This window comes from Poecilia mexicana, unplaced genomic scaffold (genome assembly GCF_051168715.1).
Source record: "Poecilia mexicana isolate PSO_F unplaced genomic scaffold, ASM5116871v1 scaffold_23, whole genome shotgun sequence".
Taxonomy (NCBI): Eukaryota; Metazoa; Chordata; class Actinopteri; order Cyprinodontiformes; family Poeciliidae; genus Poecilia; species Poecilia mexicana.
In genome coordinates this window covers 5,447,475-5,591,653 of record NW_028263392.1, presented here as the reverse complement: position 1 = coordinate 5,591,653, position 144,179 = coordinate 5,447,475, and the positions used below count along the sequence as shown (strand labels likewise).

General features: G+C 38.1%; 1 non-coding gene across 1 annotated transcript; it reads right to left on the bottom strand.

Moving 5' to 3' along the window:
* Positions 1-71,460: 71,460 nt before the first annotated feature.
* On the bottom strand, positions 71,461-141,458 carry tafa5a (TAFA chemokine like family member 5a). The gene is made up of 5 exons (XR_015762102.1): positions 141,373-141,458; positions 140,381-140,530; positions 93,242-93,369; positions 81,159-81,332; positions 71,461-72,992 (listed from the first exon to the last, which is right to left on the bottom strand). It is a non-coding gene; the product is annotated as a TAFA chemokine like family member 5a (transcript).
* Between the last annotated feature and the right edge of the window lie 2,721 nt (positions 141,459-144,179).

The following is a 144,179-nucleotide window of genomic DNA, read 5'->3' as shown; positions in this document are numbered from 1 at the left end:
TGATGTGGAAGCTCTCTTCCCTGTGTAAGTCATGTCACCTCCCACTGAAGGTGTCCTCACTTACACGGGAGTGTGTGTCTGTCTGAGCTGAGTGTCTCTCAGAGGTCATGGGAAGATCAGGGGACATCCGTCCATGTAGTAACCAGAAAAAGTAACTCTAATGCTGAATAATAAGGCCAGTATGTGAGTTTTACATGCCAGATGTTCCTGTTTTGTGTTGTGACAGATTGCCTTAACTTTTTGGTGGAGTGTGTTGGAGCTTAGATCGATTCTGTACAAAAATGCACAAATAGTCACCCCTATTGAAGATGTAAGCCATGACTACAAATACATCATACGAATACCCATCGTAAATGCAGTGGCGAGTACTTGAATTATTCATGAAGCACAATGTTAATGCAACAGCTATCACATCTGCACTTAAAAAACATCCAAGATCTGAAAACAAAAAAACTCAAAGCAACTTTCAGCCTTCCAGCAACTAGCTTATGTGCAATTTGGAGGTGTGTGCTTGACTTTTCTTGTTTGAAGCAATGGATCTACATGATGGCACAATCAGCTCTTGAAAGCTGTTGTAGATGTAGCAGATATATTTGTTTCTGTGCCTAAGCGTGTATTTTACAGTAGCATCAGGTACAGCAGTGATTCTTGATCTTTGAGAGATCCATGACACGTAAACACAATATCACTATGAAGTGATAGCAAGCTCAAATGTATGTCATCCAAATTCAAGCACACATACAAACTGGAGCAGAACGCATTGTGTTGAGGAGAATTGAGTCCATGTATTAACTGCTGTAAATATAGCCTGAGATTGTCATTACAATTACTGAAAGACAATTCAAAAGGAAAATCTGTTGCATTTTTTGGCTTAAAAGAATATATAAAGCTTAACGCCAAAGCCTCTTTCCAAATAAATTGCCATTTGTGCGTTCCCGCGTGTGTGTGTGTGTGTGTGTGTGTGTGTGTGTGTGTGTGTGTGTGTGTGTGTGTGTGTGTGTGTGTGTGTGTGTGTGTGTGTGTCACTGTTTGCTCTTCAGGGAGACACATAGGACAGACCTCCACCACAGTACTCTATTTTCTCTCTGCATGAGCTCCCAGCACATTCAGTAGGTTGATTTAAAGCCAGAGAGCCTCTCTCTCATGCACACACATACGCGCGCGGACACTCATTGAACAACCACTGTTTCATTAATCTTCTGCATGTGTAAATTAGGCATGAAAATATAGTATTTGGAGCATAAAACCTTGGACGTGCTGTCCTTTGCTGCGTGCTCTGATGATAAATTGGATGATGAGGTAAAGGTAACAAGCTGCTGTCCTGGTGTGTGCCTGACCACACAAAACACACTGAACTTTAATTGACACCAATGCACAAACCTTAATTTTTAATTTATATATCTGAGTGTTGTTTTTTTTGCTTTGTAATTATGCTGCATATACTTTTTAGACTCAGAAACCTACAAGAATGGTTATCCCCTATTTCTTTTTTTTTTTTTTTGCTTTCCATCTCCATATGTTACCGTCACGTTTAATGATCATAATTATTTATCTGTGTTGGCAGCATTAAAAGACTTTTCGAATGCCGTGTCTTGGCCCAAAGATTAACAATTCACCAAGCTCCTTATTAGAGCAATTCATCAAATCAGCAGGCAGTGCTGATTAAATCAACTTGGTAATAAATGGAATGATCTAAAACGTTCTGACGCCCAGAGTCCTCACAGCGCACCTGCCTGATTAGGAGGCAATTTATCCTGTAGCTTTCCGCAGAGTCACACACTTTAATTGGGGCAAAATGTGGATGTCGTCCTGTTTCGCCTGATGGCAAAAACCTGGTGGTCTTGATGAAAAATCGCTGGCAACTATGCAGGAAGGCAAATTTTTACAGGCTTTTACAGGCTTTTTTTTTTTTTTTTTTTAAATATCTGATTCTCCCTCTTTTGGCAAATTAATATCCAAATTGCTAACATGCAGCGCATCTCAAAAGGACGTAGACTGGTAAAACACCAGTTATGTAAAAATAAGAGACCATTATAAATGAGTTTAAATATTTTTTTAGAAATATAATTAAGCTGATAAACAAACAAATCTGTTACAGAAAATTACATAATTATATTTTAAAAAGTCCACTAATCTGGTTACATTAGTGTCCACATCCCTAAACTAACACTTAGCAGCCACACTTTTCACAAATTTTCAATTTCACTCATTAAACTGATGGCTAACATCAATTGTATTCAATGCCATTTATCTGAAGTGTTCAGCTTTGTAAGTAGCATGTTCCAAACTTTTCCACATTTGCATATTTAGTCTAAAGCATAACTACACAGAGGTGTTGCAAAGGATTAAAATGTCATCATGTCCTGATGGATTGAAGGGGATCAAACTTACAAGTAGGGTAAAGGGTGCTGTCGCTGGGGAGACAGAAGAAGAGATGCTGATTCTTCGCATCGAAATGAGTCTATTAAGGCGGTTTCAGCATCCGACCGGGGGGCGTCCTGTATGCATCCCTTTGGAGGATTCAGCTGAACTCAGTTTATTTATATAGCTGCACTTCACAACACGTGTCGTCTCAAGACACTTCACTAAAAGAAAAAGTCAAGGATGTGACCCCCTTTACTTCCACTGTCCACTGTCCACAAACTTACATGGTTTGGCAATTTGCATGTCTAAAATTCAGAAATGTGAAAATGGTTGCTAGTCTCCTGTGTCTTGGTCTCGGCCCTGTGGTGTATTAGCCTCCTGTTCAAGATCCACTTCAGCCTTCCACCGCTGACTCCTGAAATTGGTAGATAAAAACTATAAAATTGAGAACTTTGTGAGGTTTCAAGCAATTAAAACAATTTAAGAATCTGTTGGCAATTGACAACACCATATCTCCAGGTAAGAGTAGTCAGATTTGCCTCAAGTTAATTTAAACTTTAACAGTCCATATATGACCGGGATATGACCAGAAATATAGTATTTTTCTCATCCAAAATTACATACATACAATACAATCCAGAATAAAATAGCTGAACAAGTCCAGTAATTTATGATGTTGGATAGGTCATCACTACCCTTTGAAGAACTGATACAAGCCCAGCTACTCACAGGACTTCATGGCACAACTTCTGAATCCTGACTTGCATCATATTCTTACTGGAGACTAATGCAAATTGTGGATATCAGACCTTGGATGATTCGAAGGCATTCCCATGGCTGCAAAATCTTTTGGACGACGTCAAAAGAGAATTATTCTCCGGTAGAATAATGTTCCACAACATGGTCTACTGCAAACATGGACTGTTTATTTACATCAGGATGCTGTCAGAAAGTTTCATATCAAAATGCTTTCCTATATCGCTTGGTGGATAATGAATGTTGGCAGCAAACACATTCTCTAAAGAAAGAAATCTGCTTTTTATTGTAGATTTATTCACAATAAAGACATTGGAACTTCATCTAGACAACATGACATCTCCTGCTGAGTTTTGTGGGCAAATGAAGCTTTCACGTGTTTCTAATTTGAAATGACTGTTATCCTTATATACCGTGGGAAGACACTGATTTAGTATTTCACACAGCCAGAAATAGAGAATTGTCATTGTAGTCTCCAAAAACTAAAACTTTAAGAATAATAGAATAACCACCTAAACCATTTCTCCAGAAAGCAATTTCCCCAAGTCAGATTAAGTTTTATAAGACCAATATTTAGACACAGTATACCCCCAAAACAATACATTTCCACACACTGAGCTGTAAGATGAACAGGAGTTCAACGAAAACCAACATAGCACTATATGTTAATATAAAATCAGAGTGAAGGTAATAATAAAGCACCAAAATATCTCATAACCACAAAAGCACAGTTATATTACCTCAAAATCAACATACACATCAGTTTCCTTATGTAGGTAAGAACAAACTTCAAGAGAAGAATAAGGGTTACTGAACCTCAAGGGACGTCATTACAGTCACAAAACTAAACCCAGGGAGGAACTGCTGTTATTTCTCAACCCAGGTGAATCAAGAGAAGATCGGAAAATTATGAAAAACCTGTTAACAAAAATTGATCATCAGACACGATTTGTCTAGAAGCTGGTTTAGACCATGCAAGCGTATTGCAAAAGTTATGAAGGCGTTGCCATGGACTTATTGCATCAGTGTGATTTGTGGAGAAAAATAAAGTCTGGGAAATATATATATATTACAATCTGATTGTCGGAAAACATAAAACGGAGAAAGGACTCAAAAGCTTTTCCTCAAGTTCATAACTTTTGACCATTGCGCATTTCTTGTTTTCGCTTAATTTCATTTGATTGAGATATAAACCGATTAAAATCACTGGCAGCTTTCAACGAGAAACGGGGAACTTTTCCCTCCTAATCCCGCCTGGTAAATCACCTTCCGTGTTCATTCTTGTATGTGTGAGCGTGCATTTGAGCATTAACATTTATTTTGAGCCTGCTGACTTTATTTGGTCTTTGTTTGTCTGTGTGTGTGTATTCAGGAAGGTGAAAGCGTGGCGCTTTGGCAGAAGTGCCTCATGGCGAGCATCAGATGGCTTGTGATGAATAGTCAATTAGGTGTAAACTTGTTCCAGGAATGACCAGTAAACAAGGGAGGAGATGATCGCTGTTGGGGGAAAAAAAAAGTCATCCATTATCTAGCAGCTAATTATCTAGCCACAGCCATTTCCATTCTCTAGATAGCTGTGTGATTAAAGGGTTTGGTCAATCAAATGGATAACAGGAATCTGAAATGGGAGGACAAGGTAGGAGGAGGAGGGGAGGAAAGACATGACTGAGCCAGAGAAAAGACTGCTGCTGAACCTCATTTTCATTCTTATCTCAGAAAAAAAAAACATATATATATATATATATATATATATATATATATAAAACCCTGGCTGTGGAATACGTCTTTTTATTTCGCAATTTGTTGTTGAATAAAGGTGGATTTCAGAAGCTAAAACTAGATATACAACTTGCTTAGATTCGTGGGGTTAAGGTTTATCTGGAAAATAATCATGCAAGTTATGCATATTTGACTCTGAAACCGGAATTTGTTATGTGGATCATGAAGCTCAACACCAGAGGCTGCAGCTCTCTGGTAGTGGCACCAATGCTTAAAAAGAATGAGATCATTTGTGCTCCAAAAAGGTCTCTATATCTTATTTGAATTATATTTTAGTTAGCTTTTGTAGTGACTTAGCGTGACTTGAGTCTTACCTCTGGCTTCCATACTTTCACACATTCCTGAAGACGGTGTATTTATGAATTTATCTCTCAAATCTGCCGTTTTTGATAAGATGCCATTTCTGCCTCCTGCTAGCCTTTCTACCCGCCTCACGTTTGCTTGCAAACTAACAAGAAATGTTAAAGCCAAAAGTGGACATCTGTCACATACATGTTTCCCAATGATTTTATTGAGACTATAAGTTAATATCCAAATGTTTTTCCCAAGATGAAGAGAACAGTTTCATTATAAAAATGTTTTTTGTTCTCAAAATTGACTTATGTTGAAAAGATTGAGAAAATCAACAGGCAAAAGCATATGCGTATTAAACAACAAAATATACATTTTCCCTCTGATGCTGCCTGTTTTTTATTAGGAAGCAATATTTGTAACTTATGTGTCCCAGATATCAAGGTGAGTGCTTAAAGAATGACTTTGGCTTTTGTCACTCAGAGATCCACTTACAGAGTACACAGAACAAAATTTGTTTGGCTCAAGGACAGATGTACAAACTAGAAATTAAATTGTGCAGTCTTAAAATTTGAAATGTACAGTGTAAATATAAAATGTGAATTCAAAAACGTGAAGCTTGTCTATACTGTAACAGGAATTTAAGCAATTTCTAAAACTTAAACAGTTTACATTAAGAGCAAAATAAGCTTAAATCCTCCTGGTACACTTTAGGGAATTAGAACTGTGAAAACAGAATAATTAAATTTCTTTAAATGAGTTTATTAGTGAGTTTCTGTACAAACTCACCGATGTTTACTAAATCTGAAGAATCAGTGTGTGTTTTTATATGAAAGATGATCTCTTTTCAGCCACTTGGCAGTCTGTAAAGCTGATTCATTCAGTGCACAGTGGGGTCTCCCCAGTTCAATAATCTCTGGAGGGCTTTTTTCCAATGGAGACACCAGAAAGCAAGGTTGAAACTCAAACGGTGTGACAACCCAAGCAGAGCGCCGGTTTCATGCATGCTAACGCAAAGCTGCCTTTGTAAATGGAGGGAACTACCCAAACATGGAGCATGAAATATTAATGGTTAATATCATACTTAGCACAAGCGCTGACAGTAAAATGGTGTTTGCTAGAGAAACTATGAGCCTGTGGATGTTGAGGGGACAAATGTAGTACCAGGAAACAGACTCTGTTAATGGATTTTTGCCCCGTTTTGTCCCATCGCAGTTCTGAGAATTGGTGAGGAATTCTCATGGAGGAGTTGCACCTGGATTTTTTTTTTTTTTTAATTGTTTGCCAAGTTTTTGGTCTGTATTTTTACCCAAGTCTATGTGGAGGAATCATAATACCAAAAACCTGACTGTTTAAAAATGTCATATTGGTCATCTTCTGCCGACAAAAGCACTTTGATAATCTTACAACTATGAAATGACAGAATCCTTTTAAAAACAGACATAAACTAGTTACTAAAACAAAGCACAATATGAGCTAACATGAACTGAACATGTGAAAACTCAAAAAGAATCAAACTGCAGTACCTGGATGAATATAACTAGACTTGGGCAAGACAATCCAATGTATTTTACATGATTAGAATGAAAATAAAATCACAAACAAGCAAACAATATTAATAAAACATTACCTAGCAGTGGCGACTCCCCTTAAAATGGTGTTTTAGCCTTGATTTAAAGGAGATCCGTGTTGCAGCATTTTTGCAGTTTTCTAGAAGCTTCTTCCAGATTAGTGGAACATAAAACCTGAGACATTATGGCTTCAGAACTGCTAGCATCAGTTCCAAAGGTATAAAGGTGTTGAATATTGCCAGAGAAAGTGTAGGAGTGAACTTGGTTGTATCTGGCTATATGGTGCAGAGAGTAACGCAAAGGTGCCCCTCCCCCACCTGTAGCTGAGCATTGCTGGTCAGCTATATGAAGGAGGACTACAAGAAGGAATAGTGATGAATTTGTGGAAAAAACAGTCATGTTTTGGAAAATGAAAAGAGCAACACCGATCAGTCCTATTAAGGTGAAGATTTTTTAAGAGGCCTCTTGGCAGGGTGACCCAGCTGAGTAGATAGTCTGACTACCTTAGACATCAAGTGTTTCTGCCAAAGAGAAAGATGGAGAATAAGCGCTTCAAAAGTGTGACTAAATGTTTATTCTATGTTGTTGCTGAAGTCTTGGCTATCAAAAGAAATGCAAGATGTTAATCATTTTATCACGGCTAATAATCACTGTGTTATTATTTTAGCAGCCAGAATCAATTTTTTTTTAATTTCTTTGGATGGTTTTGTTTTTAACGTTTGTTGAAGTACAGTGGATTTTTTTATTTATTTATTTATTTATTTTACTAAAAGTGGGAATACTATAGGAAGGTCAGACTGGCTCATAACTCATAAGAGTTTCATTACATTTTCTTAGTGTTGCAAAGTCCAATATTCATCATTAATTGTGCGAGTCTTAGTAGATGTCTCAGTAAATTTTAATCCAGCATAAGACATTTATGCCACTTTGCTTGTAAATATTACTAAACGAACAAAGGAGGGTCAGTGCAGGGGGAAAAATAGAAAAGGTAAAGGGAACGGATGGCTGGGTGGGATAAATTTACAGACTGTACAAGCTGAATGGACACTTGCTAATTGAGACAAATGAACAGGAAAGGTGTGTGTGAGAAGCGACAGTGAACGTATCTGGTCCATCTCTCGGTCTTTTGCGTCGCAGGTTGTTTTTTTTTTCCCTTGTTTTATTTAAATCCACATCCTTTTTTGCTCATACATGTATTTTATTTATTTTTTTCCCCATTCCGGATAATAGAATGGAATGCAGCCCACTCCATCTGCCCATTCTCACACATTGGGAATCTATAAATCATGCATGGCAAACCTCATTTTTAAATGAGGTTACACAAAAGGAGTCATTGTGAGTTTCTCGCTTCTTCCATTTATTCTTCATGTCATGCACTAATGCAAGTGGGAATTCTTTCATACAGTAAGTTTTACTTTGTTCAAACATGATGAAATTTGGTCTGTGCACAGAACTCGCCGTGTCCAATCCAAACAGTAATCCAAAGCATGTAGGTTTCTCTTAACTGATTATTGATTAAGCTAAAAGAAGATAAAATGCAAGGTTATCAAAAATCTAAGATGCTTAATCAATAACTGATTTTATTTTAAATTCTTTACCATCACTGTTATTTGCTGGGAAATTCCACTAAAGTGGACAATTTTCAAATAAACACATATAAGCTCTTTCTTTCACAAAAATATACAATATATGATATATACATATAATACTGAATATGTACTTTCTAGAGAATATTACTGGCATGCACAAGAAACCAAACTATAATGAATCAAATATCCAGAAGTAATCAGTTCCAAAATGAACTGATTACTAAGCATATTGGTACTAATACTAATATACTTACATTTTCATTATACATTAAACCTCAAGTTAGTTACTGCTCACATTAGGGCTGTTGTAAACGAATATTTTAGTAATCGAGTAATCTATCGATTATTCTTACGATTAATCGAGTAATCGGATAAAAAATATATAAAATGAAATATTGGTAAATCTGGCATAATACCGGTGTTACTATCAGATATCAATATCAGTCCAATTTTTCATATTTGAGCATCCCTAACAGTTGCTTTTTTGTAGTTTAGAAAACTAACCTGTAACAATAATAGCTCACTTTCTAAGTTAACCAGAAGAAAAGTTATAGAAAAATCTGAAATTATATTGAATTTAATAACAAAGAGGCAGGCTCACAAATATGCTTATAAAAAATGTCTACAATCCAGCTTTTAGTTTATGTATTCATCTTCAGTGAGTTTAATAGATTAATTAAACTCACCTTGCCACCTAACCTGTCACGCTTTGGGTTTGAAAATACGGGAAATGCCGCCTGGAGTGGGAGGAGAGGGCGAATGAACGAACATGGGGTGGAGGGGAGGAAATAGACCAGCGGACTGACGAACCGTTAGACCGGGGGACGAACACGGGGGGAAGCAATACGGGATATTTACGACACCTTCACTGGTCACACTCAGAAACTCATCTACCAGCCATGTACGATGCGCTCCGCCACCCGTTTCTTCAGACTGGGATATGAAATTTATTGTGCGGTTCGTCGGTAAAGCTACATTTACACGGTAAGCATCAGCTACTCAGCCGCCCGCCCTGTTCAGTCTATCCGCTCACCTCAGCGCTCTTCCCGCCGTTCGCTTTCAACCAGCAGCCCCGGAGGAGAAATGCTGCCGTACTCCAGGCATTCCCCAGTCATTTTAAGGATGCTTATTGGTTCCCCAAAAACGATAAAAAGTCGGGCATTATCATCAATCAATAAAATCCCCACGGGCCAATCTTGAAGATTGGACTTTATGCCGCTGAGACTTAGCTTTTGTCAACAACTCAGAGGCGGAAGTGAGAGCTCCGCGCAACGCAAATGAAGTCCCGGCCGGAACACGGTGCGCTAACTAATAAAACATAAATTAACGAAGCTTCGAGGCAGGTAAATTTTCCTCGAGGAATTTTAGTAATCGAGGTACTCGAATCATTCGAGGAATCGTTTCAGCCCTAGCTCACATCTTTTTTTACCTTACGGTTTTCAAATGTGCACTCTTACCATATTATAATTATTACTATTTTTATCATTACTGTCTTTCAATTTTTGCTACTTTTTATTATAAATATTATCTTTTAATCCTCTATGGTGTAACTGTGTACCCCAGTCTCTGGGCTAATTCAATAAACTCAAAGATTATTGCAAAGCTCATAACCCTATTCACTAAGTGAAACACATTACATAGAATAATTACACACCGACTGTTTTCAAGTCTTTGTCTGTGAAGACAATTTTCCACTTTAAGCTAATGTAAAAACCATACTTAATAATAGAAACATTAAATGTTAAAAACAAAAATGTGGGCTCAATGAAAAGTAAGGTTATCACCTGCTTAGAATTACTTTCACCAGGTATTTTTAATCTGACAACCCTACATGGACATAATACTTACCATATGTACTTACAACATAAAAAAACTATCCAATTTCTCAACAACAGACACTTTGTACTTTCTACCTTTTTTAAACTATTATGTTCACTGATGCACTTATCAGAGAAAGATTGAAAATAAATCCAGTCTTAGTGTGAATAGTTAGTGGGGAGGTGGCCATTTGAAACTAAAATGTATGCAGGTAACACACACACATGCGGGCGTACGCATGCTTGCACGCAGAAACCATAAACATATACCACCTAGAATTGGTCCACAAAGACCTGAGTTTGACTAAGAGCCCCAGGAGTGCTATAGTCCTGAATATTGCCTGCAATAAAATAAAGCATGCAAGGTGATTCTACCCAGATACAAAATACCTCAGTCCTGAAATATGAATTTTCAGGTCAGTACATACAATAGCTCTCAAAGTATAAAAGCAGGATGTAGTCAGATGTAGTTGGGATTCATTAGGAGGCAGCTAGAGTTGTGATTTTGTTTTTTTGTTCAGAACAGACGCCAAACTGACCTTGTCAGAAACGCACTGCATGATAAACAGCCTGTGGCTGTCAGACTTTGACTGTACTGTTGATGTGGTCCCAAAACCTGCTGCCCTGAAATACCTGCGTCACAAAACCGCAAAATCCCACACACGGCCTCCAAAAGCGTTTTATTGGAAAATTGTTAAATAAGTGGCCCGCCATCCAGGATTTGAAGTCGTTTGTCTGAATGTTTAATTAGTTAATCAAGCTTCTAGTTCTGCCCCGCCGTCATGTTCAACATTTATTTGTTCCCATGCTGATAATGAGAGTTTAGCTTTGATTTTTAAGCTGTGGAAAATTCAGCAGCTTAAGTGGAGAGACTGTTAAGAAAAGTTGTAGCTGAAAGAATTAAGCAAACAAACAATTTATAATAGAATTTGCTTTAGAAAATTTACCCAAAGAGCAAATGTTTGACTCAGAAATGGATTGAGGATTTTTGAAAAACAAGCACAAAAAATAAAAACTAAATAAAAAATAAGTGCCTCGGAGATGAATTCGGACTATTTACACAAAATCGTGTTGCGGTTGCAGTTAGACGTCTCCAGTAGAAGTTTTTGACTTTTTTTCTCTTCTCTTTTTTAAAAAAAAGAAAATCTTCATCTCAAATCATACAGGTCATTTTCCTGTATTAACCTCGGACCAGCTCTCCTGTCTCTGCAACACAAAACAAAGCATCTCCAAAACATGATGCTCCTACCGTTTCACACTGGCAGTTAATTTTCAGGGAGCACTATTCGCACAGCACTAAACCTGAGGTTTAACTGGAGAAACATCTAGAAACACCACAGATGATGCAGCATCTAACCTCTCTGAAGGTTTTTTTCTTCTAGTTGCCAAAGCAGATGATACTTCCCCTGGTTCAAAATCAGCAATTACACATAAGTGAATAGAGGCTCATCTAATTATATTTTTGCTGGACCTTTTTTTTATTATTGTTAAAACAAACATAATTGGATTCCTCTTCTGGAGACACAAAGGCCATTGTGGAAATATTTTTTATCTTTTTCCCCTCATTTGCGCTCGTCGTTTGGACCTCCGCAATTGCGCCCATGGCTTTTTGCCAAAGCAAGTCTTAGCTTTCTGCACGATCTGATATTTGATCTTCATTGGCAGACAATTATTGTGCACTCCGAGATGAGTGCTGAGCTGTTTTGAAGGAGCGTTGTAATTGGTTAATGAGTCGGAAAGGGAAAGCTTCTTGATCTCATTTCCAGTGCTTAATTAACCTTGGAGTTGGAGATTTCCCTGGGTGCTGGGGGACAAGGCAGGACCCGGGTTATTCTTTCTCTCCCGTCTTTGTCTCCGTCTTGCCTCCGTTGCTCCGTTGGGTGCTGTGACTCTTCCTCGGCAATGACAAAAGGATGCTTAGTGCTCAGTGTGCCTCTGTCTGCAGGCTACAGCCCTTTACTGGCTGATTTATGAGAACAAATATTCCTGCACAGATCTTTCTGGTGCTCTGAAGTTCAAACATGCACTATTATCAACTTTATGTCTTCAGCCTTTACGGCGTATCTCCCCGTTCCTTCCTGTAACACTTAGCTTAGAACTGAAAGGATATAAATAGCGCCACTGCTCTTCCCTTTAGTATCTCCGCGGGCCAGCCCAGTTCTGTGGCCCCGGGGGTATGAACCCAGTTCTGACAGAATTGATCTCTGCCTCCTCCTCCCCTCCGTAAGTCCGTCTGCACCCCTAGGCCCACTGAGACTACTCCGACACCCAGGCTCCACCAGTCCACACCAGGCCAGTATGTCTTGTCTTCCCTTCTCTTTAGTGTCCTCTCCTATATTCTCCTGCCCTCCTCCTTTCATCTGCCCCTCGGTGCTAAATGTATCTTTGCCATTCTAGAGTTCTTCTTTCTTTTTTTCTTTTTTTTAAAGCCTTTGCTGCTTTTGTTCTTCCCTCTTGTCTGTCTTCATCAAATGTCCAACCGCAGACTGATAACGGACGATTTTAATGTCTCTACTGAACAGTATATCCTCATGTAAATCTGAGATATTTCTAATATTTAAGATGTTCATTTCAATGTGTCTTTATGGAGATCTCAAGCAGCGCCATGGCAACAGACTCGTACCCAAGGCTAATTTTACTTCTTGCCAATCTGTTACTGGTGGGATTGAGATACATGCAGTAACATTAGCATCAATGCACTTTTATTGGTGCCAACAACATGGTTACATCGTGAGTTATCGTCATTGCTCAGGTCGTCTCTTTCTTCCATCATTATTAACCAGCTGATGTCAGCATGCTAGTCTTCTGTTGATGTATGAATCAGGAAAAATGCTAGTAAATTTATTATGTGTTGATTCTGTATGTTTGAGTAAGTCCATGAATCAATATAAAAAGTAAATCAACTAAAAGGAAAAGGCTTGGAAAGAAGGTGTTGTGTTTACAGCGTCTCTCTTGGGGAAAATACATTAGGGGTTATATAAATTTTGAGATGCAATTTTCTCAGTTTACCCTGAAATTGCAGCAAAAAGGGTTTCAACACATTTTTAATGTCTGATTCCCATACTGTAGAGATCTAAGAGGGAGTGGTAGTGCAAAGACTCTGGGTTTATAATACTGGGTTGATAATACTATGTCCAGGTTGTTTGGCCAGTGCTTCGACGCCATGAGAGAGAACGCTGTTGCAATTTGTGTCATCTTTTGGAACATGAGGCTAGCGTTTAAATTTGCTTTGTGATTTCTTGAACTGGCGCAGTACTCTTCCAGGTTTAAGGTTGCATGGTTACTTGACACATTTTACCTTCCTAAAACTTTACTGTACATTTGTGGCAGATGTTTCAACAGTGAAAAGGTTGAAACCTGCAAAAACGAAAGGCAGAAACACCAGGAAGCTGTGATGAATGGATGAGCAGATGGATGGTAATGTGTACATATTATTGCGTTAACCAGGCACCAGTACAGCTGCTATCCAGTGAACTCTTTTGCAAAACTAAAAGTAAATCGCAAAACTTGCAAAAAATATCCACAAAAAGTACCTAAAATCTCAAAATCTCCATATTTTCTCCTTTTGTGTACAAATTACATTGTATTTTGACAGAAAATGCCTCATTTGCATAAAATCACAAATATTTATATCTTTTCAAAAGTTTATACAGAAAAACACCTATGGACATTGGCTGTTAGTAAAAATGTTAACTAATAAAGACTGCGTGATTATTTAAATGAAAACTTCTGTTTATGTTGGCTTTACTGAAAAAACACAGAGAGGGATTTCAGGACTTATAAGTTAATAATATTCAATTAAAAAACAAGGCAGAATTACTTACATTTGTTTAGAATCAGACAATTGTATCGTTTTATAATTCCTTGCAAAAGATTCAACTCAGTTTAAAGCAATAATTTTATGTTTAAACGTATATATTCTCTTTTCTTTTGTCCTTTCCATGTTCTGAATGTCCATTGATTCCTATCTGTACACCGTTTTGTCGCAGCTCTTGCTGTTTTAAAGTGCCTTATAAATAATGTAGTAGTATTAATATATGTTCGTTACATTTTTTTTGCAAAATAGTGTACTTTTTTTCTCAACATTTTGTTCATTTGGTGTGAATTATGACCTCTGTTGTCTAGAGTAAAGGCAAAAGCCGCTCCATATCTCTTTTTGCTTTGTTTTATTTTTATCGTCCATGTGAGATGGCATCAATCTCTCTCCCCCTCTGTGCTTCCTCTCCTCTCCTTTGCTCTTTTTAAAGCCACATTCTTCTGCCAGGTGAGTCCTTGTGTTGAGCACCTGCGACCGCCCTTTCCTCCCGCCTCCGTCCAGCATCCTGCGCCAGATTAATGCTTGGCGTTTTGCTCCTCTGCGACTCTCTTCCCACCAGACCCCCTGGATGAATAAGAGACTTTAATTTAGCTACCCGAGTCCCTTCTTCTGTTCGCTGTATTTCTGCAGCATAAGCTTTCCTCAGCCGCTTCTCGTTCCCTCGCTCTTCCTCCATCCTTCCATCAGAGGCGCCGCCATATGGGCCGGGGCGTGGCTCGGGCCCGACAGGCTCTCAGGCTCGTTTAAATTCAAAGCTTGTGGGTCATTGTAGCCTCTGCAATGAGATGACAGACACGGTTCTGGAGACGGAGGCTGTCTGAAAGGCCTGATGAGACGAGATGAAGAGGTGGAAGAGGAAGCGAATGCAAATGAAGGAAATTGGGCGAGGGAAAAGTCATAATTAAAAGTCAAGAAATTAGTTTGGTGAAGTCTGACGTGGCATTTAAATGGAGCTCAAACTAAACAGGTGGCAGCTTGAGAGTTAATTAGATTAGCTTTTATTTAGATGGCCCAATCTTCTTATCTTCTAAATAATAAGTAGAAAAAAAATTACAGAGAGAAAATTAAATCAATACGAGAATGAGGCAAAAAAAAAAAAAATCCAAAAGACAATGAGAAGACTTTTTGTCTTCGTTGTGAAAACTCTGGCAGTTCGGGAACGGGCGTGTGCGCAGAAGGTGAGGAGCAAAGCGAAACAGCGGGCATTAAAAGAGGAGAGGTGTGAAATTGAAACCAATAAATCCAGAACAGATTCCTACAGTTGCGGGAGCCGCAGTGACCGGCCTCAGTTGTGTTCTCTTTTTAATTTGAGCCGAGTGTCCTGTTGTCTGAGGAAAGCTCGCTGCGCCAAACATTTGTGTTGCGTGACAGGAAGTGCAGCTTCCGATCCAGACGGTGCACAGGAGTAGAACTTTGTAGCTTGTTACAAGACTGTAAAAAAATAAATAGAAGAAAAGAATGAGAAGATGGTGAAGCAAGACATTTATAAGAAGTGGTTTAATGTTTACTAATTGCTGCCATTTTCATTTAAAACCATAAATGGTTTCAGTTGAAATAGTTTCTCTTGTTTCTCCTTTTCCCTCACCATTAAGAACACACTGGTTTCTTGTAAAACAACATAATTTACTATTCAACAAAATAAATCCCACTGGTAAGACTATGTATTCATTTTATTTTTTTTAAACTGATGAAATCAGTTTCAGGGAATTCAATCTATTCAGTTCAGATTTTTCTGCTCCAAGCTATTTTCCTTGGTACTGCAATGGTGCCAAGGCAGTTTTCACTTTAACAAACATTAAGGTGTATTTGGTGTTTGAACTATAAAAATAGGTGGTTTCGTTCAGCTATGGACAAACGTTAACGATTGGGTAAAATTCAAAACCTCTTTGTTTCTCAATAGCCGAAACCAGGTTGTAGCGTAACATATTGCGATAAAATTAAGTTAATTTCACTGAAGCAGGTACAAATAAATCATATGGCAGAAAAGTTTCTGTACCCAAAACTGTGAAAGGGAAACAAATAGGCAATTATATGATGAAAACATTGCAAAAATGTTCAACTACTCCTGGCACTCGGTAATAAAATCTACATATTAAGATGTCTGATCATGAGCAAGTGTTTTATTTTAGGTACCATGGATCATTTAGAGCAAACGTACTTTAGAAAGGGGTTCAGGGTTGTTTATCACACCAGGTAAAACTAGTCCTAACAGTACTTGGTATAAATAGTTCTCATGAATAAAAAGAGCAAAAACAAACCCCAGTAAGAATCATACATTAGCAGACGTCTCTATCCTGACGCTACAGATGATGTATTCTGTGAAGCGCCGTCAAAAGGAAACAAACGAATGTGTTTTTATCTGCCTCCAAATGCCATCGCTTTGCTAACGTCACTTTCGATTTAAATCCTCTCAGATGATGTATGGCCGAGACGCGCCGACATGGCACGCGCTAATTGACCGCGGCATATTGTGTGGATTTTTTTTCCTCCCATCGTCCCACTCGGGATCCTGAGGACCAGTCCACTCCCGTCAATCCCCCCTCTCCCGCGCCGCCCCGCCACCATCCTCGTCAGCACCCGTCTCAGCGTGGCGTCGGCAAAGTGTGCCGCATAGATTGTTTTAGGCCTCATCTGTGCCAAATATGCTTGTTGATATTCTTCATCTCGAAATGCTCTTTAAAAAAAGAAAGAAAAAAAAAAGATAAATGATGGCCTGGTCCGCCACTGACAGTAGGGTCTGGCCGGCATACATCAGAGTCCAAAGCCCCCCTCCTGCTTTATAGACAGCTATTAGGAGGAGCTCCCAGGCAACAAACCATACATACCAAATGGACCTCTTTAGTAATATGATAATTTATAAAAAGGGGGGAGACTTGAGTGAATATTCTGCAGAATTCCCCCACACCCTTTGTGCCTAATGGATGGCGTGTGCTATGCCCACTCCGCTCAGGCCTGCACCAAATGTGGGAGCTCCTGGGGATGATGGAGTGAAGGCCAACCGCGGCTTGACGGCTTTTAATAAGTAATGAAAACACTGGAGGATAAATTTGCAAAGAGGAGGATTATGGAACTTCAGGAGTGCCAGGAGAAAAAATAGCAAAGGACGGATCTGATTGGGGGGCTGGGGGAGAAAAGGGAAAGAATTTCTTCAACACCTTTTGAATGTTTCCAAAATAAGAATGTGCCACAAGGAAGCGCCAAATTCCCAGCATGCCTCTTCCTAGGAGCTCATTGATCAGTTCTACTTGAGTTGAGCCACATCTTGTCCCTTTCATATCAACACCAATCTTTGTTTCAATTGCTCTTCTTTCCTTTGCCACTTGTTTTTGGTGGCGGCGTTAACGCAGGCTCCCTGCTGGGTCATATATCTGAAAGAAGGCGCCCTCACGCCTACAGGATGCAGATTGAAACACTTGGAAAACACTGATTAGGTTAAACTACAAAAAGGAGGCTTTGGTGGGAATATACCTTCTGTCATCTTTGATGCTATGCTTCATTTATCAGAGGCTGCTGATGAACACTTTGCATAGGTGTGTGTGTGAGAGAGAGAGAATCTGCGAGCTTTGTCTACAGCCTCAAAGGGTGAAGCATCAGCATGGGGTTGGCTTCCATGAAAGCCGTTTGCATGTGTGCAAAGGCAAGGAAAGAGATAACAGTGTGCACTCTGTGGAAATACCTTCAGCCCCGTAGAAGGATAACTTCTGCATTTTATTTTTATTTCTTAGCTAGGACAGGATTGCTTTCACCGTCATATGGACATTCAACTTCTGTAAGCCTTTTGGACTTTGCATAAAAGTGATGAAGTACACATCATCAAAAATGCTGTATCAGCTTTATTAGAGGGAACGTGGTTGTTTTGCCATTTCCCTCTAGATAATTAAGAAACTGATAAATGTTCAAAACAACCTATCACCATGTAGCAGGATTTTTTTATTTTTTTATTTTTATGGGCTGTTGGTTATGAGACCATGAAGGAATTAAGCTGATTTGTGTGAATTATGACTTTATCTTTAGGCTGTAGATGTCTTTTGAAAGTTGTGTTGTGATTTCCCTCTTGTACATGAAAACCGACTGATTGTACATATTTTTGAAATCATACAAAAGATTTTCCAGAATGGATTTTTCAGCTGAGGTAACAAAAGTGTTTGGCTGAATTGCTGGAACTTTAGTCATTTTTAAAATGACTAAAGTTTATGCCTCCATGAGGCATGACGTCTGCCTCATGGAGCTCTACTCTGCTCCTTCAGACTAGCCAGCAGCAATTGGCAAACACCTGGTGGAACTGTGCATCTGCCGAGCTCATCATATGAGCTACTTCTCAGTGCAACGCTGTTAAGTGTTGCTAAAGGGTTGATAGAGGAGCCATGTTGTGATGACTTCTATAAGGTAGAGTTTCAGAAAGATCAGGAGTTTTTAAAGAGACAGAGGCTCAATTTCATCACATTAACTTGCGAGGTCAAATTTCTTTCAAGTCATTTTTGCTATATGTAGCATTTTTATGATAACTAAAGGTGGCATAGCTTCTTGATTGTGCTATAAAATACATGGAAAATACGTACTGCCCCTTTAACAAGGGTGTCATTGGTTAGAAAACAACTACTACTCAATTGGTCCCAGACATCCCAGTCATCCTGTTTGTTCATTTACTGCTGGTATTAAGCACAACATTCATGTTTTCACCTAGTTGTTATTTTTTATTGCTTTGGCGATGCAATGTCCTTAACCTTTTCATGTATACAGAAATGAAATAAGTTTTTTTTTTTTGCTTAATTTTCATACAACTAGTCTCCTGTTGAGTAAAGAGTCATGTATGTGTTTCCTTACCTTGTCAGGGTGTGATAAAAAAAAATACATAGGAATCACAGAACTTGCTTTGTGGCAAAAAATGCTTTTAATTAGGACTGCATGAGAAACAGAATCCATGGAGAAACTTTTAAAAATGTATTCACCGCCTTCGAAATCTCCAGCCGCCGTGTCTCAACTTCAACTGTTCACAGGGGACTACTTTAGTTGGCTGCAGGTGATTCCACATAGAGGTGGTCTGGATAATGAAGAGCAGTCTATAAATTAAAGCACCACTCTGACGAATACACAGACCAGAAATGTGTTCACACTTTTCCCTGTAACTCATTTTAATGCTATTTTCTGTTCTGGAATGTTTCTTTTTTTTTTTTTTTTTAAAAAAGAAAAATAAATTAAACCTCTGTCAGTAAGCAGTACAATTACAAAGATTTGTCTTAAAGTTAGAATGTGATCAAATAAAAAAATCAACAGATTTCAATTAATTTATGAATTAAAGGTTATAAGTGTTGCAGACGCTAGCGTGTCAGTGGTCACTTAAAAACAGAAACATTTGGGGGCAGTATCCAGAAAATCTCTGAGAAAAACATTATTCCAGCAATTCCTCTACCTTTTGTATTTTCTTAGTTTTTTTTTTTTTTTTTGGTACACCTGATCAAATAATTCCCTAGCTTTATAAAGTCTTTCTTTATAACAAAAGATGGATGCAGATGGAACCCCAGTCTATCCATCTCCAGTTCCTCTGTGCGATCACTCTGTAACAAGACACCTAGATACTTGAACTTCTCGTGAAGCACAGACTAACCCTGAACCCACAGGCAGCCGTTCACCTTTCTCCAGCTGAGAACAATGGTCTCTGACATAAAGGTCTCATCCCAGCGGCTTCACATTCTGCTGCGAACTGATCAACTGCACATCGAAGGTCACGGCCCAGACCTTGAGATTCCCAATCCACACACAACTGCGTCTTGAGATTCTGTTTGTGAGCATTAAAAATAGGATTATTGGAGAAAGTAGCCCTGATGGAGTCCAATCCTTACTGGGAACAAGCTCTACTTGGTGACGTAAAGATCTGGCTTCTGCTTGGTCGAATCGAACTGTCGGAATCGGTTCTCATTGTCACATTTACGTGACGAAAATTGCGTCCTTTTTTTCTCGGCCTCATGTCGTCCGCCTCCAGTTGTCACAACCACACTGGCAAACTTTTTATTGCTCTTTTCATGCAAAACTATTATGTGATTGATGTGAATTGTGTGGATGTGTTTATGTGGAACATCCAGTATCTGGTTTCTCAGTCGTAGAGCAGAACGGATAGTTTTGATGAGCAGTTGTCCAAAGCCCCCTGCTCGTTTTTCACCCGATAAAGCGGGAGAATGTGTCACAGATGCCCTCCATTCTTTTTTTTTTTTTTTTTTTGAAAACATAAAATAAAATGAGATATTCCACCACATTAATCATTAGTTCCTCCTCAGGACTCATGTTAAGAGTTGATCCTCTTTGCCACGATTAGGCTGCTGTTGTAGACCACACACAGAGCATAACACCTTAACGTATAGTGCAGCGGGACATGGTGCTTGACTTGGTGGGTCTTGGAGACCAGCAAAACGAACTTCTGAAAACCATGTGACCGTGCGTTGACAGTTTGACTTTGGTCCGACCATTTGGGGCCCTTCAGTCTCCATAGTCCAGGTGAAGTTACCCCCTCCTGTTGGACAGTGATTGTAATAAGATTATTAAATAGTTCTTTTTCTGACCCCTCTCCTGTGATCAATTTGTCTTAGGTGACGCTAACAAGAACTGAACTCGACAGATTGTATCGCCCAGGGTCAAGCACCTCCACCATGCAAAAGTGGCGATTTCAACACAAAGGCCGGTATGTTGCAAATACTTTCTGGCGCTTAGCCTATTCTTTGTGTAGCTTATTAGAAGTATGTACATAACTTTTTGTTTTTTTAAGGATTTTTCAATTTTAATGACCTGACATTGATCTGACAGGAAAGTGAGTTGTGAGAGACGAGGAAGACATGTGCCAAAGGTCAAATCATGACGGCCGCGTCAAGGACCGAGACCTCCGTATGCGAGTCATGTGCTTTATCTCTGCACCATCGCCACTCCCAGGTACGTAGCGTTTTATTGTATTCCTCTATCATGACATTTTTGTCAATTATCTCATTAGTCATTCAGTAGTTTTCTAAGGAACACCACATTTCATTAAAGCATCTTGCAATCCTCACAGAACATTTGCAGGAAGCAGGTATTCTCAGAATGGGCCACACATACATTTGTGTGTGTGTTTACTTTGGCACTGTATGTGCTTATCAAAAGGTTATGCAAACCTTCCCTCACACGTTGCTCGACACTGCGCTGCGCCGTGCTGCATTGCTCCTCGGGGACGCGACAGCCCCAGAAAGGCATTATCACCTTTCTTCCCAAGCAGAGGAATTCAATGCTTTATTTGCGTTATGGCAGGTGGGCCCCTATAGACGCCTGAACAGCACAAGATTCAGTTAGGGGGAACCTGAAGGCCAAGGGGGCCCAGCCGGGAAACGAGGGAGGAATCAGCAGGGAGCGACTGAGGGGGGAAATTAAATGACAGAAAAGCAGAAAGGAAGGCTCAGGATCTGGGGAGCGGGGCGCATGGTTGTACACGGATTTCGTAAAATGTGGATTTCCTCATGCAAGTATTTACCACTGAGGGGAAAAACTGAAACCTCATCAACATGGCCCGCGCGTTCTGCTTGTCAAACTAATGAAAACAAACACATATAGAATCCATTTAATAGGTTCCTATATTGCACATACTCATGCACACCCCAACTATCATCAATCTCAGGCTTCAGAGCCATTTCTCCCATGAGTCCAAAGCTCTGTTTTTGGCTCCGTCTCCATACAGGTAGGAGGTCTCCTGATACTCACCACTGGGTTAGCCCACCACACATTAATGCAACATGCTCCACCATTAAGACTCCATATGTGCCGTCCTTCGACACTCCACACGTCTTCTATATACCTGAATCAGGTCTCGTGTGTAAAGAGCTCCATATGAAAGACTGTTGCTGCTTATGTTGTTTCCTCCGTCTTTGAAAAAGGGGTCCGAGGTGTGTTTCTCACGATGTGATTTCATACGGACCGCAGGATGACTCAGAAATCAGTATTGAAAGATTTCGACATTCCATGTAGGATCTTTCAAAGAGTTTCTTGTTTTCGTCTGCGTTGGGTTTCCACACGGCTTGGACTTTGTTCAAAGCTCACGCAGGCAAAACAAACATGAGAAATTCAAATAAAAACGGCAAAAACAAACAAACAAAAAAGAACAGAATTTTTTTGGAACCAACACATGGCACGGATTTCACACCAACTACAAAAACAACAACAAAAAAACCCCAAGGTGACCTGTGTTGTTTGCTCAGAGTTGTGACTCAACGCACAGAACAGCGACTGAATGATTCTGAAAGGCACGCACTGAACTCGATACCTTGCCAAAATAATTACCAATAATTAAATGTTGCACAGAAATACTATTAAAAATTGGACTAAGTGCCAGGTTCATCAGGCGATTATAATTAGCAACAATTCACAGTACAGAAAAGCCTGCAACTTAAGTTGTCAGAGACTCTTATAAAAGGAGTTAAAGCAGTGATTGGAAACAATAAATTTTTTGAAGACTCTGAAACTGGATCATTTTGGTTTCTTTTGATCCTAAAATTTAGGGACAAAACATAAAATAGATTACTTGAGCTTTAAATGTTGTAGCATAAAATCAATGCTTTGTTCTCTCTGGCTAATGTTACATTAATGTCCAGCTGAACTCAATGTAAAAGATAATTTCCTACAATACGCAGTATCTTGCAAATATATCACCACCTCTTTAACCTCTAACTTAGTTTTATCATGATATTCTACGATAACTATAACTGTTATTTATTTTTATTTTTTTGGGTAACCGTATAGCTGTGACCGCCTTTCACAGTAATCATAGCCACATACATACAAACAATGCTCTTTTAAAAACATTACCATTTGCTTCTTTGGGACACCAGTCACATAAAGTGTGATTTGTATCACTAACTTCATTTAATCATTATCTTAAAATGTATTAATATTCTCATTAAACAAAGTGCAGAAAATGGCATATATAGATGGTTTGGAGGGATTTTAAATGTTAACTGGAAACTATCGTAACATGGATAAATCAAAATTCTTATTACGATAACAAAATAAATAATACAATAAATTCCTATCCCTACCTAGAACCAAAATTTTGATTCAACGGGTGTAAGAAAGGAATGAATACTTTTCGAAAGGAGAGTTTAGTGTCGCAGGTGTGTGTGGGAACTTAGCTGTTATCCAGCATGTTTGACAAATGCAGCAATCTGGGTCAAACCTGGCAGGAAAAGCACTCGGCTCTTCCTGGTTTATCTGCACACACAGAAGTTCCAGCGATTATGAGACGCATATTGTTCAGAACAGTGTCTGGACGATCTTAATCGATGATGTAATGCGTGACTAGGAACCAGTTGCGTCATCTGATGGACCAAGCAGCCATTGTGATCTTTGTGACGCCTCATTATGTTGTATAAACCATGTTCTCACTGAGAGCTAAGCCATTGTGTGACCATGTTTGTCCAGACTCCATCATTTGAATAAAACTACCCAGAGAAGAATCCGCTGGCTCGTTTTTTGTAGCTTAACATAATTGGGAATTTATGAGGAATAAAGATGGCTAATCAAATGTGGTTTTCCCATCTTGTTTTGCAAAAATGTTTAAATTCAGATTGGATGGGGAAAACAAATGACTTTTACATCTTGCCACAGACTCTCGAAATGATTTACGAGTGAATGTTGAATTGCTATTGTTCGTTAACTTTTTGTTAACCAACAAAAAGTTGTTGGTTAACATGAGATAATAAAGATTTGACATCAGTTAAGTGATTTGAATCCCCCATATCTGAATATCAAGACATTGAAAAATAAATGTGATACCCCTCCCCTAATGCACAGTGAAGGAATCGATGCAGAAATGCAAACTGATTCAGTAAAGAACGGTCAAGACATTTTTGGCCTCCATGTTGTTTTAGATTAGCTGTTAAACTGGACCTGTGGTTCTAGTTCAGAAGCCAGATATGATAAAGGTGTTACAGATTTCAAAAACATGATATGGTATTTAGCAAATCCTCTGCTGAAGTCCAACCGTTAGCCTTAAAAAGCTGAGTTTTTCTAAAACATAGTCTGTAGCTGTAACCTACACTTTGAATTGAAAACCTAGCTTCTGTGCTGCTACGTAATGATTTGTGAACCATACAGAAACACAAACATGTCTCACTCTGATGTCCAGAAAAGTTCTGGAAAACTTTACAATTTTGGAAAAAATAAAATATGCCGCAACTCTAAATTTCATCTGATTACCTCTTTTGATTTCCACATACATTTTCATGTTCCCCTTCCATAATCTCACACAAAAAAAAAATCAATTTCATGCTTGTAAAACTGGGGCTGGTGCGTTGGGAGCGAGTGCAAGTAGTACAAGCTTGGCACTTTGCTCACGCAGCTGAGTCTCCGTCCCGCTTTCAGGCTATTCCCAGGCCAGGCCTGCCGAGCGCGCGGCGCTCCCTCGCCTGCCTATGATTTGTGGAGGCCGCTGGGGAAGAAGCGAGCTCTCCCATAGGTTAAAATCTGCAAACAATGAGTCCTGTATTTGTGACGGATGGCCCACATGCTTCCCCATTTGTCTGAGCTTTATCCCCATCTCACAATCAATTGTTAAAACCCCAAAGTTTGCTTAACATGCACTACCTGCTATGCTTTGGGAAACACGGGGGAGGGAAGACAAAAGAAGGGGAGGGTGCGGAAAATACAGGCAAGAGTAAGGAAGAGAAAGAGATCAAAGTTGTCCTGGAGTGGAAGAGAGGGACTTTCAGTGTGACTTTCAGGGTCCTAATTAGGGACAGGACAGCGAGCTACCGCTCTCTGTGACATTTAGCTGGACATACTTGATAAATGTCACACTGCTGGATACAGCCACGACAAATGGATGCATCAACAATGGCTTAATAACCTTTACTGATAGTCCAGCCAGGAATTCAAATTCTTTATCCGCTCCTCGTTGCATCCCTAAAAACACCCGGGCCTCGATAATCGACGGCGGCTGATGAATATGGGGGTGGATGCTTCTGCAAGCCTGCGCTTTCTCGCCGAATTAAATTTCACCGAGGAGGCTGGCGGCTCCCGCGGCTAGATGTGCTTTTGGTCTGGCTGCCGGGAGGGCACCAAATTATCTTGGCTGTGTATCTCAACTATGATACCGGCAGCAAAAAGGGAGACCTTTGTAACTAATCAGAGAGAATGGAGAGCTGCCGACCTCCCTTGAATGTTTTTCGAGATTTGTATCTCCGTTGGACTTGGAGAAGCTGAATTAACTGGCTCCAAAAAACGGTGTGAATTGGAGACAAGTTAGAAATACGTGCCTTTTTTTTCCTGTAATGTATATAAATGTCATGTGCGAAGTTCAAAATTAACTAATTCTAACAAACACAACAACTTATTTATGACCTTTAAAGGCAATGTGAAAAATACATGCAGAATTACACAATAAAACGCCACTTTTTGCTGTCTTTTTAAAAAAAAGAATAAGTGTCAAACTTTGGCTCAGATCTCAGATTGTACTCCATGTTCCTTCCATTTGTTCACATATCTTGAGCCTAAAAGCACAACCACAAACCTCAATGTATTTTATTGGAAGTTTTATTGGAAGCAAAAAGTAGGAAAATGATGCAAAGTAGAGCAGAGAAGATGTTAAGGAAGAATATCTAAATTATGGCCGCGTGTAGCCACAAGGAAAACAACAATGTGTGTTGACGTCACAGAATTACAGAGTTTAATCCAATAGAAGACGATGCATAAAATTACAACAGAAACTGCAGAACAACAGAGACATACATTCATTTACCTGACAGACTTGGAAAAAGAAGGAAAGAAAGAAAAGCAAAGACGTCTGGAGAATCGTAAGAGCAAATCTAATTTGTTACTTCTGTGTAGAAAGTTTTATAGTAAAGACGTATTCTTATCTTTAATTTATTCAAATAAGGCGTATCTTTGCTCATCCAATCCAGGAGCTATCTCTGACCCTTTGTCTGAAGCCAGAAACTCCTGCCGTGTTTACGGCCTTTCACAGATGAGTGTGAAAAGCTACAACTTCTCCTGTATTGTTTTCCACACAGACAAAAGGCAGTTCAAACGATCCTAGTAAACCATCTGCTGTAACTACAAGTAAAATAAAGGTCAATGGGCCAGAATACATTACTAATTTCAAAACCACAATTAGGCCATTTGAATCAAGACATGTTAAGTTTTAAAACTAGCTTATTTCAAATTTATTTGAACAAACCCTTACTGCAAAGAAAGAAATGTCTTCTCTGTCAATCAGTTGCAGTCGGAGTGGATTGAAAACATCTGTAAAAAACAGATTTTTGAGCTTTTCCACCAATTCTTACTTAGATTAAGTTTTATATGCTTCAATCTAAACTATTCAATTGTAACTCTGTTGCTGTTGTTGTTCAGGGTGATGTCCACACACCTGTGCAAAGACTTTTGAAAAAGTAAAGTTCAGTCTAATCCCATGTTTGGAATTTACCTCCGTAGATTAGTAGATTTGGCCTTATCTGCATTTTTGTCTGATGGATTGACCAGCAGACTGAGATTTTCAGAATTTGTGTTGTTTTATGACCTAAACCTGACCTAAACCTCCAGATCTTTGCCAACTTTTCCACTGTTTTTCTTGGTTTATTCACTAACATTCTCCATAAAAGCATTTTGGCCTTAGGTAATTTGGCACTGGAGGATGTAATTATGTAGTAACGATGTAATATGTGATAATTTAGTACAATCTGGCTTCAATACATAATAAAATGTCAATGATGTGACAAAATCCTTATACATTTTGCAATACTTTCTTCTGCATTGTTACATTTGGCGCTGATTACTTCTCAGAAAAGATAAAGTAATAATATTTTGTATAAACGATCACAAACTGTGTTCTAATCATTATGCGTCTAAGATGATTTATTATATGCATATTTAAATTTAAACTTTTGGCCATTTACTGGCCTTTTCAGACTCAACCTAAACACTCGGTATTAATCTGCATGTCCAAGACAAAAACGATTCAAATTTAATTTTCTGACATTTTAAAGCTTGATTTTATGACATCGCTTAGAGGCATAAGAGGCATCAGAGTGGCTGTCTTTCTACTTTACCATTATGCACATCTTTGTGTTGCTTAAACACATAAAACAAAATACATTGAAGTTTATGGGAGCAATGAGAGAAAATGTGAAGAAATTTGAAGAGTCAGAGTTTTTTAATTGGCCTCAGATTATATCTGATATCCCATAAGGAAGCTAAGACTACTGTAACGACCCACAAGAAAATTCTTACATTTTTACACTTTGAAGCATTCTCTTGTGTTGTTTTCCCACTTTAACTGTATCTTATATTTCTCTATTTTTCTGCTTAAGCCAGTGATTATTTTTAAAGAAACAACCCCCAAATGGATCGAGTTTCCCTTTGAAGTGGTTCTTTGATATGGAGAATATGTCCTTAGATTTGAATTTGTGGTTTGCTCTGCATATAAACTAGAAGTATTTATGTTATTCAATTAGACACCTAAACATGTCCTCCTCCGTTTGTTTTCAGAGATTTTTATTTTATTTTATTTATTTATTTTTTTTCCGTGGCGTCAAACAGGCTCTCGCTGGAACCCGGGCTCCGGAGTGATAATGCCTGATGTGTGTATAGGACTAACACCTGCAGTCTTGGACCATATGTGGAGTCATGCGTACCGCTGTGTTTGTCTGCGACTATGAACGCAAGCATGTTTCAAACCGCGCAGCCGTGGCTGATGGAAGGTGGCTAATTGCCTCTCCCGAGAAATAATTAAGTGACAAAAGCAAACGTAATGGCGCCTCGGCTGCGGAGGAAGATCTATGCGGCGTCTCGAGTGTACTTCAGCACGCGGAGCTATTTGTTTGCTTGCCGGTACGGGCTGAAAGCAGAGGACGCGGCAGAGGCCGTATATTCGGAGGCCAAAACCCGCAGAACCAAAGATGGCACCACAATTAATTATGCGCTAATTAGACGTATCCGTTATGTTTACGGGGCTAACAATAAATCAAGCGGTCAAGCTATTTTTGTTTCTAAAAGGTTTCTGACTTACGCCTAGCCAGTGTGCGCACGTGTAAGCGGGGAACGCGCCGAAGGCGGTACGTTCATGTACGTGTGTGTGTGTTTGTCGGTGTAAACTGCTATTTACTGTTGCTTTCCAGGTGTTCACAGCTAGGTCGCCTCAAACTGCCCTCCTCTTAGATTAATAATCCATTAGTAATCCATTTCACTAATGAGCGCACAGTGGAGACTCGGGAGCAAAAGAGGGGGGAGGCGGGCAGGGAGGGGGACACGGAGACGGTCAAGGGAAGCCAAGTGCATAATTAATATCCCAGCCAATCAGATGTGCTATTACAGCCGCTCTCCTTCGGAGTAAGATGTCACCTGTCCAATAAAATCTGCTGGCAATTTTTCTGATGAAACATTTTAAACCACAGTGTACATTGATTGTCATAAAGATACCAGAGATGAAGTTTTATTTTACACTTAAGACTTCATGTGTTGCCGTGTACAACAAGGACGAAAGCTTTTGTTTTAGTGAGGAAGTGAAATCTGTCCTTGCAGACCAGGAGGGGAACAGCTGCTGACCTGTAGGTAGACGGGTCAGCAGATGCTCCCAGTTTTGCTGTGAGATAGCTTTTTCTGCTGCATGTGCGCTCCAAAGAAAACCAGACACTAAAATTTCTGTATGGATGCAAAAGAATACTAAAAAACCAAAACTACTAACACCCAGGCACCGGCAGTATGGTGCAGGGTTCTGCATATTTTGGTATCAATTTGATACAAAGTAAATACAGAACCAATACCAGTACTTTTTATTGTTTATGTCCTATATTTCATCAAACTTCTACTAGTCGAGTGTTTTTGTGGTTTTGCCTTTGAACTATTTTGATAAAACCCAGGGTGCAATTCGGACAAAGTTTATAAGTGTCAATTTAATCAAGATCTTTCCATTTGGAAATACTTTGAGTTTGACTTGTGATGTAAAAGATACTTAACATTTAGAAAAAAAATAAGAATGTGCAAAGTGAAGACCAAAATGTTGAAAAGTTATGGTTTACATAAGAGATGTTTCCTGGACATGGGAGTTTACTTAACCTACTTTATTATAGTTGAAGAACAAATCCCCGATTTTGGATCTAAGAAAAATGTGTATAAATCTTTGAAATAATTGTTATTATAGCAGCTTGATCTCACACTAAAATTACTTTTAAAGTCTTTGAAGCAGGCCCACAGGATCACAGATCCTCCACCGTACTTTGTAGGCATTAGGTGCTTTTCATATTTATCCTGAACCCACCTGGAGCGTTTGTTGCCAATAACCTCAATATGTTTTTATGGGTTTTTTTTCCTGGCCTCACTCCTAAACAAAGATGAGGAGGAGGAAAGCTTTTGTTTTAGTGAGGAAGTGAAATCTTACATCATCTTTGCTGTGGTTATCTAGCAGTGAACTTTGGTTATTATTTTTCATAGATGTTCCCAGGAATCAGTTTCAAGAAACATGCAGTTAAAAAAAAACAAAAAAACTGCCTCAGTAACATTTATTTCAAAGTGGATTTTTTGGGTTCCCAATAGTTGTCAGCAGTAATTTTCTCAAATCTTTAAAGGTCAGTAGGGAGATTTGAAGATGGCTTTATTGCAATTCAGCCCCAACACTAAAATCACACAGATATGATAAGGCCCCTTCTGCTGGACTGATATGGCCAAAACCGTTTCTACCTTTTAATGCCGCTCCTACTGGCCCCTAAAAAGCCGTTATGAGGTCTGGCACATGAATATAAGCAGGTAAACACGCAGAAATTCTCATCGCTGCCAATCCGGCACGACTAAACCAATCTAGATCCTGCGTTTCATGCCTAAACAGAAGATTTCCCCTGTGCTCCACCTGGGATCCCCCTGCGGATCTTCTGTCTCCCGTTTAGCGCGTGCAGCATGATGGGGCGTGACAAAGGAGGCTGTTTAGAATTGTGCATCGTAAGTGGGCAAACGTGGTAGGCGGGGCTGTTTGTTGCCGTCACCCGAGCGGCCTGGGTGAAATCTGCCACCCTTCGCCTCCATTGACTCCCTCTCTCCCCGGCTCTTCCTCGTCCTTCCCTGGGGAAAGCCCCCCGTATCCCATCCGTTCAATTGCCCCGCGTGATGGATGTGCAGCGTGAGGAATGGACCGTCCCAGGGGCCACGCCGTCGTTTCTGGGTTAAACAGGATCCTATATCAAACCCATCTTGCACCTTCACAAGCAGGAAGCCTGTTTACTGGGGTGGGAAAGCACCGCAATCCATTTCTTGTCATGGAGACTCGCTGGAGCGACGAAAACTTGGACAGCTGCGGCTTTTTGGGCAGAGCGAGCTGATGGCGTCGCTGATGAATATGTACGGCCATTTTATGGAGTTTTCCTCAACTCATGAATAGATCTTTGGCATCCCCTGCTGAGAACATTTTAATTACAGTCAAAGCCAAGAAATAAAGTCACTGCTCAGTATCCATTAGAAGGCGTTTAAGATCAAGTGTTGCAATAAAAAGGCCAGCCAGCATCATGGCAAGTTTTAGTTTCTTTGCTCCAAATCCAGAGTCCATTTTCTGGATGATTGCTCAGTTTCAATATTAAAGGCTAAATGTTAAGGTCCATTGTTTACAACAAGTATTTCACTGATGTTTACACTGGGACGTTGCTAACGGCGGTTGGGACTGCCATACGTTTACTGCATGCCATCTGGAGCTGAAAATGTTTTGCAACTATAATAATTACAAAAGGGAAACTCTCTTTCTATGTTTATTTTGAGAAACAAGCTTTGAAATGGGAATTTTATGGCCCAATTGTCTATTTCCTGTTAGTTGCTTGATAAGTTACCAATTTAGAACATGAAGAACAAATAGGTTTGGAATAAAATTAATTTTGGGAAAAAAAACACACAAAAAAACAGCTGTTGATCCGATTCCAAGTAAATTCAGGGTCAGAATTGCTGATATCGATATGATACTGATATTTTATATTATTTAAGTATGCTATATCAAACTTCTGCTTTGTGTGTTTATGGTTTTTCCTTTGAGTTATTTTTGCTTAAACTTAGGAGATAATTTGGACAGTATTTATAGGCGTCCACAACATGTCTTATAAATATATCAACAAAAATATAAGTGCACATGTGTACGTTTTAGTTCAAAAAGTACGAACAAATATCATTTGAGAATAAATCAAAATTAAAACCTTTCACAATATAAAAATAAAATGAATTTTAAGAGGGAATCTGAAACTAAAGCATCGATCTCACAACGCTAGTATCAATCCAAAACTGGTACAGAAGCATGAATTTTTTTTAAAACGTGTCCAAAAATTGAAGTGCTGTAATGCAGTGGTGAATTACTGAACATTATTCAATAAAAAAATACGAAAAGAAAAGATAAAGTAGGTGGTTCCTGCAATAATAATATAAAAAAATCCACACATAATCTCATAATCAGTCAGTGAGACAAGTAATTAACACTTCCTGATGTGAAGGAGAACTGATCTAATTGGCTATACTGGCCACTAATTACCACAGAAGAGTCTCATTATTTCCAGACGTCCTTTGTTCCCAGTAGGTGGTCTGGTACTTCATCTAAACTCTGTGAGATAATATCAAGCTGTCTAAAAAACAAGAAAAGTGTTCACTGTTTTGTCCAAATCATTCTTCTACGATCTTGTTTTTTAATGTTTAGTTAACACTAACTAACAACCATTTGGTACTGATGCTTTATGGGACTAATATTAACACAGTCATGACATATAGTATCATTTGCAAGACTTTGTCAGCTTGTTTACAAAACACTTATAAAACCACACAGGATGAGCTACATTGCTTTGCACTCGTGAAACAAATCAGACTAAGCAAAAGATGGCAGTAAATAGTTTTTGGGTGTGAAAATATCTTTGAAAAGAGGTGATTTCTGCAGGTTTCTGAAAGTTTCCTGTAGCCCTGATCAATTGTAAAATGAGAGCAGCCACTGAAATTGAGTGATTGACTTTATTTTTTTTACATATAGGAAAGTTTTTGCCCCATGGTTCACATGGAAACGGCTTTTTAGTGGGCCCTAAATCTAACTCTATTTAAATCGGTGTGAAAATTTTGCCTTTGCATATTTGTGTCGACATCAAAAACACGTAATTTGAGAAAACGCTGTATTTGAATTTGGCAAGTACATATGGTTTGCTATTATTCATACACATCTCGCATAACAACGATGGTGGATGGTGTGAAGGGTTTAATGTCACTTGGAGAGAGAAATTACTTTGTTTTTGCTTAGTCAGAACGGAACTTCCTTTTAACAACTTTACCTACAGATTTCTTGAATTTTTATATTAAAAGTTCACCAATTGTAGGACAGAAACTTCTAAGCACTGTTCAGTTGCCCATGAGATAATTTTATCAACATTATTATCCACAAAAAGATGTTCAAGACTTTCAAAAGATCTACTTCAGTCCACATCAGTTCCAGTCAAAATACTTCAATATTTTTAGGTATTCCTTTAGATTATGAATATTTTATATTAATGTTTGGTTGCAATCTAAACAATTCAATTTAAACTCTTAAGTTTAATTATCCATAATGTTAGGATTATCTCCAAAAAGTGATGACATGCTGACGTCATTTAAATAGTTAAAAAATACATAATATAACCTTTACATTTCTTTATAGACAGAACATTTATAGAAAATCATTTTAAAATAAAACCCCTTAAGTTTTAGTATTGATTATAAGAGTTGATTCCATTTTTTGATTTGAAAATTTTACATAAAAGTTAAGGTAAAATATACTTTATTGTTGTCTCCTGGTCTCCTGGTACTTGAAGTACATAAAGTAAATGTATGATTGTGAAAACGTTTGTAGGCCGTTTGTAATTAATTTAGGTGACTTGTCATGGAAAATGTTAGCGATGGTTTCGCCTGCTGACTGCTGGTGGCTCTCTCAACTGAGACGCCGCTAATTAAATGAGAGAAGAATACATTCCCCTGCCTTTTACACCCAGCGGCCTTTCGCCGCTGCTGCTAACACATTTTTCAATAACTTGTGCTAACCACAAGGAAGCCTCGCCTTCTTATGCAAGTGTTATTTTTAAAGATATTTCTGAATCCTTTTTATTTCCTGCAGCAGCCTGGGAAATAAACTCTCTTTCAAGACCCTGTCAACAAGGACCACCCAGGGACTGACTTTTATTTTTTTATTTTATTTGTATTTTTTTTTTTATGTGCGTGTGTGTGTATAAAAAGGTTGCATATAATATTTGAATACTTGAGATGCTTCTGTGCACAAAGAGAGCTTTGCATCCACCCCATTTTTAATATCTCGCCCGCTGAGGGAGTGCACGTCGCGTTTCCTGTTGTATTTGTGGATACTTTTGCATTTGCATCTGGCCGCCTGCGTCCTGTGTGTGCTGATGTAAATCAATGTGGCGTGCTTCTTTAGAGATAAGCCTGCAGTGCCTGGCCTCACTGTGGTCCTCTTCTCAGGCGATCCGTGATTAGAGGGAATTCTCATTCTCTGCAGCGGACCCCGGTCGGCAGCGTGGCACCCTTAATGTTCACCCCGACGTCTAAACCACCAGAAGTGGGTGATTTTTATCTTGCTTTAAATTTTGATGCTAAGCCACTAGAACTGCAGCTTGAAAGGAATGGGTGTTCAAAGTGTGGCACGAGGGCCATTTGTGGCTCTGTTAAGAATTTTGGGGGCCCCGGGAGCTCAGTTTATTATTATTTTTTTAAATATTAGGTGCAAAAACTTTATTTCCATTGTGCATTCATCTTAATTTTGTTGTAACTGAAACCACAATTACTGTACTATTTTCACTCAAAATAAAATCAAAAAATAATATTTAATGAAATGCAAAAATTTTATTTGGACTTGTCTTATACTGATGCAATTTTGCTATATATTTTTATATTTTTGATATCTACAATGATTTACTGATCCGTTTTCTACAAAAATATGTTTATTTAAATAAAATTGTCAATATAGGAACAGATAAAATGAGGCAAAAAAAAGTTAGTTTTAAAAATGTTTGTGGCCCTCATGCTAAAACATTTGGAGACCACAATCCAATCCAAGTTATTTAAACTTGTAGTTTAAATAACCTTCAAACTTCCTCTTTTGTCCTCTTTAATCAGATAGCAGATTTCAGCTATTTCTCTACCTAATGGAAAAACAGTGAAGCACCTGAAAAAGTTAGGATGATATTACATGTCGCGCTACGCGTCGCAGCTAATGCGGTGTGAGCCCTTTTTGTTCGCCACGGGAAGATCAAGAGTCAATTAGTGGGAGTGGTGGGCAAGCCTCGGCCAAGCGGCCAGAACTGGTGACAGTCTGCTGCGGACCACCGCGCCGCGGGAGCCGGGCAGGGGAGCAGAGGCGTCTAAATGAAATGCTAATACAGGCCACAGAAGTCAGGGCTCTCTAATTGGAACACAGCTGCTGCGGGGACCAGGTATCCCGCAAAGTGCTGCAGGAGTGGAGGAGACCGGCGGGTCACCGTGATCAGGTCAGCCTGTCTCTTTGTGTGTGCGCATCTCAAAATACATGGCCTAAAATGGCTGCAAGGGGAAAGAAAGCCGAACAAAGAACTAACAGCAAATGCTGCTTGGCAATACATCAGTCATATGAAGCAATGCTGGGAAATTTAATCTTTTGTAAACACAAGGTCAGCCTGCTTCACTACTTGGGTTTATTTGCTGCAAGATTTGAATTAAATGCAGCAATCGTGATAATTTTAAGTGCTTTTTTAAAAAGTTAGAAGACATTTTGAACTGGAAATGCACCGATTTCGAGGTTTTGTGGCCAATTTCTGATGTCTGATTTTTACAACGATTTGACTTTCGGATACCAATTTTAGCCATTAGAATTTTTATAGGTTCTAAAAATCACATTAAAAACCTAAACATTTTTATTCGTCTCATTTTCATAGAAGTTTTACAGAGTGTACTTTTTTGTGAAATTTGGCTGCAGCTCCTGGTAGCTGTATGCTTATTGCTCATTATGTCTTCTAAATTAACCATAATTTTGTCCCATCACATTTTTGTCTTCAGTTTGTGTTGTAGCCATGAAAAGATGTGAACAATTTGAATCATAATTATTGTGCACACATTTATAATGGTCCTATTGTTGTGCATGAAAGATGTGATGATTATTCATCACATCAACTTTCTTTTTGTATAACAAAGAAAATCAACTAGTAAAAAATTTGAGATACAAAGTGTTGGAAATTTCACCAAGGTAACCATTGAAACCTGTATTTAAGACAATTAAAACCATTTAATTCCAGAGATGCTGATGTTGCTCAGAAATGCCGACTCAGATTTGAAATAACTTATGATATATTCCCACCTAACCAACAAATCCACCAACACTAAAGTTGTTTTGTTGGCCGATGCCAAAGGACCAAGCCAAAGGATAAAAAACCCCACCATGTCCTCTTTTTCAGCTCTGACTTTGGTCTATATTTACTGCTCTTTTGAGTTATTTGTGGAAAAGAGGATGCTACTGAATCCCAAGAAGGGCTTAAGCGTCGAGAAAGACTCCTGAACCATTCTCAGCCTCTCTTTCATTGCACTGATGTTGGTGTGGTGTAGCTTGATGTGAGCGCCGATGAACACATGATTAGCTAGAAGGGCCGCTTTTTCAACAGGAGGGACACAAGTCAAACTGAGAGGGAGAAATAAAAAGCACACAGTGGGCGGAAATAGGAAATAAAGCCGGAGAGAGACGTGGAAAATGTAATAGTCACTCATCTCTTACGCCATTTAAGGTCCACCAGGCTGTCCGTAAGCTGTCTTCTTTATGTATTAAGGCCTCCTCCTCTCTCTTGAAATAGAAAAAGGAATTTGCGCAGAATAATGCATGAGCTCATAGTGGGCGATAGGCAGGAGGCTGCCGCCTCAGAAGTCTGCCTGCCTCTGGAAGGAGACTCGACTGACACAACTGGGCGAAGATTGAACCTCAGGTGGCGAGCTGGTAGGCTCGACTTTAGAGCCTTCACCTGTGATAATGAGGCAGTCAAACTAGCTTAGCTCAAGATCCACACACTTCATTTTTAAATTTTTTTTCCCAAAACTGCTGAGAAGAAAATAATAGACTCCCTGTTTTTGACATTCCTACTTTGCTCCATCAGATGATACTGTAGGAATCAATCTAAATCAACCTGAAGAGGTAATACTTTTACTTCCCAGGAACAAATCTGACCACACCAAAAAAATAAATAAATAAAATAAAAGATCCTTATGATTCTGAATTAATTTTAAATCAGTCCAAAAGCTGACGACTGGTCAATACATTTTCAAACAACCAATGTCTACTGATTAACCATTTCCAAAAACAAAACGACCTGTGATAATTAAAATAGTAGGGCCTAATAGGGAGAATATTTCAGTCTAATTATGAATTCAAAACTCTTTACTGATGTCTATGAGGAAAAAGGCGACTCTGAACCAACTTTAACATGTCAATCTCATCAGAACCTGAGCGCCTTACTTGAAGTCTGACTTGTTGCTAGTCTCATTTAGCTTACGTTGTTAGCATTCACACAAAATAAGAGAGTTCCCCATAGTACATTTTAAAAAAGGGACGAACAAAATGCAAAAAAATTTGAATATATCATATATAATCCACCTCTTCCACAGTCAGGCAAGAAAAATATTCTAGCTAGCTAGCAGTGCCTTGAATTCATAAACATTGTCTCATTCCGAGTGAACTAGTTAGGCAGGAGTTTGTCGAATTGTCAAAATTATATTTAATTTACACTTTCTTTAGAAATATTTTAATTCAGAGGTCAGAGAGACTCTTCTAAGCTCCATAAACATATCAAACAATTACTTTAGCCATACCAACTATTGTATTATTGATAATATAGTTTGTTTCCACATTCAGTCGTCATCCACACCAAAACAAACACAATCAACGATCCTAATATAAATCTAGTTAATTATAGATTATTTGCAAGTTGTCTATTCTGTATTTTTTTTAACACAGTTAGAATACAAATATACATTACAATATTTTTCTCAGCCTAATAAATGAAGCTTTAACTTGTACTGTGAGGCTTTGGGTAACTAGAAAAATCAACTTTCTAACTCACAGAAAACGTGTTTTTTCAGCAACCTGCAGATGTTTCAGCGTTTGCTTGGACAGAGTGAATCCACAAATCTTTGCAAAACTAAAGTTCTGTAAGTTAAAGTTCACATCCAAACTGCTTGATTCATTACAATGCCATCTTGTTGAGCCACCCCCCACCCTCCTCCCAGTAACTTGACAAAAATGCTGGATAATGAAATATGGATTTCTACCCCAAGATTTCTCAAAATACAAAATTCCAAAGGGCAAAGTGAAGAGAAAAAGCGCTTGGGTTGTTTGGGTCGAGGGGATCACATCAAACAAACTGATCTGCTAGCATTAGGAATGACAGACAAGGAAAATTCTGTTATAGAAACTTTAATTGTTTTTCACTTTTTTGAGTTTTTATTCAAAGATGCACCAGATGCAGAATTGTGTGGCCCATTCATAACAATTAGAAACCTGTGACGTTCCTATAGATGTTAGAAGCTCAAAGCAATGAAACTACCCTGTTAACTCTTATCTGGTGAAAACTGTGATCTTTTACAACCTGAGTGAAGCCAATATGAGTCATAGAAAAAATGGTTTTCTGTCAGATTCCTGTCTCTTGTATTTCTTCCATTTGTAAACACCTAGAAAATTAAGCTAATTTTTTAGTTTTTATTTCACCATTAATTAGGGTGGAACGCTTGTTTCCTTGGTTTAGAGGCCACATCCACCCACACATAGTAAAATTATTTGAAAGCCCCACCAAAGATGCTTAAACTTCCAACTTTAATAATTCAAACACCAATTAAATGTCATTGTGCACTAAAATGCGCAGTGGAAATCGTTTCTGCACAAAATCCAAAGCTAACACATTCAGTCTTCCTTGTCTGTACTACTGAGGGTACAAGACAATAATATTACAGCAAAACTGCAAAAGGTGACTTTTCAACAAATGATTAAAAAACAAAAATCGGTGAATACATAAATTCACAAACAGAGGAGGGGTTCCACTGTACTTCAAAAGAGACATGTAGTACTACTCATGTACAGTATGGTGTGTTTCACTGATTAGCGAAAGTGGCAGGCCAGTCCTGATCAAGCTAAAGTTTGTCCAGTTCTGTATGTTTTGATTTCTCAGTGCTTTCCCAATTGGTGCCAAGTTGTCTTAAATCCATGCAATTTTCAAATATGGCTCAAATATTTCCTGCAGCCGTACACAAGTTGGATTTCTATTAAAATCAGACAAAACTAATAGAAGAGCTTGCTGTTTTATAGGCGTCAAGCTATATCTACAATGACTGAATGATTTTACAGTCAAGTCTGCCCTGTTGCGTTATGGGGAAAAGTCACATTATTGAGATCGAATATATAAGGAGGAAAATACTCGGGGTCCAGCTGGCCTTGCTTCATGTTCTCTATCAAATATTTACAGCATGAACTGCTCTACAGAAACTGTCCTTTGCTATCGTTTTGCTCTTGACTCAATCATTTCTGTGTCGTTTCTGCTGTCGGCATTTATCAGCCACTTACAGGCCCGTGGTGCACCCTGCATGGACACCTCTGGACGCGGGACACGAAAACATGCAGCAGGGACTGACAGATAGAAAACTGATTCTTTACAAGTGAGGGCAGAAGACTGTATCCAAACCTTCTGGCAGAACACTCTAATATCCCCATGCTGAGCAGCTTGGTTCTATTGAGCGCGACCATGCGCGTCCGTCTCACTTCACTGCACCCAATGAGCTAAACCCATGGAACTGATGGGCAATGGGAGGCAAAGAGGAGAAAGGCAGAGAGAGGAGGGAGGGAGTGTGAATGATGTGCTGCTCTGCACTAAAGCGTGTTATTCCATCACATGAACATGAAGATTCTCTAAAATAGAAGAGAGATCGATTGGCAGGTTTCCAGTCCTTAGTTGGAAAGTTGAGAAAGGTTGATGTTGACCTGAAAATAATTAATATAAGGTTCTCTGATTGGTTCTAGTTTAGTACAGTGTCTTAAAAAAGTATTCATGCCCTTTAAAAAAACAATGTAGATGTATTTTATAGCATAATTACCACACAATTTTATCTGGGTTTCTGCAGGTTTCTCCAACTCAAATTTAAGACTTTAAGACCTTCTAAGACCACAATGAATGAAATTTAAGACCAATATCCCCACAAAAATGTATGATCTTCATCCAGCCAACTGACAATAAATGTACATTTATAGACACAAAAAATCTGGTTAGCAGTGAGGTAGCCTCAAAAAAATGTAAAACCTGCGATTTACATGTTATGTAAAATCGGCTTTTTTGAGTGTTGCATCATCTTACGATGTCATTCCCTCATCAAACACATACCTGGACTGTTACTTTGATTCTTTCATCCATGTTTGAGAAATCCTTGAATCTCCCATAGCAACCATTTGGGTTTGTAAAACACCTGGAGGAACCAAGCACCAATGTCCACATGGAACCCTTACCAGCTACAGTTTCCAAGTCAAGTTCCTGCATTACAGAGTCTCCTCAAGACTAGCCAGCAGAAATTAGCAAACACTTGGTGGAACTGCGCATGTGTTCTTTGCTCCAACGAACATCTGTAAATGACTGACAAAGAAATATTGCTGTACTGACTTCCTGAATGTGGAGTTTCAGAAAGGACAGGAACTTCTTAAAGAGACAGAGGCCCAATTTCAATACGTTAAATTGCAAAATCAAATTTCTTTTCAGTCATGTTTGATATATACATTTTATAAGAGCTGAAGGTAACATAGTTATAATATAAAATTATATTATGTAACTGGAAAACACATAACACTGCCCCTTTAAGGCCAAATTACTTTTAAAAATAAATTTAAGAATGAATTTAATGCCTTAATTTTAGATGCATGAATTTAAACTAAACATCTTCCTCCCTTAAAAGGTTTTCTGTGTGAAGATATGAGTGCTTTTGCAAGTCACTGGATCATTGTTTTGCACTGTTCCCTCATCTTTTGCCACACACAGTAATATTTAGAACAAATATCTTTTCCTGCTTTGCAAGCCACAAATGTCTAGCATGTTGTATCATCAGTCTCCAGTGACATTTGATGCAACAGTGGTATGAAATCCCAAGTGAGAGAAAACAGCAACAGGCCAAACAGCTCAGTCATGATGGACCGTCTCCTTCCCCATTATCTAGTCAGCTTGACTTACATGCAGATAAAATGCAGCGCTGCAGCTTTCATTAGAGCGCAGTGCAAAGATTATGGCTCAATGCAGAGCTATGAATTATGCAAGCGCTATGCACCGTGGTGCGGTGTGCAGCCCCCTTTCTCTCCCCAGTTCTTCTGCTCGCCCTAATGCGAGGAACACACCCACAGGGCATTCCTCAAGCAAACGCACATCGAATGCACAAGCATTCAAATTAGCCAAACAGGCCTGGCGCAGAATATCGCAGGAAGTCATATATTAGCCCTGCAAGGAGCAATCAAGAGAGTCAGTTTGTTCTCAGAGGCCCTTCCTGTCAAAGCAGGAACTACTCAGTCAGACTGTGATCTCTTATTTTACCTGCTGCTAGTTTATGGCACAAAACTTTGCTCTCCTTTGATTGAGCTATAATTTTAGCCGGATGGGTGAAAGACAATAAAAAAACAACATGCAAATCACATGATTTGCATTTCTTTCTTCTGGTTTCTTGTATTTTACTTCAAGGCTCTTAAAAAATATATTGCCGTGACAGTCGTAGCATAAAAAAGTCGGAACAGATAAGGATTAAAAGTTTGGTCAGTAGAAACAAAGGATTAGTTTTAATAGCACTACATATTTCTTAATATTAACACAAGATTTATTTCCAGCACGTTAAATTTGACCTCGATCTACTGTCCAGGACTTTAAAACTGCATGCTCTTAATCTGATGGGCCTAAAGAAAAAGACCGATGTTTACAATTTGAAATGTCACTTTAATTTTGCTAATTGCTAATAGCACCAAACAGTTTAGCATGTCATTTCTGTTCTCTTTTTTTCCCTTGCTAATAAAACAAGATGCGCACTTTCTCACACAGTGTGGCATCTCCACTGGCATCCCCAGAAAATGTACTTCGGGTGACCAGACCAGTAAAAAACTTAAAGATGGCAACAAGAAAAGTTATAATTTTTTAAATTTATCTATTTATTTATTTTGTATTTATTTATTTATGGGGGGGCATGACCCTCTCTGCCCACTATGTTTGTATCCATAAATGTTATGCTGGTATCATCTGGTAAAATACAGAAAAACTTAAAAAATGTTAATATTTGTCAGTTAAAATAAATAAAATTTTGATGCTACGTATTAAAATTTTTGAATAACATTAAAACTAATTTTTTATCAATAAAGTATTTTTGAATTTGACACAGCCTCTGCTCCGTATATTTTCTCCTTACGACAAAAGTGTCAGTAACTAAACTCTTGAGTCAGATCTCCAACGTTGCCTCTCTGCATAATTAGCATCGCTGGTTATGTGGAGCTAAAATCAAATGGTGAGAAGATTTGACTCTGGAAGGAGAATGGCCTGTTAATGGTGTTTGGAACAAGGAAACAGATGGCGAGAATCCTGGAGGAAGCCATAAATACTCTGAGAAAATACCAAACAAAGATGAGAGGAGCCATATAGCTGTTTATTGTCCCTAATTGTTAAATGTAAATTCAAACTGCTAGAGTTGCAAACTTCAAACAGGGGACATTGCAGGAAAGAGCGACGGGAAAACACTTCAAGAATACAATTTTTAATTAAATTTTTTTTTTATTATTATTGTCATTTTATATTCCTAGCTTCTAAATTTACCTCAGGGATTATGAAACCATAAGTATATTCATGGGGAACTAGTTTCAAAAGCGGAAAACTATTTAAATTGTTTTGTAAATTTAAATGTCGTTAAGTTTTATTGTTATTGAAGAATTTCAATACGTAGCATCTAAATTTTATTTTGACTTTAGTTTTAGCAAACAAGTATTAAAATATTTAAGTTTTCCTGTAGTTTACTACATGACAGCATAGCATTTATGAATACAAAAGATGGAGAAACAGTGTAAACTTTAAATTTACATCTAAAGTAAAACTTGAGTTTAAATTTGATCGCAAACTTTTACCATTTAAACCTAAATTGATAAATATAAAGATTTGATCAGTGAAATCAGTTAACTGAATTTAGTTAAATTTTACTTAGAGTTTAAATTTAAATATTTTAACATAGTTTTGTTACTGTTTCAAATTTCTAAAGTCGGCTAGTCTAAACCTAAAGTCTAAACCTTAACTTAGTTTTAAAGTCTTTTAAGTCATTACTCCAAGCAAAATATTAAATGAAACACAGCAGTAGAGTGCTAAAAAGAATTTAAGGTCTCTAGCAGTGATGAATCACGTAAATTACGTGGTGCTTTTTCACATTTGAAGAAGCTCACTAACACCAGCTGAGGTTTTGCTCTTCTTGCTCTGCGTCTGATGTGGGACAACTTGTGATAACACCGTGACTTATCTGTCTGATACCCTGCACTTCTTCACCTGTCGATTTTTTTACTACCGTCCATCTGTCTGCCGAACTCCTGCTCTCTTTTCCTCTATTTTGGTCAATCTCAATACTGCATCATCATCAAGCAGCCCTGAGTCAGATAAAAACATTTATTTAAGGAATTCAGATTTTTACATCGTTCCATTTGACCAAATGAAAACTACAACTTGAGTACCTTGGGAAATGCATTGTTTATTTCTAACATGGTAGCTCATGTTTCTTAGAATTTATCAGAATTTTCTTTTTTTTTTTTACTTTTCAATCTGGCCTCTTCGCCAACTTGACCAGGATCTAAATGCAGCAATACCAGAGATGTTTGTGCAATGGATTGTTCAAGACAGCGATGGATGATTCTAGGGCTGAAACGATTCCTCGAATGATTCGAGTACCTCGATTACTAAAATTCCTCGAGGAAAATTTACCTGCCTCGAAGCTTCGTTAATTTATGTTTTATTAGTTAGCGCACCGTGTTCCGGCCGGGACTTCATTTGCGTTGCGCGGAGCTCTCACTTCCGCCTCTGAGTTGTTGACAAAAGCTAAGTCTCAGCGGCATAAAGTCCAATCTTCAAGATTGGCCCGTGGGGATTTTATTGATTGATGATAATGCCCGACTTTTTTATCGTTTTTGGGGAACCAATAAGCATCCTTAAAATGACTGGGGAATGCCTGGAGTACGGCAGCATTTCTCCTCCGGGGCTGCTGGTTGAAAGCGAACGGCGGGAAGAGCGCTGAGGTGAGCGGATAGCCTGAACAGGGCGGGCGGCTGAGTAGCTGATGCTTACCGTGTAAATGTAGCTTTACCGACGAACCGCACAATAAATTTCATATCCCGGTCTGAAGAAACGGGTGGCGGAGCGCATCGTACATGGCTGGTAGATGAGTTTCTGAGTGTGACCAGTGAAGGTGTCGTAAATATCCCGTATTGCTTCCCCCCGTGTTCGTCCCCCGGTCTAACGGTTCGTCAGTCCGCTGGTCTATTTCCTCCCCTCCATCTTACGTTCGTTCATTCGCCCTCTCCTCCCACTCCAGGCGGCATTTCCCGTATTTTCAAACCCAAAGCGTGACAGGTTAGGTGGCAAGGTGAGTTTAATTAATCTATTAAACTCACTGAAGATGAATACATAAACTAAAAGCTGGATTGTAGACATTTTTTATAAGCATATTTGTGAGCCTGCCTCTTTGTTATTAAATTCAATATAATTTCAGATTTTTCTATAACTTTTCTTCTGGTTAACTTAGAAAGTGAGCTATTATTGTTACAGGTTAGTTTTCTAAACTACAAAAAAGCAACTGTTAGGGATGCTCAAATATGAAAAATTGGACTGATATTGATATCTGATAGTAACACCGGTATTATGCCAGATTTACCAATATTTCATTTTAGAATTTTTTTTATCCGATTACTCGATTAATCGTAAGAATAATCGATAGATTACTCGATTACTAAAATATTCGTTTACAACAGCCCTAGATGATTCTAAGAATCTCCTTCATGAAACATGTAACTTTAGTCTAAGGCTTTTTCAGCTCTGACTGAAGACATTGTGGATTCTTATAAATTAAAGCCATATTTAATTTCCTTCTGAGATTAATAAACTCTGACTTTTTTTTCCAAATCCTTCAGACTCTCTACTCGCAAAAACTTTGAAATCACTAATTACCAGTGATCTGCATGTTCTTTTTTTATTACATTTCTGTCACTCTGAGTACCAATGAAAATAATCAGGGTAGATTTGTTTTTTACATTGGAGCCAATAACATACCAGTTTGCACTGGAAACTGTCAAATGTCTCCATACAAACAGTTTACAGTGGAAATTTTCCATTTCTTCTTCTTCAGCTTTATTAAAGAAACTCGGCTGTTAACAGCTTGTGGTTTTTTCATGAAATGTCAAGAAAATACCACTAGGACTGCAGAAATGTGTTTCCATTTCACCAGATTCAGTATAATTAGTGGAAGAAACCTGAATACTGAAACTGAATCAAAAGATTGGTCAAAATAGTTATGCAGCTTTTAAGTTCTTTTTTTTTTACAGAGTTTGTATTCAGTTAAATTCCACTGAATGTCAACGTAGTAAAAGATATGCAATGGTTTATATTTGTACAAGTTTTACATTTCTCATTTATTTATATATGTATTAAATCCCTGGTGTTCACTCTTTGACTGTATAAGATATTAATCACTGATGCCCTCTAAACCTTAAAGAACTCTGTGTAAAAACTATTTAAACAACTTTCTACAAAGGCTTTTGGAAAGCTTTTAACTGAAGATGTAAGGAAGATTATATTTTTTTAAATGTAAGGTTCCCTTGTGTCGATCCAACTAAATTAAAATCTTCCATCATATAGATAGTTTTGGAAAATTCAAAGGCTCCTTTATTCACTTACTGATGAGAAAAACTCACAGAAACAGAAGGCTGGATTTGTATGCATTGTGGTAAACAAAACAGGGAATTCACCATAGATTTTTACATAATTAGTTGCTAAAGCAACTACTAAAGGGCCAGGGTTTGTGTGAGGCCCAGTTGACTTATCTTGGTATGTGGAATGATGCCATCATGTTTCCACTGGTTCCAGTTCTCCAACAGGTTGACATCTCTACATCCTCGATGCCAGGGTCATCCCAAATGGTCAATATTTATGCAAATCCACACCACCACACACATTAAATGGCATTGTGGGTGGTAATGATGTGTCCATTTCAGATCCCAGTTACATAATAAACAGACAAGCACAGTTATTAGAGATTGTTCAATAACACATTTTTTGGATACATGATAGGAATTAAAAAAGAAACATTGACAGAGAAATACTAGATACAAGTATTTGCGCGAATTCGTTAGCCAGTGCTGTGACTGGCTAACAAACGATTATCCACTAATGATGCTGAAAATTGGCAACTGCTTTAAGGCTTCCTGTTGGCACAAAACAAAAATAGGCTGTTTTTCAGTTTTCCTTAATTAATCTGGACTGTATTTGAGCCTTATTAGCTTGAAATGCAGACAAATCAAAACTGAATGCTGAGCAGCATGGACGAGGGAAAGTGCCTCTGAAAATAATTTTTAAAAAAGAAATTTGACTTTTTTCCTAGGATGCCAATTTGACCAGCTTCAATAAGAGATGTGAGTTGTGGAGGAGGAAAAGTATGTAATTTCATTCATGGACCACAAAATAATTCTAACTTTAATCTTTCTTGGGGAAAAAAGTGAGAAAAAAAAGTAATAAAAATAAAAACTCATGATGTGTTTGCTAATCACTGCTGTCACTAGTCTAGAGGAGCTGAGTGGGGAAGGAGTGCTTGAAAATTGCTTGAAATTTATAAAATTCTTCAAATCTGTTTGTGAAACCTCAAAAATGATAACAAACCCCTTTGCTGCCACCCCGAAAACACTTGCATATTATCCAATGGGGTTAATGGCAGTTAAGAGATTAATAACATTTGTTTGGGTTTTAGGCCAACTAAGACAACTGAGAAAACAAACCTTGTAATTACCAACTCCATATCATACATACATTGTGTCATAATTATAGTTGTAGAGCGCAGAATGTTTTGTTAATCTACTGCGAGACGACGATAAGAGAAAATAGAATGAACTCAAAACAACAGTATCATACCTGTTTTGTCTTTCCCGTCCCTCTGACCCCTGAGCTCTTTGGCGGCTGGCTGCTGTTGATTTTAGCCCACCATCAATTCATTTTAATCACGGCGGGCAGCACCGGGGAGCGGCGCACTAATTGATTGGCAGGTATTTGCATATACAGTATGCAACAAAATGTCACGAACGGCCTTGGTGGTGACCTGAGTGGGCTGCTGGCAAAACAAACTGATGAGGGTAATTTATCATGCAGCCTGTGCTCTATTGAGCAGGGGCAGCCGCACCCACTATTGTTAGCATTGTCACTCACTTGTCACGCTGCGGTAGGCACAACGAGAGCCGAGATGAGTCAACACAAGGGGAGATGGAAAGGGAGTTATAAAGATGGAGATGGGAGAGATGATTCACTGAAGTGATTCAGGTAGTGTGGTATATAATCAGTCAGGCTCCAGCCATTGACTACTCTCTAGTCAGTTTTAGCTTCGGGATTCAGAGTTAAAGGTAAAAATACAATATGTAATTATTTTTTAAAGGGGAACTTTTTTTTCCATGATTGTGGGGGGAAAAAGAAAAAAAAAACGTTTCAGATAAACCATTTTAGACGAAAGCAACCTGGTCCCTATGTGAACGAAGTAACCCTCACCACCAAAGTACATACAAAGCCATTTTCAACTATTTCATCAAATGGGAAAAAAAAAAGCTAAACCAGCCACCAATTTGGCTTTATGTGAAAATGCACTTATAGATTTCACTTCGCTGTCGAGGTCTTTGTTCGTGATTCAGCTCTAAGAAAGAGACTGGGCAAAAATTACATGAGTTTCAAGGTGAAAATCAATGCTGAGCAGAAACTACACTAAAGTCTGTTTCATTCGTCTAAGAAGAAAATATCCACAAAAGTGGAAGTTTTTGGATATTGTGTGCTACGTCTGCTATAAATCTAAGCTATTACTGAAAAAAAGAATATCATACCAGCAGGTTAATGTGCCTAGCTTGTTTAAAAAAACAAAGAGTAAGTGGAGGAACATAAAAAGTGCATTTTGTTATTCTACTGTATAGAAAATGAGAGCATGTTGTCCATTTTCAGCCATCCTACAGCACAATCAAGTGACTAATCAAGTAACAAGTTAAAAGTTAAAAGAAATTCCACTTTGCAGTTTGACACTTGAAATTGGGCTCCTACGTTTTCCCTAGCACTCCATCTTCAGCACATCACCACATCAATCCGTTATGCCGTTTTCAACCATTCTTAAGAGCTTCTTGGACTGAGAAGTAGTTTGTATGATGACCAAATCAGGTGTTTGTTTATTGCTGCCACTGCTAGTCTGGGGGAGCTGAGTGGAGGAGGGGTTTTCTGTGAGAGAGTCTCGGCTTGGAGGAGGAGCTTGAGGAAAGAGGCAGAGAGCAAGCATTTAGGCACCCCCTAGTGGTTGCCACGGGAGATTAAAGAATTTCTTGAACATGCTTGAAAGAATCAAAAGTATTCTTTGATAAGGGAGTAGCATTATAAAACGTTATTGAAGCTGAAAAAAGGTTTTACATAGCTCCTGGTCTTCATCAGCGAATTAATCTATTCTGATGAAATGATAAATCTATATTTAGAACAAATATACTGCATATCATTGTGTTTATTGCAGCACGTGAACTAAAAACTTTCAGATCAGTTTTTTAGAAACCATCTGATTGGTATTTATTACACGGATGTCACACAACGCATAAGGCTTTTGTAAAAGCAGTCTTCTCTCTCCTAACATAAAAAAAAAAATCCCATTTAGACCAAATCGTTGTAGTTTGCTCTCAAACAGCATTTAAAAAGTCCTGTTCTCACAATGAAGCCACATTGTTCACACACCATCAGTTTTATTTGTTTCTTCCTCACCACAGAGCAGGCCTCCCACTGCTCCTTTCCAAATGTCCTTTTTTTTTTTTTCATTCAGCCTCTGGTCCTCTTACAAATATGTGTGGGAGATTTTTTATTTTTTTCCACCTAAATCTTTTTAATGGTTTTCTTTCACTTTTTTTTGATGGAACTTCAGTGTGTTTCATTAAGAGTTTATCTGATGGCGTCCACATAATTGTGAAGTGAAGGAAAACACTTTTAAAAATAATAAGCTTCTTTCTTTTAAACAGAGCACTGTTCAGGCCGTTGTCTGAAAATAAAAGTATTTCACGACTGCAAACCTACCAAGTCATGGCTTGAATTATTTAAATGTTCTTTAAGTACACATTTAAAATTTATAGGAAATGATATAAGAAACTCACAAAAAAAAATGTTCCTTACATTATTGGTGTCATGCTGTTATGGAAATGCTTTGCAAATGATGTATGAAAAAAACCCTGCAAAGACTGGCTTTTTTTTTTTTACTGCTTAGCTGCTGCTTAGTTCATTCTTCTTTTTTGGATGAAACTTAAAACCTGTGACCTAAACCGATGGGTCAAAAATGAAAAGCATTAGTTAGTAAAGCAGTCAGGTAGTTCATGCTAACTCTGTAGGAGCTGCAGAGATCCTCATCTCAGGTGGAAAATACCATTGACAGGATTACTGCATTCTATGTACTTTACAAATATTGCCTTTATAGAAGTCTCTCAAGAAGGAACACATAAAAAAAAACCCTCAGTTTTCTACAAATTGTGTTTGGAACAAAAATGAACATGTGAGAGAAAGTAATCTGAAAACAAAGAATTTTTTGGTCTACATGCACTAAACAGAAAACCAGCGATACACAACATTCTGCAGGATGGTGTTGGCAGATTGCAATGTTTGATTTTCTTCAGCACAGACTAGGGAAGCTGGTCAAACTTAATGTAAGACGGATAGAACAAAACGCAACAAAATCTTGGAAGGAAACATGGTAGTAGGTGTGATAAAAAATATATTGGAGACCAAGGCAGATGTTCAACAGTCAGAATTAACGTATTCATGTTCTACAAAGTCCAAACTTGGCTCCAAATCCCCAAAATTATTGTACTCCAACCTTCAGGCAGTTTGAGTTGCAGTACTAGCATTTGTAGATGTAATTGCACATTTACTTTTCTCAAGATGGTAAAGTTCATTTGAAAGTAAATGGAAGCACTGGAAGAAAAACCAAAAGGACAAGAAAATTCTCTCCCCTTGTTTTTTTTTATTATTGTTATCTTTACAGGGTCAAGTGTTTGCAGATCAATGAAAGTGTTGTACGGTGTGTGAAATAACTGAGCAGCTGAAGTTGTGTGACATTATTACTTTCTCTGTCTGCTTTAAGCCTCTCACGATTGGGAGTCACATATTTGGTTATCTTCAATGTAATTATGTCTAAATACAGCCTGAATAGAAATATATTCGAGGCACTAAAGAAGCCAGTGCCACTCATTTAGAGCAAGCCAGATTCGCTGTAATAACAACAGCTCCAAATCCCGAGAGAGGTTTTATTTTTTTGACCAATTAGCTACCCCAAACAACCTATTGGCCGTGAAGTTATCTCTGCAGGGACTTTTATCAGACCCGTGCTCTATTAAATCAGCACACTGGCTGAGCAGTTATGCGCCATCACAGGGCTTGGAATGGCTGGACCTGATTGATGTCGCAGCCAAATGCCAAGTAATAACGGCTGTTATTTTACATCTCTGCGCTGCGGATTCCTTACGGGTGCGTCCACCCGTTGTGCGCGTACGTGACTCACCTGCTATAGATTTACTGCAACTGCTGGGTTTTTTCTTTTTTTTCATGGCCATTTCTGTGAAATACAATTTCCATACATACACTAGTTGGGATGATTATGATAATGCTCAAGAGTGGAAGCTGTTCTGAATCTGAAATGCGGCGTTAGAGAATTCATGGCGTGTCGTCCGGAGGTCACAAGGCCTGGCAATGGATTCTGTATAATTTAGGCTTATGGGGAATAATTGTAGCGACGATAAACTGAGCATGAATGCATTTAAAGACACAAATGTCTTATGACTCAGGAGGTATTATTTTTGCTAAGAAATATGAATGCTTTACATTTGTGTTTCTATGAATTCCAGTTTCAAAGTTGTTGTAGCCTTAGTTCAGCTGAATCTTTGCTATATTTTGCACATTTTCAATCCTAAATTGAAAAGTGATGCTAGTTTCAGTTGTCTGAGTTGACGAGGCATCAACTGTGAATGGATGGTTTGTTCACAGAAAACACTTTGCATTTATTCCAAAAGGTTAAGTTTTGTGAAAAAACTTAACTTTTCTTCACACATACCTTGAAGACAAGGTATGTCTTCAAGCAATTAGCGATTAGCAATACTGACTAATAGTTTTATTGTAAAACTAAAAAATTTATTTGGAATGAACACTTTAAGTCATCTTCAGTATTGTAAGACGCGCTTCAAACGTGTCGCAATGTTTTTCTTTTGTGTGGTTTTGGGAACCGACAGTCTGATGCGATGACCTTCCTGCTTCCCTGCTGTCCGACCATAAAATCTGCTGCGCTCCTCCTGTGTGTCGCACCAGGACTGCAAGAGGGTTAAAAGCAAAACAGTCGCTCCAAACTTTAGGAAAATGTGTAACTACAGACTTTAAATTAATTGTCCCAATCTGTGTGCCAGGGAGAAAGTAAAGGTGTTCCAGTTGCAAAAATAAAATCAGTAATTTTTAACAATGATGTATAACATTTTGTACAGTGCAACATAAGTTAAATAGAGTTGCCAAAAACTTTATGGAAACGTAATGATTCACAGTACATCAGCTTATCTGTAAAACTCGTTGGTTTGAAACTAAATAGCAGGGAAGTGAACAAATGCAAATGGATAGTTCTATGTTTTTAAAAATGAAAAGAACATATTTAATTCAATTTAAACTTTTCTTTCCCTGAAACTCTGTACTAAGTGACCAATGAACTGGTTCCAGTCAGCACTTAGGTTGTTGAGGACAACTAAGCCCTAGAAAATGTACATCCTTCCCTTAACTGTAAGATTCCTAAAAGACTGACAACATTTTCATATTCCATGTTTCATATGTCTTTGGAAGCTCAAAAAGATCAAATCCATTAGCATTGTGGTAATATGTAAACCATCTTGTTACCTGGGTCGATTTAAGACAGATTTTCACACTTCAAAATGGCAAACAAAATGACCAGCACAGTCTTAAAGCCAGCTGGAGAAACAGCAGACTTATCTCTGTCAAACACACAGAGATAAGTCTGTGTTTTCAACATACCTTAGGCGGGGTGTGTTTAAAAGATTAGATTTCCGAGTTTACGCCAAAAATTGTCCAATTCTGGTCTCTAACCAAATTTGCTGTTCCTCTCTACCAAGGAGGACGTACAGTATTTGCCTCAAAGCTATTTGTCTGAATACGCTTCAAGTCACAGTTTTCCCTCTAGTGGTAATTTAGTTCATGTCTCATTGCTTTTCAGCACAGCTCTAATCCAAAGCCAACATAAAACTCTCAGTGGAAAGAAAAAGCCAAGTTTGAGCCTTTTATATCAGACATGCGATGTTTGTTGCCAGGAGTGGTTGGACGGTGCAAAGGAAAGAAAGTGAAATGTACGGTTACTGCAGCCTACCTTAAATCTCCCATTAGCATTTTCATAACAGTTTCTGTAAAGCTGGACTTTGACTCTATAAGGGCAGCAAGCGGTTGTCCACTGCCGTCATCGTATTGGCAGAGGAAAGGCACCATGATCCTTTTTAGTGGAACGATAAAAATCTGCCACAGTTTCCTGCACGGAGGAGCCCATTGTTTTGAGGATTAAGGGGGATTAGGGTCGGATGCTGGCGACTGAGGGGCTTGAGCTGCATGACCCTTTCACTAATCATTATGAGACGTACAGAGAACTCGGTCTCCTAAACCCCAAGATTGCATTGTTTTTATCAATTATTCATGGCTGACACCAGCAATCCAAGTATTAAAGCGATAGAAATAGCCTGGGTGCTTTGTGACAGCTGGAAAAGTCCCAGACCAAAGTGCAAAGGCAGTCCAGTTGTACTGTGTGTATAATATATGAGTGACTCAAAAGCGGGGTTTTCTATCAGCAAGCCAGTGTGTCATTATTTTAAGCTTTTAATCTGATCAAAATCTTGGGAACAAAAATGATCTCAAACACTATTTCTGACGGTTCAACATGCTTTCATGCCGGGCAAGTACTTGTGTTATGGTACAGTAAAAATCCTGTCAGTGTCACCCCTGGCATTTCTAGGAAGGGAGCTTAAATCATAGAGAAATTCTTGCATAGAAGAAATTGAGTCTCTCTGCGTCTGATGAAAGTAGAAGTAAAAGAAAGTAATATTCACTTTTCTTTTGGTTTCAGCCAAACTGAACTGAGTCCAAACTGCTCAGAGCAACCCAACTTGCTTCAATGTTGTCTATAGTCAGCATACCATTGGTACTTCACAGTGCCTGTGCACCCTTTGCAATGTTTTAAACTAACTATAAGGGTTTAGAATGTGATTCTCTCACACCACATCAAGATGACTTCCACATTAATTTATATGTTGCTGAATTACAATAAAATTAGAAAACCTTTGCAAAACTTTCAGAAAGTTTTGAATCCACAGCTATGCACAATTTGGATGTGTGTGACGTTCATGCAAGTGAACTGGGCATAAATTTAATATTCTTAATGTAGCTAGCTTGTGATAGCATGAGGGTTTTGTGCTCAGTGTGCTTTGTGGAATATGGGATCACACAACACTTTTTAATGCACCACAGAAGACATTTCCTGTGTTTAAAAAGAGAATTATATTCTGGATTACTTTCAACACAAGTTCAACTAAGAAGTTAAAAAGAACCAAATAGTTTTCTTTTGTTATTGCTTACAAGAGGTGACAGATATGCCACTTATGATGAATGCCAATGTCTTCATGAGCATGATAAATGAAACGTACAAAATGTATACTGATGCTGGAGCCGAAACCTCCACCAGTAATGGGGAAAAAACAGACTCTTTGCAAAACAATGTAGTTTATCAAAGCTAGAATGAATTTAGTTTTTATGGTAATGAATCGATGAGTCACTATAACTGTTCCTACATTAAAGTGGTTATGGTTTGGATTTTATCAAGGAGGAACATATATCAAACAATCCTTTCAAAGCATACATGCTTCAGTTCCCCCTGCTGTGAGTACAGCTTTTCATTACTGCACTGCAAAGAAAGGAGTTCAGCAATGGACTGTTGGTTAGCATGTGAGATTAGCAGGTAGCCAAGCATGTCCCTGGAGTGCTGTTTGTCATGGAAACAGGCTTTGCTCTTCAGTGTTGTGTTTGACTGTAGTCATGTAAAACAATAGCAAAGTTACACCCAGCTGTTTGAGCCCAAGTAGTAGCTAGCCTGTAAATGTTTAGGGCTACAGAAGCCAACAGCTTCTGTAGCCCTAAACATCATTTTACATCCATTTCACTGGATCTAAAATGATAGCAGATGGTCAGCTTATTAGCAATTACTCCCAACTGTTTGAGCCTAAGTCCAGTATAGAAGCTGCAAGGTACAGTAGCTACACTGTCTAAAGCTGCTAGTGCTTTAGACAGCTGCTCAATTAGCATTGAAGGAACTTTTTACTAGGTGATAATATTTTAACTTACTATATATTCAAAACTTTATAAACTGAAGACAATTTTTCTACAAAGAACATTTCAAAATATTAGCAAAAATCATGATAGCAATACAGCGACACCCGTCTAATGTTTTTACAATTTATTTTTTGTCTTTTTTCTGGTTTAGTAAAGAGATGTTTTCTTTACAAAAGAAACTCTGACATATTTCTCCAGTTGCTTATTTGCTTAGACTTGATTAACTAACCTAGATTAAAGATAATTGAACTACGGATGGGAGAAAGAGGACCTCAAAACAACAATTACAAAATTGTAAATGTTTTCCAGTTTCAATGAAGTTATATTACACGAATCTCAAAATCAGGGTCCAAATTAATATCAATATTAAATGTCCAAATATGGTGGAAAAACACTGTCAAAAATAACCATATAGTGTGTGGATGCAGATCTGTGTCAATGGAACGTAAAATGATATGCTGCCAAGATCCAGCAAGGAGATCAGGATTCAGTTTATTTACCCAAACTGTAACCCAAAACACTTTATGTGGACCACATACAGATCTTCCAATCTTTTTCAGAAATAGCATTCCCAGCCTGCTTTTGTATCCTATTTGAAATACTTCAAGGACAAGCAAAAAGCCTTAATCTGTGCCAGCAGGGAGAGTTTTAAGCAACCCGCTGTCTGGCAGTTGCGAAACAATAAAAAAAAAGCCCTGATTGAATCATAGACGCAATAATTGCATGGAGTTTATGGTTAAAAAAACAACGTAATAAATTGGAGAATGTAATGTTTGTTTTTGTCATTTTGAGAGTTGACTCCATCCGTGTGTATTTATTCCAGCTCTGTAATGGGCACTTACACTGTAAATTTCGGCGTAATGGTTGCAGGAATGACAACAATTTTTCAAGGTGCATCTTCACTTCCACTTTAAAAGCAGAGAGTTCCTTTCGAAGTGTCAGAGAGCCTGGGACCCTAAGCGGTCGTGCTGTGAATTGTGCTGCCGGAGGGTCACGTCCTCCTGTTTTATCTCCGAGCATCCTCCCAAAGAGAATCCTTGTGTGAAGCTGTTAGTGTGCTAATCGCCTCTGCCACACTCCATTATCAAGGTGCCATGCGCCTCTAGTAAGTGCAGTCCCTCACTTCTCACCTAGTCTTTTGGGGACAGTTTGAGTAAGTTGATGACGGCTGCCTGAAGAAATGGCGTGACAAGGAGTTTGTTCCCAGCATAATAACAAAGACAAAAAAAAAAAGTCATATTTAAAGTGAACATAGACTCACCCATAATGTGAATCATTTTTGCTTTGTTTCAGCATGTTTTGTAATTGAAAATGAATGGCTTGAATTTTGTTCAAAAATATATTGTAAACTTTAAAAGTGAGGCAATAAATCTATCCATCCATCCAAGTAACTTGTAACCTTAAGCTAACTTGGATTTTGCAATGATTCACCAGGCCTGTTACTGGAAAAAGAAAAGTAAATACAAATTGACTTGTGCCTACTTCAGCAAATACCAGGAAAGCTGGACATGCTATTCTTTTGAACCTTTGACCTCTATCTGGTCTTGGATTTGGAGGCCTTGGCAGTCATTTGGAATCGTCCAATTCTATTTAATAATCAGAGAATGTATTAGTGCATTGTATTACTACCGCATTTATCCTAATTACACTAATTTAAGGTTCTAAGGAAAGTTTTAAAATTGAATCTCCAGATCATTTTGTCTTCCCACTCCTATGAATGAATAGGCAATACACCGTTGTTAGGAAAAAGCTCCAAAAGAAGATCAGAAAAAGATCTTTTGAATTAATTTATACAAATGTTGAAATGTGTCAGTTGAACTCTTAGAAGACCAGAGACAAATCACAAGTCACTGGTCGGTTCAGTGTATGTCTAAAAGATGCACCTTCCTTCAAACGTGTCCTCTAATACACATAATACATATCGGTTTCACACTTTGACACAAACTGTTCAGTGATATGCAGCTTGTAAAAGACGCCACTCTTGTCCAAACAAACCTTTCATAATGCGGTCAAGGGGATCACTCAGAACAACTTTGTATTGATTTGTGGCGGCAGCTCTCTCCAGGAGGTGAAGTGGCTTCAAACCACACAAGAAATAATAACTCCACTAGATAACGCAGACTTACGTCTGGGGTCCAAGGTTTTTACTTTATCTGGCCTTCCCATCTGTACAGTTTTACAGGACTGCCTTATGCTTTCTTATTGAATATAGATAAGAATTAACATATTAACTTGAAAGGTTGGCAGTTTCTATGTAAAAATGTTCAAGACTTTCAAGGTTTATCATTTCTTTTGACTGAGCAGATTAGCTTAGCTTTTTGGCCTCATAAAGGGAAAAAGAGCATTTGAGGACGAGACGAATTTAGCTTAGTTGTGATTTTTCATTTTCGTCAAATCAAGTTATAAACATAAACCCACAAAAAACAAGAGTAAAGAGGAGTCAACGGGATTCGATAGTGCACTTTTGGAAAGACATGAAAATCAAGTCAAATACAGGCCTTCTTTTTCCACTGCTGCAAGTCTCCTGCTGAGAGAGATGATGATGATCAGATAAAGATATTGGTTCCCTGTGTGCTGTTATTTTATCAACCGAAGACTCTGCGGTTTTCTGCTGTCACAATAAGCTGAAAAACATACACTTACAGCCGTGCACAAGCTGTTAACTTCTCTCCAAAGCATTCCGGGATCTCATTGCCTCAGAGCGTTGACAAAACCCCCACGTCTAAAATGTACAGCTAGAAACGCAAGATGAGCAAACGCGTACGTGTAATATTACAAGAATTGCTGAGGTGAAGAGGAACTTATTCTCCCTGTCACAAGACCAAAAACAGCTGTTTAAGCTGGAAAGAGGGGCGGCCCTTTTTTCCCTGTAAGACATACAAGACAAAATCTAGAGATTCACTTCACTGCCCTTATGACTTTAAAAGAACTTACAGTGGAAATGATTATGCAATGAGTCATCACTCCGGTGCAACAATGCAAAAATAGAGATATCAACTGCTGACCTCATTAAAGCTTTACATGCGTTAAGAAGCTTTCATCTTTTTAAAACACCAATAAGTGGCAGATTTAGTTAAGCTGCCTCATCCTCAGGGGCGACAGGAAGGGAAAGATTTGACTTCATCTTCAGGACTTCCACAACCAGTGGAACATAAAATTTAGAAACCGCATTTAAATGTGACTGCTGCGCTTTAACAAATAAGTTACAGTATAATTTCTTGATGAATATGAGTTTTCTGCTCCAGCACCATCAGTTTCAGTTGTGGTGTACCCTGCAGTGTGCAATAATTACAACCTGGCTCAGCACTTTGTGCACCATATCTCAGCAAGTGGTTACAGAAGGAATCATTCATACATCATTAAAAGTCAGATTGTCTCTGTGAGATGTCAGTTATGAAGCCAGGGTTTGTCACAGGTTGGGTATCTTTGATGCACTTTTAAAAATTAAGAGCCTAAGCTAGCGATTAAAAGAGTAGGAGATACATTTTTTATTTATCTTAAAGACTTCTCTTTTACGCAGTGATGAAAACTTTTTGCATTTGAACTGCAGTCTCTCAGAAAGCGGACAATTTGGAGGCGTGTGCACCCTATTCTATGGGGTACTTACACAAACCAATCTCTGTGTGCAAAGTGCATGGCACAGTTTAAATGTAGAGTTTTCTGTTGTTTCTTAACATCCCTTTTCCTGAATCATAAAGATCTGTTTACAATAAATTATTTGGAGATCTGCCTTGGGCCAGACGTAGCCTTGACACCTGTCCACTGTGGCCAGTCCCATTTCAAAATCTTTGCCGACAAACAAGTTTTTGACTTATGTTTTTTTTAAATGCAGTGTGATTATGGATACACTGCACCTGCTGCCACCAGGCTCCTCCAGGCTTCACATAGATGCTACTACCATAATCGTTAAAAAAAAAAAGCAAAGAACAATAGTCTGACTGTTAAGTTTTGTGCATGCTCAAAACAACAAAGTGTCTTTCTTGCTTCAGGATGCATGATATTTCACCTTGAACAATGTCTGTGTAAAAATAATTTTTTAGTTTCCCCATTCAGGACCTTGTATTTATCTCATTATACACAAATAGTGACAATCTAATGGACAGGACACATGACAGCCAGAGTTGCAGATGATCAGTTTATTGGCTTATTTGGTGCTTTTCCATAAAACAAACAAGCAATTGTCCATGTATGTTTACCCACATGGAGAATAGCTGTGAAAAAATAGCACAGTTAGTGCTGCCAGTTGGTTAAAATCCTTCAGTTTCTAAAAAATTCAGCATCTAATGAATCTAATATATACTTTTAGTTCCCTGACAATTCTGTCTTTGAAGTAATTCTCAAAATGGTATTATTGTATTTTTGGAAGGGAAAAATACGCCTGTGGAAATACTGCACAGTATTTACAAATGCATGCTGAAACTAATTAGCTGTTGTTTGTTCTTGACTCAGGAAAAGATGTGGTCATTGGACACAGAGTGACATTAAACAGAACAGACGAGCTGTCACAAATTATCACTGTGAAGTTTGTTGTTGTTTTTTTTAAATAACTGGTATATTTTGAGGGATGCACAATGGTTCCAAGAGGATTTCACCACTGTCCATCTCAACACTGTCCAAGCACAGAGCTTAGCATACAGTAAATTGATAAGTGATCATTTCTTTTATCCCACTGACCTCCCTGGATTCTAGTGGACAGCAACCTTTAGATTATTGAATATCAAGAATCTTTGATTAATTATTAATTACAGTAGTCATTATTACATCAGTGGCAATCTGTTCTGAACGACTTTTACTTTGCCAAGAACTACACAAAGTATTTGTTTGGCCTAAACATGAGCTATTAACATATAACGAGTATCTCAGCGATCAAAATTTCTATAGCTGCTATTGCTAATATCTTGAAAGTTGTTGAGCAAGAAGTTTGCACTCCACAGTTTATTTTAGCCATTATTTTTTGTCCAAATTTACTGCATCTGGTGCAGAATTATGACGATAAAATGCGACATGACCGTTCTGACTGCAGATGCTTTGAAAACTATCACCTATGTAGCTGATTTACTCCGACATAAGATAGGGTTATTTCTGTATTTATATTCTGTTTTTATAGCAAGTAATTTGCTGTCAATTTATTTGTTTCAACAATATTGTCTTGAAGAAGTAGTTGGCCACCCTCCTTCAGATATTAAAAGAGCCACCGTCACTAAAATAAGACATGAATGTGTTATCTGAATAAAAACTAAATTTTTTTTTTTTAATTACGTTTTCCATAATCTTATGGAAATAAAGGGTGATAAAAGGAAATAACACTTATCGATTTATAATCAGTAATACCGCATCAGCACATGACCAATTTCTTAACTTTAAACAAAAGAATTACCATTTAAAATCTTTAAGTACACAATTGAAAAACTCAAAGCAGTTTAAAAAGTAGGAAACGGCAAACAAGTTTCAAGTAAATTATTTTTTTTCTCTGTCATAATGAAGTTGAAAAATGCCTAAATATGCCAACATACATAACCAGATACTGTCTCTTTAGAAAGATAAACATGTAAATTTGAATATCTAACTCAATTTCAATCCTAAAAGCTGATAGTCTTATGCACTATCTGCATATGTACATTTCATTCTGATCTGCTAGTCAGGAAAGACGCATCGCTTCCAGAACGTAAAGCCTCTGCCAGCAGTCTGAGTGAAGACACAGTGTGAGTCTAAATATATTTAACTTTAAAATGCTGTGGTAATAGTAGCAGACACTGAATTTTTTTGCAGCATTAGAGTTGTAAGTTTTTACAGGTCTCTGAGTTAGTCTCATTTGTTCTTTATGCGAGAGGTTTCTCAGGCGTTTCAAACACCCTCCCTGCTTATGGCTCTTTCTTTCTAATATTACATGTATTGACATTTAGTCAGTACATTTAAATTGCTAGTTTAGCTAAAGGATTTTTTTTTTACTACTGTTCGCCAAAGGAAACGGTACACATCTATTTCACAGTTTATTACAGCTGTAAGACAAAAAAAAGAAAAGAAAACACAGCTGCTCCTAAAATTTTATGCTGCCTTGTGCTGGAAATGTAGAGCCTGTTCTTGTAAGTTCAAAGTGGTGATCAATCCTCTTCTTGTGCTGCTGACAAACGTTGTTTTGAACTTATGAAAAAAACAAAAAAAAAATCCACATTTGATCATATCACAAACTTTGAGTAATATGTCTTTTATTGCTCGCCATTTGCCGGTGATCAGTAACGCGAGCCGTGCATTTCAGAAAGCAGTTTCAGAATAAATCCGTTCGCCTTTCCGTACAAGTGTGGCGTTATTTACAGCAGAAGATCCATGTCCGTGTGACAAGCTAGATGTTTTAAATAAGCGGACAGCTGAATGACTCTAATAACAAAATAAAAACACACTGTTATCTGGAGTTATGTTGAAGGATGGAGCCTATCCCCCTCCATGTTATGCCTGGACTCTATATCATCAATCCTGCCTATAGCACTAAATCTTGGCCTGCATCTATGAACCTCTATTGGTATTGGATTTCAGGACAGCTATGAAACCCTCAGTCAAAGCTTTAAAACATCATCTTTGTCTTAATCCACTGATCGATAGGTCTGACAGGTTGAAATAACACAATAAAGTAGATTTAGGGGTCTGGCAATGTGGGAACATTTAATACTTAACATTAAAGGCTGGCGCTTTGTGGACGGAGGATAACAGTGTCTCTGGTGTGGAGAGCAGCCCGGATGTTAATGAATTCAACTATTGAGCAATATAATAAGATTTTCTGATATTAACAGGAACGTATTTGAATGAAACTATTATAACAAGATGAGATAATTTAGTTTTCTTCATAGATTAGAAATCGTCTATTTCTTACTTGCAAAAGAACCAGTTTGCATCCATATGCGAGTGTTTATTTTTATATTTTACAAAATTTGTTTTAAAACATAACTTTTCTTTTTGCAGACTGTTATGTGTGATTGTGCTCCTGATCTCTGACTCCATAAAGTAGTTTTTGAACCTGTATCCATGCCCAACATTTACATTCAGAACCAAACTTTTATTTTCATAACGCAGCCTTTAAAAGTCACTTAAGTTTCTTTCCTCTCGCTCCTGTCTTCTTGTCTTGTGAGATACGTGTGCAATGGCCATTTATTTTCCTTGTTTTTTTTTGTCTTTTTTTGAGGCCTTCATGACCTTTTATTGACAGTCATCACACAAGAAGTGGGCTGAGTGAGAAGGGAGAAAACATGTCGCAAAGGTCCCTGGGTCGGTAATTGAACACCAGACAAGCAGCCTCTCTATATGAGGTGCCCAGTATACTGCATGCTATAGTCGCACCGTTTTATGGGTGAAAATAAACCATAAGAAGGTCTTATATCCTGCTGTATCCAATCTAATCTATAAAAATGATCAAATATAACCACATGGCTGCAAGGAAAAATAAAAAACAAATTGTAAAAATGGAAATGACTTATTAAAGTAAAATCGCTGAAAAACAGCTTCATTGTTTTCTAGTAAATTTTTTATGGCTAATTTTCCCATAAGTGGTAAGTCAGATGAACTGGGCATTCCTGGTCTGTTTACACACCTTCAAAATTTTAAGAAAGTAAAGATTTTCTGACATGATGCAAGTGTATGACTTAAATTCATCTCATTTAGTAGAAATAAGTTAATCATCTGCTAGATTAACAGTTTTTAGACATTCAAAAACTTATTACTGCATAATCTTAAAACTTAAAGTGAAAGCAATATATCCTTTCCATCTCTACATTAAATGAACTCTGCAGAGTGATGTTGCAGGATCGCTGCTTTCTGTGCGAGGGTTTGGGTAAGACTGCACTTTCACCCTAAGGTCAGAACCAGAGTAGCACTTTTGCTGATCAAAGGGAAAATTGGACCAAACATAAGCATTTGGACCACTCAAGTGTCCATCTGGTATGACATTCAAAAAAGAAGCTCAGAAGTGCTCTATTCTCGCACATATGTCGCCCAAAAAAGGCGGATTTGGCAGTCACAGTGGAGAGGAGTCTCCTATTTTACGTAAACATGGTGGGAGAGTCTCACACAGAGTAGTTTGTTAGAGCAGCAGAAACGTTACAACATAGCTTATGGTTAAATCAAATTACTAATTGCTGTGTTCCAGATACTTTGGAAGTCAGAACTTGATGCTAACAGAGTTAAGAAGTTGAAATTTCAGCATGTGACGCCCATGAACATTGTTTGCAGTACCTGTTACAAACATCATTTAAGCTTTACTTTCTATTTCACTACTGTTAATTTATTTTCTTTAGAGTGAAAGTCGCTACATGTAACACTGCTTTTAAGTGCCTCTCTGTGAGGAGCGGCCATATTGAAACACAATGTTGGCCTTTGAAGTTGCTCCCACTTTCCCAGTGGGAAGTCCGACTTCATATGGCGTGCCCGTTGATTTTTCCGACTGGAAAGTTGCAAACGTTACCATGACACTGCAAAACCCACCCCAAACCAGCAGGTGGAGATAAAATTTACTTTTACAAGAAATAAGAATGCAAGCAAAAATTACCCTGACCATTTATGGATGGAGATTTTTTTTTTTTTTTCAGAAAAAAATTCTTTATAGTTTTCTATTTGACACTATTAAGGCCAATAATGTTGGCTGGTGGAAAGCTTTGATTTAAGCTAGCCAGCAGTAGAAAAACTTAAAACACAAGTTTTAGACAAACCCTATGTTTACTCCCAGTAGTTTGTTCCTATTAATTTAAATCCCTCTATTACTGTACTTCCAATGTTGAACTGGCTGTCAGCAGGGATAATACATTATTTATTCATTTAGCTTTAACTCAGGCTGCCATGATTTTTGTTTCTAAACTGAAATGTGATGTATTTTGTAAAGTCAGTATAATCTTCACAGAGAACAAAACTGCCCTCTAAGATGCATTTCATTTAACCTAAACCTTCCTGAAGCACATTGGACCTGAGGTAAAAAGATCATCTTAATCCTAGAAAACATCCAGTAACCCGCCTGCTTGAGTGTTACTCTCAAGTGGGATTGCGACATCACCAGATAAGTTACCCAAGAAGGGAATCTTCAAGGCACTGGCAACTTGTCTTCTGTTCATATTTCATTATGCAACCTGTTGGTGCCAGAGGCAACCCTGTCACACAATCACGATATCTTTATTGTAAAGCAAAAAAAATGTTCCGGCACATGTAGGCAACCGACTTCTTCATACGGTATGCCTGGAACGGCGAGGCAAGACGCGTGGGAAAAAAAAAAGTAACATTCCTTCTGTCACATACATCTACGAACGAGAGACATTCTGCTCAGGAAGACAGATTGAGACTCAACACCTCACTTCATGCCAAGCTGCTGCTCCTCATAAAGGCCCATTTAAATGTATAGAGGGGTGAAACTTAGAAAAAAAAACAAAAAAAAACTTGTCGGCTGGAGGTTAGGAAACTTCCTCTATCAGGAGGATTCCCCCAGGGGTTGTTAGAGGCAGAACCACACAGCTTTCACCCCACGAGACGTATTGTTAGTGGAATGAGCAGGCAGAATTTGATTAAAACATTTCAAACATCATTTGGCCCACAATGTGGCGCCAAGATGCTCCCCCGCAGAGTGCACTTAACACCCCGATGATCAGAGGCGGGAGTCCTCTTACACCAGCTCAAAGGTGAGCCAACAAATCACTGTAATGCATTCAGCGTGCGGTTTCGCTCTCGCAGTCGCTGCCTCCCGCCCCTCCTCCTCCGCCGTTCCCCAACAATCGTCGTTAAAAATTCATTAGACGCTGTTTGTGTCGCCTCTTCGAGGATGTCGCCCTTGATGGCCAGCTGTGTGAGAAAAAGGCAGCTTCGAACGGGCCGGAGGGGATTGATGGAGCTCCCGGTGTGAGCTGAGGTACTCTCCGTGGCTTTGATGCATGCGTCAGATTACCGGGTTACAGACATGCTCAGAGTCGGAATGAGATTCTCAAGGAGTTTAGAGCATAACCACAGACCGCAAAGCCCGGCGGGTTTAACTGCTGTTGGGGCTCTTGCAGCAAAAGGGCACTTGGAGACTTTAAAGTCACACTAGTGGGATGCAAGTCCGATATATAGAGAAGGCTCAAACGTTACAAATTACTCGTAGTTCTGGTGAGTTTCTGTTGTTCCTAAGTTGGCTTCACACCATATGAAGGAACGACCCTCTGTACGAAGCGAAGAACAAGTGGCTGGTTTTTACCAGTCATGCAAATAGATAAAAGAAACGGTAAGAGTACCACACTTCTAACTTGGTGGTCTTTTTAACTTTAGTCACTTGGATTTAATTCGCCTTTACTGGTTTTTATGGTCAGGTGTGCAATATATTAATATATTCATTAACTTTAGGCCATTCTGCATGACCAATCTCTACCAGATGGGATTTTAAGACTGGAAAATCTCTCAAAATCTTCTATAGACGTTAACTTGCTAAAAGTACATCTTCTTTTTCCTTTCTTTGCTAAAGTTAGATTAGAGCTTTTGACATAAAAACTCAAGGTATTAAAAAAAGAAGTTGATCAAGAAATTAAAAGTTAATTTAAATCACTAAAGCTGCTGCTTGCATGATGATGACTGATTAATCAGCAGGAAAAGTTCATTTTAGGACCTGAAGAACGACATAAGAGCCACAGCTAAAAGTGACCACACTCCCATTGTAATGTCAGGTTTCTGTGATGTAACAAAATGAAACATTTTCAACATATAATGTGTCATTTTCCTTCTACAATTCAAACCATTCAAAGGAAGAAAAAAAAAATGGTGAGGGAGTCCAGTTACACAAGTGGGAACAAATACTTTGTTGAAGCTCCTCTGAGTTGATTTCAGCTGCTGCCTTTATTCTTTGGTCCAACAGTCTCTCAGATCTACGCAAAGAAAGATCCATTATAGAAGCGATCTGTCGTTTTTCAGTGAACACACAGACTTTCCATCAAATTTGGTTCTCAATATTGGTAGATTAAAAAAAAAGTCCTTTTCTAGATGTGGTTGTTGTGCTTCGACACAGTGATTAAAAAAAAAAAAAAATCCCTCTTCAGCTTTCTAAAAGCACCTGAATGTTGAAAAGATTCACTTATTTAAATGTTTTAAATTATACTTTACATTGAATAATCCTCATTTATAATCATGACAAATGAATACTGATATACAGGTTGACTTAATTACTTGTAAACATTATTTTTAAACCTTGAGTTCTTGAACTATCGAGCACAAAAGACTTGATGTAAACAGAGCTTGAGTTGATTTAGTAAAACTAGACGACCATCTTAGTGGAATCTCTTACCGTAAGTTAGTAATTTACTAATTACTAAAAACTCATTTGGTTTACAGTGTTTGTAGTTTCTGTTTTACGTTTTCATCTTAGAGAAAACCCACATTTTTTTTGTTTTGGGATTCCGCTCCATTGTTCATCATAAAGTTCTGTATTTTTATCACCTTCTTCTGACTGATGCATTATACAATTTGCTAAAAGAGGCAAATGATCTAATGTTGGGAAGATTCTACAAACACAGGACAGTTTCATTGGATGCTTGTGCGTCCAATAACATTGTATGCTGTTTGTTTGTCCAACATTATTGGACCATTTTAATTGTAACTTTGACTGATTTGTGTCTCCATTGAATTTAAGAGGAAACATGCCATTTTAAAGGCAAAAAAAGGCTCAAAATGATTCATTGTGGTTTTATTTTCTTGCATTTTATCCAGGGTGTATGCTGTTTTGAGACCCACTTTTATTTTCCGTAATCTTTGCAGTTCTTTGGCGAGAAGGCAATTTTTGGGAAGGCAATTTCCCAAATTCTTAAAAATACTAGGTTTTCAGTCACTCACAATCCGCTAATCATGCTCAATGGCTCCCCAAAAGTTGCAGCAGTAAAGGAGCGGTAAAGTAGTGAGGAGACGAACAGGAGCCAAAGCCCTTGACACGGGAGAATCACCTGCCTATTGGACCGGTGAGGCGGGTCGGGCAGATAGGAGCTTGGCCGGCACAGTCAGTGCACTTGGGCTAAGTCCTGTCCTGCTGCACCACGGCAGCCCGCCGGCCATAATGAAATCTGACAGGATGTAAATGAGTTTTTTAAAGAGCTGGTGAAAGCTGGTCATTTTACTCATTTAGTGGTCCAGTGTGTTTGGCTGGGTCTCCACCCGTCAGCCCCGCACGCCTGCCCTCACACGGCACACTCCACAAAACCTTGATCTCCTATAGAGCAAACTTGTATTTCATTCAAATAAAAATATTCCTTCTATGTTGTTCAAAGAATTTTCTTTGAAATGGCTTGAAAATTTAGAATGATCAATTTGAAGGTTGGAAGAGAGAGTCAGATGGAGATTTTAACTGTTTATGAAATAAAGGGAAATGTGAGATATTTTGGAGAAGAAAAATACGAACAATCAAGTGTTCAGGATGCATTAGTGGGAAATCAACCATATCTGAAAACTGCTGATATCTACTAATTATGTTTTACTTGATTAACCCCTAAAGGTTATTTTAGCAAATGAACATTGGTTTTGGCACAGAATTGCGAATTTTCCTCCACATTTACTTCATATGCAGATTTGATGGTGCATCTCTGTGGATCTCTTTTTTTATTATCTGCCTTGTGTCTTTTAAATGACATTTAAATGACAGATTTTTAGGGTCGTCTCAAGTAAACTTCTTATAAACATTTCAAACTAAACTTAAAATCCATCTGACTTTGCTTATATTTTTTTCAAATGGTTGAAGAGCTTTTTGCTCAAAAGCTCTTAATTTTAATAGGTGCCTTCTCATAAAAATATCGCCTGCAATATGATTTTTTTAATGTGCAGTGACCTTTAAGAATCGTTTGACTCTTTTCAAAGAGTCGTTTGACACAGTCAGTTCAGATCATCGGTTCTTCTTAGACATATTGGATGATGACATACTTCTTGGGGCAATGCTAGCAAATGTCTGAAAACCTTTTTCCATTTCTCACTAAGTTTACCTTTAATGAGCTTATTCAGCTATTACATTTAATCCCCTGTTTCTGTGCAATATCAGTCACACCTGCAGGTTAATGAGCAGTTTGAATGTTGTTGCTTGGGTTTGTTTATTTTCCTCCTCTCTGTGGTTGTGCCTGTTTAAAAATTAAATGACTACTTGAAATGGCACTTTCTATTTAATTGGGTTTGTTGAGTTTATTAGTAAGGGCCCTCCATATAGCCTCTCTAGGTAGCTGCTGGAAAAAAAAACAAAAAAAACCCCAGTGCACCCCCTGTTGGGAGCCGCTGGCATTAAAGACCTGTTGTGCTGCTTCAAAGATTTGTTTATGCACCGTTTAGACAAAAATAAACACTAGCTATTAAGATGATTACAGGTGTCTGCATTTTAATGAGGATTTATAATAGCAAATAAACTCAATGTAACAGACTATTAGGATTAGGTCTGTCCTATTAATTATTTACCTATAAACTAGCAAACAGAAGTGGAGAGTCCTGCAAGGAGAAACTCTTCTGTTTGATCCAGCTGTCTCATGCAGACGCTCCCAGGGAGGTTCACCAGCACCACTGCAGCATTAATGAGCAGCAATAATGACTAAAGGCACTTAGTTAGAGTTAAATGGAGCTTGAACACCCAGCTGACAATGAGCTATCTACCGCAGAGAGGGTTATCAGGGGGAGTAGAGGCTGAGTTCAGAACCAAAGCTCTAAAGCTTGAGCTAATTACTGTACACAATACTATGGCCTTGCTATAGTGTTCAAACCTCTTGAGTGTTTTAATACGTTTCGCTGAGACCAAAATTGAACTTTCTAGCCTAAATGATTTTTGTTGTTTTGTTTTAAAAGGCAGCATCATCCTGTGGGGTCCTGGAATCCTGGAAGAAAACTCACCATAGGCTGCAAAAGAGGTTTCCGGTCCTTGAAAATGAGCTCAAGTGAGTAACACTGACGTTTTCGATGTCATGGTATACTATGTCTCTCGGTCATTTTCAACCTCAAACTACAATGTCTGTTGAGGGATTTTAGGCGTCATGCTATACTATGTCTCTTTCCACCTAATTTTCTACATCATTTTATATTTTGAGTCATTTTCGCCCATTTTGAACGTCATCATTTTTGTTGTCATAGAATACTGAGAGATTTTACCTAATTTTCAATGTCATACTATATACCATGTCTCAGTTGGCCTCATTTTTGATGTGGGTCATTTTACCTCATTTCAACATCATGATATATGCCATGTGTAATTTTACTTCATTTTCAACATCATATTATATGCTGAATTTCGACATCTTTATGTTCACTCTTTTCTGTTGTGCCATTTTACCTCAATTTCAATGTCATACAAAAATCATGTGATTTTGCCAAATTTTTTAAGTGATGGCATACAATGTGTCATTTTACCTAATTTTATCTCAGTTTTGACACCCAAATATACTATGCATCATTTTACCTTTTTCTACATCATAGAATTCATGCAATGTATACTATGGCTCATGTTTGCCTCATTTAGAAGTAATGCTATATATACTATGTCATTTTGCCTAATTTAGAGGTCATACTACAGTATGTATACTATGCAAAATGACACATAGTATAGCATGACCTCTAATATGTGGCAAAATGACACATATTATACTAATATGTCAAACTTGAGCCAAAATGAGACATAGTATGCTGTCTCATAGTATGCTATGAGACATAGCATACTATGCTATGTATAGTAGCATAGTATGCTACTATAGCACAGTATAGTATGCATAGAGGTCATGCATAATGACCTCTATGCATTATGCATAGAGGTCATAAGGCTATGACCTCTATGCATTAGAGGTCATAGCATGACCTCTAATGCTATGAAGCGAAATGACACATAGCACAGTATGGCATTGAAATTGAGTCCAAATGAGACATAATACCTCATTTCGCTATCCTCAATTTATCATAATACCATCATTTATCCTCAATTTCAACGTCATACTATACTGTCTCATTTGGCCTTGTTTTAGAGGTCATTTGCACCTAATTTCGACATCATACATATTTTAGATCGTACAGTATGTATCATGTACACTATGTTGAAAATCAAGTAAAATGACAGACAGGATGGTATGATGATGAAAATGAGCTCAAATGAATAGTATAAAATGATATTAACAATAATTCGTCATTGTTAATGTCATTCTGTACTAAATGAGGTAAACTAATGTAGCAATGCATGACTTTGAAAATTATACAGCATAGTATAAAGTCAAAGTTGAGCTCAAATGACACAGTTAGCAGAATGTCTAAAATGAGTTAAAATGTCATGTAGTATACTATGACATGACATGAATGAAGTAAAATGTCACATCATCACAACAAAAGAAAATAAACTGACACCATATAGTCTGACTTAAAAAATGATGCAACATGAAATAACATGACTTTTAAAAAAAAGGTACACTGCCTCGTAGTATAATATAACGTCTAAAACGAGGTAAGTATGACGTTAAAAATGAAGCCAATGAGACATAGTATAGCATGAGGTAGACGATGAGGTAAAATGTCACATATAATGTTGAAAAGGAGCAGGAGACGTAGCATATAGCATGTCACAAATGAGCTCAAATGATGCATCGAAATGGCATCAAAAATTAGTGACAAATCAAATGATGTCAAATATCAGCTCAAACTACAGAGAGCATGTTGAAAATTAGCTAAAACGATGCAAACTATCTATGGTGTTGAAAATTAGCTCCAATGACAGCATGATTTCAGCAACGAAGCCTAATGACAGAGCACACAGAGCGGGGAAACTGTTGTTAAAAGGTCTGACGTGGGATTTGGTGAACTGAACTCGCCGTTAAATGAATAGCAATATGGAAAATAAAAAAGTGCTTGAACTTCTTTTTTCCTAAAGTTGCAAACATGTCACCCACTGAGTCAGTGTTTGTTCTCCCGCTGTCCTAAACCTCATAGATTACCAGCCATGCCAAGAGGATCTGAACTGTTTTATAGGCTGAAGATATTGGCACTGTGAAAGCATCCTGGTGAGGCAAGCAGCTGTGCTGGCCATATTGTGCATCGATCCAACTTGCGCTGCGATGGCTGCACTTAATCAGATTTATATTGTAAACAAAGACTTGTAGTATGAGATGTGAATTAGCAGGTAAATGTTATCCATCAAAGGAAATAATAATATTTTGTGCAGCGCAATGCAGTATTGGTATTTCAGAGATTTATCTGGCCTGAAAGCAGAGGCAGAGTCTTTTCTCCTCTGGGCTTACTGCAGGCTGCTTGTGTCGCCTCTGCAGGCTCTGCTCACCAGAACCTTTAACTAAATGGACAGATGCATGGATTCAGACAGCAGGGCACAGTCGGAGCTGCAAATGCGCTTTTACTCGGGTTATTTTTGCCCTAAAATTTAATTAGTTTATCTGACGGTTTTAATTGTGACAAAAATGGAAGAAATCAGTAAGAGGGAGAACAGTTTTTCAAAGAGAAGTGGAAAAAGAGCCCCAATCTTTAAAATCTACCCTGATATTCACACTCTGCAGGTCTCTTTTAAGAACATGGATGCAGATAATGAAGGAACCCCACGATGATCTGTCCTTATCAGATTAGAAGATGAAACGGCATAACGGTGAACATTGTCAGATAATCCTCAAAACGTATTGTGCAGATAATTAGAGTTCAGTCTCATTTATTAAAAATATCCCTACAGCACCAAGCAGCCAGTTGAGAAATAGAGAGACTGTATCTAAGGAGTAACTTCCACGACTGCAAAGTTTATATTGTCTTCTACAGAATATTTCAATCGGATCAAAGGAAAAAAGGGGGTAAAGCCTCTGCTTTCTAAGAATTAAAGTGCCTATTTTTCTGCATCAAATAACTGACAGATCTACAGTGACTGAATCAGATAAATGATTCAGGTAACAATGTTATGATGCTGTTGTGTTTCTAATCTTTACAACTTCCACACATCAAACAGTTTCCTGTAGCCCTCTTGGTTTTTTTCTTCTTCTATTGACTCATTTTATGTTTTCATATCAAATATAAAAAAGATATCTAACGAATCTACAAATTGTCTAAAGATTACTTTGTTTTTATCCTGCATCCTAGATAAAAATTGTAGTCAAAATTCACTGCGTTAGTGTTTTGCATCATTTTACTGCAGAAATAAGAACTGAATTTCTTGATACGTTTAAAGAAGTCAAATAAAAACAGTTCAATTCCACCCAGATATTTTTTCCCTGCATGGATTCAGTGATAATGTTGTTTACCGTTTTGTATGGAAAGTAATTCTGGTCCAGGGCTCAACTGTTTATCAGATTCTCTCCTGTGATATTGCTGCAGTAAGATGTATATTTTGTTTTCCATTAAAGGTACTCCAAGCCCAGAACATCCGGTTTGTCTGATGAGGAGTGAATGTCAGATTGAACTCTGGAGACGGCTCCAAAATTGGGAGGTGGACTACAGCGCAGGGCATTCTGGGTAAATACAACCAAAACAACTGCATGAGTCTAACCTTAGCTGTACAAGTGGGTTGGGGTGTTTTACCAAAGACAAAAGAGAGTGCTAAAATTTGACGCCGCTCCATCGTTGTTTACATTTCATGAAGGAGGAAGTTGCATTCGGTGTCGCCTTCAGAGGTTTTTATGCCTTTTCCTTTCATGGTGCAGCACAAGGCACTGTGCTTTTTATGACTGTAAAATGTCACAAAAAGGCATGGACATTAATTATTAGAAATGCTGACATGTTCAGCTGTCTTCTGAGATCTGGGGTAAAAAAAAAAAGATGAGCTGCCCAGGTCTTCATTCTGAAAAATAATCTGTAAAAAATACCTGAAAACCTGCAAAATAAATGAAACACACATTCAGACCTCCCACCACCGAAACCACCTGCACGTTTCTTGTTTTCTTTTTTTGTTTTTTTTCCATGTATTTAATTTATTCTTAAAATATTTCATGATAAAAAATGTATTTATATGACTATGTTTGCAGTGCTTCCTTTCGGTACCGTTCCTCTCTGCTTCCTTCATTGTCCGGATCGCCAACGGAGAGAGGCTGGGTTTGTGCGAACGAACACAAGCACCAAAATAAATTAAGAGATCAAAACCCGTTGAGGGGGAAATGAATCAGTATTCCACATCGTGTACAATACAATATCATAGCAAATTAGCAGATTTCAATGGCGTCCACTCACTACCATAGATTTACAATGTTCTGTTGGCTGCACATCAGTCCTCAAGAAATTGTCGCTCTCCTGTTTTTTTTTCTTTTTTTCTTGTCGTTAATGGTTCTAATAAGACTGACTTGTAGATGACCATGAAAAGAAAGCAGCTACCGAGGTGTGAACAGAAAACCATAGACTACGAGCCAGCAGTAATGAGAACAGCTTTTGTTCACGTTCTACTAAACTGCCATTGTGACCACATTTAAGTCCAATAAGCTTCTCTACAAAGGTACAACATATAAAATTGTTAAATATATAACTTTTTAAGGGCCTTTCAAAATACATTTAATGGCAATTCTTCGCTCTTCCCGTTCCGACTCGACAGTATCCGTCCATACTCTCCGTAGACGTGTAGCATTTCCTTCGACGTGATTCTGTCCGAAAACCATAGCTACTGAAAAATCACAAATCTGTTTTTTGTTTGTTTTTTTTTTGTTGTTGATACATAGTTATACGTATGCAGTATCTATAGTTCCAGTTCCAAAATACAAGTTATGGGCTTCAGTCTGAAGGAAAAAAAAAAAAAAAGTCCAGAAGGTTTTAAAAGGACTCCATTGATTCGATTGTTCGCTTAGAGAGATTTTGTAGCAACCCCCCCTCCCCCAAAAGAGGAATAAGTCTCTTTTGCCACCTCTTGTTCTAATGATCATATTTGTTGTCGTTTTGCTCTTTGGTCTATAAAAATAAAGGAGTTTGACTCCAGCAGAAGGCCTATTCACAGCAGAGAGCGCACAGTTTGGTTTTTACGGCCTCGTCAAGTGGTCTGAAGCAACAGGGTTCGGTCTGTAATGATCCCAGCTGTGCTCTGGAAACTCCCCCACTACAGAAAGACTTGGAGAGGTGGCGATGGTGGTTGGTGGTGGGGGAATCCCTTTTTTTTGTTTTTCTTTTGTTTTGAAAATGCAGCGAGCAGCTCCTTAAAAATTGGACTTCCAATGACAAAAAAAAAAACCCAAAAAGCATTTTAAGGTGTCCGGTCCTCTGCGGTGTAATAAAAGTTTTTCATCGAACAGGCAGATGCATTGACGAGGAGGAAGGCGCTGACCCGGTGACAGACGGCATGAGGGAGCGGTCGGAGACCCGGAGGCGCGAGTCACTGGAGGTGGGAAGTGTTTTAATAGTGAGTTTGTCCGAAACCCCTCAGGAGCACAAACTCCCTCCGTCGGTCACTCCTCTGTTTGGCACCTCTGGTTGTGTTATGACACCTGAAAACACACGAGAGAAAAATAAATTAGGTTTTTCATCTCACAAAAGAAATATCTCTAAGCATATATGTAGCAGCTTATTTGCATTTTTCATTTTTACTGCGTGTTTGTATTAACGACTCTACAGGGATGCGCCGCCATCTTTCTGTTTGCATTGTTAAACATGAAACGTTTCTCGCTTTCTGTGGCAGGAGGTGTTTCTTCTCACTTTATGGTTTAAAATATGTCTGTTTGTAATAGGAAGCAAGAAATGGAGAAGCAAAACAAAGCAAGTCAGCCTCAATAGGGCCTGGCAAAGAAATTCATACCTTTTCGACACTCTAAACTTCAGAAGTCAGAGGTTTGTAACAAACACCTCACATCACCCTGAAAACACCGTTACCATTGTGGCCTATGATGGTCAAACTTTGATTTTCTTCAGCACAGATAAGTATGGAGTAACTTTTGAGAAGCTGCAGAGGTTTACAGGGAGAATTTGTTGAAAGGACAACTACTATTAAATCTGACTTTTGTAATGCAACAGCTGAAAGAAAGCCTGTTTTCAACTGTAATACGTTTTGTTTGAATAGCACCTTTTTAAACAGAAAGATAGTTCAACGTGCTTAGATGAAGGCTGCAAAAGACTGATTACTGAGACAAATAGATTTGATCAAGGCCCAAACATGTTAAACACTTGTCAAATTCCTGAACTAATAAAAATTGGTTTGTGGCAAGAAAATTGCAATTTGCAGATGCACTATTCAATCTGAGATATTTTGTGAAGATTAAGCAAAACAGCTTAGTCAAGATGGACAAAGTCACATTTCCTTAAATGACATCTTTGACTCTTGATTCTTATTCTTAAAAACAACCAAAAATCAACTTTCATTTCCCCATAATTATGGAATTTTTGTGTTGGTCAAAATAAAATAAAACCCCCCAAAAAACAATCCAATTGAAGTCTGTTTACACATCACTGTATGTGCTGCTTATTATTTTTAACTTCAGACAGCTGCATTGTCTGTATGCTAGGTTAAGCTATGGGTTGCTATCCTTGGCCTATTAATTATTCTGTTACAAAACCTGTTGCCAGTCTGACTCATGATCCATCATCTGATCTGTTAGCGTTGTGTGGAAACAGATGGTGCTGGAGTCAACACTGGATTTCCAAAAGGCCTGATGGAGATCCGCTCAGGACTTACAGTTCTCCTCTTCACACTCTTGAGTACAAATTACTGAAAAAATGGCCCACGACACAGTGAGTAAATAATTCAATTTCCTTTTGACAATAGCAGACTGTACATTAGTCAGTTTTTCAAATATTATCAGAAATTTATAAAGACAATAAATCAAAATTTGTATCATACGAAATTGTTCACATTAAAGGTTTTAGAGTGGTATAACTAGACAAAGTGGTGAGGCATGGTTACTTTTTGTGGGATGAGACAAAATGGCAACATGTAGAAACACAGGATGTTTTGAGATTATTGTGTCAATTGCCAACCAACTTACTGACATTTCATACCGGCCCTGTGGAGATGTTGTGAAACTTTCATACTGGCCTACAAAGAAACATGCGTCACATTTTGCTGTTCCTGCTCATTTAAAACTTTATATTTAGACTACAAAGATTTTAAATTCTTAAATGGCAAAAACTAGAGAATCAAGATTATGCTCTATGTTACCCATCAAGTGGGGAAAAAATGGGAAGATAGGTTTCAGATGGTTTGTTTACACATATGAAATGTTTGGAATGAAATGACAATGGAAGCAGACGTTCTCTGCATTTGCTTTTTCTTGAAGGTTTTCTAGAGATAAGTTAGTTTCCCAATGGGTTTCTCAAGGTAGGCTAATTTCTCGAGATAATGACTTCATTTCCCGATGGTTTTGTCAAGATAAGATAATCTTGAAAATCCAAACGTTCCTCCAGATTAACTCGTCATGGTGACAAAACCATTAGGAAATTAACTAATCTCGAGATGGACATTGGCAAAATGTATATGCGGAAAACATACACTCTCAGCTTCCATACAGTGTATGGGTATGAAAATATTGGTATTACTTTAAACATTTCCCCATGGTTTTGTTGAATTAATCTCGAAAAGAGAGAAACCTCTACAATCTCAAATTAGGCTAGTTTTAAGTAAAAACTATTAAAACAATATAACATTTTCAAAATCAACTGCATTTTACATTTACTTGTGAAAGAATTGTGGCAAAATAAAATTTAAATCTACAAAATAGGGGCTGTTGCAAAGGTAATTTCCCCTTCATGTCTCAAAGAACTGCAGTCAGGTGAATGAAAGGAAAAAGCACCAACTATCTTTTTAAAAAGTAGTTTTAAACTTGCAAACAGCTTGCTTTAGTCTTTCATCACTTATATAAATGCCATATTTTTTTTTTTTTCTCCAACACTTATCTAGAAAACAAAAAGGCTTCTTTTGTTCCGTGCGGTCCCTTGTCATGAAAATCACATTTAGCCGTTGTTCCTGTGCAAATGAGGATGTTAATTACAGCCCTCTGATTGCACTGTAAGAGTGTTTTACAAATCAAATATTTAGACATATTTAGTGAGTGTAAGCTAATAAAAGCAGTTAGTAACAGTGCAGAGACCGTGTGAAAAACATAATCTACAACAGAGAGCTTCTTCCAGCAGCCTCCTCACCATCTGGCCACTGCCAGTCACACAGTTAACTTGATAGAGGTACCGATGCCTTCCAGGAGCGCTGCAGCCACTGAAGCCTAATTCATAATAATAAACTCTTGACGATTTCACAGGGTGCAATTTGCCATGAAAGAGGCAGGTGTTGAATAGAGTACTATCATGTATCACAGATGACAATGTCTTATGCTTTGGGAATATTAAACATCCCGCTGACTCTCGGTTTATTGGAGATAATGTCATGGTTTTGTTGGACCTGGACATCAAATGAGCCAAATCATTAAAGGTAAAAGCAAAGTCATGACAGCAAACTGCTTGGCCAGACAAGTTTTTGATGCCACAGTGTTCGTCTTTTAGAGCCTCCTAGTGGGCATAATGACATTTAAATTACACAAATGAAGAAGAAAAAAAAGGCAGAATAACTGCAGAGATATTAGAAAGAAATGCAAGACTAGCTGCATAGTAAGTTTTCTATGATTTCTTTTTGTTCACATTTATACTGTAGTAAATAGTTTACTGTTATTACCATACCCAAATCTCATTTTAGGAAAACGTAGGTGCTCTATTAAAAGCAGGTGCAAAGTTCATACAAAATTCAAAGTGAAATTAAATTTTATAATGGCAAAAAAAGTAGTAACTGAAGTAATAGTTACTTGAGGTTCATCAGATAAGATGTTAATTCTTTTTAAAATTATGATAAGAACTCTAACCCTCAAAGACCAGCAGACCAAACGGCCCTGTATGTCCTTGAATTTGTGAGAAAAAAATAAATATATATATATATATAAAACCTGCATCAAATAATTTTTTATCTACATGTACAGGACCTAGGAGTCCATGGATTTTTTTCAATTTGATCAGAATTGACAAAATGGCAATATGTAGGTGTGTAAGTCATATTGACCTGACTCGAACAGAAACACCATGGGCCAAAGCAACTTGATGCATCCATGTGACAGTAAATGAAGCTGTTAATTCAGATTCATAACTGCAGGAGGATTCTTTAAGGAATATGACAAAATTCATCTGTGTTAACATGCAATTTTCTCTTGTTCTTTTGTTACGGAGCAGCCAAACAATTCACTCGATTCGTACCTCCCATGCCTGGGAGGATTAGTTCCAGGATGAGGAAGACATTCGATTTCAGCTATGTTACTTGGAGATTCTTTTCCCTTGGGGCTTCGATTGATGCATGGAAATGTGCATACCTCAATGCATTGCATCCGCAGTTGTTCTGACTGAACATGTTTGCAAGTGGATGAAAACTGTGCGCGCACAACATGGATGTTGATGGGAGTTCTAGGAGTGAAAATGTGCAAATATGGCAGGGTTGACATTTTCCGTGTGAACTCTTCCTGACTCCCTTTCAAAATGTCACTGTGCCGAGACCCATGGTGAACGTGTGAATGGACACACTTCAAAGACAACAAATCTACACCGGCTCTCCAAAGTACTCATTCTTGTTCAACGTGAATAATGCAACAGCCGAATGACGAAATGATTTTGTACAATCTTTACACAGTTTGACAAATCTGACCTTGCTTTTTGCATCACCTCACATTGCTTGGTGCGAACCTCTCCTTGTTTTATGTCCCAAGTCTTTTTGCACTGAAGCGCATTCTCCGTCTTGCTGCAGCACAATAGTTTTCCGGATGAATATTCATAAGAGAACAAGTAGGTTAGGAGCGATCCACAGGTTAATAAGGGACGGGAAATTGCTCATTACATGCTGTGATGTTGGGATAATGCCTAAAGCAGATGCCGAGATCAAAATCCATGAACATGTATGCACGGACCTCCAGACGCCGGTCCCTGTCTCACATTAGGATGGGGGAGTTCAAAGCTATCAGGGGTGTTATGTCATTATCAGGCCTTTCATAGCGCATTTCCTCAGAACATCAAAGTAAACACATTTCACTCTGCATTCAACAATAAGGATCAGGACTCAGTTCTCAGGAGGGAAACATTGAAGCAGATTTACTCCTGGTGGCATGTGACAGTCGCAACAGAATGGCACTGATTTGTTTAGGATACTAGATAACTTCTTGGAACTGTCAAACATATTTAAAACATTTGTAATTGAGTAAATTGAAGGGTGAGTAATTAATTGCATTTTAATCAAAAAACATATTTGTTAAATAAGAAATACTTTTTGGTGCTAAATTATATAATAAATCTACACAGGAACTCAAAGATATTTATAGTTTTTATTCTGTTATCTTGGTTATTCAGCGATCAGACTGACACAAAGTGCTATTGCATCTATAGCTTTCAATTTTAACCAACCCGTGATTATTTATCTTTAGATATGTGAACTATAGATGCTGACATTAGCAATGGGGATGTCTCAGTTTTAAATAACATTGTTTTGTATCTTGGTTATTTTATTGTATTTAATGTTCATCTTTCATTAAAAGTGACTGTCAAAGGTCCTTTTAGGATCGGGTTGCAAATTAGTTGTTGCTACAAACTGATGTAGGCATCAGATTGTCTTAAACTGAGTTTCAGTCAACAGAATAAAGTTGTATTTTGGACTTTAATACCTCCAGCGATGATCTAAATGTCTGTAAAACATGCACACAACAAGCGTGTTTCCCAGCATCCTGTTAGATTGTGTTTTGAAACAAAATTTAATGTCAGTGGGCTAAGAAGTGGTTTATGGATGTACCAGAAACATGAAAATACAAACACTCCGGCCTGAACATTTGTATGTCAAAAAAAAACAAAAAACATTGTTTCACATTTTGGCTCGTTACCATCACATGTTATTGAGATTTTAGATGTAAGGAGGACCAACAGAAAATGCAAAAAGAAGTAAAATGATGGATGAGTAGGCCTGTCACGATAACAAATTTTGCTGGACGATTAATTGTCTAAAGAAATTATTGCGATAATTGTTTCAAGACCTTTTGACACTGATTTAATGGAAATTACCAATACATGCGATTTCCTGATATTTATTTTCAAAATAACACGTAACATTGGAACTGATAAACTAAATAAACAAAACAAAAATAAAATGGATTCTCAGTCTCCATTAACAAAAAACGTACTTGAATAAAAACTAAACAACATAAAGCCAAAGTGGAAATAAATATGGCATTCAACCGAAAGAGTGCAGATTATGAAGTCTGTATTGCCCTTCAGTAATCTCTAGATTTAAATAGAGAAAAAAGGCACATCCGACTTCCTAATGCAATAGTTCACACTACACCATTTTTTGCCCCTATTTTCCCCTTATGACAATCTTAGATCGTTGGCCAATCTGACCGATCACCCTGCAGTATGTGGTATGTGACGGCGGAATGTCGTGGCCGCTCCGATCTAAATCAGGGGTTTTCCCCGAATGGGAGCTTAACGCTGAATGTGACAGGTAGCCAAATCAGAAAGCGCGGATTCTCCTCTGCGCTTTCTGAGGGGAAATTATGGAGGAGAATCCCGAACAGCTGAAACAGCGCAACCCGAAGTCCAGCGGACATCGGAGATGATATGTGGAAACATTGATATTTATTCAACATTAAGTGCGAAGACTATAGAAATGACAAGGGGAGGAGTTGGAGCCAAATGGCTACTGCAGTTGATAAACCCAGTAGGTTTTCAGCTATTCTTCGTTAACGTAACATAAATAGGTTATAATTATTTTCATTTAGTCAGGACTGTGATGTATGTGAAAGGTAGATTCTAGTAAAGCACTGATTAATGCCTGATTTTAAAATTGGTTAACTGGACTTGTAGCCATTATTTTGTGCCCATGTGGCTGGACACCACAAGACACGACAAACCTGATTGAACCGTTATACCGTAGATTTCTGTCGGCTAATGTGTCTCTCAGGGTTTGAAAATGGGCCGACAACTTGTGTAATGTGCGCTGGACATTAGACTAAGGAAATGAGGAAGGGAGGGTCAGTAGAGAGCACCGGAGCTGAGCCTTTTTTCATTCAGTGTCATCAACAGAAAGAAAAAAGGCCAGAAGAGACGATAAAACCAATAATTAAAATGAGGTCGATAGGTTTAATTATCGTCCGATTAATTGATTTATCGTTTATCGCGACAGGCCTATGGATGAGGGTTTTTTTTAAAGCCCTTCTTTGTTCATACTTCACAGAACTGACTGACTTCAACTACCACTGTAAGGCAAAAATCTAATGGGGGCATGTCACCAACAACTTAGTAGAGAGAACATCAGCTCGACACTGGATTTTATTTAGGGGTCTCAGATTGAAAGGGGTTCAGTGCAGGGTGCACATTTTAACATTTTAATTAAGAAAATTGTCAAAAACCAAATTATTTCCCTTACATAAAATCCCAATAAAATACATAAAGTATAAAGTTAAAATGCAGAAAATTTTAACAGGTAGGAATACTTTTGCATGGCAGTGTAAACAGAGAGAGACTCAATTAAAGGACTAAATGCTTCTATCCTGTCTGAGTAAACAGAGCTGCGCACTACAGCTGTAAGAGTCTACAACAGGAATCGAGCTCTGTGTCTAAATATAGTCTGGCATCTGCTGTGGACACACTCGTCTGGACAGAAAAGCAACAGGATCAAATCTTTGCTTTAAAAGCGAATCATAACACCGGCCATAAATGGCGACAGTATTGACTCAACAGACGAGGCTGGCTTTCTCCATGAGAGCGGCCATCTTTACGACTTCGGCCTCAACCCTTTTATTGTGCCGCATGTTAAATTTACAGCACGGCTACTCTCTATTTCCCAGTCGCATGTATTAATATCCCGGTCTGTCTGGCGCCCTGCGTTGTTTGTCAGCCTGATGCAACCTGTCGCAGCGAGGCAATTGTAAGGGAAAATATAAGGTGTGCCTATAAAAGTTAGGGGGGGAAATAGTGTTATTAGATTTGCTGCACACATGGATTTTCAGCAGCTAAACATACACAAGAGAAAATGAGTAAGGCAAACAAACAGCCAAGCAAACACTGTTTGTATGCTTGATGTTCTTCTTTAAAGCTTGTAGGATAAGGCTATAAACATCCCTATGAATAAAGTGCCTCGTAAATGTCTTCACACTCTGATCTCTATCATGTCTACAGAGTGAAAAAAATATACATGCTTTACAGATGATTTTTTATCATTATTTTTTACAATTTAAATTCTAAAACTTTCATGCAAGCGCTTCCCTCCAGAGCTGCCGTAGCCCACTGAACAAAAAGCATCATGAAGACAAAGTAACACAGCAAACAGGCCAGGAATAAAGTTGTGGAGAAATTTAAAGCAAGATTTGGTTAACTGTTCAATACATCTATCAGAGTTAGGCATACACCTGCTGCGATAAAAAACAATAAATCAAGTAATAGCGTGATAAGTTAAAATGAGTGCGATAATTTTCAGTTGTATGCTAGTTTGTTTTCCCACCTGCAGGTGGCAGTATTTCTTATCTCTGCTACACTGCTTCTTCAGTCTTAATTGATGTCATGTTCAGGGTTTTCCTGCCCTGGTCACTGATTTAAATGAGCTTTCTTTAAAATAAAAAAACCTAAGGGTTTTTAAAACAGGGTTTTTATTGTACCTTGCAGCGTCAAAGAAGCCCTTGGTGCTCTGCGACCAGGGTTAGGGTGGAGTTGCTGTTGTGTTGGTGGGTGGTGGTGGTGTTAGTTGGTGGGTTTTGGCTGTCTGTCAAGGGGTCATCAATGCTCTCCATAGTGCAAGAATGTCGAGGGGAACTCTTGTCGCGTCATAGAGCCTGAAGGAAGAGAGGAAGAGGGGAAGGGGGCGATGGTTATCAAGTCCAAGAGGTTATTTATTCTCAAATTTAGACAGTCTCATCCCCCATCAACACCACCACTACCAACTTATCTAGAAGGGAAACTTTTAATTTACAGGTTGTTCTGGGCTTGTGTTGGTGTAAGAATGGTCAAATAGTGCAGCTCTGGCATTGTTAAAATGTTGATATGCAGCATTCAAAAGGAAACGATTGTTATTCTTGAAACAGCTATGGAGTTACTGTAGAAAGATTAGAATTAGAGAAAGTATGTTCTATGTTGTTTCTGTTTATCGGAGATACCTCCAGAATTTGGGAGTAGAAAGGATAGGAAAGTTAATGATTTTTTTCTCACACTTCAATCTAATCCAATAAACGACACTAAACAAGAGTCAATAGCACATAGAGATGGACTGACATGAAATTGGTAAAAAAAAAAAATTTCTTTGTTAAAATCCTTTAAAGTCCAGTAAGAATGCAAAACACTTGGTGTGGATATGAATGCAGAACTCAACTGTAACATCCTTGCCTTAAAACTCATGATCACATTAGGGTTTCCTGTCAGAGCAGAGCACATGAAAAACTAGAGGATTCTTTTATTATTGTATTTGTGTCATTACAGATTTATGGAAAATCAATCAGGTGCTGCTCTCGCAAAATGGAACCAACTCCCTGGAAACCTGAGATGTTCGGAAACTGTCAACTCACTTAAATCAAGAAAAAAAAAAGGCCTTTACTTGTTTATAAAGCAGTATTTTAACACAATGCGTAAATGTATTAATTTATTGCTCTTTTCATTTATTTTTTGTTGCCAATAGGATTTTTATTACCTCTATTTGAATTAAGCTGTGTAAGACTGGTGCAAGCCAAAGAAACACTGCTTGCCTTTCTTGAGCCATTATTCATTTTCAATCTCAGAAACAGAAAGGCTTTAAATAGAGGTTAAATACAACATTTAGATAAATAGTAACATTTTATCGTCGTAACGGCGCTGCAGTTACGACAAAAACTGCAGCGCCGACATTCTGACATGTTGAATTATGTTTCAACTCTCAAAAGTTCTTTTCTCAACATAAACTCCACATCAATCGATGCTTGTAAAGCCACTTTCTTCTCATCCATCCTGAAGTTGTTAAAGCGGTAGAGCAAAGCAATGTGGACACTTGGCTGAAACACAAAAGTGGACTTTTCCACTCGCTGCACAGAAGAAGCTTAAATTTAAGCTTACTTAGCAGATTATTCCCGCAGGCGCTTAGTTTGCTGATAAGAACTTTAAAAGATGGACTTTACCATGTCCCTTCCTCTTGCTTCACTCCCTGTTAACACCTCCCCAAAAATGGAGGGAACTTGTTCGCTTCAAGACAAAGCAAAGTGCTGAGTTTGCTCACTGCAGAACGGGATGCCGGCAGACGGGGCTAACCGTTAGCGGCAACAGTGTTTCTTTATCTTTCTCCCTTTCTATCAGCCTGTATGGGGGCCCGCCTGAGCAGCTGTCTGCTTAGTGGTGAGCCTGTTCAGCCCTCAGCTGGATCCATCTGCAGGGCCCAGAGGGATCAATTACCAAGCCTGGTACCGACCCACAACCACTGTGGGGGGGAGGCTGCATGGTGATGGAGGGTGGTGGAGGGGCTGGGGAAGATCCCATCAGGCCCAGTCTGAACAGGATCCACAAAGTCAAAGAGTGGAGGAAACGGGCTGTAAGTGGGGGCGTTCAACACTTTCTAACAAAACCAAGCCTAAGGAGATTTTTTTTTTCAGATCAGATTAAAAACTTTTTTTTCTAGACACGATATTTAAAGGGGCAGTAAATAATAGGAGACAGAGAAATTGGGTTTTTGTCTCTTTAAAACCCCCTGATCTTTCAAAAAGTCCTTCTTCAGGAAGTCATCAGAACATGGTTCCTCCATTAACCCTTTAGTAATGTTTTTACCAGCGTTGACTGAGAAGTAGCTCGTACAATGAGCTCAAAGATGTGCAGTTCCACCAGGTGTTTGCTAATTGGTGCTGGCTAGTCTGAAGGAGCAGAGTGGGGGAAGGAGAGCTATGTGAGGCAGAAGCTCGGAAGCTGCAGCTGGGAGGAGGAGCTGCGTCCTCGAAGGCGGAGCTAGGTCAACCCAGGCATTTTGCACAGCTTACTTGTTAGGTTAATGGAAAGGTTAGAGTCCTTGTCAAACGGCGTTTTGACTGAAGTCCAAAGGGTTGGAGTCCCAGTTGACGGCGTCTCAACTAAAGTTCTACAGCTTTTTATTTGTCTCTCTCACCATTTACGTTTGTTTTTTAAATCTCTCACTGTTTATTACATGCTGTTTTTATTTTAATTATGTAAAGCACTTTGAAATGCCTTGCTGCTGAAATGTGCTATACAAATAAAATTTGATTGATTGATTGATTTTGAATGGTTTCAACGGGATATTATTGCAGGATTTCTCAAACAGACACTCAAGGTATGTTTTTGATAATGTAAAGCTCAAAAATATTGATTTTACACAATATTGCACCTTTATGCAGGGATAAAAAAAATAAATAACAGTCCTCAGCTCAGTGCATATTATGCACACACGAGTGTCCTCTTCCTCCCACATGGCATCTTGAAAGTCTATGAAATATGCATATGCCAACTCATGAGCTCATACATTATCAAATATTAAAATATCTTCTCCTCACTCGTCTGAGTTAGAGTGTGACAGTTCATCTTGTTTCCTAATTTCTGTCTTCTGCTTTCCTCGCTGAAAAAGTCTTGATTACTGTAATCACCATCTTTCTCTCAGTAGGTGCCACTTTCTGCTCCAGCACGCTGTTTACATCCTAAAAAACTGACAGTCAGAAGCAGCCTAATGGAACATATGATTAAGAACCAGTCAGAGGATTATTACAGTGTTTGCTAATGTCCTTCCTGTATTAAAAATGTCACGTTGTGACGTTTGCTTTGAGTAAAAAACACAAAACTGTGACGACTGCAGCAGTCTTTATAATGGGAAGTGCATTTATTTTTTTTTTCATTTAGCTACCTGATAGGCTTTTGCTGCTTTACTGAAAGTTATACAAAAAGGTATAGTGATGTTTGAAATATAGTTTTTTTTTTTTTTAATTTTACCCATTTTTATGTCAGATTTTTTCAAGTCCTTTTAAAGAGCCCAGAGAACGACTGACTGACAGAAGGATGTAATGCTCCACTTTTCCCTCAAGATAAAGCTGGCTGTTTGGAAAAAGTTTTACTCTTGGAGAAAAAAAAAATTAAACCCATAGTTATAGTGTAGGAACCCAAAGACACAAGGCAGGATGGGAAAAGAAAAAGTCCAGAAACAGGAAGGAAAAACGGAAGGAAAGAATAAAAGAGGGAAGAAAAAAGGAAAGACAACATTTAGGATGGGATATGGAATAAAGTCTTGGACTACAGGTAGTTTTCAAAACTACTTTCTTTCTCCATGCTTATAAAAATATGGAAACACTGCAGAAAATTACATAATTGTCCAGACAGAGCAGAAACTGTAAAAATAAATGGCTTCAATAAACGCTCATGGATTTTTTAAGCTAAAAAGCTAATTGTGATAGCATGAAGCCATAATATTATTACTCAGACTTAACATGGACTCTGCTATTTTCCAGTTCACCTTGTTTTTGTGAATATATATAATATAAATTAAACAAAGAACGTGTGTTAAGGAGCCATGTCATTATTTATCAGAGCAAAACAGAAATCATTGTGAGAAGATAAGTGTGCCCAAAACAACCTTAAATACCTTAAAAAAACAGAACATTTACTTTCCTTTGACAATGTTAACATACGTTTTCCATCTTTAAAAAAACATATTTGTACTTTTCATATAGGATCATGTTTTTTCACAGTGCTATATAGCCTGAAATTGCACACATAATCCCCCAGTGTACTGTTGCGTTGGCTGCTTTAGGAAGACGCTGTGTTTAAACGGAAGAGTATGTCGTCTTCTGCTATACGTCGCCGTCTCAGCCACACTCTCTCCAGAGATGAGCAGCACTGTGTTGTGCCCTCCATCATTTCAGACTGGCAGATCAAACGGTGCAGAGAGCTATTGCAGTCGGCATGCATGAGGGGAGCGAGAGCTCAGAGAGGAAGGGAAGGGGAAAAAAAGTGAGAACGGCGTAAAGGGAGAAAAGCAGAATCCCCTCAGGTGATCTGTGGGCCTTTTGTGAAGCACGGAGAGAGAAGCAGCATGGTGGGGGAAAGAGTGGCTGAGAGAGACACTTCCAAGGATGTCAGATCTAAAGCAGCGTAAACTGTTGAGCTTTTGAACGTTGATGTGCTGTCACTCTTGGGTTGCTGATCAGAGTCTGACTAAAGAAACTTTTTTATTTAAATTAAAAACTGATGCAATTTTGTGCACCTGATTTTGTTGTTGTTGTTTTAGGACAGGCTGTGTACAAATGTATCCACAGGAGGCTTTATTTAAAAAAGGAGATTCGTTTAAGGAAAAAATAAAATAAAATCCAGAGATCTTTATGTAAAAAAAACAAAACAAAAAACGACATTTTAATCATTTCCTGTGAATGTTATGAATTTTAAATTAAAGGTATTCAAGCCATCAAAAAACATACAAAACACTTTTTTTTTTTTAAAGTATCTTAACGTCTACTCTTCCATTTAGAGCCACAGGAGGCATTGGAATAATAAAGGTTTGAAGTCCTTCAGCTCCGACTGAAAAAGGAAGCGCATCTAGGGATGATTATGCTCACCAGGTGGCCGTGGTGGGTGAGGAAATCAAATCAGATTACATTTGCACCTCAAGGGCAGGCCACAGTGAACGATGAATCGGTGACAAGGTTTGGTTTGAAAAAACCAACCTCACACTTCCTTTGATGCACCCCGGCACAAACCTGATGCATTATAGTTATTTTCCCATTTGTATTACCTCACTTCTTTTAGTCTGCTGCTGTACAAAATGTACAAGCAGCACAATTTGTACTTGCTATCCATTTTACTGATCAAATGGATGGTTGTATGATTGGGAATTAAACATTTATTAATTTGGACAGAAAAAAATAGCTGCTTCAAAATACTTTCTGAAAGATCAACAAACTTTAAATTCTAATGAACATTTAACTTCGGAGCTGGAAGGCTATTTAAATATCCAAAATAAATAAACAAAACGGCAAACAACAAATAAAATAAATGATGACGTCTCTAAACAAAATTGTCCTTCAAAACAAAAGGTCTAGTTGAGACTCATGAAATAGACTGAAGCCTTTTATTATCTGGTTTTTGTTGGAAAGAGACACAAAAGAGAAAACAATAAATCATATGAATGAAAATTCTCGAGTTTTTTAATATGTATTATCCGTTTAATAGATTTATTCTTGCGACAGGATTAACCACACACTTATAAATCAGGACATTTATAAAAAACTAGTTTTTCAAACCTTACTTTGATCAGATTTTAGTTTCTATTTTATTTTTATGAAAAGAAAGACCTAGTTGACCTTGTATTGTGTGTTATATCCCCCTATGTCTTGTAAGAATAGACTTAGTTTTGACATATTTTTTTATCTTCATGTTATTTAATAAATAATTCTTATTTAATAAATAAAAGCCCATCCTCCATGCTAAATAATGCTCAATAAAGCCGAAATCAAATTCTAGTGGTATGTTTTCTTTTTTTTATGCCAGATTTAAAATTTCAAAAACAACATAAACCTGGAATATTCGCTGGCTGTTGTGACAAAATACATTTGCGTCTCTGTATTTTATTATTTAGCTCAAAATGTGCTCCAAGATAATCCGTTTAGAGGCTCTTACCACATTTGTTATTGTTACCACATGCATTAATCTGAGCTACTTTTGTTACTGCATGCCCAGTTATTTAAAATAGAAAGTTATCGGAGGACTACAAATTATGTTCTTGGTGGGTTTTGCCCTTTCGTGGCTGCCGTCATCGAGTCCCGCTACTGAACGTAACCTCATTCCAAACCTCAGTCAGCCATAAGCCATGCATACATCAATCTTTCTATGTTTCATCTGGAGCTGGCCTTGGAGAAATCTATACGGCGTTTCTTTATTGACAGCCGTAGCTGTGTGCTCCTCAAAGCAGGGTCAGCACAAGATAAATGCATCACGAGGGAAACGGCAGAAGTACAGACAGGTGAGAAGAAAAAAAAAAAGAGTTGGAGGAGGGGGAAGAAAATCAAAAGGAGTCAAGTGAGGAGAAAGCAAGTTGGAGGGGAAGTTATTTTTATCCTGAAACACGCAAAACAAAAGCTGCAGAGTGACATTCTGTAGGTTGAGGGAGGACAGGCGCATATATCTAATCTGTCTTGCAACTCAAATCCAGCTTAGAGAAGAAGAGGTTAGCAGTGTCATCCTAAAGAACAATTGCCTCCTGTTCAACAGAGACAGCAACACTTCATAGAAAACTGACCAATAGACACACACAGATGCACACACAATTAATATCTAATCATATTAGGACTTCCTATTGACTTTAATTGATTTTAGTTACTACATTTATGACTAAACCTAACCTTACACCTGACCATAACCTCATCCAATACCTCTAAACCAGTGTTGGTCAAACTTTTCCAGGCTGAGGACCATTTAACCCATTTAACAAACGCTAACAGACCACCTAACTTGAAATTGCCCCGGAAAAGCACAGCATCTTAATATATGCAAGATGAACTAAAAATATTAGTCTCAACACACTTATTGTTTTCTTAGTTCATCCTAATGAGAAGTGTGGTGATGTTTTGTAAATTTGACTGGCCATGACATTACTATGAACAAGTCTAAAGTGTGGATTCTAAACTTTGCTTTCTTTCAGCTCAATGTAAATATTTTTTTATTTTATTTTAGGTGTTGTACAAATGCAGTTGGTCAGCGTGGGGCGCAGCGCTGCTCACCGCCTCGTCAGCGCAGCTGCATCAGTGCAGCCCTAAGCTGGGCAGACCTAGACCTAGATCTGTGTCCTGGTGGTGTGCAGTATGTTGTATTTGTATCCTAAAGTCACAAGTTTTGTAATAAACCCCAAGAAACTGAAAAATATCCCTCCAGACATGGATTGCTCCAATCATAAAAATAATCCTGGCACTGTTTTCTCTCCACCGGCTCTTCATTTGAATGGCCAGATCTTAAGCTCCATTATTATTTTTAAACACAATCAGTTGGTAAGCACAGTGTCTCAAACAAACTATTGTATACACGCAGTACATTGTGGACGACTAGGGGGCGCCCACAGACCAACAGTTTGAGAAAGACTGCTCTAAACCTCTTCACTGTTACCAGGTTTTGGTCCCCGTGATGCACATAGGTCTTCTGCAACTTAGTGAAATCTCACAAAAGAGCCTTACTAGGGTAATATAAACAAATACACGTGTATATATACACACACAGTACTTCCTGACATTTGTCCAGAATAGCTCTTTATGGGGTTATGGGGCTGAGTCAAATTAACTCGGCTTAGTCAAATGCCCCACGGGATGTGTCTGTTTGTCAGCACTGATGTTTCTTTGCCGAAACACCTGACGGACAGGTCGGACATGCTCAGTGGACCGCAAACAGCCGGGAGTTATTCCTAAATAAGACGGGCAGTGGGCTTTGGTTCCAGTTTGAAAGCCCTCAGAGAAGGGGCTATTCTTTCAAAGGTTCAAGTGAGGAAAAGTGAAGAGTCTCCCTTGAGTAAAAACCTCAAATGAAGTCTAAGTAAACATTTTTTAAGGAATCTATGTTATCTAAAAATTAATTCAGATGTTTTTAAGGTTTTATTACAAGCTACTACTACACAGTTTTGAGCTTTACCTTTTGGGTATTTAAAAATATTTGTAATCATGAGAGAAACAGACAATATAAAGGAGCACCATCCACTACCAGCCCCTTATTAAGGTAATATACTTATTGAACTACAATTGGCAAGCTATGAGTGTAAAGTTGCTGACTGTGTGCTGGCAACCAAAACAGATGAAGAAGGAACAATCTAATATCAGCTTGTTATGCTTCAAAGTCAGGCACTGAGTACTTTCTGGTATCAAGCTACGCCAGGTTTTACAAATTCAAACCCCTGTGAGTTTCCTTCCCACTGTCCCTACGGGTTGACACACTTTTAATGAGATGTTGGACGTTGAGGTGGCCAGAGTTTATTTTGACTAACAAGATCAGGAAAAACCTTTCCCCCTTCCTCGCCTGTTCTTCCGCACTGTTGTTTGGCCAACTGATAAAAAGCTACTACACTTTTCCAGGACATAAAAGAAAGATACATTTGTCGACTTAGAAATATTTCTGATTGCGAAAACAGCTGACAGTAATTGGTGTCAAAACCAAACGTGGTCCACCGTTCACTCTAAATGAGGTTGACTAAATGAAATAAATTATACGGCACAGTTAGGATTGTTGCATCCGAGGTTTCATTTACATCTTCCCCTCATGCATTCACACATTCTCTGGCTTCTTCCAACAGGTCAAAAATATGCATGTTGGTTTATATAGACTCTAAACGGCCCTTAAGTCTGTGTGTGTGTGTGTGTGTGTGTGTCTTTATTACCTCTGGCACCACCTCAAAATGGTTAGATAAGATTAATGTAACCACAAGAATAATCAATGTATAATGCTACAGTGGGAAAAATCGTTGCTTTCTCATTTAAAGTTCTTACTAAATGTTTATTTCTAGTTTATGTAAATACCAAAATCTTAGAAAAAGTGGACATTTTCAGTCAAAATTTAAATAGCATGAGAATTTCACAGTAGTCCATGCCAGTTGTAATTTCCCTTCATGTTTTTCTAATATATGTATATATATATATATATATATATATATATATATATATATATATATATATATATATATATATATACACATACACACACACACACATATATAAAACATTATTTAACATATAAAACAATTTTACAGTTTTTTCCACACTAATCATTTTAGTTGCCATTAAAATGCAAAAACAAAATATATAAATAAAATAAAGAATGAACAGCTTCAAATCAAGGAACACATCATGGTATGATTTTTTTTTTATTCTATGTGAATACTGTAGAACCACGATATTTTTACCCAAGGTTTTCATACCATAAAAAAATGGATTAACTTTGCAACCAACTGAATGTGAGGACATAACTAATATCATATATGTTATGTTACATAATACATTATGTTCTAATGCATATTTATGATATAAAACCAGTTCAGAGACTCCTTGACAGTGAGAGCTGCTTACACACATTTACACTCCTCCATCACATGCACACACCCATGCACATGCACACATACACACAGCCAGTGGAACAGATGAGTGCTCCTAGCTGTCCAGCCATTTGACTAGCTGTCACCAAGTTTAAAGTAGCCAATGAAGCAAGCAAGCAATACCTGTCACTTTCTGCATATTGTCAGCGTAAGCGGCTGAGAGTTACACTGACTGACACCTCGAGCGGGATGTGAAGTGTGCATGTAGGGCAAAGCTTACAGGGCCCCTCTCTGCTGTAAAGCGGAGATACATGTCATGAATATGCAAACCTTACACTCGCATACTTGGAGCAATCAGTGCATAGCACACATGCATTTGATCCATTTCAGCCCATCTTTTGCACAATCCACACTGTTAACACACACACACACGTTAAGTTGTGCATACAGATGCACCATGGCAACACCAGGAACAAGTCGCTAAAGGGGAAAAAAAAATATTATATATATCTATATATATATAGATATATATATACATACACACACACACACACACATTTCCAAGGAAATAGAGATTTTTTTTTGCAAAATACACTTGTTGGATAAACTCCCACATACTTTAAATAGCAGTTCCTGAGATTTTAAAATGCTAAACTTTGTGTTCTAATATGACAAGATCCACTAGAAAGGTACTGGTGAAAAGAAATAATACCATGACCACTTATATGATGGGGAGCACTTATATCTGCAGGAACATTCTTCAGTTTCTAATGGGGTGAGTTCAGAATTTTTATTGTTTATAGAACATAATTATTATATGTAGCAGGTCATCGGCACCCAGACATTGCAGCTGTACTCAGAGCGCTGTGATGGTGACCAGGTGGGTTTGAGCAGCGCTACGCGCCGTGCCGACTAACTGCATTTAGTAGCTGTAACACCTAAACTAAATTAACTAAATTCTTCAAGCAAAAAGAAAACATTGTTTATTATCTTCTGCTTATGTGGGGTCAGACTGTGGGGTAGTTCATGAACGACCCTTCATCTTCAACTACAGGACTGGAGTCTGTTAGCGAGAGCCGTTCTTTGTCTTTTTACAACTTTTCTTGCTTATAATCCTCTGCACACACCAACACCAATTATAATTTTGATTTAATTTAAATGCATATTTATATAATCAGTGAATACATACAAGACAGATTTTATATTTTATAAAAATATATCACAAGTTGAGAAACATAGTCCCTCCAGCTACAATTTAGACATGGCTTAATTCCACTATAGGGTTCACAGACAACTCCATGACAAACCTTTACAAGACAGAAGCTCACAGCTTTACAGGAAAACAGTGCACAAGCTGAAAACTAAAATATATATTTATAGCTAGGTAAGCCATACAACAGGTCACTTTTGTCGGCACACTTCCTCTGTCATACCTGTTGACAGCTGATGCTAGGCTAGGGGAAAGTGGGATTACTGCACAGGAACGGAAATGAACACCCTCAAGTAATGAAGTTTGGGGACAATTTTCTGAAGCTTTTTAGGGTTGTTTTACTGCCAATGTTGCTGCCATTCAAATGACAATATCTTTTTTTTTTCTTTTTATTATTTTTTTTATGGTTTGACATCACTAAAAAGAATCCACACCTTGTGAATCTGTAAATAACTCGAGACGGCCCTGGGGACGGCCGCGTCTAACAAATGAGTGTGAGAGCTCTGATAATAAACTACATCGTAGGTAACGTGTCCACAGGCAGGCTCATTTTCTGTTTTGTGTCATTGCTCAGCACTGCAATTTATATTCATGTACGGGATTTTAGTTGGCTCCTATGATTACCATATCAAGTCTTCTGTGCTAATGTGCATGTTGGAGCATGTGTGTGCGTGTGTGTGTGTGTGTGTGTGTGTGTGTGTGTGTGTGTGTGTGTGTGTGCATGTCAGCAGAAAGACATAAACACTGATGGTTACCAAATCATGACAGATGCATTAATGATGCCCCGTTGACAAATGCATGAAAAGCAGCCGCTTGCTGTGGTTTTTGTTGCCGAGTCACATTTAAAGAGATTTCCTAAATTGCCACAGTAGAGACAGACAGACAAGTGACAGTTTGGACCCCTGTAATAACGAAGCTGCTGAATGAGAGAGTGTGATGCAAGTTTGTGAAGGGTGAGGAGGAAGAGAAGTGAAGAACGGAGGAGGAAGAGGCTCAGCTCAGTGGATATAAGGTGTGGATGAATGGATGGGAGGAGTTTTAACCAACACAAGCTGCAGCTTCCCATCTGCTGCCATCATTACCATTAAGAGTCTCTAATTTAAACTAATTGCCGCTGATGAGGAAGTAAACAAAGCACAAAGAGTTTGTGGGGTTTAAAAAGATGGCAGGAGAGAACGCAAATTCTTTGGGAGGAATATTAGTGACTGCTGCTCAACGATTAACGCTCTCATTGGCAAATCAGGTCAGCTACGGACATTTAAGTCATTTTCCATACGTCACATAAATATATTGGGAAATATCCACCTACTATAAAGTATGTGAGTGTGCACTCAGTACTTTGATTGGGAAGCAGTGAATGACTGCTGTATTTGAAACATGACCTCTTGCTAGCTTGTTTGGCAAGAAAAATAACTGTTCAATCATTGTTATTATTATTCAAGTAAAATACATAAAACGGATCTATTGGAATTTATGTTTTTATGAGAACTGGTTTGTGCGTGAGCTCAACCGGCCTCCAAACTCACCGTGGTGGTTTTGACTCGGCCTCCTGGCTGTGTACAAGTCCATCCAGATTTATTGACTAACAGGTCACAGCCTTCGTCCTCCAAACACGGAACCATCTCACACCACTGCCTTTTTCGAACAATCCCAGCTGCAGAAGGAGACAGAGGAAGAACGGTTAAAGGAGAAATGACAGGCGGAAGTCTGCATGGAGAGGCAGCAATTAGGATAAGGAGGGTGACTTCAGGGAGACTGATGCAAAAACATTGGAGGGATGATGGAAAGGTGGAGAAAAACGGGAAACATGAGTGGGTAGGAGGAAATAAAGGGATGCCAGGTGGAGGAGTAGCGAGGAAGAAAGGAGATGAAGAGCAATGAGGTAAAGAGACAATTGAGGAATACGAGGAATGACAGGAAGAGAAATGGGAAAAATAGCCAGACGGAGAAACAACATGGAGAAAGCCGATTCAGGTAAATAAAGTCAGTTAAATAAAATCAACCGTCACAAATTGTATTTAGGAGGGTTTATGGCCTCTGTTTTCTTCAAAATTTTTCACAGAAATAACATAACCAAGCAACAGGTACAGAGAGAATATGCAAAGTCCTCCCATAAAGGTTACTGGTAAGTGTTTGAACACTTACCAGTAACCTCTTTTTGATAGGACCAGTAGTTAATGATACATTTCAAGAAGTTTAAATCCGTAATTTAAACACTAGTTTTCATTCTTCCATTTTACATTTCTGAGAAAGAAAAAAAAAACTGTATAATATCAGCAGTTCTCAGCCCCAAGAAAGTTGACTTTCAACAAACACCTAAAGATTTATGAGCAGTAATTATACAAATCTGTGACCTTTTCCAAGTTCTGTATAAAGGGGTTTTATTTATTGCTTAAGCATTAACAAATACTTGTTTCACACAGGACTAATAGAGACCTTAGGTCTGGTGGTCAAATAAAGTGAGGAAATAGTAAATGAATAATTCATACAGAGCAATAGTCTCACATTCAAAATCCTCCATGAAAACGATTTATTCCGCAGCCACCCCGTTGAACCTATTTTTTATATGTTCAGCTGGTGTTTGCAGGGAACCAATGATTTTTAAAGCCATAAAATGGCAAAGAAAACAGTGAAAATTTTGTGCCCCTTTCTTCATATCCAATAAAACATTCAGAAGTGTTGCACCGCACTGCTCCTTTCACCGCCTGCTTCTTTTGTAACCGTCTGGAGATTGCCACGAGTTTGGGCCCTAAGCCTTTATTCTGCCGGTCTTTGTCTCACTGCAGGCAGTGTGCATAAAATGAAAAGATAACATTCTGGTAGACTGTACGGAACCTGAAATCATCTCTACTTTGTCAAAGTCTGTCAAGATACCAACAGGAAACAAGAAAAAAAAAGAAGTCTGCTTTAATCACAACAAAAGACTTGGGGTACGTTAGATAACACGTTTTTGTCTTTTAATAGTGAATAACCGCCTTCATTTCAAAACTAAGAAAAAAACCCTACATTGTTTAGACCACTGTGCAAATCCATCTCCAGAACGTCACATAGATTCTCAATGGGGTTGAGATTTGCACTCTGTAGCAGCTAATCCATGTATGAAAATCATATCTCATGCTCCTTAAGCCACTTTTTCAGGAGCTGGAAAGGGGGAAAAAATGCAATATGTGGAATGTTGTCAGACTACAAGTTCACAGTAAAACTTTGCCTCTATTACATCACATAACCTTCAGACCTCATCGCAACAGAACAACGTGTGATAACACAAAGTATGAAAAGAATTCCTCATAAGTTCTGCGACATTAAAGCTCCCCACAGAGGTTTCATTGTAAACAAACATGATCATTTTTGCTCTACAAAAGCTCAACAGGGTTCATGAAAATTACGGCTGCAGGGCAAAAACCCATTAGAGAAAGTGAATTCAAGGGTCATTATGTACTGTATGTGGTATAATGAGGTGCTTTTTGGGATAATAAGAAAGTTTCTAAAGAAAACATATTTGACTACAGCCTTGTGTATATGGGATAGGTTAAATATTTAATACAAACACAAAAAAGACATTAAGTAAGAGGCGAGGACTTAAGTGACGACGAAGGGTGAACAAAATGCAATAAGACAACTACTCCACCTTGAAAAAGTCTTCACACGTACGTCCACGAAGCACTTCCATCCATTTTTTTCATCCATCCTTTCATTCAGTCATCCAACCATGCATTTATCCATCCGGCCATCTTTTTTATAGTCTCTGGTTTTTGCTGTTTTTCTATCCAACTAGTTGAGAATTACAGTAAATGTATTTTGCTTAGAAAATTTAAAAAATGCAACAGATGTTTAGACATTTCAGTTTGAAAAAGTATGGATTTTTGATAAATCTTCACATTATGCATGACCAGTCACCTAAATTGGCAAGCCAGGCAAGGACAGACAACTATACAGCCGTTTCCATTACAGATGTACACAAAACTTTGACGACATTCTGCTAACAGAATTTTGCAATTAGATTTAGAAATGCAATTCAAATTGCACATGACTAAGTTTCTACAAGCTATTAGTCATTAAAAACATGGCGTGTCATCATCCTCCGAACACTTCCTGTCGTCGTCTTTTCTGCCAGTAGTAATAACCGGTTAGTGATGACAACTTGTGTGATGTGAAACAAGTGTTTCTATTGCAGTTTTGTGAAATATTCCAATTACGATACATCTGAAGCACCATCTCATCCCAGCGTGAAAACCTATCGAAAAATGTGAGTTTTGTCAAAATTAGAGCGTTTCCATTGCCCTTTGTTTGTGGTCTATCACAAACATTTTGAAGAAAATACTAGAAAATCAGAGGCTGTAATGTGAAATCCTTCAAAGGGTAGACTTTTCCCAGGCACTGTTTGTTGTGTGGTGAAGTATGCATCATGTATACTTGAAACTCTTTCATCATGATGGCTTTCTTACACAGTCTAAGGGAATAGTCTTCGCCTAACTACCTATAAATTCAATCTAAGGGCACCTTCAACTTCTTTCATCACCCTGAATGCAAATGATTAGTGAGAGTGAAACTCAAAGCCATTATCTCTTCGCCATAAACAATATGTATATCGCAATCAATCTGTTAAATATGCACACCCTCTCAAAAACTACTTGGCCGAATAATACATGTATCAAGTGCATTGTGTCAGCAGAGTACGGAAAGAGCTTTAAACTGACACCAACATGAAGCATTATTATTGTTGAGAGCATTTCGCTGAGATGCTACTTGAGGTTGAATTACTTGGCGGTGCCTTAAGGCTAGCTGCTCACGGAGAGACAAACCCTTTTCTGCACTGAAGGCATCAGAGCAAACACGCCCTACTTGAAGATAATCCTGTGTTTAGAAGAGTAACATTGTTGTGCTTTACAGATCAGGTCATCAAATCAAAGGGTCGACTTCAGATTGCTCTTTTTTCCCCAGGATCCTTTAATATCCTTAAATATAACCTCTGTTCAGGTTCCAAATGCTTTTAGGCAAACGGCTTGTAATCACAGTCAACATTTACAGTACATGATTAGCAAATTGGCTGAGAAATGGGCCTCCATGGGGTCCATAATGGTCTCATATTAATTTCCTATAGAGCAGGGGTCTGTAACACCAGCCCTAGCGTGCCACCCTGTCCTAGATACATTACTCAATTTGAAAAATAAAAAGGCCAGATGTATGTAGGGTGCTCAGCTAGTCTTTCTGATGTGGTTTGTATTCAGTCCTTCCACTTAAATCCCAAATTTGTTGAAATAACTGTTTGAAAATTGTATTGCTGTGAACCATGAACGTCTGGGATAAACTGTTGTTCTTCCTACTCACATGCCGTTTAATCTCTGCTGGTACAAAGCATTTTCAATTAAACAAAATTACCATCATTCCAGTTTGAGTGGGAAAATAGAATCATTAGCCTTCAACCAGTTGAGTGCTGAGTTACTGAATTAGCTTAACAAAACTTGTGTCCTTCTAGTGCTTTGTAAGAGACAAGAAGATGTTGAAAAGAAACGGGAATTTAGGTCTTGTTCATTTTCAGGTAGAAAGAGACACAAAAAGATATTTTAAGTGGGAAGACTAAATGTTATAGCTGTTTTAGCCACAATGCTAAATCCAACTGAAAAATCCTTTTAGGTGGAGTTAATTAATGCCAGTTTTAAAAGTAATCATAAGGAGGAGTTCATCTGTGAGGTGCTCCAAGATATATATATTTTTTTAGTAATCTTAATCTTAAACCCAATTATTTGTCTTCTGACATTAAATTGATTAAGTATTATCTTAACTTATTTGATAGGATGACATAATCACAGTCTACAAAAAGGAAGTGGCCACATATTATTAATTTTTAAACTTACACACACTATTCCCTGCAATTTTAAACTTTCCAAAAAACATAAAAACCCTTGTTATTTCCACATTTCCTTAGGGATATATAAGGTATCCACGTCCGCCAGAAGTGAAAACATTCAATGTAAATTTGGCTCTATGACGAGCGCTACGCCACCAAATATAAGTGACCTCTGAGGTAGGGGATGAAATGCATGACTGTATGAATGGAAAAGGGAAGCAAGAGCACACAAGAGAACACTAGAAGAAACACTGAAACCATCACTGAAGTAAAAAGGGGGGCGGGGGGGGGGGGGCTTGTCAGGTGTAATAACCCAAAGTCCGAAATCGTTTTCAAGAGTTTTTTTTTCTTTTCTTTCATTTGGTTATTTAATCTGTTGCTGTGAATTCATATTATGAAAGCTGTCAGCAAGGTCACTTATTCATTTCACTAACGGGTTTTGCTTCGCTTCTGAATTGCCATCCAGCAGGGGTGACCCTCAGCTGATGAAGATGTATAGCAATGCCTGGTAAACATCAGTAATGAGGGAATGAGTGCCGTGTGTACAGGCGGTATTGTCTGCACGTCTGCGCTACAAATGTCATTTTTGACATCGAGCCCTACAAACTGACTCCATCAGCCGCGACAGCTGAGAGATAAGTTATCACGGCTGCGTCAGATGAGATTTAATAAGGAGAGCGGCGCAGACATTTCAAGCCGACGCAACGTAATACCAGTTGCTCTGAGAAGTGATTAATGGAGATTTGACCTGCTGGTATTGTAGCGTTTTTGACAATAACGGGGCCCAACTTGCAAACGCTCAAATCAAAAATTTCTCATTAGCAGAAGGTCAGGGGCAGCTGTCTGTAATGAATTGTTCCACGGATTAAAGTCAGCTGTCTAACATCTTCACTTTACAGCTTTATGAAGTGAACATTTGTAAAATTGTTGTCACAGTGCGATTTGATGTTTGCAAGAGAACAATAAGAATCTATCCATGCAACTTTGAGATGCTGTTCTCGATAACTATGCATTTTTTTGTAAGATATTGCACCTAAACTTGAAAATATTAGCAGAAAAAGCTTTGAAAATGTTGTATTAACTTTTTATTCCATCTCAGCCGGATCACTGGCATCATAAGCAATTATTTTAGCCACCTTTTCAACTAACATTAGACTTTCAGCTGCTTCTGTTTACTAGAACTATTGTTTACAACAATGGCAGCACAACTCACTAATGTAGAGCTGGCAATGCTCACGACCCAAATATTAGGAGAAAGAGGAGCAGTGACTGCTTTGGAGAACCAGAGCAGACATTGAAACATCTGTCAGATTGCTGGAATAATTTTTGCTTTTCTGAATTACAGTTTGTGTCTCAGTAAGTCATTTATTATTGTGGTGAATTACAGACAGACCATGTCAGCCACAGACAGCTTATAAGAACCCTGAGAAAGGTTGGACTTATTTCTGGTCTTCAAACTACTGCAAACATTTCTCAGTACTTTCTCCTACCCACTTCACTGATATACACAAAATCTTGGCTTTATGAATTTAGACATGACCTGAAAACCTTGTCATCACTACTAAGATTAGTCACAGACAGAGAAGATGTACAACAATGAAACTTTCACAGAAACACTCTGGGTAGAGGCTTGTTACTCTGTACCCCAGAATCTCAATGACCTGAGGGCCGCCCTGAGAGAAGAGTGGGATCTCAGCACACAATGAGTCGACTTGAGGACAGCATGAGGCGTTGTTGAGAAACTGTAATTGATGCCCAAGAGCACACAACACGTTATTGAGACAATTACATTTTTATTGCCGTGACATACCCACCACTGGTGTTGGCTTTTGTTCCAATACATTGTTTAAAATGAGGAAATCACAAATGCATGTTTCTACTAAAATGTCACGCTGGCATTAACTTTTCACATTTCTCCAATTTTCACCCAAAAGCCAACTGTCCCTAACTTTTAGTGAGTAGTATTGTATATGCAATGAGGGCAGTGACTGCTGGTATGCAAACATGTAAAGGGACTGACTGATTGTAAACAGTTGCAAAGGTGGCAGAGAGCTCAAAAAAGCTATTGTAAGGGAATGACAGGGTACAAGTACAGACAACAATGGAGGGATAATTAAAGCAACAACTAAACAAGGTACAATGAATGCACTCAAATGCAACACATAACATACAATCTATTCAAGATATAGAACAGAAGCACATGTGGTTCCACGTCTGTCACTTTTCTGCCGTCACATTTGAAATTCTCCACTGATGTCCAATAAAGGACGTTTCTATTCCATCCCAAAACATCATTCAGATGACTACAGTGTTATGGATTGACATCAGAGCTTGGTGGAGAGTATGCAACGTCTCTCGGTCGGTTTCTACATGCAAACAACTGATAAAAGTAGTTCCCAAAATTGTGTATGCTCTTTAGCCGTTCATACAAGATGGTGTTTGACATGCATAGAGCTTTTTTTTTAAATGCTAATTATATATCCAGAAAACTGGTCAAGTAGATAAAGCTATGTACCATTTCTTGAATATGCCTTTAAGAATACAGATTTTGCGACGAAGCATTCCTAACATTCTCTTCCATATTAATGTTAGCTTCCACTGCTTTAGACTTTATAGCCAACACAGTAATCGAAAACGCATCCACTTAGATGCTTCGAAAATTCAATTTCCAAGGAAGTGTAAAGACTGGGGATACTTTTTTTTTTTTTTTTTGCCAACAGTTGACTAGTCTAATATCACTGATTTACCATATAAGCAATCAGAAAGTGTAAAAGCGAGTTAGGAAAGCGAGCCTTATCTGTCACATTTGGTCTCGCATCACTAACTAAACTCATCTCCCAGCAGCATCTTGGCTCTCAGTGACACTATCTGTTTCCATTTGACCATATTACTGCTGTGCTGCTGGTGTGAGGGCATTGGCTTATGTTGAAACGGATTAGATTCAAGGGAGATATCAAATAAATACATCCCACACATGCAGGCCCAGCGTAGGGAAGCATGGACATGCATAAACACACACACGCACACACACAGGTCCGAAGCATCTGCATGCACATGTAAGCGAAGGTACTGGCAGTGGTTTCATCAGCGGGAGATAAGAGCAGAGAGGAGGAGAACATTATTAAGCCCTTCTTGGGACATTTATCTTCCCACCAAATGGTTGATAACGGTCACACACGTCAACAGCCAGCATCTCGGGTTAATAAATTCCATCTAATTCTAAGGCGAGCTTGAGATGGCAGGGGAAAGACGAGACTTAACGGGATAAATGAAGGATAGCGGGCAAAAAGAAAAGATGCTGAGATAACCAATTCAGGTCAGAAAAGCTTCTGGATGATAACTGTTGCAGATGAAATTACCCCAACAGGCAGACGCTTGGGACGCGACGTCCTCAGCAGGGTTTTATGAAAGAATGTGAATTAAAACATGCAGAAATAATTTAAGACAAGGAAATAAAGGTTTTTACAACTTACTGTTAAGAAAGTTTCCTTTTTTTCCTCCTAATGTTTTTCTCACTTATTTTCTTAACTTATTATAAGTCATGGTGACCAGTCACTCAAAACACCATTCACTACCCTAAAGCTAAACATTTTATACATTTCTACAAATATATATATTAAAAGTATGACTCACCAGCGGGAAAGAAACCCTGAGCGGACCTGTGCTGAAAGAGGAAACTGACTAATGCTTAGGTTAAATAGTTTCCAGAAAGTGCAAAGAGGCAGCCTAACATACTTAGTTTTATTAAAGTTATTACATAACATTTAGCATATTTTTACATTTTGCTTCCGGCTCCCAAGTTGTGTGCGAGTCTTCATCTGCAGTTGTTTATACCACCGTTTATTTTAAGGCTGAGTTATATCGACGAGTGCATCTCTGTGTGAATTAGCTTGAAAACACTCTAGCATTTTAGGCTGAATCTAAAAGACGTCTAGCAACGCCACATCTTTGTGTTTGACTGAGAGGCTAGGATGGGGAATGATTGTGACACCAATCCCAAATAATAGTGTTTTAAAGGGTATTTTGAATAAAGGATAGGTAGAAAACAAGGTAAAATCAAATTTATTCCAGAAATAGGTAGCACTTCTTAAGGTATTAGATACTACTGGATGGGCTTTGTGGAAGAGTGCTAAGCATTTTGAATTGGTTAAATGAATTATTTTTCTTTATTTTTCACTTTGAACTCCTCCAGACCTTCAATTTCGTACTAACTTTAGCAGACTCTAATTTATTAAGTGCTGCTTTTAGTCGCTTCGCCAAAAATACGTTCTATGAGTTTAAACGGCATCTTCTGAGGCACAAATAAAACCAACCACAACGCTCACACACTGTTATTTCAACTTAAGAAATGAGAATATTAAATCTCTGTTAACATTAAAAGCTTTTCGTAGAGACTGAGGTGATTATAATTAAGTTTCAACCGCTGGGAAAGTATCCTAAATTATGGCTGCAGAGAACTGGCCAGAGTCCGTTTTCCTCTCCTCAGCGATCAGTTCAGAATCGACACAAAGAGGACGTTTGAGAAATCGATTTAATGGTTTCACACTGCACCTTTCTGTGGACTTTATGCTTACTTTACATAAGCTTAGGGATCATCACTATGACCAAAGTTTCATAGCTAAAGATGATTTCTTATTTTCAACTCTTCCACACTCTGCTGCTGAGTGCCTTTGAAAAAATTGGGCAAATTTAATTCACCCAAGACAAAAAAAACCATGGCTCTCACAAGCGATTTTGCCTTTTAACCAAATTAACAGCTTTCCTTTTGTGTGTGTGTGTTTTGCTGTGTTTTACAAAGCACTAGGGCAAATAGGCAAAATTCTCCAATTTTAGAACTGCAAATAAAAGCATGTGCGTTCATCGTTACTTATCAACCAATTTAAGATCACTCTGTGCAGCACTTGACTTCGCCTGGTGGGAAGTACACATCAACGTTTGCACTGCGGATATCCACACCCACACCCACACACACACACACACACACACACACACACGTGCAAAGTAATCTCTTCGCCGACATGTCAGGCAACAAAGTCAAACAAAAGCCGGCTTGAAAAAGGCCCGACTGAGTGCCATTAAGACTGGAAGATTTGCTTTAATCACCAAAATCCCCTCCTATGTCTCCTTTTACAGTGGATCCATTATCGGGATAATTAACCGCACAATCTGACCTGCCGCGGTAGGCAGACGTTCTGGAAAACCGAAGGACGCCTTGCAGGAATTAGGAGGGGATGTTCTGATGTGTAAGAAGAAAAGAAAAAAGAGAAAAAAAACAATGCAAAGAAATAAATCCCAGTGCTTTGTAATTAGCCACCATCTCTCCACACGCTCACAGCTCAGCTCCTCCTGGCTAATTTTCTCCTCCTCTCTCATCTGTCCCTTCTTCAATACCATTATTTTTCTTTCTCATTCTTTTTGCACCTCTCTTTCCCCTCCTGTCCTGTTTTTTTTTCACCTCTCTTTGCCTCTTCCTTTCCAGTCGGCTGCTTTGCCTGATTTTCATAAGATTATTCCACCCGTTTGGCTGCCTTGATGAGTATCTCCACGCTAAAATCTGTCAAGCCCTCTATTTTAAAAAGCCTGCATTTTCTTTCCTCCTTCCTCCTTTTTTTTTTTTTTTTTTTTTGATGAAGTGAATTTGTGTCTCAAATAGCTCCTCTGCACTCATGAAACTTCAAGAGGCAGAAATAATGAGATAGCATGCTGACTGACATTTCCAGACCTTGGCCCTGTGTCTGTGTGCATGCATGTGTGTGTGCCTGTGTGGGTGTACGCTGCATGTGTGTGTGCACGCGCATAGCTCACAGAGCCACCTAATTCTCCTTTAAACACCACGAATGGAACAGACATTACACAATTCACAAAAAAACATGTAATATGCTATTAAAGCTTCAACATTAATTTGGATAAAACAGACTTTCATGTTAAAATTTGAAGGGAAAGCAGCAAAAAAAAAGAGTTTTATTTTCCCTTAACATTGATAACTGCTTCTGTTAAGTATTTTCATGAGCTTAATGAAAATGTCTGATGGGAAAAGGCAGGGCGGCTTCAGAAATGGGTGTTTTAGACTTGAATCCTCTGAAATTATAAAAGTTTGATAGAACTGAAATGAAGGTTAGCCATCTTTTCAAAAGTGAAAATGTTCTTATTTTTTGTTTTTTTGCCAAAAATGGCTTTTGGTAAATAATGATTTAGGCCATTATGTCAGGAAGGTCACAATATTTGTTAAAACTGTCACCATGTTTAACTGTATATCACGAGACATATAATAAAGATCCAGTTCCTTCACCACATTCCTGTGCTGCGTACACAAGCATGATTGACAATGCTAAGACCCTCCTCAAGGCTCTGATTGGTTGTTTCTAGGTAGCACTGGAAGAAGGCAGAGGAGCTTGATTTGTTCACAGATTATCTGTCTCATGCAACAAAGATGTAATAAAACATTTTTTATAAAGGTCACATGCTGTAGCTTTAATGGAATGGTGACAAACTGAGTTTTCAGTTAGGATTGATGTGAACAATTGCAAACCGCTTCAGACACAGAAGCAGTTTCTGGACACCGACTTGCACAGACTCCTAAAACTCTAGCCACATCACCTGTCAATTTTTATTTCCTTTGTCTAAGCTACATATACGAGATGATTCTGTTGTTTCATAGAGTTCACAGGTTAAAATCTATATTCCTCAAACACTTTAGCTCATACCTTTTCCGTTACCTAGCATCAGTAAGACCTTTTTCCATTCCCTTGTCCTCAGTTGTCCGTAGTCCAGCTGTCTCACTGCTGCTTCCAGCTACAGCCTTCTTTCCCTGCATACTATTTATGCTTGGTGCCACTGCGGTGCATAACTGCCAGGTTGTGGGACATGCCATTGCTTGGGGCTTTCTTTTTCTTCTCTGCAGCATGCAAGCCCACATATGTGCCTGTGTGTAGGTGTGTATTGTCCACCAGCTGCAGCTGATATCGTTCTTTCGCAGATGGGCTCTGACATTTCCCCTCAGCTGAATGCAACCCCGCATTGGTGGACACGTGCTTCTGCCGCGCACACAAACACACACACAAAGACAGGAGACCCCAAAGGCACAGTCAGCCTCGGAATGAAATGTCACGATGAACCGTAGACTGTGGGAAAGAGATCGTTTACCAGCAGCGTCTGGAGAGACGCAAGCACATCAGCTTTGAGTGGCAAATCCCTGACAGATACACCTGGAAGCAGCTCACAAACAGGACACAATACTCTACGGACAACATTTGCATTGTCCTTTGCACTAAGCCTTGTGTCTCGACGTGTAAAGATTAATACTGCATATATCTGACACCACAATATGGTACAAAGCGAGATTTCCCCTAGAAAACATGTTACGTCCAGTGGTGGGGGTGCTGGGACAGTCATCCAGCATCCCACTGTGTTTTTTTGAGTTTAAAATTATTTGTTTCATCCTAATTTAAGTGTCCAAATAGTTTTTGGTCTTTTATCCGTGACTTGTCACTTTATTTGCTGGAGTTGTTAGCGTGTAGACCGGTAAGACAGGAAGTGGTTACGTTCCGGTGAAAAATAAACAACTCTTAGCCTGGTGGGGGTGCCAGTAAAGCTTGGAGGCCCGCCAGGCTTATAATGCACTGCAAAAGTGAAAACTAAACAAATTATATTTATTTTATTTTCTTTTTTTTTTTTTTTTTTTTGCTAAAGCCGTGATTTGATCTTTTTTTCATTTACAGGAAGTGTCATTTTCTGCATCTCCCCCAAAAATTTGAAAAATTCCTTGTTTATTCTAGTTTTCAATCCACTAAATACTGAAAATTTGGCCAAGCAAGTTAGGCATAAAACTTCAGAGCCCCACATTCCTGAAGTCTAGCATTAACAGAATGGGGGCTACAATCTAATTAAGAGTGTTCATGTAGGGATCAAAGTGGTGTTGTCTTGACAAAAACAGCCACATCTGAGGATTTCAAGGGCCTTTCAGCAATTAGACAGAAGGCACAGCACTAAACCCAACAGTGTGATGCCCCTGATACCGCAAGTTCATGCAACAAACACTCGATACCGACTGGCTGTTTCAAAAACAGTTTTTCCTCTTACTTGGCAGTCATGTGAAATAAATAATAGGGTCTCGGGTTGTGCCCTTCAAACTCAGAGTTAACTTTTTGGAGGTGTTAGCTGAGCTGTTAAAAGCCAATAAGTGTTTGATGAACGCTGTGAGATCTGAGTATGAAAAATTTAACAGTATGTCAATTCAAGTTAAAGTAGAGTATGAAGCTAAAAGAAAAGTATTATTCCTCTGCAAATATTAAATAAACAAGACCTCTTGATGATAAAATGCCAGAAGAGTTTTACTTCCAATGTAGAGGAAGTTTTACAAAGCACTATTCAGATGCTCTCAGCATAGCAAAAATAAGTTGAGCCTCAGATGAAGAGCAAAATCAGTGATTTAGCTCGGTAATCCGTACTTATGCTTAAAACTTATTTTCAATAAAAAATGGAAAATGGAACCCATATTACCAGAATAGGGAACACAAATTCTCCCAATTCTGTAGATATTTTAAAGTCTCTCTATAATATAAACTAACAATACATTCTATAAAAAGGTAATGCAACATTAAATTGTTTTTTTTACTGTGACCAACTTATAAGCAAACAGCCATAGGGAGAGTAGTAAAACCTGGACTGGAATCTTCTACACCAATTCTATAAATTACAGTTTGCAATTTGTGAAAGCTTTATCGTATCTTTGAAAATGCAAAAACAATAAAGCAAAAGGTTTTCTTTGTTTTCTTTGTATTTTCCTCCCCAAAATATGATCAAAATCATATCTTGTTTTGTCTCGCTTTTTGAGCAGGATCTATACATACACCTCTAACGCACATCAACGTTATATAAACTAGACTCCTAATCATACCTGTTTGTTTTGAAGATTTACTGCCTCATCGGACGTGTCGGCACTGAATCAGCCAATCAAAATTGGAAGAAAAAAAAAAGCAACTCGCCGTTATCAGCACCTGAGTGAACACGCCATGAACAACGCCAGGAGAGGAAAATATGACAAATGGACACACACAACAGCAAGGGTAGTGGCAGCGTTGATGCCTTCTTATGATAGTTGTTATCGTGATGTGGCTGACGATAATGAAGGTGACTACGTTGATGTTGATGATAAATGACACAGTGACACACATACCACAAAGTAGAACGACGGCTTGAGGCTGCGAGCAGAAATAGGCGGGCTGATGTAATTAGTCGGCGTGCGTATAATGCGCCTTCTGTTCGTGTGTGTAAAGGTTTGTGTTGATGTGGGCTAACGCCACTGCCTGTAAGCAGACCTTTGAGCCTGTTTATGAGGAATTAGGTACAGCTGGTGGAGTCCTGGACCCTTAGCAGAGAGGGGGGCATATTGAGCCTTATTGACCTCTGCATCCTAAGTAATCCACCTTAAATTATGCATAACCTTTTACTTGGCAGAGCTCCCCATAAATCTGTTTATTCCCCGTTTGCTCGCTCACAAAGCCTGCTAAACAAATTCCAATTAAGCAAACCAGCAATACAGCATGAATGATAATTCAAATCAGTGCGGTCCCCAAAGCAGATAAAAGCATAATTATTACTCCAGTTATATGTACGGCGGTTTATACAAGATTGTTAGGTTCTTTCAAATCTTGTTAGTCCTAGTTTTTCTAGGTCATTTGCTTTTTATGAATATGAAATGAGCATGTAGTACTGTATGAATGCTGATTGAGTGTGCTGTGTGTTTTTACGGCATCCTCTGGCGTTCTTGCATTGTTATTTTAAAGTTAAATACACTTTCTCCAAGACATTTTGCTCTTCAGTGGGTCAGAATGTGAATCCATCTCGTTGCATCTCATTTAAAGACCACGGACACCTTTAAGCATTTGCATAATGTGTGCAAATGCTAAAAAAAAAATAATAATAATAATAAAAAAATGAAAACAACAGATGCAAGTACAAAAAAAAATCATTTGGACTACTGTAGAGCAGTTTTAAAATGGTATAATGAGACCAAACAGAGGCTGAAGTCAATACCACACTGCACGGTAAAGCTGTTTTTTCATGCAGGAACAGGATGTCGCAAATCCCTTATGCATAGACAGGAAATCTGAATTCAGTGCAGGGACAGCAGAATCCAGCAACAATAATGATAATAATAATAAAAAGGGCTGCTGTGCAGAAAGGTAACCACTGACTGTAAAGACTGTGGAGGGCTATTTCAGAGGAACAACGCGATATATGATATCAGAAATTGGATCCTATATATTTAAAAAGTTTACAGAGGGGCTTTTGGGGTGGAGATTTTATACAAATTCATGTTTGAAAGCACACATCTTCATTTAAAGGGGCAGTATTATGTGTTTCTTCAGACACAGTGCCTGAATCAAGTAGCTATCAAAAATGACTTAAAAGAAAATTTACTTATAAAGAGCTCAACAGATGTGCTGTTCCACCAGGTGTTTGCTAATTGCTGCTGGTTAGTCTGCAGGAGCTAAAGAGGGAGTTACAAGGGCGGCTGCTCTAACATAACATGAATTAAAACAAAAAAAATGTCAATTTTACATAGTACTTTAAGCACAGTTGTTTGATTATTTAGTCAATTCCTGTTTCAGATTAGTTTTGTTTTTATTTTTGCCCCTATTTATAATAAATTAATTGCACTTTAAAAGACAATATATTTATTTCCTATTATAGTGCACCTGATATTCACCATTTCTACACCTCTTCCTGAGAAATCTCTGTATTTACTATAATTTGAAAAAAAGACTGTTACACTCATCTCCACTTCAAGGTTGCATTGCATTTTACAAATCCCATTAAGAGACAGATAATTAAACAAAGCATATGGATAACTATGATCGGCTAACAACTTCTTCAGTACCATGCAGAATGTGTTTCTCTGACTAAATTTCCCATTTACAGGACTCGCACTTTCATCGCTGCTTTTTTATGTTTTACCTGATTTGGCCCTTTGATTGCACAAGTTTTGTGATGATTCCTTTAATTGCTTAAAAGTGCTTTACCGAGAACTAATCAGGTCTTTTTTTTTCTTTCTTTTTTTAATCCTACCGTGTTTCAACATTGACATTTTTTTTCTCCCACCACCTTAACCAGAAGCAGTACACCTTGAAACTGCTGCCTGTCATTAATTTTCTCTGATGAAAGAGCAAGAAGGAAGCCAAAATGTAAAAAAAAAAGAAAAAAAAGAGAGCACTCAGCTTAAAAGAACATTTTTAAAAAATCATGATAAATCAAACACTTGAGAAAAGAGCAGTTCAGGGTTTATAAAAGAAACCATGTCATTGCCTTATTATTAACCAACTTTTTATTGCTCCTTTTTTTTGTTTTTTTTTTTAGCACAAAAAGCTTCTCAACCCGGAGCTAAATTATGAAAAACACAAAGTTAAACAGTTTAAGTTTACTTCATATCAGACAATAAAGGAACTCAGATGGTGGGCCTTGATTCCAGCACATGTGGTGTGGACCAGGTGTCCTTCAATCGGCATTTATCCTTTGTGCATTTCAAAGGATAAATGCTCCAAATATATCTGTCCTGATACTCTGAATTCTCAGGACCTCTCTTCATTAAGCGTGAGTGATAACGGGGCCCCAGCTGTGCTTTACTGCCCCCCACCACTGTCCCTCCGCCGCCCACCGGTCCTGACCTAGTTCAGACGATGCTGTGACTGATAGCCAATGCAGAAGTCATCAGACAAGCCTTATTGAGACAATAAATGAGCTGGGACTCTAGTTGCTCTGCAAGGGACATTAGTTATGTATTTAGAGTAGTGCTCGGCTGAGCCCCGCTTTTTCCCTACTTTTTCTGTTCCTCCGTTTCTTTTCAGCCAATTTCTGATGTCACTTCCTCCCAGCAAAGCGTCAGGAAACGATCTTTGTTCTCACTCCTACACAAATCCTCAGTATCCCTCCTCGCCAAAGAAGTGCTTAACCACAGATCAGAATCTGGTGAATCTGCCTCTACTCTTGATTTTATCAGGTTTTTTTTTATTAATCTAGATCAAACAAAGTTTAGATTAATGTCTCATACTGTTAAAAATTTTATTAGGTAGAAAATGGGAGCCGATATTGAGCAGGTTAAGCCGCAGAGGAAAAAAAAACTAAACGATATTTTTGGCGTTTTCTCTTGCTCAAGCTTTGTATTCAAACCAAACACTGAAGCACTCCCAACAGTTTAGGAAAGGAAATGCACTTTTTGCACCAAGATTTGCCATTATTGTCTCTTTATTCTCAGACAAAGAGAATGACACAGATTAATAAACTGTTGGACTTGCCTCGGTCTCAGAGGTTTTATTAGTGAGAAAATTAAATTTACCATTCTGTGTTGCACAAATGATTTTTTATTTCTACTTGTAGAAGTCCTCTCAAGAAGATCTTTTAGGCAAACAGATTTTAAATCTGCTTGATTTTTAATGACTAGATGAAAATCAGGAGGGAAAAGAAAACATTTTTTTTTGCTTTGAGATGAAGAAACACTGAATAACGGCACATTATTTCACTACTACACCTTACTCTATGAAAAGCCAAATGTACCAAAGTCCATTGGAGAAAAAAAAAGTCAAATATTTATACATGTAATCATCTCAATGACATTGGAAATGTATTCAAGTCAAATAAATATATTTTTCATGAAGTAATCAAATATGTAAAACATTTTTTAAAATATAAATTATATAAATTTAATCCACAATATATATTAGATTGTCGTCTGCTGTGGCATATTGATTAATTTTGTTTGCATCATGTATGAAAGTCGCCCGTTTTAACAGTAACGCTGTAAATATTGCAGTTGTTCAACAGCTGACTTGCTTTGCAATCACGCGTTATAATTTATTTAGGGAGCTGTGGTGAAAATTGTCAAGATGTACCATACCAAAAGAATATATGAAATAATAGTAATAATAATTAAAAAAAACTAAAATATTTACGTCTTAATCCAACCATCGTTAGTGTATAGCTGTGTATTCTTGAAGGATCCTGATGGGACTGGTGCCTATCTCCAGAAGATACTGGGCGCACACACGCACGTATACACACACACACCTAAGGTCGGTTGAGAGTAACTAACTTAAAGAGAAAATGTTTTGGCTGTCGGTGGTGAGAAAACCACGCATGCAAAGGAAGAACATATAAATTCTGTGCAGAAGTACCACAGACCTGGATTCAAATACCTTCTTGCTGCAAGACAACAATGTTACTAAGTACATTCTGTTTTTTTTGGCCACATAACTAGTCAGTAGGTGACCAGTACTGGACAGTATTTGACTGGAAAGGCTTAAACTGTGACCATTAGGCCACCATGAAGACGCATGTAGATTTTACAAAAAATCCAGCCGGCAAATACACAAATTTTCCAATCAGCGTGGATAAGATCACATCTTCAAGCCAGTTCAGGTAGCCTTAAGGCCAAGAAACTATAACATTATAGAGATGCTACTAGAGAACTTCAATTCAATGTGTGATATATGTATCATCTAAAAAATACAAGAACAAAGAGTCACTGATGCTATCAATAATAAGAATTTCAATTGTACGAACTGTGGAAAATACTAATATGCTACAAAAACAGTCTGACAAATGTCAAATGGTTAACTAGGGACCCTCAAACATTAAGAAATAACTTTTAAAGCTTTAAAACACCCCTAAACTAGCATAATATATTTAACCCCTAAATTCCTCTCAGTCTAGAGATTTTTCAAAATGTAATTTTTACTATATGGTTGCACTAGTCAGTCACCTGGGACCAGTGCCAGAAAATGTTATGCTATGCCAAACTGACCAGTTAGAAAACAAACTAACTGTTTGTTTTCTAACAAACTACTAATTACTAATGCTTTAATTAGTAATTAAAGCATTAGTAATTACTTAGCATTAATTACTAATGCTAAGTAATTAAAATTTTTGGTATTCGTTTATTTTTATTTCCTTTAGTCAGTGAACACACAATAGCTAGAGGGTCTGAAAGGCTGCAGCAAACACTGGTACAAGTGAGAACAGTTTAGAAAAGTTGCACTTGGAAACCTTCTTTCCAAGGTATGGTTCATTTATTATCTAGAAAATATTGCAAAACACTGAAAGCTTACACTGTAGACATATTGTCTCTTTTCTCTCTTTACACTGGTGTCAGCTTTGTTTCTTACTTTGAGACTTGCATTAATGCTTAGACCGATATAATACATATTACATCAGTTCAAACATGAAGAAAGAACCCCAGTGGGACAAGACACTGTGACAGCAGCTACAGAATCCATTAGGACAGATGAGGAGACATGTCTCATCTTCCTTCCTCTTGCCTAGTATTTTCTCATTTTCTCTTAGTGAGTTTAGAATCCACAGACAAAGTCACTGAACTATCCCCATCCACTTCTGACACACACTGTTAATAAATACCACATACAGCAGCCTCTCAAGAGACCCACATACAAATAAAGCAATGTTGAAGAGTTTTATGTAAAAACAGCCACTAAAGTAATCTCCTTTGCAAAAGCTCATTGAAGGTAATGAACAGAGTTAGAGAGACCTGGAACAATAGGCAGATGATTGCGATGCTTGTGCCTTACTTCACCTTCACATTTGTACAATACAACAATAGCTATCATAATGAGACATTATTGTCTAATGCTAGACAATAACGTCTCATAATTCTACTTTGCAGTGAGCTTTTAAATTATGGCTTAAACTGCTTGAGAGTGTGTTGCCTGTAGGTTTGTGTGGGGGCAGAGTATTTAGGAAGTATAGCTGGGGGGAGGGAGGGGGCCTTGTGGATTTTTTTAACTTGACATTTCCAAGGATCAGCAAGAATCAATAGCAAAGGTCACGGAAGCAATAACCTCTGGCTTGTTGCGGCTTTCAGAACAGGAAGTCTGCGCATTGCCGCCCTGTCAATTGGCTAATGCCCCAACAGTATTTTTTTCCATCTACATCGACCAAGGGCTACGGCATGTTTGGAGGCGATGAGCAGCTGCATGTGAGCCTGATTTTCAGCTTGGGACCAACAGTAAAAAGAGAGAAACATTTTACAGGCCTCTAGGTCTTAGAGACTAAGAGTTGGATTTTGCAGTCACTAAATTCTAAACAAATATTCAGACACCTTCTCTTGCCATCTTTTTCTAACCCATAATATTCTTCCATTTAAAGTGGATCACCCTGTACATTAGCACCGATTGGGTAGCCATCGCAAGTTCACAAAATTTCTCCAAATTCACCATGCTAGCAGTTAACCAAAGTCTTGTTAGTCCTTCTATAGCTATTGTGTGCTGGCATTACTTAAACTAGTTTGCTCCTCTATGTGTTTACATATTAAGTACAATTCAATGGTTCCATTGCTAGAGAAAGTTGTGTCTCTATAAAATGCTTTAAAATTGCAGCTGCAATGGAGACTCCAGTGTTTGGTGGCAGCACTGTCACACCCACCTCAATCCCAAAGCCCTGTAAATCTGTAACGTGTTACGTGTACGATGGGGCCAAGCATAGCAGGTGAGAAGGTAAGGTATTCCCCCAACAGAGTCAGGGTGCCCAGGGCGGGACCCATCTGGGAGATTTCAGGTGAGCTGGAAGGAGTGAGCACCACACCAACAGGAACAACCAGGAACCTACAGGTCGCCAAGTTGCCCAACCCGCTTGACTGACCAAATCAAATTCCCGCTAAGCCACAAATCCTAATCCACCTCAGTAATGCCCTTTAACCCCCCAGTCAAACAAGTCACCACAACTAGCAGTTCTAGTGCCTGCCCAAGAACACCCAGGAGACACACTGCCCAATTCTGGAACATAGGGAGGCGCCCCACCAGGAACCAAAGCAGGAACCAATGCGCCCAACACAGCCGAAGATAGTAGCAAGAGTGAGCCAGGGTGTCCAATCCAGTGTTTTCGACATAAAGACCTGCAGGCAGGGTTGTGGGCTACTATCCAAGTCAAATGAAGTTGATGGCAGTAACATGACTGCCTGTGTAGGTAAAGAGCTGAACAAGGAGTAATCAAACAGAAGAAAAGAAGTGCCTATGAAGTCAGGGACAAATGTGTGTTTTAATATGATGAACACTATTGAGAAAAGGCACTTCAAATAATTTTTTCACTCAACATATATTCATATGCATTTTGGACACATTTCAAAGTCTTAATTTCTGTCATCTTTAAATAAATGTGTCTTCTTTTTCCCACTGAAATTCTGAGTGAGGTGATAAATCTTGGATGAAGGAGCTATGCAAAGTAATCAGAATGAGTTTGCTGTATCTTTTATTTGGACAGCAGATCAACATCTTTGGCCAAACTGCCTGGTTTCGTGAACACTGATGGTAAACCTCAGAGACTCGGCCATTATGAGGTCCATCAAGTGCACTGAGGGGGCATTGTGCCCCCCTAGATTGTAAACAACAAATCGATAGCTCATTTGTCATTTGGTTTGGAAGGAAACAAGTTTTTTTTCATGGGAGAGATCCACTTTTCCAATCCAAATGAACCAATCAATCTTGAGTCTCTCCTGGGGCCTTCTCTCCAGCAAGCAGGGTGAAGAAAGAGCACCAAACCCCCCACTCGGCCTACCTTTTCTCACTCATTTCTTTCTCCACGTCTTATCTCCTTCCTTTGCTCATCTCTTTTCCACTCCCGCTAATACTTGCTCAACCTCTGAAGCATCTCCATGTCTGTTTTTTTCCGCAGACTGTGTCTGTTTCTGCAGTCTTTCTACACCACCACCCACGCTCGCTCGCTTTCCTGTGGTGCATTTGTGCTCCGAAAAGAGGGGAGGAGGAGAAAGGAACGGAGAAGAGAATGGGTTCCACTGTTCCGCACTGATGGTATTTTGTGTTTAAGTGGGGGGCAGAATGTTCCTGCCAGAGTGCTGCTGATGCTGAACGGGACTGGCAGGTGGATTATACCTTGTGCTGCTTTGTCCCTGGACAAATTTAAAGGCAGCCCAACAACTGGGCACCATGGGAGAATAGGTTCAGAGGGAGGTTCGGCCTGTATTTTTCTTCTTTGCTTCCATCTTTACCGCTTTTCCTTCTCTGCTTTCGAAAGACAGAATGTTTTCTCTCACCGTCTGTTTTGTACTTTTTATTTACAACACACATGCACACCCAAACACAGTTTCATTGACACAAACTCTACACAATATATCTGCCTGAAATCTAAGCCATTCACAGCATTCACCTGGGTATCCTCATAAGAAATCATGAGAGGCAGTTATTTTGGTAGGTAGGTATTTAAATTAAGCTAGAATGATTAATGATAAGCACAAAAACATCAAAAGATATTTAAAATATTAACATACTTTCTTGCCCTTGGGTGTCAGAGAAAATCTTTCAGCTTAAAAATCTTAAAAAATGGTTCAAAACTACTGCAGTAACCAAAACATTGGACACAGAAAAACTCTTCCCAACTTCTGGCAACTACTCAAAAATGTTATATTTCGAATATCTGAATATCAAACTTCAGATATCACGTTTATGCTCTTCCAATAGGGGCCCTTGCAAGGCTCTCCCAAATACAAGCAAACTAAATACTCAACATGTGCACCTTTTAGCATGATGTACTGAAACTTTGCATTTGTAGAGCAGTTTGTTGAAACCCAGTCATGTTACAAAGGTGTTAAGGCATTTCATGATTTAGTGATTACATTTGAGTGGGAGGAGTTTATATCGCATACCTCAGTGAGTTATAACCAACATTATGACATAAATGATGTATTGGACTTGTTAAACACAATTACCATCTTATATAACATTTTCTTTGCTGAGGTATTTTAAGTTCAAATAACTATTGGCATTTTTCATTTTTGTGTAGGACATGTGCCTAACAAGACAGTCTGTACTAAAGAGAAACGTTCTGGGTTTTTATGTTCAATGTGTTAATAGTGCTTTCTTACAATCACAAACTTCAATTTAGTTCTATGGAAACAATGCTTCAGTGAAAAACAAGAGAATGCCCCTTTATGTCCCAAAAATGTATTGCTCGTTATTTGTTGGAGATTTACCTCGTATTTTTCTTCATTTTTTTTTTCAGAAGAACAATTATTCTCTACATTAATAAGTTGGTCAGCTAGAGTACTTTTGTTATTTTGTAAATAAAAGCTTTAATTATTGCTGTGAAACCTTTTAGCATGCTAATTAAGGCCTTGTATTAGCAACAAAATTAATCTCGCTAAAAGTAGAAAGTTGAGTTTTTGTGAACATTTCAAAGTACGTCTTATTTGTAATGCAACATTAAATTATTTAAAAATCCATTAACAAATTAAAACTTCCATTATTATGATCATTATTTCAGAAAAGCATTTTAAAACAACCAAGTAGTTGCTTTGAGTGCAATTAAGAAAAAAAAAAAAAAAAAACTAGCTACAAATAATTATTTGTTTACAAGAAAGTTCATCAACATGAATTTAAATGCTAATGGACAAACTTAGCAAATTATGGAGTGATTTAGTTCAAATGAAGTCAAATCACTTCTGAATTCTTCATCAATCCAATTTCCAAAGTTTGTACTTCAGTTTTAACTAGCTTACGTGTTTTGGAGAAGAACTGCTAAAACCTTCACATTTAACTTATTTACAAGAGAATCTTGTAAATTTGTTTGGAAAGCAATTTTGCATAAGCAAAAGGAGATCCACTCATCACTGTTGTTAAGGTAATGCTTTTCTGAAAGCAACGCTCACATGCTAATAAGCTAGCACAGCATTTCTGTTGAGCTGAAGACCACAGGCTAGACAAGTGAGCAAATACTGTGGCTAACTAACAGCTAACAGACTCCCAGTGTTATTCTACAAAGCACAGTGAAAAAGAAATAATATTCTCCATGATAAACATGTTTATTTGAACTTCTAACTTCAGGTAGATCTTCAAAACTTAAACTTTAAACAGTGATTTCTCAGTACACATTTCTATGTATTAAAATCAAAGTAACAAGTTGCCGTTTTAACTGTAATAAATCCTTGTTACCATTTCATCACATTACTGATTATTGTTGTAAATGTTTGTATTAGTGTCATGGTTAAGCTATATAATCCACATTGCAAGACTCCTACAGCTGCTTATGCAAATGGGAAGTCCTAATGAAGCACATGAACTGGGTTTTAAAGATGATCAGACATAATGAGGAACCTGAAGTCAAACACATATTTCCAAGTATTGTAAATGATCAAGAACAGTTTAATGGCAACTAAAGACTAATGAAAATTAATTTATGTGTTGACATTATTGCAGATAAATTATGGGCAAAGCATCTACGTTTAAAGCAGAACATGCTTTTTGAACGGCCTCTTCAGTTCCTTTGTCCCTCTTGCCCTTGCTTTCTCTGTCTCTCTCTCTCACACACACACACACAGAGACAAAACCCACTGCGCTGTTCGCTCTATCCCTCTTCATCTTTATCAGTCAGTATACGTCTCGCCTCTGGTGGCTTGCTCCCTTTGGGTTTTGTGTAACTCTCCATATTGACTTTGTCCTGTCTCAAGAGATGATCTTGTCTCCCACAGGAGTCATTCTTCTTATGCACATTTATCCTTGCACATCTAAAAAAAGAGAGAGAGACAGAGAGAGAGAGAGAGAGAGAGAGAGGGAGAGAGAGACAGCCACCTGCATGGTGTGAACTGTATCATGCTGTTTTTCACTGGACTTTCCTTATTTTTTTATAACTACAAAACAAAACATATCTATTGGTTTTAACAGGTGGATATCATCAGCTTTATTAATGTTTTAACAGTCCTGGGGCATTGCATGGAGATAGCACAATCTGTGTGGCAATCTGGCTCCCCCTAGTTCTCCTAAAGGGATTGCAAAAAAAAAAAATCTGCTGCAAATAAAAAAGTAAAGCAACCATCTGCACGGAGGTAGTTGACTGCCTTCACACCTGACAAACGGTAGCGGCTCAACTCGACGTGAGTGTGGAGTGACAGCAGAGCCCCCTGCTTCACACATACACCACCACACAGCCAGGGGACTACTCAGCGGTGGAGCAACTTCAGCTCCCTGCTTTGGTGACTGAACTTTCAAAAATGGAATATAATTTCAGTAAAGGCGTATCAAGTTGTGCTTGAGAGGTGATGTGTGAAAAGATCGTTGCTCAAAAATTTTCAGTGAGCCGCTTCAGGGCAAAAAAAAAAAGAAATCTCTGAAAAGCACCAACAGCCAAAATCTAAAACGATATTTTCAAGATTTTTTAGGAGGTGCAATTTGAGAAGTTTGCAAAAAATATCATACGGTATTTTATATTAATTTGCAGCCCTTCAGTTTTTTTATGTTATGTAATAACCCTCAATGTATTTTTGTTCCATTTTTATGTAGTAGACCAACACAAATTCAAGTTAAACTTAGCTTCAGTTCAGCCTATTCACAACTAATGTCATCAAGACACTTAGAAAAAAAACCTGTTGACGTACAGAATGACACATCTTCCAATAAATGCTATTCTACAGTTTCCAATCGACCCTAGTTAAAAAAACAATCCAATCAAGTTTGTCATTATTACAATTGGTAAAAATCACTCTTGAACAAGAATTGCACACAGTAAGGCAGAATCCACTACTGCAAAGCTAAACAAAACATATCCGTCAATCTACGACGACAAGCCAAGTGAGGAAAGAGTTAACCATAGAAGCAGCTAGGAGGCCTGGAGGAGCTGCACAGACCAACAACTCTGGTGGGAGAATCCGTCAACAGGGCAGTGCACTCCATAAAACTGACTTATGAAAGCGTGGAAATAAGGAAGACACAGTTGAAAAAGAAGCCATGTTTAAAGTCTCCTAAAGGCATGTAGAGGTGCAGCAAACATGCAGAATTTTGCAAAACTTCGCTTTAGTAGTGATGTGTATGCAAGTCAGATGATAGGAAGATGTAAAAAGGTTTTTTTTTAACATTATGTCTTTTTACTCCCACTCTACAATAATCCATAACGTTTTTGTTTGTCACATTAATTCAAAAATAAATGTTCATGAATATGAATGCTGTTACTAGGCATGACATTTTGTAGCTCCTTCTCTAATAACACTGTCTTTTGCTAACTTTGGTTGACACGGTTCACGATAAATGTATATCAATATATTAGTAATGCTCACTGTGACTGGTAAGTATAGTTCCACTTTATTTTTACCTCCCTCTCTTCACTCTGCTCCCTTCCTAACTCCTAATGCGAACACATAGCTCATAAATTACACACATTTTGTCACCATGCTAATGAGCTCATTAATATTGATGAGTGTAATTAGTGCCAATGATGAAAGGGTGGGGTCATTAGCTTCATCCAGACACAGCTGGACTCCACATTATAATATGAGGTCTGTTTACTCATACTTTCTTTTATCTTCTAGGCCGGCGTTAGCCAAGAGACTAGTTACGGGATCTTTTAGCCGTATAATTAATAGCCTGTCTGAGGACTGGTGTCAGAGCATCGACAAGGGTCAAAAGTAAGAGCAAAATGGTCATTTTAAAGATTATATATGGGTCAGTTCGAGATCCTTGGAGTTTCATTGAGTACAAATGCCATATTTTCACAATAAAGCAGGAGAAACATGAAACAAAAACTACACTACTGTTTAAACGATACCACATTATCTAACATTTTATTCAGACTTTGATTCACCGCTTTAGTGAACACACACCTACAAAATTTAACCTAAGTGTGGCTATTGCACACTTTATTAGCCTGTTTTACTATTTGTGTTGCACTATGTCATGTACTTTACAGCTGATGGAAAGCACAGTTACTGCAGCAGTTTCTCTGGCATTAAATTAAATGGACCCTAAAGTGTAAGAAAGAAAGGATTGGATATTTTAGTCGTTTTAAAATCTGAACTTTTAAAAAATATTCATACAGTTGGATAACACAAATGGACAAGAAACTCAAATCTGTGCTGAAAACAACCCTTTTCAGTGTGGAAGTTGTTAGTGTTGGGAGAAGACTCAGCAGTTTAAATACTAAGTCAGAGGAAGGACAAAAGAAGCTATTTAAAAAGAAATTATTATTCCCTGTTTTGTGGAAAAAGTCAGGCTGTGCAAAATTGGAAAACAGGAAGGCTAAACAGGAAAGAGTAAAGATTTATCCTTTTGAATGTTCAATCTCTGTCCGTCTTGTCTGGGTTTGGATATGTTGGAATCATTGTGGTTGTATTGACTAGTTCATAGCTAAATTGAGGACAAGATGAAATATTTCTCATTGAGAAGGCAAGCAGTTAGCTCATTTTCTGGTATTTACACTGTAGGAAAAAATACTAAGCTTGTCATATTTTTCCAGATATTAAATATTCTACAAACTAAATTAAAAAAAAAACAGTGACTATTTCTACTTACAATGGAAACAGCAACAACAAAAAAAACCCAACAAGTTCGTATTCGATTTCACAAGAAGTTCACAAGAAAAAGAAGAAGAAAAAAAAAAAAGAGGTCGTATTTGGCGTAAATTTATCGTGATGCGCCGCACCGTTCCCCAGCCCTGGCCTTTAAACTCCTATATCCATGTTAAGTGCTCATACAAAGTGTTGTTCTTGGGACTGAACCTCTGGCTTCACTTTAAACTCGGAGAGATTTGCGGGGAGCAAGGTCGACTTGCCTGCGGGTGTGCGTGTAACACACAATCACCTGATGCGAGGCTTTGCCTCTTCCTCCTCCATCTATCAATCGGGACATGCCCTCTGCTCCCTCAAATCAGTCTAGCCGAGTCCCATTACACCGCGGTGTTTCCACTTTTTCAGGGAAAATAACAGAAGCAGTTTCAGGTTTTGGGATCAAAGCAGAAATGTTTCCAAAAGGATTGTTGAAGTCTTCAAAGTCATCATTTAAATCCTTTATATGCGTCAGTCAAAGATGATCTGCAGATATGCAGGTTGAATGTGTGTAGTAAAGGCAAATTGGCTCAAATGGCCAGCGTTTACACACCTAATTGCTGCTTTGAATCTAAAAACCTCTGTTTGTACAGCCGGTTGGTAATTAAATTCACAAACATTCTGAAATCCAAAGGCGTAAATGGTAGTCGGAGACCTATTTTGCATGTTTGTTTTTTTTTAAATAAATAAAAAGTACATGCGCCTAATGTTTGAATTTTACCTTCTGTATTTATTCCACAATCCATTTGGTTGCCCCTGTGTTCGTATTAACCTATTATATCTCAATCTGCAACATGTGCGATCCACTTAGATGGCTTTGTATCCGTTTGCTTTTCAGTGGGCATGTGTTGGCTCGACTCCATGCTTCCAAGGCTCAAGTTGTGATTTTCAATCCACTTTAACATCAGGGTGGACAGCTGAGCAGAATTAATCGAATTATTCGGACACATGCAGATGGACATGGGGTTTCATGTGGATTACTGCTCTGTTTAGAGAGCCAAGGGGGAACTGTCACAATAGGCAGATTCTACCAAAGTGATACCCCGCCAACAGTTGCGTCGATTAGCAGGAAAATAGAAAAGAGCCAAAATAGAAAAGATCAAAATGTTAGAAATACCTAAAAAAAAAAAGCATTGTAAAAACAAGAAAGGTTGGAACTAGCAATGTTTGTGTATTAATAATTTAATGTAAAGTATCATTTAAAGTAAAAGTAACTGGACAAATGTGATCAGATCTGCTATGAAATTAAAATGCAAAAAGCCTGGCTATTACAAGACATATCTTGTGTCGAAGGTTTTTTTGTCTCGAACAACTTGAGTCCACTAAAAGATCTCCAAAAGCAACTCGTCATGCTAGAGAAATTCAAGAACGGATGAGGACCAAAGCCTTCGTCACCAAGGTGAGCATTTTGTGAACTGTATGTCATAAAAAGAGCATCATATTCAAAGTCCAATGCAGTTTATTGGTTGTTTAGTTGTTTTTTTAAAGTACATCCATCCTCTGTTTTTCTTCTGGAATAAAACAGTTTTGTTAAGACTCTTAATGTGAAAACTGAGTGAAATGTTCAGCCACTGAAGGACAGACTTGAGATCACTACTGAAAGGACTCGATTTGAAAGAAAAATAAATGAATACATGGATATACTGAACTGCTAAGTATAACCACTGAAGGTCAAAACACTGGAGATATCAGATTAAGAATGCACCTCTGCTTGTAAAACAAAGTGCGGCTTCAATTATTTCGAAAAGCAGTATTTCACTCAAACAAGTAAACTAAGCGGGAAAGCAATTTACTAGACACCGTTGATTTAATAGCTTATTTGTGTTTCCTAAAGCAACCTTGCGGACGCTATGCAACTGGAGCGGGAGGAAAACAGAGATTTTTAAGTCACACTTTACGTTCTGGTTAGAGAGACGACAGAATCTGCTGCATTTCTACGTCATGACACCTTGACACGTACCTACAAATACCTCTGCGTTCTTCGCTCCCACAGCGGTTTATTAATACAGAAGGACACTTTGGAAGCTAACTTAATCAGAGGAAGTGAGTCGGGAAATGAAAGGCCACAAAAAAAAAAAAGAAGAAGGAGAGCGAGTGTCTTGTGGAGACGATAGGGGGGGAAAAAACAGCAAAGAGAGAAGGTGAAAGAATTCACCACATTAGTCCACCCATGATTTATTTCCCCCTCTAGGTGAAGGAGACACCATTTGTATTCATTTCCCCTTATTTTTATCCCAGATTCATCTTGCCTTCACATGCTTGTCACCGCCACGCTAATGTTATTTTGGCCATGTGATGTTCCATAACTGGCTCTTATAAAAATTGTCCCCTTGCGACAGCGGAGGATGGCACATGTGGAGCAGTGGAGGTGTTCTCCCTTAACTTCATTCATCAGTTTTTCCTTCATTTTTCCCCCCTTTGAACAGCGAGATTAACAGCTTCCTCAGGACAGGAGGGTGTGAAGGGTGGAGATAATGATGTCCATCCTACTGAGAGGCACTAGCATCTACAGTATGTCGCTCTGCTAGCTTTTATCGGTGTGCATGCTTAACAAGACAGGCTTCCCTTTTTTCCCCCTCTCATTTTTTAAACTTTGCATGACAAGGTGAACCCAATGTGCTCCAACCCAAGGACAAAGACATCCATGACCATGAGCTCACTTGCAGGGCTTTGCAGGACAATTAGAGAGTGAAGGGTGACTGCAGTCGGGTTTCAGGACGGTACATATGTACATAGGACCATCAAGGAGTCCAGCGACACATAAGTAGATCCACATGATGCATTTGAAATTTATTTGCTCTACCAGATTAGCTAAATTGAATATGTCTTGGATCTTTGATTGTGTTCAGTATTGAAGTTTTAGGTTCAGGTTTGACCAAATTATTTTAGATCTTGATCAAGGTCAGTCGCCTTCACAAACCCAAAACAAGAATCCAGCAATTCTCCTGCTATCACGGAAAGGAAATCTACAATTAAGATACCAACAATCACCCTTGTGCACACAGTGCTCACATCCTTTCCCTTACTTTCTGCTATGCTACAGCTAATAGCTAGCCTAATAGCTTGTGTGAATGTGCAACTAGTTCGCATGGTCACCGAACAGTTTTTCTGTAATGTTATTTCTCTGCCATTAGCACAATGAACAGCACATACACAAGCCTGATTGACAGCTCTAAGACCCTCCTCATGGCTCTGGTTGTTTCTGACTGGGAGCAGACAGGAACATGTGTATGCTTCCATACACATATAGCAGAGGAGCTTTTTTTCACAGATTAAATGTCTTATACAGTCAGGACAGAGTGCGACAGTTTTAACAAATATGTAAAATACTTATTGTTTTTAAAAGTTGAATACTGCAGCTTTAAGGAGCTGTTCATTAAGCAAAGTTACAAGTTTATAAGACATGAATCTTCTCAAGGATCTATGTTCACCGTTGAGGTCTTTAGTCTCCAGTAGTTTAAAGGCAAATCTTCATGAAGGTCTTAGCTAGACAAGCAATAGAAAACTCCTTTGAAGAGCAAATGACTTTCCCACACACCAAATTTTACTGTGTTAAATCAACACTTGGATATAAATTTAACATGGTGCCTAAGTCTATTTGGTCCTCAGTAGAACTGGTGTTAATTTAACTCTTTCTACTCAATCTGTTGTTGAAATAACAGAAACATTTACTGTGTACTACTTTTTCTGCTTCGACTGAATGGCAGTCTGGGCGGTGAGTCATATCACCCTATTTAAGAATCGTCACCAGTCGGACTTTATGATTAGGCAGTCAAATCGTTTCATTAAGGAGCTACTTTTGTCAACAATGCAATGTTTTCATTAGCCGCAACGCGACAATGTTTTAATTAATATCTAGGAGAGTCGAGCCATTTTCTTTTTAGTGCTTAAACTGTAACAACACACAGGGACAGCCTCTCCCAGAGGGCCAGACATAAAAGCAAGCAATAGAAAACTCCTCTGTAGCCCAACTGAAATGATCTTTTTCTGTGTGCTCATGCTACCCCTTGATGTAACAGCACCCACAGCATAAAACCATAATACCAAATTTAGATCTGGCTGTTGCATTTCTATATTACTCTTTTTGCAAAGCTGAAAATGTACAACACCAGTGAAAGTGAGACAATACATCATTAGCAACTAAGCTTTAGATCAAATTAAGATTAAAGCAACATGGTTTGGAGGAAACAACGCAATTCTCCTGCTGAATCAATTTTTTTTTTTTTTTTGTCGTCATTTTCCTCACCAAGTCCTTGCCATCAACGGGTGCATCCATCCAGCCGAGTGCACCCAGCTGCACTGCAATTACAGGTGGGTGTCAGAACGGTACACAACAGCGAAACGCATACATTATTAAATGAACCCGTGTTTCTGATGAAATTGCTAAGCCAGCCAATAAAAGGTAAATTACCAAAGACAAAACGGTGCGGAGAATAAGAGCGCAGGGGAGAGAGAGAGAGAGAGAGAGAGGCCTGCCCAAAATTGCATTGCATTAATGAACATCATCATTTCTGAAAATGGAGAGGAAACATAGAGTTGCACCTATCAGGCCAAGACAGAGTGAGGATACGCGAGCGTGAGATGGAACACAACATTGACTACCTAATTATGCATTTTATCATTTCAGTCACAATAGAGTGCATCCCTTCTTTAGTTGCCCAGTGTGCTCGTGCAGCTGTTCCTCCGCCGCTTTAATGAGGAAGATAAAGAATAATCACAACCGTGTTATATTTACATCCACTGACCAACCAAATTGCTTCCTGCTGCAGCGCCACGCGTACGCAGATATTTTCCCAATCACGCCAAGGCCGTACACTCAAGGTTCCCTCTTATTAGAAGCAACTAAAACACAAAATGCATAAAAGCAATTTATTTCATCTCGTTTTCGTCCATCATTAGGGCCCATGCGTGCTGAAAATGAGCCAACGTGAGCTTAATGGGATCATACAAGGCGGTGGGTAATTGCTTTCACTGTGATGCTGCTTGTGTTTGGACAACATAAAGACTGGCTCAAATGACCTCCCAATCCTCCTGCTCATGTTGACTTTCTCCACATCGTCCCCGGCATTCCAGCCGAGTGCAGATTCTTGACTCTACACAGAAGTGTACTATAGAGCCATGCTGAAGCACTCGCACGCCTCCAATCTTTTCATACGCTGTCTCATTAAAACACCAAAATTAGCTGTATTTGACAAGCTGTGTTTCCACTGACCATATCATTTTTCAATTTGACATTTTGAAAATAAATGTGCTTAATTGAACACAATTTTGGGAAAAAAAAAATCATTCTATAAAATGTTTTGACACTAGGATGAGGTGGTTTTTCGGCGTGTCGAAATTAGCAATGGAAACACTTTTCAGCATCACACAAGTCAAAAGATGCAAAAAAAAAAATCTATAAAATATGAATTGTATTTCTGACAAATACCAGAATTAACTCAGACATCTACAGGCAGAGCAGTTTGCCTGCTCCACCTCGCAAAATAAACTGCAGATCAAGCTCAATCAGATTGGGTAAAGTGTTTTCTAACATCTGTTTTCAAGTCTTGTTGAAGATTTAGATTGGATTCATTTCTGGACTTAATTAGGCCTTTTAAATACATTTAAACCAATCACTGCAAAAACACAAAATCTTAAGTATTTTTGTCTAGTTTCTAGAGTGAAATAAAACACTTGAAATAAGACAAAATTAGTTAAAGAACTTTTCTGTAAGATATGAAATCTTCATACTAGCTAGTTCTACTGGCAAATTTGTTCACTTACAACATGGGAAAATAATCTACCTGTGGAAACTATTCAGTTTTATCAAAATCCAAGAATGATTGACTTGTAAAAAGCAACTATGTCTTGCAGAAAAGTTCTGCTTTAGCTAGTTTTGTCTCATTTAAAGCATATAAGGAGATTTTAACTAGAAACTAGACAAAATACTTGGCAAAATTTTGTGTTTTTGCCGTATTGTATTGTGGTTCTGGTCAGGCTTGAAGTTGTTTGCCAACTCCAACAGGCTTCCATCCAGGACTGCCCAACATTTGGCTCCACCCATCTTTCCTTCAATGCTAACCAACTTCCCACAACATGAGGACGCCTCTGCCATGTTTAACCACGGTGATGGTGCTTTCATGGTAATAAAAAGGGTTATTTTTAACCAAATTTTGTGTATTTTCTATCCATTTCACATCTATGCACAATTGTATGCTGGTCCATACAACAACTCAAATAAAAAATACATTAAAGTTTGTGGTTTTGAACAAAATGCGGAAAGTTAAAGGAGTACGGGGATCTTTTTCACTCTGCTGGTGCCCAATACACCAAAGCATTCATCCAACCATCTCTGGCTCTTAAAACAGAAAAGAACAAAAGACTACCAGTAATCACATGAAAGGAAGATAAGTGGGAGCATGAGTGTGGAGATGTACACCGCGGGGCTCTGACACCCATCATATGGAATCAGCACCTCGTGAGTAATGGGGGTTAAAAAGAGAAAAGCGGCTCCTCACTCACGGTGCCAGATGGGCTCGCGTGTGTGTTGGATCGGAGCTGGGAAGTGAGTGAGTGAACGAGTGAGTGAACACTCGCAGCCCCGTCTTGGCAGTTGCCTCCGTCAGCGGCAGAAATCAAATGGCACGCGGGGCTCGAGAGTTGATTGGCCCGCCTCATCTGAGCCTCCATCAGGAGTTGGCAGGAAAAAGTGGCTTTGCGATCCAAAATGCTAACATGCTTCACAGAGGTTGTCACTGACTGACATTTTGACAAATACAGAAAATTACTTTAAAGAAAGCTGTCTTTCTACGTATGGTATCTCAATGTTTGCCAGAAGGGAACATTTTTACATCTGTGCGAGGCACTAAGAGATTGTAGCACTTTCGAAAATTCTTGATGGCGCCTGAAAGACTTGGGGATGTCAATGTGACATCCCGGAGGTGAGACGAGGAAGAAAACATGGGGAAATTGTGCACAAAGTACAGCAACTGCTACTTTTTGTTTTTTTTTTTTTGCTGTAAATTGGCTCCACCTTCACTAAAACAGATTCACATTCAATGTAAAATGTCTAAAAAATACTTTAATAACATGGATGCACTAGTACTGCGGACATAAACACATAATTCACATACTATCCACTATGTTATCAATCAATTTTCAGGCCTCTTGTAAGATAACACTAACCAGTACCTTCCTGTTCAGGTCATGCAGTCGTCCTATAAAAGGTTTTATCTTCGAACATATTTCACATAGTTTCTACTGGTCCATCCTGTGCTGTGTTATGAGATTGTTCCATGAAAACTGTCAATATTAATGGTTTTTATTTCTCACATTCCTACAGGCACCTGAGATAAAAACCAAACGATCCCTTCTGCTAATATGATACAGATCTATACAAGTATGTGAATCATGCAGACAAAGTGACAAGACAAATGCTGGTTTGAGATTCTTTCTTGGAGGATCATTTTGAGCAAAGGTCTAGCAAAGTAAATAAAATAATTATAGAATCATAAAATTAAATGTTTTTTTTTCTGTAGGAAAAGCAAAAACGATCCTTTCTATTGCTGTACTGTTTTATCTATAACATTTATTTCTTATTTTGATACATTTAAGTTTAAGTAATATTTTCAACTGTTTATTACAAAAAGATATTAATTTCTACAGTTCTAGATTTCATAGAAGGGATACGAGTATAACAAGATATTTCCGGTAGCAAATTAAGAGAAATGTTGCGAGTCGGTTTCAAAACATGGGTAACAGGTTTTCACACCATGACTGTCAGGTTTTTTTTCTTCCCTTTTCATACCAGGACTGTTTCCAAACAGACTGTTTTTAATTTCTTGTAACTGAAGTACAGCAGCCATCTTTCAGTCAGTTAGACAGGTAGACGAGGGGCACTGCTTCATTTCTGAAAAAACAAAGTCTCTCTGGTGCTTTCTCTGGCATCTCATTAAAGGATTTGAAACTGCAGGACGTGCTTGATGGAAATTTAAGCAAAAATTGCAACTTTGAAACCGTCGTTTCAAAAACTAGCTCATCACTTAAGAGACTACATGAGCCAACTCATATAAATGTGCACTTTTGGAATAAATACGTTATAATGACTATCAAACAAATAGTTTTGTTTTTCATCCATAAATCATATGAATTACTCTCAACAAAAGGGAACGGCCCCCCATCCCTTTCTGCCCCCGCAAAAAACAATGAAAACTGTCCAGAGGCAATAGTGGCAACTCTACTTCGATCAATAATTAAGTGTTGAAGATCTGAGTGCTGACTTTGGCGAAAATATATTAAGTCACATGTGTTAAATATTATGTTTTAATTTCTTTTCATTATTTATGCTGTGTCCTCATGAAACACTTTAGAATTTGAATAGTGCCAGATGCATAACATTTTGTGACAAGGGTGGGCATAATGGACGTTGAATTTCATCAGGACATTTGTGCTAATATTTTGATAATGATAAACTATTACATCATACCATCAACTTCCAAAACACCACCAAAAAAAAAAAAAAAAAAAAAAAAAAAACCTTGTGTAAAGGCGCACGTTGGTTCAGTCTAACACAGTGAGACTGCGCACAGCATAAAAAACTCTTGGGTTCCAAATGACACTCTCATATAAGAGGAGTGATGTCACTACAGCATCCCCCAACTTCAGCTAATAATTGAAAACATTTTGAGGAAAAACAATAAATTTCCTTTAATGTATTTTATGCCTGCTCAAGTTCAATCATTTCTATCAATTCTAATAACTTGTATTTTTATATAAATGATACACAAATGTGCTGTCATTTATTCCATTCCTTTCAGGACTTTGATTGGTATTGATGGCAAGGATATCCCTGCATTTGCTGCATCTTAATCTCTGGTTAAGCTTTTTGATTAGTAACACTGTTGTGTTTCTTGATGGTTACATAACCAGCATTCTCACACTTGCGAGATTTAACAGGAAGCATAATTTCTGTCAGATAGATGATTTATCTGTTCCTCGGTCACTGTGTCTCCGTGCCGGTTCCGTCTGCCCGACTCGCTTGACACCTTCCTACTGCTGTAAATCGTAGCCCGGGCCCCGTGTGGGTCCATCGAAGCGGTAATTCTTCATTAATTGCTCACTGCCCGTAGCCTGACGAACAGGCTTACCCTCTTGGACATGCATGTACACCAGAGGAGGGAGGGGGCGACGTTTCCCTTCCAATTAGGCCGGCGAGGCTTCGGTGGAGAGAGTGCGGGCCGTCAACCGAGACGGTGCCCGTGAGCAGACCTGTGGGGGACGCCGAGGACTGGCGGCGGCATTTAGGAAGGAAGGCACGCAGTCATAACTGCTGCCGGATGGCGCTGCTGCCGAGGGAGGCGGCGGACATATAAAGAGGAAGTGAAGACATGAAAGACGTAGAGGTGAAGAGTTGTAGAAAATGAGGGTCAGAGGGGTGAGAGCTTGCCTTTTTCAATGTTTTCACACATGCTTATTTATTTTATTGCCAAGCTTGTAGGAGTTTCCTGTCTGCACGGTTTATTTCTGTCTGCGGTGCAGTAGGTGGCAGGAGAAGGCCATCAGGATAATTGGAAGCAGTGAGACCTGGTGTTTACCTCTAGAAATGCCTCGTTTCTGACTCCACACCAACAATAATCAACCAGACAAAAATCCTTTCTCCAAAAATATTACTTTTTTATTATTTTGTTACTAAATTTTGTCACACCTCAATAACTCTTGTTATTGAGCTCCTTTTTGAGCTAAATGTATTGTTGTTTATGTCCAAATATGGTATTATATAAAACATTAACTGGTTGACAATGTCTTGTACTTACTGTGTATATATATATATATATATATTTATTGCGTATATTTGGATGTAAATATATATTCTTTGTTGTTTTATTACTTGTTAAGAGGGTTAGTATGTGTTTTCCTTTTCTAAACCAAACTGACCTTCATTTACAGTGCAAAAACTAACCATTCCATTTTTTTGTCTCGTTTCTAGTCTAAATATGTTAGTACACTTGAAATCAGACAAAACTAACAAATAGCATTTAAGAGAAATATAGGGGCTTGTCTTAAGTCAACGATTCCATAATATTCAGTAAAATAAGCATTAGTTCCACTGGGAACATGGGAAAAATTTCATAAATGAAAAAATCTGCCAGTAGAACTCACTTTTTTTAAAATCAATATTGATATGATGTTTTTGCAGTGCAGTCTCAGTCTTTTGCAGACCATTTTCTCATAACATAATGTTAATATAAACTTTAAATTTTAAACATCCAACACTAGAACAGGTACAAATTTTAAATGTCCAAAATAAGTAAACAAAACAATTGAAACAACAAATAAAATGGACACTGAAGTCTTTGTAAGTAAAACTGACTTTCAAAAAAAAGACGCTAGTTGAGACCAATGAACCAAAGACTTGTCATCCAGTCTTTGGTAGAAAGAGAGACATAAGGATAACAATCATGCAAACAAACATGATGCTACCAAATCCCAATTTAATATGCACTAATTTATTATCGAGTTGAGTTGAAATGTGAAAAAAGTTTACATCTCACTCTAACTTCTACATTGTAGCGCTGCATTAAAAGACAGCCTTTCATGGCTTATGCTTTTGTTACATGTGTATTCTGTGAGGACCTTGTGAAAAAAAAAAAATAAATAAAAAGAAAGATGGGGGACAGGTTTGTTCCTGCAGATTTATAAGGCTGCTGTGTCCAGAGGAGTCCGATGGGCTGAAGTGATTGGCGCTCTGGCCTTGCTAAGAATCGTACTTTATGAAGAGCTCCACAATACTTCAGTGCAATTGCCTGATGGCTCATTTGACATCAGACAAAGCACACGAAGGCAATCTACTGAGGCAACATCCCTCTTCATGAACTCTCACTACAGAGTGGGTCTTCAGCAGAGCCATTACTGAACGAATCAGCACAGAGCTAAGCAAAAAAAGGACTTGTAATTCCATTGTTGTTTTTTCTCTTTCTACTGGCTAACATTCACTGTTGCTGGGGAAATATCAAAAATACAAGCTGCAATATAAGGGCTAGAGAAAGGATAGATCACGTTACTAAAAATTTCAGGGTAAGTGCTTGGGGCATAGCTAATATGACTGCTTTATTATATCCGCTGATGCGTATCAAGCACTTCAAGAGAACTTCAGTGGCCACTTTCTCATTCCACGTCCATTAATAAAACGCAACGTACACAACAATGGCTCGCCGAGGCCCTCTGACGTTATCAACGTCTCGGCTCTTTGGAACACCTGGGCGCACTTCATCACATTACGGCTGCAAATTTATGAATGCAGAGGTTTCAGTGCAGACAGGATGCATGGATAATGCAGCTTCATTAACAGAGAGCGTAACCGCTTTGCCTGAAAGTGTTATGGCATCTGTGTGAGCTATAGAGCTGCATCGTCGGGGATGTTAAATATTTACTGTTAGTGTGGCAGAGATTAATTATTTCTGCGGGCGCTTTAATGGAGAGGAGTAATCTTCATGACTTTTTGCGCCAAGACCTGGTAGTAATAAAAGAAGATTGAAGAAATCTAATGGGAAAAACTAAAAAATGAAAGCATGTAGTGTAAATTTTTTTTTTTCTGATTGTACATGACAGATGTTTTTTTTTCCAGCAGATCTGAAACTGACATTAAATTTATGTATACAGTCACAACATTAAAATCAACCTTTTTTTTTTCTTTTTTGTTTTCATGACAAAACAAAAAAATTCAGCTTATTAATATCTTGAAAGGTTAAATAATTCCTGAGGAGGAAGCTCAAACCATCTATTTCAACGATCATATCCAACACTTCTGGGTCTCTCTGAGACTTAAAGACGAGCGGCAAAAGCAAAAGAGGTGGATTAGCAGTTCTTGCTAACCGCTGGTGTTTTCAACAAGGACATGCTACTATGCAACTATGAAATATTGTTTCCGGGTCTTGAATACTGAGTTGTGCAAAGTTTCAAAGTTGTTGTCGTTTCAACAACTTAGAAAATACATGGCTAATATGAGTAACAATTTAATTTCCCTTTGGGATAAATAAGGTATTTTTGAACCGACTTTAATTTCAATGAATAATATGCTGGCTGTATAGAACAAAGAGTAACAAGAAAGATAGCTCAGTTTTTAGGAAAAATTTCCAGATGCAAAAGAAACGGGCAGACATGACAAAAAGAAAAAAAAATTAGCTTACACATACATTTGTACTTAATAAATATTGTTTTTTCTTTTTATTAACAAGGAAAACTATCATGTTACGCATTTTGGTTTTGAATATTTGCAAAAAATACAGTAGTACTGTTTTATTGTTACCCATCCTTGCCTTCGTAATCACTGAAATAGCTTGAGATCAATGAGTTAAATCGTCACCCATCATGGATGCAGCACACAGAGCTGAAGTCATAGTCACAGTTTAAAGCTGAATCTATAAACTCTGTTCGCATCTTCCTTTACAAACAGTCATGTATTTTATTATAGTCGAGCAGTGTTTATGTTTGCCTCCCAGTTGGAGTGCAAGTGGGGATATTAACGACCATTTAAAATGAATATAGTTTAAAATAGCTAAACAAAGATATCTGTTGCTATACAGAGAAATGATTTGTATGGGGAAAAAAAACTAAAATACCACATATAGAGGATTGGATGTTTACTAAAAGAGACATTTGCAATGTCGAGATAAAACAGTGAGCGACAAAGAAGCCAAAGTTAAGGAAATTGTTGAAAAATCTTTAGAAAACCTGGAGAACTCTAGATTAAGACTACTTTAAAGAAAAACAGAAAAATCTGACTTAAAAGGATAAAGATATGTTTTAAAACAAAAAGCATTGAGATCTGAGTAGCTTTTCTACAAAAGATTCAGCTCAGAAATGAGCCACGCACTTCCTCTTGAGAGCACTGTAGCAAAAATCTTTAAACTTACTCACTAATAATTGTTTTGTTGCTAATAAATGCTTTTACTACATTTTTCCAAGTCACCATTTATTAATAGTAATAAAAAACAAACAACAGGTTAGTTTCTCTATTTTTTTTTTCTTTCTAGAAACTGTGAAAAATGGATTTGACTTATTGAGGAATTCAGCAGGGAAGAAGCCACAAAGCAACATAATGCAAGGTTAATGGATGTGAAACTTACCGTAACTCTCGCCACCTTATAAAAGCCAGAGCACAACACTTTGCATTATTTTTATGCTAATGGGCACCTCTTGTCAGCCGTTTTTCACCCCAAGGGGAAAACAGAAGCTTTCTTTGTTATTATATATATATTTTTTTTTATTTTTTTTTATTTTTTTTTTTTTTTTTTTCCCTGCTCGTCGCACAGCAAAACACAAATTTGGTATTCGTGTGCGAGCTCGGAAAAACTCGCAAAGAGGCGTTTTGATTCTGGTCTCTCTGGAGAGAAAGCCGTACAACAATATTTTCAATAGATTTACATTATTCAGTAATGGGGAAAAAAAAGTAAAATATTACAGAAAAAAATGCTCAGTTGTGGGAGTTTCTGTTTTACATGATGTAAAACAGTTGAAGTTGCTTTAGCTTTTAAACAATAATCCTGATTTAAATATTAAAAGGAAGGGAAAATATAATTCTTAAGTGTATAAATCATTACTTCCAACTGTAAATTAAGTATTCCCTATCTTGTAAATTGAAATGTAAAACACAATCCTATACATTTTTTATAATTTTTTTTGGTGCATGAAACATCACATACCTGAATTTAAATGGAAGCTATTTCAAAAACACTAAACTGTGTGAAACAGAATGTTTCCAACATTGACAAAAATATATATTTTCTAAAATCAGGACTTGTGAAAGTGTTTGTGCCCTTTGAATGTTTCTTATTGGTATATGAAAACATCATGCTGTTCTTCAAGAATGTAATCAAAGCTAATCCAAAGCTGGGCAGAGCTAAATAAACCTATAAGATGTAACAAAAAACTTAAAAGTGTGAGTTCATTCTGAAGATAGGACACACAATTTTATTTAGAGGCACCATAAAAAAAGCTTACTTGTTTTAGATTAAAAAAATAAATGAAACTCATATATTGTAGTTCCTTCTACTTCATAATTAAAATCAACTTTATGTTCATCTAAGTTGTTCAACAGCAAGATACATGAAGATGTTCACAAGACGGAACGTAAACGGGGGGAACTTGATTACAGGGACCGTTTTATCCTACGCGCGATTGGTATATAAAAAGCAGCATGTGACAAGTGACCCCGCTCCAGTTAGGAGGCTACAGCCTGTAAACCAGCACACCCAAGGAGAAGCATCCCACCTCGGGCTGCGGTCCCCATCTGCCTGCCCTCGCGCCCCGTGACAAGGCCGCAGCCCATGGTCATCAGTCTTAAGCCAGTGGAGTGTGTGTGCGCGTATGTTAGGGTGCATGTGAGGAAACAAAAAATAATCCAAAAGGGAAGAAAAGGCAGTGGCAGAATGCCCTTACAAATTTGCGGCCCTGTAAAATGAGCTGGTTGCTACACACTTGCTAACCTTTCTTCAAAAAATAAAAATACTTTTTTTTTTATTATCAAAAATCTTAATTTGTTGTGGGTTATTCAGATTTAAACGGATTCAGTGGAAAGATTCTCAAAAGATTTGTAGTATATCAAAAAAAACTCAACTGTCATGAGGATGCATTGACCCAAGTATTTTGAGGGTGATATTCAAAGGGATGGTATGTGTTTTCCAAGCACAAAGTGAGATTTTATACCACAATCAAGTAACTACATTAACTTCAGTTGTTAAAAAATTTCAATATCAAATATTACAAACTAAAAATTCTTTTAAGTAATTTAAGCCGATAAATTGGGCCTCTGTCTCTTTAAGAACTCCTGGTCTTTCTCAAACTCCACCTTCAGGAAGTCATCACAACATGGCTCCTCTATTAATCCTTTAACAATGGTTTTACCAGCACTGGACTGAAAAGCAGTTCCTATAATGAGCTCAGCAGGTGCACAGTTCCACCAGGTGTTTGCTAATTGCAGCTGGCTAGTCTGAAGGAGCTGAGTGGAGAGGTCATGGGGGAAGAAGTGCTCTATAAGGCTTGAAGAAGAGCTGCACCTTGAAGGCGGGGCTAGTTCCACCAAGGTGTTTTCCACAGTTGAATAGTTGCCACGGAAATGAAAGGATTTCTAAACCATGCATGAAAGAATCCAAGCAACACTCCAGGTATGTTTTTGGTGAGGGAATAACAAATATTGACCTCAACATTGAAAGTGTGCCTGATTGGTTGTGTCTGTGTGTTTTTTCCTGTTATTTTAACTATTTTCTCCAGTTTGTTCAATTAGAGCGTCAACAAATATTAAGAAATTTGAAAATATGACTAAATGCGGTCACTCTGTGCATATGTTTTTCATATGTTGCGTTTGTGGAGCTATAATTGAGGTTACACAGTCACAGTCAAACAGTTAACTAAACTTTAAGTAATAAATAGTTCATATCACATTTGTTGCATTTATTGCCACCAGAAAAGTACCACAAAATAACGTGATAAAACTTTAAGTCCAGATCGCCCATGTCTAGCAGTACATTCAATTTAATAGTAGCAGGGTTAACTTTACTTTCCAGTCTTAAATTGAACTGAATTTTGTTTTAGCATCTCATCATACGGTATCCCTACCTAAACAACAATCACACTGACCAGGAGTCTGCTCCTCCTATGTCTGTCGTCCCAGCAGCCCACTCAAGTAGGTGATTCTACTCCTGTCTAATACTCTCTCTCGGTCTCTTATCCTCCTAATACGAATCAGGATCAGCTCTTTAGAAACTCGTCAAGTACAGATGTAAAAGGGCTCGAGAGTATGAAATAGCAGTTACCAGAAAATGTACTTTTAGAAACTAGATTGCAATACAGGACATGAATGGGTAGGGGCATGAAAGACATACAATCGGAGAGAAAGCAGAGGACCACAGGAATGAGTGTCTGTAACAGGAAGAGTAGATAAAGGAAGACAAGAGGGGGAAGGAGAAAGGGATAGAAGACGCAGAGAATGAAAGAGCACTTTATTCCACAGAGCTGCAGTTCTTAGGGGATTTCTTTTCCTTTTTTTTCTTATATCCTGAGCTAGTTCCCTTATCGTGTTGACGACTTATCTCACATTTTCTCCTCCTCAAGGCAATAAACAGACACAAAGGAGCTGGAGGGGTAGGAAATGCACAACAACAAAAGAGCGACTCTTCGGCACTCCCTCTGTTTTCATTATCAGGTGCGGTGTGAGACTTTTGATGGAGCTCCGGATTATCCTGCGTGCGCCGGATGACCGATGCGAACGGCATCTGAAGCATGAAGGACACCGATCATGTCAGCCAAGGCAAAGGCACATTACAACTGTGAGCAGACCTCAAGGACTCCAGCAGATTAAAACTGATTGAAATTCCATTTGTGGCATTTGACGCGGGTTTATTTATTTATTTTTCCGTCCCCCGTCAGGTCCCTCTCTCCTCCCCGCAGTTTAAATGCCCACCACTGTGAGCCGAGCCTGCCCTCCGAATAAACAAATGAGATTGCATTTGTGGAGGCAGGCGTCTCCACGTTGCATAGCAATAATATCAAGCTGTGGGATTTTGTAATATCAACCAAAACAAATGTGTGTGTGTGTGTGTGTGTGTGTGTGTGTGTGTGTGTGTGTCTGTGTGTATCAACTCTAACGTATTAAAAAGGCACACACAAATCCACACACTCTCAAAATAAAAGGCCAAATTCCGACATAAGTTTTATGGAGATACAACTACAGAGCAGCGTGTTGGGCTAGAATGTATTGAATTTCCACTATAAGCAGATGATAGTATGCTTTCAATGTGTGATAATGCCAGAGTTTTAAGAGTGACTTCAAACATATTATGACCTAAGCCGTTTGAATTGAACCTTAACTGCCAAAAACAAAACAAACAAAAAAAACCCATAAGATTCAGTAGATTTGTTTCCATTTTTGCAATCACAGTATTTCCACAAAATAAGAAACTCAACTAAGATCACATGTGAATAAACTTGTTCACGTGATAAATCTTTAAAAAACACACCACGCCATCATCCTCTCGCTACTTCCTGTCATCTTCTTAGTGGCCTTTCCAAAATGTCAGATTGAGCAATGATCTAGTCAATGGAAATGCAACCAGTAAAAAAGCGTAACAGGAAATGCTGTTGGTGTGTGGACAACCAAGTGTACCCCACGATTCAATAAGTTATACATCCATCTTAGCCAAAAGAATCCAAAGTAGTTCCAAGGACTTTATCAGTCCTTGGTATCTTTGAGGTTTGCACTTTGCCTTGGCCATTGCAACATCTTTATTTTGCCATGTTGTGCATTTGTTGTTGTGCTTGGGGATCATTGTTCTGTTGATTCATTTGCCAAGCCTTAGCTATCAGACAGATGATTTCACCTTTGACTTTAAAAACATCCTGTTTTTAAACAAACGTGAAAAATGCCATTTGTTGGCAGTTAACCTGAGAAGCAAAAAGACCTTTACCTTTTAAGACTACTTCCAGTCTTTCAAAGAGTGGATAACCTGAAACGATGAAACTCTGCAGCTAAGTCGATAAATGTTTACCTCTAAAAAATAATGTTGAGAATTCAACAGTTTAGAAATATGCTTTTATGGTTTCACAGTTGAACTGCCACCAAAAATTGCTTCTAGAATGTCACTGCCGATGTCTTTACACGTTGATATTGTGTTAGCATATATTATATGCTCCAAACTGGCCAAACTCCTGACTGAATAATACTCGTTAATTATGAGGCGCCCACATTAGCATCACCTGCTTGCTCATTTTCTGCTTCAATGGTTCTAGTTACAGTTCTGTGTGTTTAGCAGGGTCATGGATAGAATGATTAAAAGACCTATAATCTGGTTTGTGAAAAGATTTATTATTATTTTTTTTTTCCCAGGCTAATTTTATTCTGCACATCTCAGTTTTGGTTTTTCAGTGACAAAGTGAAAACTCTGTACAGAAAAAGCCATTTTTGCTTTTTCTGTATTTTTTTTACTATTAATATTTTTAATGTTTCATAATAAAAGCAGCTAAACATTCAATTCAACCAGAACCTAGAGAGAGAGAGAGAGAGAGAGAAAATACACAATTTAAATTTACAATTACTGCTCTCTGAGAGAAATTGGAATTGGCTAAAATTGGATTCGGCATCTCTAATACACAGAGTAAACATGTTGCAATATGCAGCATAAAACATAAAAATGCCTTCTACTGAAAGCAATTTTAGTCAGATAACTACAATATTAACAATGCCATTATTTGTTAGATAGTTTCCTGTACAAAGCAATTATTTCTGACATACAATTTGAAATGAAAGTCCAAGCATAAAATTGTAACAGTAGTGCACCGGCTGGAAGGAAGTGATGGGTATTTAGAAAGAAAAGCTTTTGGTGTCAAAATCAGTATGAATTACTTTGACATATTTTATTTAACTCGATCTATCAGAATGTGATCAGTTTGCCGGGAGCCAGTCATGTCTGTCACCTTGCACTGAACAAATTAAGGTTGTTTTTACATCTTTGGCCAAGTTTATGAATCTATTGCTGAAAGTAAATGTCCTGTATTGATGCAGAGTTATCAAATACATTTGTAATTCAGTACATTTATGTCTGTGTTTAAAAAGAAACGTTTTATGTCAATGCTTTTCTGTAATACAGTATAGAGAGGTACTGTAATACATTACTTTTATCATCAGCCATATTAGTATCGACTGATAATAAATCTCAGGTATCTGTATCGGTATCGAAATTGAAAAAAAAAAAAAAAAAAAAGAATAGTAAAGCAGTTTACTATTCCCTAAACTGCATGTATATTTTATGCTGTTAAAACAGAAAGAAGTCATCTTTTCGTCGGTCTTCCATACAAATTCCCCCCACTTATGCAAGCAGTACAGTGATGTGAGGCCAACTCCTCATGTAATAGACGGGTAAGATCACTCAAACAGAGCACCAAGGACAAAAAACCACTTCCAATTGGGTGTACAACTGAGAAGTCACAGTTGAATAACAGCCAAAACAAGACATCTAAAGCTACAGCTCACTGCTGGTCCATCTCGGTAATAGAGGCATTTACTCTACCCTCACCTGAGCACACGACATCCTCCCCCACCCTGGGTAGAGGCCACATCACGAGAGAGTGACAGCCTATTTAAAAGGCAGTTGAAGTTGAGACTGTATAGGGTGTTGGAAAGTATTTGCTCCCTTACAGATTTTTTCTGATTTAGCTTTTGGGTAGAGTAGCCAAAAATTGTACACAAGTAAAAATAGCACAACTTGAACATATTTTTACTTCAGTAAAAGAAAGAAGTAGCTGTCCGAGAAATTATTCATGTAAGAGAGCAGAATAACTTCAACATATTTTTACTCAAGGAAAAAAGTAAAAGCAACGCAAGAAATTACTCAAGTAAAAGTAAAAAAGTATTTGATAAAAAGGCAGCTCAAGTACTGAGTAATATTTGAAAACTACATCATCAAATGGAACAAAATATAAAGTTATGTAGACATTTTGGTAAAGGCCAGGATGAAAATAATTCATGTAAGTAACATAATTACAAAATAACTAAAATCAGGTGAAAGAAACACATTTCCAAATCAATTTCTTTCAATGTAAAACTTATAAATCCAACTTTTAGATCAATCTTGTTCTTCATTCACTGAAGTTATTCGCAGTAGGTAAAGTATCCAGAATTTTACTCAGGAATAGTAATACTTCATAATAAAATTTCCAAAGTAAAAGTAAAAAGTACAGCGTAAAAAAAATACTCCTAAAAGCACTTTTTTCCCAAAAAGGAAATACATTTTAATCACTTGATTTGAAGGCAATCTAAAACTGAAATGTTTACGTATTGCAGCTGTACACATCAAGGACGCCCACCAAAGGAACCTTAAAATAGGGTCTTGCTTCAGAAGGACTTAAATTAGCCGTTTTTCAAATCAGTACCCATCCCAGCTAGCCGATTGGATGGCTCATAAGAATGACAACAACAAGAATGAAGAAAATTATTTCCATCTGTGCTGAAACATATTATTACAGTAATGGTGTCACTATTCAAGGAAAAAATAAGCCCATCTGTTAGTGTGGGATTTTGAAACTCCCCTGAAGCGGCTTTAGCAAGTGACTCAGCCGTAAATAGATTTGGTGCAGGTCTTAGTAACATAAAGGCAGCCCTAGTGATCCACTTTGCTCCTACATTGTTGCAGGTTTATCCAGCTAAACCCTAAACTAAATAAGTGAAAAAAAAGGTCAAACTTTACAGCAGCTGTGTGAAAAACTGTTTACACAGTTGAACACTTGGATACGGCTTTGATTTTACATGTAATCTCAACGTGCTTCAAAGCCAACACATCTCTCCACTCCAGTCAAACATGCCTCGGGAGTAGCATGCTCATGTTTGAGTAATTTTCACTCAAGTGAAACTACATGCTGGATGGAACTACTCAAACACTAAGTGGGCCTTAAAAACAAAGCAAGCAAAGCCAGGATCTCGCCCCCGCCCTTCTCCCCTGCACCCACCCAACCCCTGGCTCCTACCGTCCACACAGGCAGGTCTGGCTCTTGTAGTTCCGGCGATCTGGCCCTTCTTACAGGCGCAGCGGGCCGTCTGCCTGGCGATGGTCCGTCGTGGTTGGCTGCTGTCCTTGTTCAACGTCACAATCTCGCATGTCCCCGCTGCCAGCTGGCCTGGAAATGACATTGCACCACAGCATGGGAGGTCAGGGAGATGCAATCATAAACAGGACAGAATAAACTAGCCTGTTTACTCTGTAAAAGCCTCCATTTTGATTCATGTGAATCCAGGAAGGCCTGGTATTTTCCTCCAACTTTACTACAGCTCAGGGAGAAAAGGCGGTAACTTCATAATCTTAAACAATTATAGAGGAGGTTGGAAATCTCCACACCTTTGTTAAATTGACAGTATAATCTAAATAGTATATTTTTTAACTTAAAATCAAACAAATCTGTAAAAGAAGTGTCCAAAAAAAGTTAATTAACCTCGTAGCCTCAGAGTGCAGAATAGGAATGCAAGTTATCGATTAATGATTTAATCTAAAGTTGATAGTTCTTATTCTGTGACTACAGATTAATTGATAAGCGGCAACTTTCTTTTAAAAGTTTTCTTTAGTATCAAGAGGACCAAATGTCTTCCCATTACATAAAGGGCTGCATTAAGAATATACTAAATTTTAAAAAATATTTCAACTTTTTTGTCAAGCTGCCTTAAATACTGACTTAATAAACATAAATTGGTGCTTTTCTCGCATTATAAAACTTAAACAGACCCTCAAAATCAACCGTCTTATTAACAATTTATCAGCGTTTCCCCCTCTTTTTTCCGTCATCACATTCTCGCCTTTGTAGCATTTCGGTAATTTTTGGAGTGAGAAGTTGACACTGCTCGTCACGCAGCACGGCTGAATGAGCGCTATTAAGGTGAAACTTAAAGAGCTTCATGTCGAGTGTTTATATTTAAAAACAGAACCGCATAAAAAGCTTCTTGCATCCCACACCGGACTCTTGTTTACCTCGTTTGTCTTTCCTGTTCTGGGACCCGTCGCCGCCATCTTTAATTCTGCATTAATCGGTTCCGCTTAAGCTAACAACTGATTCCGTCAGCGGCGCCCTCTGCAGGATGGCGGCCAAACTACAACATTTAAATAAGGTCGAAGAGGACGTTATCTGTTAAACTAATTTTAATTTAATAAACCATTAATCGACTATTAGTCGTAAATCAATCAATTGTTTGCATCCTTAGTGCAGACTCATTTTAATAATTAGATTGAGCCTCTTTTGATTACATTTTAGCATTAGCCATTAATTATAATAAATATGATGACCTTGACATAAAGTACAGCCAAGTTGGATTTTCTTGACTTCTGCATCAATTAGATAAAGAAACAGGGAGATTACAAATAATCAAACGGATATCATTATAATAAGGATATCACTGTTCAACGGTGTTCTCCAATCGTATGCATTGAGATTAAAAGACAAAGAACAAGTTCAAACAACAATTCCATACCTAACTAACATCTCCAGAACTTTGTAGAATGATGTTCAGAAACCCACAGAAACTTTGAGACATAATTCCTAAAGACAAGTCTGGCACAAATTCAGCACTGCACATAGCTGATTTTCTTCAAGTGAAGTGGGACAATTTGTCAAAGTGGGTGAAAACGTAAACAGTCAGCATGGATCCAAAATATTTAGCTGTTTGCCAGCCAGCTAAAGTTTGAGGGAATTTCTTTTTCAGCATCAAAGTGAGTGTGCGCATAAAATAAAATAAAATAAAAAAATAGTTTAGCCACTGTGCTGAACTAAATTTGATGACAAAAACATTGTGGGGTTACCTGTATCTATTCATCATGGAAATACCTCACTTTTTCTGGGGGGAGTAGAGATTTTTTTTAACAATAATGTTCACAGCACAACAAGCAGGTTAAAGATTTAAAGAGACCAGATAAAATCTGTTATTTTAACAGACTTGAACTGCTTGACTAAGCTGCTTGGAAGCCAACAGAGAAACTCACAAAAGTTGCTTCGCACTTGAAAACACATCTAAGGGCAGTAATAGAAAAAAAAATGCTTTCCATTTCCAGGGACCCAAACACGGCCTGTAAGCTGTTTGCCATAAAAGGCTGCCTCCAATCAGCACACCTATTTCCAGGTAATGTACCCATTACCCATGAAAGGAAACGCATGAATACTGATGAAGTTTGTAATTGCTGCCAAGACCCACCATCTTGCCCACGCGCATATTTCCATGTATTCAATCAGGCGACCTTTGACCCCACAGCCGGGCCCTTGCTGCTCACAAATTAACCTTTGTCTGTGTGTGGAGGCCCCAGGGTGCAATTCCAGAGAGGCTTATCAGGACCTAATTGTGATTGGCAAGAGGATGGAAACTGTGATTAAATCTGGACTTTAGTTCCCGACACTTTGGTGGCTAGCTTAATGAACTGAGCTGTGCGGGGTCACCCCCAGGGTAATGGGGATCTATCAGGATTCATCCACACAGGTAGCTGTGGCGATCACGGTCACAGGATAAGAACCGAGCAGTAGAAATGTAGCCTGTTATTTGGAATTGTGATTTTTTTTTAAATATATATATATATTTACTTGCATTTCACCAGCAGAGACAAAACTTGTGTTTTAGCGTTTAAAACGTCGTCAAAGTCCTCGGTATGCGTCTCAAACTCAGACGAGTGCTCGACCGTTTGCTCCTTCAGCATTTCATTCCCATTGTGGTTTTTGGTACCTGGAGTTTCATAAGGCAGCTGTCTGCCTTACAATATTTCATATTGATCAGGTGTCAATTTGTATCCAGCTTGAAAATATTTTTGGAACCGCTTTACAAACACTCTCTCCAAACTGAAATAAGAACCGCAATCAATAGAAATATGATGTAATAGAAAACCTCCCCGAAAAAATAATGTAAAATTAAAGTTACTAAATAATTAAGTATTTTTTTGAGACTAACAAATGCACACTGGCCTCACTCCGCCTCAAAACAAACAAAACTGTGTGATGAAAAAACCAAGTTTTACTCAAGAGAAAGATGGAAAATTACGCTTTTTTTTTTTTTACATCTATTCAGGTTGATTCTGATAAGCTGGTGTTAGTGAACAATTATGCAAAATGCAATTTAGCAAATCAGAATGAAAAACATGTAGATTAGTAGCACAAACATGAAAAATACCAGTAGACATACTCCAACAAAACTCAGATTAGCTACTTTTTATGATGTCAGAGGAATGTAAAACCTTGGGAAGGTCCATCACTGCAGATTATGTGATTACATTTTTGACTGAGCTTTTATTTTCCCCATTAACGGTTTTGTGATTAAAGAACAAACTTGAAAAGTGGCTAAATGTAATTTTAATAAAATCCCTTGATTCAATTTATTATTTTTATGAACATTTTCGAAGACAATGAAAACAATCAAGCTAATATTTTTTTTTTTTTTTGGACACTAGGTGCCTTTTTTGCTAATTTCAGACTCAATTTTACACCATAAAATCTTAAGTGGCTCAAAACATAAAGCAGCTTGATGAATTATTCAAACTTTAAAACACATACCCAACATTGGCAAAACATAATACAGCTTGAGAAAAAGAGCTAATTCTGCTGCAAAATACAATCAAGCTACCAGCATTCTCAACATTTCTCTATATGTGTTTGTAGCTGCAAATGAAATATATTTTTCTGTTATGTCTTTAATACCGAATAAGTTGCCGAATAAGCTATATTAGCATCTAAATCTCTGTGCAAATGGCCCAAACGGCCTGCTTTCTGTCTCTGGATCCCATCCACTGCGACAAAGTCGACAGAC